At 40.5% G+C, this 101,013-nt stretch overlaps 1 protein-coding gene across 3 annotated transcripts; it reads right to left on the bottom strand.

Moving 5' to 3' along the window:
- Positions 1–9,633: 9,633 nt before the first annotated feature.
- LOC119247583 (YY1-associated factor 2) lies at positions 9,634–96,741 on the bottom strand. Of its 3 annotated transcripts, XR_008552215.1 has the most exons (6): positions 96,619–96,741; positions 96,160–96,285; positions 67,806–67,877; positions 14,506–14,658; positions 12,926–13,417; positions 9,634–10,026 (listed from the first exon to the last, which is right to left on the bottom strand). XR_008552215.1 is itself a non-coding variant. In XM_037514137.2 (5 exons), exons 1-5 carry the CDS (start codon positions 96,642–96,644, stop codon positions 13,183–13,185), a joined length of 612 nt encoding a protein of 203 aa, XP_037370034.1. In that variant the 5' UTR covers positions 96,645–96,741; the 3' UTR covers positions 11,614–13,182. The 3 variants fall into 3 exon arrangements, 2 of the variants coding, with proteins under 2 accessions (XP_037370034.1, XP_037370033.1); XM_037514137.2 differs by lacking the exon at positions 9,634–10,026 and having other exon boundaries at positions 11,614–13,417; XM_037514136.2 differs by lacking the exons at positions 9,634–10,026; positions 67,806–67,877 and having other exon boundaries at positions 11,614–13,417.
- Between the last annotated feature and the right edge of the window lie 4,272 nt (positions 96,742–101,013).

The raw sequence follows: 101,013 nt of genomic DNA, 5'->3' as shown, positions 1-101,013 counted from the left end.
TTCGATTCCCGGTCGGACAGGGAGCAACCCCCATGGCGCAGCAGACCGCTCCTGTCTCTCCTGCTGCTCCCCTCAGCAGTGTCTTCGGTCCGTCTGCCTGTTCTGCTCCCTGCTGTGTCTCTGGGGACTCGTCTCACTGTCCCGCGCCTCAGGCCTGTACTCCGGTTCGAGTATAAATAAATAAAATCTTTTAAAAAAAAAAAATTGTGGTTCTTCTGTTATAGGACAGCCCCGAAAGACGTGAAACAAAGATTTTCACTGCGAGTCCTGCAGACCTAGTGCGCTTTATGGTGACCAACGCAAGAAAAATTACTTTGGGCTGGCCAACCACGGGTGAAGCTTGGAAGCCACGTTGGGCACCAAGCTGTTATAGGGCAACCCCAATATTGAACGGGTTCCTAGCTGTGGGTCCTCACCTGCGCGCTTACAAGGGACTTATTAATACTCCACCACAGACACACACAAAAGGTTAATAAAACGTTTATTTACAAGGGAAAAAGGAAATAAGGAAAATGTACAACTCAGGGAGAAAATAGGGAAATAAAGTCTTTAATGCGTCCTACCCGATCCGACGACCTGGAAACCCAAAGTCACTCTCAGAGTTGGCCGGGCGCTGCGAGCTGGCGGAGAGCCAAAATGGGGGGTCCCCCAAAGCCCACGTGTCTGCCTTTATATCAACCTGGCTGCTTAACCCCACCCTCAGGTCCCAGCCACCTTCCCTTTGGTGGTGATGGGATTTGGAGTTCCCAGTGTCTTTGGCTTTGGCCTGGGGTGGGGGTGGAGTCCACAAAGCCTGTATGGAATTAGCTTTAGGACGTCCTTTTCCCCCTAACACTTCCACCCGTAGTTCGTCACGGGAGCAGCTTGGGATCTCAGAGGGTGTCTCGTCGTCTCTAAAATAAAGATTTTTTTCCCTTTTTTTCTTTAAAGATTGATTTATTTAGGCATACAAGAGCTGGGGTACAGGCCAGAAGCGTGGGGGGGTGAGAGGATTCACCAGAGACAGTGGGGAACAGAACAGGCAGATTGACTGAAATCCACTGCTGAGGGGAGCAGCAGGCAAGTCAGGAGAGTCTGTTGTGCCATGTGGGTAGCTCCCTGACCGGGGATCGAACTCATGCTGCAGTGGCTGCCCACAGCTTCATAGGTTGTGTCTTAACCCCTTGCGCCACCAGGGAGGCCCCTTCCTTTATTTTTTTATGCTCAAAGGAATTATTTTATTAACTTATTTTTTTATTTATATTTTTTACATAATTGTGTATTTCCCATGAAAGTCCCACCACCAAGTAACCCGTGAACCATCACCATGGTCCCCTGTGCTCTTCCCTCCTCTTTTGATCTCTTTTCCTCCTCCACCCTCACAGAATGTCTCTGATGTATGGTTGCCTGCTAATCTTGTTGTTTTATTATTGTTGTTGTTGTTTTCCTGATCCCTTATTTGTTTCCCCTATATTCCTCCTATAAGTGAAACCATCATTCCCGTGGCATAGGTTGTGAAGATGGAATTGTATAACCCACAAGAAATGCTTTGCTCTTAGAAGGCACTTGATGAAGTCACTTTTCAGCCTCATTCCCCTCAGCAGGAACTTCACTGGAGTCTGCAAAGGAGGCATGTCTCACCTAGATACCTAATTACCCCCTAATGCTGTCAAGTAAACACAGCCTGCCTTCCAAGGCAGAAGACCTAGATCCTCCTTTTCATCTTGCTGACCTTTCTCCTAACTCCTGATCAAGCACCTTTAAAAACTATTCTCCCTCAAAAAGCTTTCTCTTTCGCCTTCCCTTTCTTCTCCGCTTTCTTCAGCCATATTTTCTACCCCATTCACTTATGGAACAGAAAGCACCTTGTGAACCCTTGAGGAGTGAGCTTTGAGGGGTGGAACAGGAATACTTGAAACCAAGGGCAGTGCAGAGTCAAGTCAGAGATGTGCCCGCGAAGTTGTGGACACCCACCCCAAAGCGATTAGTTCTACCTGCCACAGCGATCATGAGACAGTTCATAGCAAAGGTGGCCTAAAGTACCGAGTGGGGTGAGGGAAGTGATTCCTGGCTGAGGGATCAAGGATACAGGCTCCTGGGTCTCCCTGGTTGTGCAGGGATTAAAGTCTCAGCGCTATCAAGCTATCACCAGCCCCTGCAGCAAGAGCTCATACCCCACTAGGGAGCTGACCCACAGGCGCAGCAGACCTCTCCTGCCTGGCCCAGTGCTCCCCTCAGCCGTGGATTACAGTAGATCTGCCTGTTCTGCTGCCCACTCTGTCTCTGGTGAATCCTTTCACCCCCACCACCCCACCTCCAGCCTACACCCCAGTTATTGTATGCCTAAATAAATAAATATTTTAAAAAAAAAAAAAAAAAGAGGATACAGGCTCTAGTGTTGGAACTGTCAGAACTTCAAGACCACCAGCTGAGTGAACTGGAGAGAGGATGCGATGACCAGTAAGACTGTCGAAGTTGAAGGGTCCAGGAATTGGAGTGCCTTGTTTATCACACCAAGGACTTAGAAACTTAACCTTGAAGACAATGCACTGAAGGGTTTTTAAGTCAGGAAGTAACATAATCACCTTTGCATTTTAGAGAGCTGGTTCTGGCAGCAGAGTAAAGGCTGGGACAGAGATTGAGGCTGGAGCCAGGAAGCAGCTACTGTGCCAAAAAGTGAGGGAAAGGAGGCTTTGAAAATGCACACATGCACTCTCATGGAAGAAAACTGTTCTGTTAAATTGTTCAGATTGCATGTGGAGATTTGACGATAAGGCTGAGAAATGTTATGTAACAGAAATTCTCCATTTGGAATTGCCAATAAAGTGCTGGCTCTGTGACTATGGGAAAGACACTAAACAAATATAAGCCTCGCCTACTTACCTTACCTGATAAAAAATGAAAACTAGCATGCTTCAAGATGTGTAAATAGAATGAAAATATACACATATCTATTTGATAAGCATTTATTGAATATACTCTACATGCCAGACAAGGGGCTAGAGTGAACTGCCCTCAAAAGGGAGACAAGCAAGGAAAAACAAGAAAACTAAATTAATCCTACTGTACCTTACAATTCTTAGAGAAATAGAGATCAACTTAAAGAAGCACGGAGAATGATAATAAATGCATTTATAAAAATGGAAAATAGATTTTGAGAAAGTTAAAAGTGATGTGCCAAGAAACAAGATTAAAGAGTTAGTACTTACATAAATGATGTTTAATTGTTCTCCATTTCAACAAAGAAACTAAATGTAGTAAGAAAAAATAAGTAATGATTTAATGACCCACAAATTGTTAAAATATTTGGCAGTTTTCATTTCTGCAATAATTTATGGGACAAGGATGTGCAGAATAATTGTCCATTTACTTGACATCAGGGTTCTGGAGCATAGCATCCTTTAGGTTTATTTTTAATCATATAATTAAAAAGGAAACTCTGCTGAAAAACTATATAAGGCATTCCAAAAATAGAAATGAGTTTTATTTATATTACCCATACAATATCTTAACTGATCCTCTTAAGAGTCTGAGAAGCTGTATGCATGCCCTTCTGATCATCTCCACAATTCACACATTGCATGTTAGCATTCCTAACATTATTTTAAAATTTTTGATAATTTAAAATATTTTGATGTCATAAATTCGACATTCCCTTCATTATTGTGTGTATGTATGTATTCCGACATCTATTTTTTCATCTCTAGTCTTCCCTCTGAATTATCTAATGACAGGCTGGCTATATCTAATTTTTTTTTTAAATTTTTTTGTGTAGAAGAACTGGGGTGTAAGCCAGCGGTGCGGAGGTGAGTATATCCAAATTTTGAATCAATGTATTTATCTCCCCTTCATCCTGTCAAAAAGGTAAATTTAGGTGAAGGGAAAGAAATTTAAAAGTAGCAATATTTGTTGTTACTTAGATTTTGGAGATAGAGACCTTCTCTGTCATCAAGACTCTTAGGTTCAGGATAATCCAAATCTCAAGGATCATATTTTTTAAAAAGCTAATCTTGGGCCTCCCTGGTGGCGCAGCGGTTGAGCGCTGGGTTGCGAAGCTGACCGCAGGCTCTGCAGCGCCGGTTCCATCCCTGGCTGCTCCCAGGCCACCGGAGGAGGGTCCCACATGGTGCGCAGACCTCTCCTGCCGCCCGCTGCTCCCCTCAGCAGTGTACTTCGGTCCTTCTGCCTGCTCTGTCCCCGCTCTGGCTCTGGTGAATTCTCTCACCCTCCCGCGCTTCTGACTGTACCCAGTGCTTGTATAAATAAATAAATTAATTTTTTAAAAAAAGAGTTGTCATTTAAAAAAAAAGCTTATCTTTATTTTTCTGATGGCTCTTAATATGCTAGGTATATAACATATTCAAGCAATGAGGATTTATTTTTTTTAAGACTTCTCTAAGTTACTTTAGAACAAATTTGGGGTCCTAGTCAACATTTCCCCTTCTGTCTACCTTTGAGTACTTGACTTAGAAAAACAAAATATTGTTTGGGAGGAAATGTAAATTGAATACCTTATCAGACGAATTTTCAAAAGATTTTTTAACTTCCATTCTAAAAAGATATATTTAATTCCTACAACATACTCTCATTTAGTTCTTACAACAGAAACATGAAGATGTGTTATTCCATTCTTTAAAAAATAAGGAACCTGGAATTCAGAGAAGTTTGTTAACCACATTGCTAATAATTAAGGTCTACAGTTTGAATGGAAACCTTTGAAGAGCCAAAACACATTTGTGCTTTCCATGATACCATACCATCTTGCTATGAACAAATAAATGCTGAACTGAGTGATGCAACTTAGTAGTAAAAGCAAAACAAAAAAAAATCAGTGTTACTTGGAAATATCTTACACTGGTCTTGAGGTTTAAAACATGACTTACAGAGTAATAGAAGTCAGCAAGTTAGGCAAGTTGCAAAATACAACCAGAAACAAACACTAAAAATGAAAATCATTTTCTCCTCCACTTGGCCTCTAGTAAAATTTCTTCATTTTTTCCAGTCCATTCCTTAGGGACCTTGTTGGATTGGAGGGGAAATTTGGAAAATAATGCTGTTGGAACAAAAAGTATTTCATTTGAAGTGTTTATTCAGACCAATCAATGTAGGCAAAGCGGGTGAGGAGTTAAGATAAAGGAGTAAAATGATTTTGTTCAAGTCCCCCTGAAACTCAGCTCTATAGCTGACAGGACAAGAAACAGTGCTAGTAATAAATGCCATGGGATGTCGCGAAACTTTAGCTGTTATGTGATGCCATCATTTAGAGGGCACTTTCAGCTACAAGAGAAGGAGCATGTTAGAGCAGTCAGCTTGGGAAGAGAATAAGGAATATCTTATAGTCATATTCCTCACCGGTGAAATCTTTTTTTTTTTTAATGCATACGATAATTAGGATGTAGACCAGTGGTGCAGTGGGGTGAGAGGATTCGCCAGAGACAGAGTGGGGAGCAGAACAGATGGATCTCTTAAAATAAGAGGAGCAGCAGGTAAAACAGACAGCCCTATGTGAGTCAGTTCCCTGTCTGGGGTTCAAACTCATGAGCAGTGGCTAGTGATAGCTTGATAGCAGTGAGACTTTAACCCCTCAGCGCAATCTTACGTAAACTTCCATTCCTGTAAATACATTAAATAACCTACTATTTGAAATGAGTACTGTCAATAAGGCAGCTCTTTCTCCCACTGTGTCTGTACAAGCATCCTTTTCTTTTCCTTTGATAATAAACCTCTTCTTTTGCAGGGAAATTTACTCATGGGAAAAACTAGATTTAAAACAGATGCCTGAGTCCTCCAAAACCTGCTATTGATCAAGACTATAACAATATTAACAGAGAAAGTTATTTTTTACCAAGGTTCCCAAAAATTGAGGCTGAAAGTAATTATGAATTCTGATACCTTTACACTTCAGAAGTCCAGGCCTTAGCTGAAAACTGAAATCAGAAGCCTTGTTACCGACATTCCATACTATACAGAAATTACATCAATAAACAATCCTATCTAATGTTTCCTTTTACATAAAATAAAATTTTATCATTAATTTTGCTTTGTTTAAATTGCCCCTTATCCTGTAACAGGAAAAACAGATTATTATTGAAGACCAAAATCTACCTCTTGGGCCTAAGACCAGCTCACTCTGGTCTTTTTTTCTGAGAACTCAGCCTACTTTCCTCTTTTAAAAAAGCTTTGGGCCTCCCCAGTGGCGCAGCAGGTTGAGTGCAGTGCTGTAAAGCTGTCTGCAGCCTCTGCAGTGCGGGTTCAATTCCTGACCGGCCAGGGGGATTCCCACATGGCGCTGCAGACCTCTCCTGTCTCACCCGTTGCTCCCCTCGGCAGTGTATTTCGGTAGTCTGCCTGTTCTGCTCCCCGCTCTGTCTCTGGTAAATCCTCTCACTCTCCCATGCCTCTGGCCTGTACCCCAGTTATTGTATAAAAATAAATGAATTTTAAAAATAAAAAATAAAAAAATAAAATCACATAAATACCTTTTTATTAAAAATAAATAAAATAAAAATGCTTTCGCCACCGTTTTGTTCTTTATGGGTCTTCTCCCTAACTAATTTTATAGTATCCCAACTCACCTCCTTCTTGTTGACTGCAAAAGTAAACATAGGCCCATTTTGTTGTTGTTATGGTTATTAATTAAAAGAGGATAATGCAAATAACGCACATGAAAAGGTCCAAATTAATAGTTTCTGAATTATCTTGCTAAAAGTGTTAATGGAAAAATGAAGATGAGAGAGTAGCTTTCACCTCAACTCCTCCCTCCCAGGTAGGCCAACAGATCTAAGCCTGAAGGTAATCTCAAGACCTTCCAGATTCACATTTTATTTCTGTTCCTCAGGAATTCCAGCTGGAGAGGCACCCATTCTACTGGATCCTTTACCCCCAAAAGTTCCCCCAAAGACCCTCTATGCCCTTAAAACAGCTATTTTTGAGGTTTTTAAGAAGTATTACTATTTAGCCTTATTGAGAGTTTTGAGGAACTTTGTATGAACACAGAAAAGAGACGAAAAATCAGAAACTAGAAATATACAAATAGAAATGCAAGAATAGAAAGTTAGAAAACAGACATGCAAGTATTGAGCCCTATATAATTAAAATAAAGCCTAATTTTAAGAGATTTTTCATAACTAAAGCAAAAACAGGGCCTCCGCGGTGGCGCAGCGGTTGAGCGCTGGGTTGCGAAGCTGCCCGCAGCCTCTGCAGTGCCAGTTCGATCCCCGGTTACTGGGTGAGGGTCCCACACGGCACGCAGACCTCTCCTGCCGCCCGCTGCTCCCCTCAGCAGTGTACTTCCTCATCTGCCTGTTCTCTCCGCTCTGGCTCTGGTGAATTCTCTCACCCTCCCACGCTTCTGACTGTACCCAGTGCTTGTATAAATAAATAAATAAATCTTTAAAAAAAAAAAATTTAAAGCAAAAACAGAAGGTAATGAATTGGTGATTCTTGTTGTTCATAAGAAAAAGGCAAATTGATTTTTCAGGTCCCGTTAATCTTTTCTTGACACAGGTCTGAGTAAAATTTCTCACTTCATGGACCTCCCTGGTGGTCTAAGGGTTAAGTCTCAGCGCTGTCACCACTAGGGCCTGAGTTCAGACCCCAGCCAAGTTGTTGACCCACATGGCACAGTAGACCTCTCCTGTCTTGCCCGCTGCTCCCCCTAGCAGCAGATTTTAATCTTCAACCTGCCTCTTCTACTCCCTATCCTGTCTCCGTGAATTCTCTCACCCCCTTTCCCACACCCCCAACACCCCACCCCACCCCCCAACCTCTGGTCTACGAAAAAAAATAAAATTTCTCATTTGATTACTGAGTCAAGTCTCCTCAACATCTCCCCCAAATGGTAACAGTAGGAGCTCATTTAGCTATTTATTAATGATAAAGAAAGACAAATTACCCCACATTACATTTTTTAATTCTTAAATATTTGAACATTCAAGCTGGAGTAATTAAATTGCTGGCTAAAATACTGGTGACACCCATATCATAATAACAACACAACAGCTGCAACTGTAAAATGAAGTCCTAAACACTTTCAACATGGGCTTGCAGTGGGTACTTCAGCACATTGAGTTTCTTGGAAACAAAGTATGTCAAATACTACCTCTTATTTGCACTTGTGTACCTTTTGAATATTTTTTATTGTTGCTGTGATGGCACTGGAATATTTACAGATCTCTTCCACATCTCTGTGCTTTTTGTAATCAACCCCTAGCACACAAAATGTGCTCAACAAATATATTCTACAAATCGATGAATCAAATCAAATAGTCATGTAAACCTAGATCAGAATATTGAAAGCATTATAACAGTAAAATAGCTACCAGAACCTACAACTTGTACTAAACAAAAGGAAAAATGATTCAGAGCAAAAAAACACTTCCCAGAGCACTAAAATCTTTCAGAGCTCTACTTGGGTGGTCCCCAGGAAAAGAGGAGGTTCCAGGTTCCCTGTCCCACCCAAGGGAGGGTGGAGCTGAGCAGGGAGGAGAAGCAGCAGGTTAGTCTTAATTTTACTCTTCTCCTTCTACACTTGTCTGGCTGTTTCTAACCCTTTTCATGTGTTCCCACTTAAAGGTACTTTAAACTTGTGACAGACTTTTGGGCCTTGCTTTGGGCCAACCCTGTTTGGCTAAATATTTACCCACAAGGAGATGGGTAACTTCAAATACTTAATTTAAAAACTATATTCTTTATCTTTTCTATATTACTAATTATATTAAAATTCCTTTCCAATAAAGTTCTTATATGTTTTGCCTTAGTATGACAGATAACAAAACCTATTTAAAACAGATTTGGGGGTTCTAAAGTACCCCTCTCCCTGTCCTGTAACAGAACTACCTGTTCTTAAGGCATTTCTTATGCTCCCAAATCCATCCATTCCATAAAGGCAGGAATATTTGCACTGGCTAAATACAAAGACTAATAAATCATCTTGGCTATTGGTGGTGTGCATTCAGTCGTGTTGGTATAATTCCAGGTAAATCTTCTGATAACTTTTTTTTTCCCCCACCCTCCCCTCTGATAACTATTTAAAATAAACTACTTTATAAGAAAATCATTCTGGGGCCTCCCTGGTGGCGCAAGGGGTTAAGCACAGCACTATGAGGCTATCCGCAGCCTCTGCAGCACAAGTTTGATCCCCCAGCCAGCCAGGGAGCTACCCACATGGCGCAGCAGACCTCTCCTGACTGGCCTGCTGCTCCCCTCAGCAGTGTATTTCAGTCTGCCTGCCTGTTCTGCTCCCTACTGTCTCTGGTGAATCCTCTCAGCCCCCATATCTCTGGCCTGTACCCCAGTTCTTGTGTGCATAAATAAGTAAATCTTTAAAAAAAAAAAAAAAGAAAATCATTCTGAAGTGATTACATTTCGCTATCCTAGGAAACAGTCTCTAAACCAAACTGAAATTTGGATGACCAAGTCATTCTAAAGACGATTTATCATGGATTTATTTTTTTTAAAGATTATTTATGCATACAGGAATTGGGGTGCAGGCCAGAGATGTGGGGAGTGAGAGGATTCACTAGAGACAGAGTGGGGAACCGAACAGGCAGAGCAACTGAAATACACTGCTGAGAGGAGCAGCGGGTGAGTCAGGAGAGGTCTGCTGCGCCATGGGGTAGCTCCCGGGCCGGGGAGCTTCATAGGCTGTGTCTTAACCCTTTGCGCCACCAAGGAGGCCCTTATCATGGTTTTAAAACATTCCTAGAGACAGGTATGTTGTAAGTTCTATTTCTTCTCTCTCCCTTTCTACTGATTCTCCTCTATCATTCACGTTGCACACCAATGCACAGCATTTTCTAATTCTGTTTTCACTGCCTGTTTTTCCCCCTGCATTCCTACATTCTGCTTTGACATGAGTAGGGCTTATTTGCCATGGTGCTACCTAGTCAGTGGGTGGACTCTTTGCCTTCTGCTTTGAGATCAGTCACGTCCTGTATCCTAGAACCTTCTTTGCCTCTTGATTGAGGCTCAGCTATTTCCGTCATGGATGGTTTCTCTGCACTTGTTCAGTTTTTTTACGTCGTTGTTCCAGACAAGTGAAGCTGCCTGTGGTTTAAAAAGGAAGGGGGCCAGTGCCAATAAGTCAAAGTGTTATTTTAAGGTCATCCTGTCCTTAGACACACAGTTTTGTTTTCATTTAATTTTCAAAATACAGTACAAACATTTCTATCAATGGCCCAGTTCAACATCAGGAAAAGATGCCGGAAAAGAGAGAAGTTGCAGACCAAGATAGTAAAATAAGGACCTCAGTGAAAGCTAAAACTTCCAGACCATTTAGCAACAATGCACATAGTATGTAAAACTATTTCTTTTAGGCAATAAGAAATTTTGTCCGAAACAAACGTGATAAATATGCTACCAACTCATGAAAGCTCTTCATGTTTTCACTTTATCTACGATCATCATATAATTTTAGAAAAGCACTTAGTAAAAATAAGACCTTTAAGCTATCAACTATTTCTACTGTCCAATACAAAAGAATTTAAGACTATGTATTCTTATAAGTCTCAAGTTACAGCTCCACTCATATCAAAATAAGGTAAGAAACTCTGAAAAACATCCAAATTCTTTTTGTATGGAATTTGGTTAAAAGAATCCACTGCTAAAAACCACAGGCTAAATTGATGAAAAAGAGCTAAAAATGCACCCAAAGCCCAGTCTCTGTATTTTTTTGCATGTTTTCACATTAGCTGTATTTATGGAATTTGGACCACTTCCTGATTTGGAAGTGTATTTGAAGTAGGATGAAATGAGGGCAGGTGAAGATAATTGTGATTAATGAAAGGAAAGCAACATTTCAAACTACCCAACAGTTCATTTCCTGCTTCATGGTATGTATTGCCAGGTCTTTAATTGTGGAAAGCTGGCTGGTCTGGGGTCAGAGCAAACATGGGATGCAGAAAAAAATCAGTGTTATGTAACCTACGGAACCCAGTTCCTTTCGGTCATCTAAAAGGGCATGGAAATGATTTTTGTTACAAAAAGTGGTTTTGTATTCTAATAATGGGATTTTACCTATGAAGATAGTAGAGGTTCACATTTACCAAGCATCCAATTATGTGCCTGACAATTATTAAGCATTTTATATAGATTGACATTTAATCCTTCTAACTACCCTATGAATTAGATATGATTATCATTATCCCTGTTTTATAGATAGAAAATGACCTTGAGTAATTTACTCAAGCTCCCTTAGGTTCTGTAGCAGATATTCAAATGCCAAACAACAGTTAGAATCCTAATCTCCATGTGAGGCTGTCTCCCCACCTCTACAGAAAGAGGAGTATGTCCAAATCAGGTCAACTCTCATCTTTTGTCAGACTTTTCTCTCTCTTGCAGTTCATTTAAAATTATCTAGAAAGCATTTGATCACCGGAAGACCCAATGCCTCCAACGCATAGTTTTGACTTAAAAATTAGACTACTTCCTTAATACAACTATGATTTGTAAGTTGTACTATTTCTAAAAAAGAATATAGATAAAGAGAGAACATTTAAGACATGTGAAAATCAGAATAAACTAAGACCAAAAACTCATGTTTTCAAAGAACGGAACGAATTAGAGTTGGAGTGCCACTGTAAGTATCTTGTAATAAAAACAAATTTTAAATTTTCATTTAACAACACTAAAGAATGAGGTATATAAATGTTTTAATCACAGACTTTTACTGTATGCAATTAACTGTATTTCACAACTAGCATCTTACAAAAAAAAAGACAGTACCACTTGCCTGTAAAAAAGTACTGCAATTAAACAGAAAATTACATCAGCACATGAAGCCACACATATCACAAGTCAGGGTCCACAGTTTTATTTTTTTCTTCAAATGCTATCATGATGACTTTGTATGATATTTTGTGTCCAAGTTATGCTTCAAGTTCATTTATATTTCAGAAATCCCCTAAGGGTGGATAGATATTAAACAAATGGCTAAGAGAAAGCAGGCGATAGACCCTAAGAGAATCTAAGATGTATTGTGTGGTTTCTGGGTTGGATTTTTAAATACAACATAAAACACTGTATTCGTTGTAAACAAAAATGCAACATCTGTAGTCATAAAAATATTTTATTGGTAATTTTACATAATAGTGATTGGGGCTGTAAATACTTCTTTTATTTCAGGATATTGATAAATGCTTAAACTGGTAGTTGTGTCTGAAAATAGGGCACTATGATTTTTCATAAGAATTGCTCTATTTAATAACATGCCAACAGAACTGATTTAAGATGAGTTATTTTCCAGTTCTGTACAACGGTTTCCATTTTCTGTACTGAATAGATTCATACTTCTATGACCCTGGATCAGTTTGGGGCAAGGGAACAGTGATAAAACTATTATTAAGTTAAAGCTTTTCCAAAATTGCAGCTTTTAAAATATGGCAGGTTTCTTTTTCCTTGCTTTTGCCAAATGCTTATAATTATTTGAATTTTAAAGTATCATATAATACAGAATATACCAGTGTTCAATGACAACAACACTAAACCTAAATTATAAAGCTAAATAATCAATGCTTTATTGTTTACTAGTTTGCTAGTAAACATTACAATAAATGAATGTTTTGAAAGATAAGCAATAACAAACAAACAGAAAAACCAGATAAGACCAGAAACATAATTCAGGAACAATAATTTAGTAAAATGTGTCAAAACATTGGCAACGGTTTATACAAATTCTTTATTTAATAACAATTTTCCTATTTAACCACACCAAGTACCAGCAGGTGTATTTAAGAAGATAACCATTAAGAAAATCCTGTTGCAGCCAGTTGATTAAGTTGATCTTTGACTTGTATACATATAACTATCTGTTTCACAATTCTCAAATAATACATATTTAGGCAGCTTGCACTATGTTATAAAAATTTAAATTCATTACATGCCAATAGTAGAGAATTCAAGAATTAGGTGCTAGAATTCACTAAACTAAAAGTGAAAATAGACTTACCAGTAACACTGCGTAATGAACAATCCAACCACATTTTCATGGCACCTTTAACTGTGGAGACCAGAATGTCTGAAAACGTTTGGGAGGCATAGATTGCGATGAAATCTAACAAAACCCGAACAAATTCTATTTTATGTGAGACTCAAATTATGGATTGTGCATGAGTACGCTTGTCATGAAAATGTGGTACTTCTTGGCATAATCTGTGTATTTGCATGGTCTGACAGAAGTGGCTAAGAAGTTGGAGAAAACAGACTTTAATGCGATTCTCCATTCAACGAGGCTTCTCCCCTGGGCGAGGACGACCTGGACACGCCCCGCTCCGTGTTGTCAGAGCTGGAGCCACTCTGGCTGTGCTGATCTGCGGACGCCGCACTGGACGCTGGCGGCGACTTCGTTTTCTCCTTAAAGTCTGTAATAATGACTGTCAGATCCCCAACGGTGACTTCCAGGTGCTGGGCGCTACTCCGATCCACATTTTTCAATCTGGGCCTATATACAACAGATGATGAAATTTTATTTTACTTTATTATTTATTTATTTATTTTTAAGGTTTATTTTTAGTTCATTTATGCATCCCAGAACTGGGATGTGGGCCAGAGGTGCAGGGTGGGGGGTGGTTTGGGGGTGAGGGGTGTGTGAAAGGATCCACCAGAGACAGAGTGGGGAGCAGAACAGGCAGATCTACTGAAATTCACTGCTGAGAGGAGCAGCAGACAAGACAGGAGAGGTCTGCTGTGTCCTATGTGGGTCGGCTCCCTGGCCGGGTATCAAACTCAGGCCCTACTGGTGACAGCGCTGAGACTCAACCCCTAGATCACCAGGGAGGCCCTGATGATGAAATTTTAAACTGGTTTTTCTCTTTCCAACGTTCTGAGCATAGTGCAAATTAGAATTTAGGTAAAAACAGAAAGAAAACCTCGATGTTTAGAGCTTTAGATCTGTATGTACCTGGCTACACAAAAACATAATTGTCTCAAATCATTAGCAAACAAATTGATCATTCATGAATCTTCATTATAACAACAAACTATGATAATCTGGAAGCAATGGTCTCTCTGTGTTTTTACAGGTTTATGATAGTTTTATATAAAGCTTATCAATTACATTAAAATAAGTGTTTCAGAATGAGTAGGAAGCATTGCATGCCAGATGAGGCAGAGGTCACAGCACAGTCACTCCACCAAGGTGTGCAGGTAACAGCATCATGGCCTGTTCTGCCTGGACTCGTGACCATTTTGATTAAACCGTATGTTAAATATTTACTAACAATAAACCCCTATGCAAATACCTGTTCAGTATTGTGTTCAGTATTGATAAGTACTGTCCTTATGAATAAAAACAAAATAGTTCAAACACGACATGTCTCTTAAGTAAAAAACAAAACAGAAAGCATCCTTACATTTAAGTTTGTATTTATATCTGTGGACTCTTCTTTAATTTCTAAACTAGCTTTCAAACTCCGAAAAGCACCTTAAAGACACTATAATACAGGAGATGCAGTCTTTTACTTCCACATTGCATACATCAGTGTTAAAAGAGAATATATTAAATGATCACAAAACACTCTTCAAATTTACCTGGTTTTCTTGTGACTGTTCTTTTTGCTAGTTGTTTCCTTTTCACTTTTTTCTTTGTCTACTTTATCTTTTTTCTCTTTCTTTGACTGTGTAGGGGGCACAAACTGCTGAGTAACTTGCTGCGCAACCAACTGGGACACAGGCCGAGGTTTCCTGTGTGCATGTTAAAAAGAGAGGCGTTTTTACGATTATGACTTAAGGATATCTATTCTTTATGAGAGAAAAGTTTAAATTATGATAATAGATACACACTATGATTTTCAAGAAAAAATTTCCCCCATGTCTGTGTGTGCGCGCAAGTGCAAATTCTCTTTTCTATCCAACAAAAAAAAATAGAATGAACTCTAATGACATCTAAAGTTACAGCCCTTTTCACTTCATTTGGCCATCACTTTAATGGCCAACCTGAATATAATCATTACTTGAATCATCTTGAAAATTATTAAAAATGTATACCAAACAGAATGCTCACAGGGAAATGCACATATAAATAAACATGTATTTAAAAACTAAACCTTAATGTTTATACTGAAATAGCATTTATATTTATTGCCCCCTCCCTCAGAGAAGGAAATATCTAACCATCTGTGACAATGGCTGTGTGTTCTCTCCTTTAAATCTTCTGTATATTTATTTAAGAAATATTTATGGAGTGTCAAAACATCTCACTCCTTATTGCTCAAATCCTTGAGGTTTATGTCTCTAGCCATAATCTCACCAGGCTTTTTTGGACCTTGGAGATCTGTCCAGACCTTTAAGACATGCTTGCTCACTTAAAAAGTATTTACTGGAGACCTACTGCATAATGAGATACGGGTAAAGGCACCTGGCTTCACCACTGGTCAAGGATCAAGGGTCCCTTCAATCTTATAGTAGAATTTGAGTCAACTGAGGCCCAAAGTTCTTAAAACGAGAAAGAAGACTACAAAAGGGGAAGGAATGGGAGAGGAAAAGTGAGGGAGAATAAAATAGAAATACATTTTAACAGACGGGCTAAAAACAATAGTAGTTTTATCACCTGGAAAATCCTGACCCTGTTTTGGTTTGTAGAGTGTAAAAAAAAAAATCTTATTTTCTGGGTCCTTCACAGCAAGACAAAATAGAAAACCATGAAAAAATATTGCTCAGTTTACAACTCAAAACTGCAAGGAGGAATCCTTTGAAGGAGGAAATAGGAAACAGCATGTAAAACAAATTTCAGGAGATGATGATTTTCCATCTGGATAATGAAGATATCCAATTAAGATGTCCAATACCTAATTTTAAAAGGAGGACTAACTTAGAAAGCAGAATTATGGCTGCAGATTGTGTTAAAGGTGTAAATTAAGAGTTACACACATGAAAATGATCGTGAATGCAAGGCAATTAATAAAGGAGCTTGGGAAGGGAAATCACTTTTTTTTTTTTATGGCAGAAAATTTTAATACAAGACGCAAGGCTTGTCATTGTGGTACTGAACTCTTCTTCTCTCCCATTCTTTTTATCACAGTCATGTTGTTTTACAATGCTGCATGTGATTCAGAGGCCTTGAACACCCCACACCCCCACCCAGGCACCCACTGTCCTCCACCATGGTCTACTGTGCCTGAAACAGGAATATAGGACGCAGCTCTCTGTCCCACCAAATAAGCTCTCCCATGTCCTTTATGGACCCTCTGGGCTTAACAAACTCTTTTCTTACATTCCCAGGGAAAAGAACATCACCAGGAAGTCACATCTGACCTGCTGAGCACCAGCTGATGGTAAAGCAGTGGCATCCACCCAGACCCCAGAGGCTACTGTCACAAGGGTGGACATTCGGGCCCCGCCCACTCCCCTTCTACTCCCTTGTAACTGGATACACACCCCTGGCCTCTGCCCAAGAGCAGGCCAGGGGACGTGGGTCTGTTGCCCTGCCCTGCTCTGCTCAATTCCCCAACATATTAAACTACTTTCCTTCTCCTCAAACTGTTTCCTTTTATTGGCCAAGGGAAACCTGAGACCAGCATTGGGTATCTTGCCCTCTCTACTTTGCTCTCCCCTCAACCCTCTGGGAGCCTCAATTCTACAATCAGATTTCTAGGATTTTTAATTGACTTCGTTTTAGCTGACCCTTTGTTTTGTGTCTCTATATTCCACATAGAAGAAAAGGGTTAAAGCAGTGGTTCTCAGATGTAAGATAGCTCAGACTTAAGGTATAAGGATCACCTGGAAAGCTTGCTTAGCTTGCTCAGCCCTACTCCCAAAAGTTTCTGATTCAGCAGGCCTTGGGGATAGAGCCCCAAAATTTGCATTTCTACTTAGTTTCCAAGTTATGCTAATGCTTCTGGTTAGGTGACCAGAGTTTGCAAAGAAGCTTGAAATACAGTATACATTACTGGTACTACTGCAGCATAAAATTTAAGGAGAGCAGGGAGTGGTAGAGAATGGAAAACTAAAAGTCTAGGCAGATAGGAAAAGGCCTGACAGTGGAATGCTGGGTAGATGGATTTACCCTTCAAACACTGAATGTCAATAAGGCTATTGAGACTTGAATTTTACAAAGATTACTGGCAGCAATCCTAGGGGCAGAGGGACTAGAGGCAGGGAAACTGTTAGGAATCTACTTTAATAGACCAAGCAAAACCAAAAAGGAATAGAGTTAAGAAAGTAGCAGTGAGACTGCTTAAGACAGGCTGAAGCTGCAGAATCAAGGGGACATTGTGACTAATTAGATGTGCCTGTCTCACTTCTCAACCAACAGAGACTCCTTCAGCACAAAAAACAGAAATCACTCAGGTAGTCAACATCCTATGGGTAGAATCAAAGAAAATACAGGGTCTTAGATGTTGGTAAGGGCTACGAGAAAAACGAGAAACTTAGGAAGTGTTGGGAAAGGACTTGTAATTTTATTTTGTTTCCTCTTCTAGACCCCAAGACTTCTGCACAAAGAAAGGAATGCTACAGCTTTAAGCACCAATGTGTACTTTAAAAAAAAAGACCTGGCTACACAAAATGAAAAAATATTTAGCATAGCAATGAAAAAATACTAGGTACTTAATGCAGCTTTACTGAAGAAGAAAAAAAAAAGAATAAAATCAAGTTTCATAATGATGGAAAATGTACTTTTTTAAAGAAAAGGACTACTGTCTCTAAGGTTAGTCATTGGCCATGATCAAGATCAACTAATACACAAGTAAGAAGCAGAGAAGGAGCAGCAAGAATTAGTATCTCTTAGTCATGTTGGAATATGAAAAGAGAAAGAAAGCTGAAAGGAGTAAAAGGGTAGAGAAGAAAATATTTGTTTAGACTAGCGTCTAGTTAGTGAGTCACCTAAAATTGAGAGTCACCCCAAGACATGAAATGCAATTGCGGGGTAGTCACCAGTTTGTCTCTCCAGTATGGGTCTACAGACCAACCTCTTCCATACAAAAGGAGGACTAACAACTTCCTTTGTTACATTCTGTAATGTCATTCCCTCCATTCCAAAATTTAATGCAAAATGAATTTCCAAAAATGTTAGTGACTTAAATTGAATTATAATAAGATTACAAACATTAAAATAAATTTACATTTCTTTGAACCTAGAGTTAGAAACCTGGTATTTCCAGCAATCAATCAATAAATGTTGTTTAGCAGCCATTATCTGCTAAATTCATATACTTTATAGTTGCTTTTATTTAGCACTGCTGTTAGGTAAAATTGGATATTTTTCTAAGTTTTTCTGGATTTATTAATGATCTCAGTACCCCAGTGCTGTTTTTCCCATCAAAGTGTAAATAATCTCAACCACGGACAATTCAACCATGGATTATTCAACCATGGAGATTACAGAATATAACATTATGCTCTGAGGTTAGGTGCAAGTGTTTTTATAACATGATCCACCTCCAGCATCTCCCTCCCAGTTGGAACCTGCCAATTACTTGACAGTGTTCCTCAACCCCTCATTCCTGCTCTGATTCAGCAAGAGATAGTCCTAATTCCCCAAATTTTGCGACTATGCAAACTGTTGCCAGGTCTCTTTCATATTTAACAAATTTTATGCCTCCATAATCTTCCTAGAATCACTTTCCCTTTTTATATAGCACAGCAATTCGAAAATGAAAGCATTAGAGCACAAACCCTGAGCTTGAGTTAAATAATTTATTTTCAAATGGATTATGAATCCTTCTAAGGATTCTACTCTTAGTGCTAAAATGCTCAGTAAATGTACCCTCTCATACAAAGCAAAATTACTGCAGAAGAAGCAATTAGGTAAACTGGTCAAATGAGAGAGAGTAGAATCAGGAGAAAGCAGGAAGACTACTACCACTTCACACTAAAAACATGGTCCTAACACTGATCATGATGGACCCCAGAGTGTGATCAGGGTTATAGAAATGAAACAGTTATGTCAACAACATTGCAGAAGAATAAAAAAAAAGCCTGATATTTTTGTGGATGAGTGGGATAAAGAATTTCCCCCTAAGGGAGTAAAGAGGACGTGGGGGGATGTGTTATGGACTGAATGCTTGTCTCTCCAAAATTCACACATTGAAGTCCCTGCCTCCCAATTATGGTATTTTTGTTATAGTAGTTCAACTAGACTAAGACAGGCAGGTCAAAAAAGCAAGAATGGGACTATTTTAAACAGGAGAGCTGAGGACCCAGGTGCTAGCGATGTTTGGTTTGGAGATTCTACAAAATATGAATAGTGGTCTGGTAAGTAGGTGTGCAATCTTTGTATCTAGTGTTGATTTTGTTACTTTGTATCTGTTGATTTTGTTACTTTTTAATCACCAAATTTTCTGTAGTGGTTATCTCCTATCTTTAAAATGTTAATTCTGGGGGCCTCCTTGGTGGCTCAGGGGTTAAGCTCTATCAGCTATCCCCAGCCACTCTGGCCTGAGTTCCGTCCCTGGCCAAGTTGCTGATCCACATGGCACAGAAGACCTCTCCTGTCTTGCCTGCTGCTCCCCTCAGCAGTGGATTTCAGTCAGTCTACCTATTCTGCTCCCCACTCTGCCTCTGGGGAATTCTCTCTCTCTCACACACACACACACACACACACACACAACACACACCCATACCCCTCGGACCTCTGGCTCAGACCCCAGTTCTTGTATGTATAAATAAAAATAAATTTTTAACAAAAAATGCTGATTTCAATTCTTGAGTAGTTATGTCTCTTTTATCCTAAACTTTCTGCTAATTATATTCTCTTTCACTCTTATTCTTATTTTAATGATGATGGCTGATTTTCAAAGATAACAACCTTGGTTTTTTGTTTTAGGATTATTTAATTGATTTAACTTTGGGGAAAAGCACAAAATATACATATATATCACATAGCCTAATTATTTTTTAAAGATTTGTTTATTTATACATAGTGGGGTGTAGGTCAGAGGTGTGGGGGTGAGAGGATTCACCAGAGACATAGTAGGGAGTAGAACAGGCAGATCCACTGAAATCCACTGTTGAGGGGAGCAGCAGACAAGACAAGAGAGGTTTGCTGCACCATGGGTTAGTTCCCTGGCCAGGGATCGAACTCACGCTACAGTGGCTGGCGATATCTTGATAGTGCTGAGACTTTAACCCCTGTGCCACCAGGGCAGCCCACACATAGCCTGATTATTAAAGTAAAATTCCTCACTGCTCTCTATGGGCTGAATGAGCTCTAAAGAGCCTCCACTGAAGGGAGGAGTAAAGTAACTTATGATGATCTTTCTGCCAATGTCCTAGAGTGGCTCACTCTCATTATGTCCGACTAGCACTTAAGTAAGCCCCCCATGTCTCCAGGGATCTTTAGCAGGTTTTTTTTTTTTTAAACTTTTTTTTTTTTTAATAGAGGCATGTTTTATTTATTTATTTATTTGTTTGTTTGTTTGTTTTTGTTTTATACATGCACTGGGTACAGTCAGAAGCACGGGAGGGTGAGAGAATTCACCAGAGCCAGAGCGGGGAGCAGAGCAGGCAGAGGGACCGAAGTACACTGCTGAGGGGAGCAGCGGGCGGCAGGAGAGGTCTGCGCGCCATGTGGGACCCTCCTCCGGTGGCCGGGGAGCAGCCGGGGATCGAACCAGAGCCGCAGAGGCCACGGGCAGCTTCGCAACCCAGCGCTCAACCGCTGCGCCACCGGGGAGGCCCTAGCAGGTTTAACTGTGATTTCACTCCTACTTAATACGAACAATCTGAAGGGCAGTAGGGATTTTTCAAGATGGTAGACTTAACTAAGAAAGTAAGTGACAGTGGATCATTTAGACTGTGTGGCTTTTTATATAAAAAGGCTTATCAGTTATGGTTTTGACATACAGCTATGATGCCAAACATTCTCTAATGAGGAGGATAAAAAGACCATCTAGCTTTTAAAATAAATATTGTTCCAACTGTTCTCTATTGTCTACATATTCACATAGGGCACGATTAGGCTATAAGCTGTGAAATACGGTATTCAAAAGTGTGGGAATCCCCATGTGTCTCTGTGTATCCTTCACAAATAGCCCAAATAAACTGTGTAAAGATTTGCAGGTCTGTTGACTTACTGTAACATAAGAAAAAGAGGAACGGGGCCTTCCTGGTGGCGCAGGCAGCTGAGTGCAGTGCTGTCAAGCTGTCCGGAGCCTCTGCAGCACAGGTTCAATCCCGTCTGGCTGGGGAGATACCCACAAGGCTCGGCAGACCTCTCCTGCCTCGCCCACTGCTCCCCTCAGCAGTGTACTTCAGCCAGTCGCCTGATCTGTTCCCCACTCTGTCTCAGGTGAATCCTCTCACCCTCCCTCACATCTAGCCTGTACCCCGGTTCTTGCATGCATGAATAAATAAATCTTAAAAATAAAGAAAACAAAAAGAGGTACAATAAAAACCAAAAATAAAGAAAAAAATTAAAACAGAAAAAGAGAGAGGGGAGAGAAAGAAACAGAGAAAAAGACAGGGAAAGAAAGAGGGAGGGAGGGAGGGGGGGAGGAAGGGAGGGGAACATTTCTATAACCAGGTAGTGGGTATCTAAAATTTATCAAAACAAACTCTTTTTAGGAGCCATGTGACTTTTACAGTACGAAGCCAGTATTGGCGGACTTAGTGTACGCAGCTTCTAAGGATGTGCCTGCCCTCCACCCCCACTCACCCGATAAAAATTCTGTGTGGTAAATATTTCAGGAAAAATGCTTTAAGCTTGATCTACCCCATCACAATTTAGTTTTGTGAAAATGGGTAGACAAAACAAACAAATGAGCAAATAAATAAGCTATCAACAATTACTGATTCTTTTCTAAAAAAGGCAGCATTACTCATAACTCAGAAAAATCTGCTTCACGACACTCAAGTATTTGGCAAATTGAAGCAGTAATAAATCAAAATGAGTAAAAAAGGTTGAAATAAACCTGTACCAGTTGTGAATTACTGATAAATTGCTAACAACAGTCTAAAAATCCAACCAAGAATATTTTATATCGAACCACCCTGTTTGACAAACTTATTGCATACATACGTCTGTCAGGCACTAGGTGAAGTGCTGGAGATTCACCAGGAAAACAGACACAGTTCATGTCCTTAGCTTACTTAGCTCATTATATAGAGACCACACAAAAGTAAATTAAGTAAAAAGAAAATTTTGTCAAAAACTAAAAGAAATGGAGTGCCTCCCCTGTGGTGTAGCAGGTTGAGCACAGCGCTGTGAAGCTGTCCACAGCCTCTGCAGTGTGTGTTCGATTCCCAGCCGGCCAGGGAGATTCCCACATGGCACAGCAGACTTCTCCTGTCGCACCTGCTGCTCCCCTCAGCAGTGCTTTCACTGTCTGCCTGTTTTGCTCCCCACTCTGTCTCTGGTGAATCCTCTTACCCTCCCAAGCCTCTAGCCTGTACCCCAGCTATTGTATAAATAAAAAATAAATCTTTAAAAAAAAACTAAAAAAAATGGAGAGAAAAAAGCCTTAATTGTAAACAGCATAGAAACAACTTCAGTTCTCTTTTAAATGGTCAATTCATGAGGAAAAAGTCATCTTATGAATCCATTTTAAAAGTATGTATCTTATACAAAATCAACACGCAAAAGTCAGTAGCCTTCCTATACACAAACAATAAATCTGAAGAAGAAGAAATCAAAAAAAACCATCCCTTTTATTATCAAAACAAAAAAAATCAAATACTTGGGAATAAATCAAACAAAAGAGGTAAAGGACCTATACAAAGAAAACTATAAAACACTGTTAAAAGAAATAGAAGAAGACACAAAAAAATGGAAAGACATTCCCTGCTCATGGATTGGAAGAATAAACATTATTAAAATGTCCATCCTACCAAAAGCAATATACAGATTCAGTGCCATTCCAATAAAAATTTCAATGTCATTCTTCAAAGAAATAGAACAATTATTGATGAAATTCATATGGAATCACCAAAAACACCGAATAGCCAATGCTCTCCTGAAAAAAAAAGAAGGGAATGGAGGCATCACACTCTCAGACTTCAAACTATACTACAAAGCCATAATCATCAAAACTGCATGGTATTGGAACAAGAACAGACACACAGACCAATGGAATCGAATAGAAAATCCAGAAATAAACCCACAGATTTATGGTCAACTAATCTTTGACAAAGGAGCAAAGAAAGTTTGTTCAACAAATGGTGCTGGAAAACTGGGTCGCTACATGCAAAAGAATGAAGCTTGACTACTACCTCACACCATGCACAAAAACCAACTCAAAATGGATTAAAGAACTAGACATAAGACCTGAAACCATAAAATACATAGAAGGAAATATAGGCGAAACACTCCATGATATGCACATCAAAGACATCTTTACAGACACATCACCCAAAGCAGTGATAGTGAAGGCAAAGATAAACAGCTGGGACTACATCAAATTAAAGAGCTTCTGCACAGCAAAAGAGACAATAACAAAAACAAAGAGAAATCCCACCAACTAAGAGAACATTTTTGCACACAACACTAATGATAAAGGATTGATCACAAAAATCCACAAAAAGCTGATGAGACTCAACAAAAACAAAGAAAATAATCCAGTCAAAAAATGGGCAGAAGAGCTAAAAAGACACTTCTCCAAAGAGGAAATGCAAATGGCCAACAGGCATATGAAAAAATGTTCAACATCACTTGTAATCAGGGAAATGCAAATCAAAACTACCATGAGATATCATCTTACACCAGTGAGAATGGCACATATTAAAAAAACTAGCAACAACAAATGTTGGCGAAGTTGTGGCGAAAAAGGAACTCTCCTGCACTGTTGGTGGGAGTGCAAACTGGTCCAACCACTATGGAGAGCTGTGTGGAGATTTCTGGACCTACTAAACATAGAGCTTCCATATGATCCAGCAATTCCACTCCTAGGTATTTACCCAAAGGACACAGAAACATCAATTCCAAAGAGCACCTGCACCCCTATGTTTATAGCAGCACAATTTACAATAGCTAAGCTTTGGAAACAACCCAAATGCCCAAAAATAGATGACTGGATCAAGAAGCTGTGGTACATATACACATGGAATATTACTCAGCATTCAAAAAAGATAAACACATGCAATTTGCAGCAACATGGATGGCGCTGGAAGGGATCATGCTCAGCGAAATAAGCCAGAAAGAAAAACAAAAATACCAGATGGTCTCACTCATAGCAGGAATCTAGAAAACTTAAATAAGGGACCAGGAAAAAGAATAACTATAAGAAAGTAAAAATCAAAATCAAATAACTATGAACCAGAGACACTTTATTGGGGGGGGGCGGGGAAGGGAGGGATTGGGGTCAAAATAAGGGGGTCAAAATTGTATGGGGAATATAAAAATAAAATTTATAATTAAACAAAGTATGTATCTTAGGTCATTTTATAAATTTATAGGAATAGAAATAAATGACAAAATAAATAACAAAATGAATAACAAACATTTTAGTAACTATTTAAAATGTAGAAAACCCATATTTTTATTCCATAATAGCTTGGCTTTGAAGGTATAAGACCTGAAATACACAAAGCTTTTTTAATGTTACCAACATATCACTGGTTATCAGTCTTAATCCTAGGAACATGTCTATCTTTTAATTTATTTATTTATGCATACAAGAACTAGGTTACAGGCCAGAGGTGTGGGAGGTGAGAGGACACACCAGAGACAGAGTGGGGAACAGGCAGACTGACTGAAATACACCAATAAGGGTTGCTGCGGGCAAGTCAGGAGAGGTCTACTGTGCCATGTGGGTATCTCCCTGGCAGGGGATTGAATTCATGCCATGGTGGCTGCAGATAGCTTCATAGGTTGCATCTTAACCCCCTGCAACACCAGAGAGGCCCCATATCTATCTTATAACTACTGGTATCCAGTTTTCTAATAATCTCCAGTAGATATGGCTTCTCTTTACTTTCTACTTCTTGCACTTGCATCGTTAAAAATCTCCACTTTGAAAACCTCGACAGCTCATAATCCTTTGAAGAGATTCACTGCCCCAAAATTACCATTGTCATTTTTAGACTAGGTATAGATGCCCACCCTTCAATATCTGTCAACTTATGAATCATATCAAGTAAATTTTGTTGCCAAGTATCATAGAAGATGAAAGAAATGATGACATGCCCTTATAACAAAACAAGATGGCTCAACTTCATTGTCAGAAAATACTGCATGATAAAATTCCTTTTGTTTAATGAAAACTCATGTGAGAAGCCATACTTTCTTCTATCCTTAAAAATATATTGTTCACTCAACCCAAATGCCCAAAAATAGATGACTGGATCAAGAAGATGTGGTACATATACACCATGGACTATTACTCAGCATTCAAAAAAGATAAACACATGCAATTTGCAGCAACATGGATGGAGCTGGAAGGGATCATGCTGAGCAAAATAAGCCAGAAAGAAAAAGAAAAATACCGGCTGGTCTCACTCATAACAGGAATCTAGAAAACCTAAATAAGGGACCAGGAAAAAGAATAACTATAAGAAAGAAAAAAATCAAAACAAACAGCTATGAACTAGAGACACACTTTGGGGGGGGGCGGAAAGGAGGGGTTGGGGTCATAATCAGGGGGTTGCAATTGTATGGGGAATATAAAAATTAAAAAAAAATTTTAAATATATATTGTTCACTTATGTCTAAGCAGCACTATTTACAACAGCCAAGATATGGAAACAACACAAATGCCCCAAAACAGATGAATGGATCAAAAAAGTTGACTTATAATTAATTACACAATGCAATACTACTAAGCAATCAAAAAAAAACATACTCATGTCATTTGCAGCAACATGGATGGAGCTGGAGGGGATTATGCTAAGCGTAGTAAGCAGAAGAAAAAAGATAAATATCAGATGGTTTTACTTATATGCGGAAGAGAAACCAAATAAAAGTTCAAGAAAAAGACAAAACTTGCAAGCTGACCAAAGATCTGAGGCATCCAGCAAGGAAGGAAGAGGGAAGGCTTAACTGGGGAATATGGTGAAGGATTACGGGTGCTGTGGTGGCAGGAGAACTATGGGGTCTACACCTGAGGGAAGAAACCAACTACTATGAAAAATGAACAATGATGGGGCCTCCCCGGTGCCGCAGTGGATTGAGCTTCGCACTGTGAAGCTGTCCGCAGCCTCTGCAATGAGGGTTCGATTGCTGGCTGTCCAGGGAGATTCCCACATGGCGAGGCAGACTTCTCCTGCCTCACCCGCTTCTTCCATCTGTCTGTTCCGCTCCCCCCTCTGTCTCTGGTGGGTTCTCTCACCCTCCCGCACCTCTGGCCTGTACCCCAGTTCTTGTATAAATAAATAAATCTTTAAATGATGTAAGCAAAATATGTGTGTGTGTGTGTGTGTGTGTGTGTGTGTGTGCTGCGACACCATGCCACCTACAAAGGGTTAACAGGGTGCAGGGGTGTAACTCGCCCTATGTGAGCTCCCGCTACTTCTTCTCATCAAGCCCTCTGAAGAGCATTCTCCCTGTCCAATGTCTTCCACTCCAGGGCTTTCTGAGGAAGGTCTTATTTGACAGATGTTTTTATGATGGAGAATCAAAAATAAAGGAAGCTAGAGAGTAACTGCTATCAGGGATTTTATTTTGTTGTGGTTTGGAAAGGTTTAAGGAGTATAGCTTGAGAGCAAAACCACTATGTGAAGGCACAGGTGGAAGAGGGAAAATGGTGATTTAAAAACGGATGCTGGGCTTCTCACCATGTTTGAGAAATATGAATAAAGGATGTGCTATCTTATTTTAAAGTTATAAAAAAAATAAATCTGCAAAAGTAATTCATTTTAGTGGTCTGGTGGGCATGTTAGTATTGGGCACATAGAATAAATTTATATACTATTATTTATATTACTTTATGCTTTTTATGTCCTACTTTTTTAAATGGCAAAATACTTTTAAAAATAAAGGTACATCCAATAAGTAACTGAGGAACCCCCACAGCACTTCTGCAGAGCTGTGGTCTTCCACAGTCCCCTGAAAGGCTGAGCTCTACTCCCCCCACCAGAACCAAATCCCCACATGGAAAAAGACCACAACTTGACCGCTTTTGTGCACCCAGCACAAAAGTTTACATGTTTTAGATGCCAATAAACATCTCTCAATACCAACAATCACCATAAACACAGCTTTTCATTAATCATGTGAGGGTTGATTTGAAGGTATCCACTTTCACTTTCAGGGATTCACTTTCTTGAAAAATTGCTGATGCCACCTTGCCTTTGATGTATTCACACTTAGTTTTCATGCAAATGGAATGAAGGGTTTAATGTGCATTTCTGCATTCTATGAAAAGTGACTTCTAAATCAAAGGACAAGTGTCCATTCCAGGAAGCATGCCCATCTCCAAATAATGAACTAAATTTGGTAAAACCAGCATCATTTGATTTAGCAGCAAATTTAAATATTCCCTATAGTAATGATATCCAAATGGATTTTGTTATAATTTTTGCAAGAGAATCATCCAGCTGGCACAGGAATGAAGAGCGCGGCTCTCTCTCTGTCCCACCAGATAAGCTCTCCCATGTCCTTTATGGACCCTCTGGGCTTAACAAACCCTTAACAAACCCTTTCTTACATTCCCAGGGAAAAGAGCATCACCAGGAAGTCACATCTGACCCACTGAGCACTGGGTGATGGCAGAGCCACAGCAGACGCTGCTGTCACAAGGGTGGACATGGGGGCCCCGCCCACTCCCCCTTCTACTCTCTGGTAACTGGATACACGCATCTGGCCTCTGCCCAAGAGTGGGACAGGGGTCTTTCAGTCTCAATTTGAGACAAATTAAATGACTTTCCTTCTTCTCAACCTGTGTTTCCTTTACTGGCCAAAGGAAACCGAGACATGCATTGGGTAACACTAACACCTTGCAAGGAATATCAATACATAAAACAGAAAAAACCTAACTTCCACATGAAGTTGCTATGGATGCCCCATAGCTCAGTGCTCACCCTAGTGTCTCCCATCACCCAAGCTGTGGCTATGAGGAACAGATTTGAAAAATGCTGATTCAAGATAAAAACACCTTATCAACTAAATTTACACCTCAGGCTCCATGCACTCTTTCTTCTTGTAACAAGCCAAAGTGTGCTTAGAGGATGCAAGGGATACCACTCACCATTTCAAGAATTGTGCAGAATATTCTGAATAGTTTTTACCCCAAGGTTGGTACATTTTAATTTTTAACCTCAAACACTTCTCTAGAAGCCCAGAACACAATTTTCCCTAAATTCTGGGGAAGTGGTGGCAGGGAAGATTTGATTTCTTGGCAAGTACTAAGGTCGTCCTTAGTAATAAACACAGACAAAACAGATGACTACATTAGCATTATAAAAACTAGGTTAGAGTGTTCAGTAATTAAACTCCCTCTGAAATGTAGAAAACTCCCTCAAATCATTAATAAACATCACAGCTCACTTAATTTGAAAGACAAAAGACACCCCAGCACTACAAACAGGTCATCTTCAACTGTTCCTTCCTCTTAGCTAAATAAAGTCCTTTCAATTTTTTTACATTATTATTATTTTTTTTTGCATAGAACTGGGCTGTAGGCCAAAGGTGGGGGAAGAGAGGGATGGGGTGAGAGGATTCCCCAGAGACAGAGTGGGGAGAACAGTCAGACTGATGGAAATTCAATGCTGCGGGGAGCAGCAGGTGAGACAGGAGAGGTTTGCTGTTCCCTATGTGGGTCAGCTCCCTGGCTGGGGTTTGAACTCAGGGCATAGCTGAGACTTAACCACTAAGCCACCTTAGGGAGGTCCCTTTTTTATTATTACTGGTAGTCTCCCCTCCCTTTCCCCAGCACTCTCCTAGCCTAACACAGAGCAGCCTTCTACATCACCTACTTGACTCCTTGCCTTCTCCCCTCCAAAGCAAGGTTACTTTTCCTTATGCTCATTTAACAAACCAATTATTCTGCAATTGTTTTCAAATATGTTTCCAGCAACAAGGATGGGGCCCTAAACAAAAATTATTTTTATAGCGAGCTGTTTTATAAAGGGGTAGGCAGGATTCTCACTGCAGAGAAAACGGAAGCTATTTGATTAAAGTGTCCCTAAGCTCCACCATGCCTGTACACTCTCCCTGGCCAAGCCACACTTCTTTTACAGCCCTGCTTCTCCCTGTACACTGGACCCCTTCTCCAGGCTAGCACTGCCCTGAGACTGACCTCCTTTCTTTCCTGCTCCAACATTCCTTCTCTACTAGGTTACTGCTGTCAGCAAACACACACATTATGATAGCTCATTAAAAAAAGAAGGGGCCTCCCTGATGGTGCAGGGGTTAAGTCTCAGCACTATCAAGCTATCACCAGGCACTGTGGCATGAGTTCCATCCCCGACCAGGGAGCTGACCCACATGGTGCAGTAGACCTCTCCTGTCTCGCCCACTGCCCCCTCAGCAGTGGATTTTAGTCAATTCGTCTCTTCTGCTCCCCACTCTATGTCACCTCTACCCCTGCACCTCTGGCCTACACCCCAGTTCTTGTATGCATAAATATTTTTTAAAAAGAAAAAAAAGAAAAAATGCTTCCCTAAATCCACATCCTTCCCAGCTTCCATCCAATCTCTGTCCACTACAAGCAGCAAATGATTTGTCTATACTTAATGCTCCACACTTTTCTATCCTCCATTCTCTCTTGGGGCCACCTCAATCTGTCCTTCCTACCACCACGTTATTTCTTTCAAGGTCATCATCAACCAGAGGTCAAACATGGCTCTCAGTGACTCATCTTTCAAGCATTTATCTAAGCGTATTACAATTTCTTTTATAGAAAAGGTTTCTTCACGAGCCTCTAGAACACTCTTGCAATTTTTCTCCTTTTTCATCAGCTGCTCTTTTATAGTCTCATTTATTGGTTCCTTCCCCTTTTCCAATTTCTAAAACTTGGAGTGTTCCAGGACTCAGCTGGAACATAAACTTTAACATGAATATAGTCCCTGGATGATCCTTCCTGGACATAATGGTTCCTCTGGAGGATACATGTATGTGTGTGTGTGTTTGAGCATACCACACACACACACACCCCACACCCCCTCCTGCCACAGACAGGACAGCCAATGAAGTTCTCTCCCATTCACAAAGACTTGGAGTCTAAGCGACTTTGCAGTGGAGGGAGGCAGGGGAGAGTGCCACTGAGTGCAACTCTGCCTTTCACTTTCCTAGCCCAAGGTTTTTTTGAAGATATGAACAAAGGAACAAGAAAATAGCACCAAATTGTGTTTTTGCTTATACATATGAATAAGTTACTACTGAAAACGAGTTTTCCTGGTTAGTAGGGAACATTCACAGAAGCCAGTACATCCTCAGAGAACAGGAGTCATTTCTGGGAAGCAGAAGTTCTGTTTGCAGAACTTCTAACATCCTGGAACTCTGTATGCAGAGTAAACAGGTATTCTCCAAAAATTCCAGCTTCCTTTAGGGCAGCAGGCTCCCAACACCCTCCCACAAACATCCCCACACCAAACACACACACACAAATATACCACATACACACCACATACATACACATCACACATACACCACGTACATACCATACACACCACCCCCCCACACACACACACAGGCTGAAACATGAAAAAATGTAATCTGCATGAAAATCTATGCAGAGAGAAGAAAAAAATACCCATATAAGGAATTGCACATGAAGGTCCATAGAAGCTTTATTTGTGATGACCAAAACTTGAAAACAACCCGAATGTCCATCAATAGCTGACTAAAGAAACTGTGGTACATCCTTGCAATGGAACACTACCCAGGAATGCACGACGGATACATGCAGTAACACCAATGGATTAGCAAAGCAATTATGCTTTTATTTTTAATTTATTTTGCACACAGAAGAACTGGAGTGTAGGCCAGAGGTGCAGGGGGTGACAGGATTCAGCAGAGACAGAGTGGGGAGCAGAACAGGCAGAATGACTGAAATCCACTGCTGAGGGGAGCAGCAGGCGAGATAGGAGAGGTCTGCTGTGCCATGTGGGTCGGCTCCCAGTAGGGGATCAAACTCAGGCAGTCATGGTGATAGCGCTAAGCCTTAACTCCTGTGCCACCAGGCAGGCACAAAGCAATTATGCTTAAAGAAGTCAGACAGGGAGTATATACAGTATGATTCTACCTATAAAATTCTAGAAAACACAAACTCAACTATCCAGAGAGCAGTCTGAAATACTTCATGATTTACTCTTCCTACCTCATCTCCCACATGCTCCCCTTTGGATCCCTCTGTTCCCACATCATGTCAGCCAGGGTTGCCATAATAAAGGACTGTAGACTGGGTGGCTTAAACAACAGGAATTTAAATTTCTCACAGTTTTGGAGGCTAGAAAATACGCAGGGCTCAGCTTCTGGGGAGTAACTCTCCCCTGGGCAGGCAGAGGGTTCCTCCTGTGTCCTCAGGTGGCAAAGGAAGAGAGGGAGAAAGATCTCGCTTTCCTCTTCTTATAAGGTCACTGATCCTGTCATCCCAGGACCTCAACATCCTCTGAAAACAGCCCTCCCCAATGACAGCCACACTGAGGGTTCGGGCTTCAAATTATAAATTTGGGAAGGACACAATTCAGCCCATAAAATCCGGCCTCACTGGTATTCTACGCCCGCTTGGGGTTTCCCCTACTGTCGTCTCTGCCAACCGAACCCCTCTTTTTTCCAGGTCTTTCAGCTCAATGTCAATTGTCAGGAAAATCTTTTCCTGACCTGGCATAAGATAGCTCTCTGCTCTCCAACTCCATTGCTCCCTCAGCCCCGCCTCTGTCCCCCTCACTCTGCTTCACTGTCTTCAAAGCACTTATTTCTGTTCACCACACTATGCATTAATGACCTGCTTTCCCTTACCAGCAAATATTATAAGTTTTCAGTACCTCCATCAGTTTAAACAGGGACTTTTTCCTGTTTGTTTTGTTCACTGCTATTTCTGTGCCTAGGACATTAAAAACACCTGATGAATTTTCAGTGGTGGGTGAATGCTAAACTCTCCTACTCAAAAATTTCAAGGTAACATAAAGACCACAGGCACTGCCTACCTAGAACAGTTGGCTCCAGCTGGGCATATACATTAGCATGGCAGGAGGCCTTCGAAGCTGAGGATACTTAGGTCCTGTCCCGACCCACTGAATAAAAATCTCTAGTAGTAAACCTTATGTTTGTCTGAGTTCCTTGTTGCTGAGTTCCTTGTTTCTAAGATCAGTGCTGTCATTGATCTTAGCACAAGGTCAATGCTAAGCTGTCAAAATTTTCAATATTCCAAATCAGACTCCAGGATCAGGATATGTCAAGTGAAGTAAATTACTGCATTTGATCTTGTGCTTTAATGCATCTGATCGTCCCCTCCCAAATACTCAGCTTTCTTTATTCTAGTCTATCTTCATCTCTCCCCTCTCTGAATACCATAGCACCTATGTGCACTGTGCTGGATAACTGTAGTAATATATACGTAATTTTTAAACTTCTTACATTTCTATTTTATCCCCCACAAGTGTTATGCTCATACTGGACACTGAAAACATACATGCTGAATGACAAATGTTTGTTCACAAAATTCTTTCCTTCTTCCATGTGTACTAAAGCAGAGAAAGGCTTGATACGAGAATTAAGAACCACTCAAATCAGCAGTTCCTAAGCCTGACTACACACTGGAGTTATCTGAGGAGCTTTTTCATTTACTCAACCCGGTATAGAGCCCAAGTATCCATTTTTGGTTTTTTCCCCCGTTTCCAAGGTGATTTTAACACAGAGGGAGAGATAAGTAGTAGTGACTGAAATACATCAACTCCAAATGCTCTACCCTTTCTAAATACAGATCAGCAGTATTAAAGGATGTTATCTGATGTAGAACCTGCAGACACATTTCACCCACATTAGCACATGAGCACCCACATTTCTAAGCTTTCCTTTTATAATATGGATTAAACTGATAGTGTACCTACTGGCCAAAATATGCCCATTTTTAGATAAAACATATCTTATCTGGAGATTTTTTTCTCTTTTATTGTTCAATTTCCATTCTTGTGCTATTTATGAAGGACTTACTGGTATAACCTATTTTTTTCTTGAGTTTCTCCCCTTAATTTTATTATTTATTCATTCATGAAAGTGTATGTTGTAGTAGACAATTTTCTACAATACTCCCCCCCACCCAAAAAATATCCCTGCCTCCTGCCGTTCATGTCCTTGTCTACAATCCCTTCCCTACCAGTGGGCTAGGCCTAGTGAAGTGCTTCTAACAAGCAGAAACAGCAAAACTGAATGGATGCCACTTCTAAAATCGGGTCACTAAAGACTCCAACTTCCAATTTGCTCACCTTGCAAGTTTCTCTACAAAGTGGTTGACTTGGCAAAGAGCTGAAGGAAGGTCCTGGCCAACCAGTCAACGAGGAGCTGAGGTCCTCAGCTCAACAGCCTGCAAACCATCACCTGAGAAATCTTGGGCATAATTCCTCCCCCCGGAAAGTCCCGAGATAACTGCAGCCCTCAGACCAGAGTCAGAGGAGTCAGCTGAGCTGCAGACCAGATTCCAGACCAACAGAAAGGGGTATGGGGGGAGGGGGGGAGGTGGTTGGTTAGTGATGAGTGTGTGTTGTTTCAGGTAGCTAAGTTTCGGGGGTAATTTGTACTGCAGCAACAGCTAATACATCTACTGCCATCTACTACTGTCCAAGCGCTGAGGGGCCGCTCCTCATCACAGAACACCAGCCGCAGGTGCCTGATGAGATGCACCCCCCCCAACCCCTCCCCTCCCTCGTCTTTATTCCAGTCATTACCAGGCAGTACTAGCCCTCCTTTCATTTCAACTCTCCTTGATTTATCTTTTACCATCCAGATCTATTACTTTGTGTGAAATGATCAGACATGTGGCTCTTTCAATAACTGTTCCTGGTAGAGTTTAAAGCAAAGTTCTCAAATCTTTGTCTGCGCACCGCAGGAGGGCCATGTAGGTCTATCAAAGACCCCCACAGGCAGCCTGATATAATCAATTTATTTATTTTATTTATTTCCACGTAGAAGAACTGGGGTGTAGGCCAGAGGTGTGGGGGGTGAGAAAATTCACTAGAGACAGAGTGAGGAACAGAACAGGTGGACTGACTGAAAACACACTGCTGAGGGGAGCAGCGCGTGAGACAGGAGAGGTCTGCTGCACCATGTGGGTCAGCTCCCTGGCCGGGGATTGAACTCAGGCCATAGTGGTGACAGCACTGAGACTCAACCCCTAGGCCACCAAGGAGGCCCATGATAACATCATCAATTTTAAAACAAAGATCAATCATGATTCACCACAGAAACCCTACAAATTTGTACAAATTGTTTTAATTCATAAAAGGAGAGATGAAAATATTCAACCATTTTAGTGGGATGCGATTTATTACAATACAAGAATTTAAGAAACAGCTTCCAGTGACAAAGTATCCATCATTCTGGGTCACGTTCAATCTGAATATCCAAAATGACCTGAACAAGCTACAATTTTGCTACCATTTCAGGAATGTACAAATTTAAGCAAAAATTAAAAACAGAAAGAGATGTCCAGTACTGGGACCTTAATCTACCGGGACCTTGAACAATAGTTCAAGCTCATGAATCCCATAGAAAGCACTGTAAACTGTTTCTTTTACAGTTGTGACTTGTTATAATATAGCAACTATTATTCCTTAAAACAATATCTTTTTATTACTTTAGGTGTCATCCTTTTCTTAAAATGTACAAAAAACCAGGGTACATTTATATCTTTTGTGTTCCAAACAGTGAAAAACTGAGATTCAATGGCATATTATTAAAAAGTATGACTCTGGAAGTAAGATTGCGTGGAGTCTAATTATACTCTGAATATTTACTTTATATCACCGTAATTGTGAGTTAACATTGTGCGCAGTAAAAGCTGTAAGCATGACAATGCTTTAATATACTGTCTTACACAATATTAATAGCTTAATAATAAACTATTATTTATTCTTATTCTGAAGTTCCACTGAAAGCATGAAATATCTGAAGGTGCTACAAAAATTTGATTTTGTAATTTCTATTTACAAGAATTTAGTAAATCTTTCACACTTTGTTACTTTCAAATAAAATGGCACTGTTACCCTGTTAAGTTCCAATTTGGAAAAAACTAAAAGCTATTTGGTTTCAATTCAACTTTGTGTTGGCCAATTCCAGAAAATGGCTGCCAGGCCCCAAGAGGGTGCCAGCGAGCTTCGCACACATACGTGGTCCTGCCCTGCAATCTCTCTGCTGACTGGTGCTGACCTGTGCAACGGAATTCTACAGAAGTGACCGAAAATTTCAAGATGAGGTCACCAAAGGTACTGTGACTTCCAGGCTGCTTACTCTGGGATCACTCACTCTGGGAGATGCCAGTTGCTGAGTCATCAAGATGTTGCAGCAGGCATGTGGAAAAGGGCACAGGGCACAGAGCTACAGCCTCTCGCTAGCAACAGCCAGGGAGCGCCAACTTGGGAACAGGTGCTATGGTTGAGTCAGGCCTTCAGGTGTCTGCATAATGCGCCTGATGATTTTATTTTTTTATTTTTGTGTAGAATAACTGGAGTGTAGGCCAGAGATGCAGAGGGTAAGAGGACTCACCAGAGACAGAGGGGGGGAGCAGAACAGACAGATCTACTGAAATTCACTGCTGAGGGGAGCAGTGGGCTTGACAGGAGAGGTCTGCTGTGCCATGTGAGTCAGCTCCCTGGCAGGGGATTGAACTCAGGCTGCAGTGGCTGGTGATAGCTTGACAGTGCTCAGACTTAACCACTGCGCCACCAGGGAGGTCCCACACTTGACATCTTAACTGCAGCCTGAAGACAGACCCAGAGGTGGAACTACCCACCTAAGCTGTTCCCAGAATGACTGTTACAACTGTGAGAAAATGTTTTGGGATAATTTGTTACATTGAAATAGATAATAAATCTGTTTGCCAAAAATCCATGTGAAAACAGTGGTTTCTGCTGTGAGAAAGAACACAGAAGAAAATGAGGAGGAAAGGAACGGGAATAGAGCTAAAACAAAGTAAATGAGAGAAATCAATGCAAAATACTCAAAAAATATATCAGGCAGTCACTGTCTCTAAATCTAAGATCATTTTAACTTTATGATTTCTACACTTTCAACAATATATCTTACTTTTGAAATAAAAACATTTTTAATTTAAAATCTTTCTAAGTATTCACATGTGTCATTTTAACATAGAGTGAACACTCTACTGGCAATAACTGGAAGCCCGTCCTGGAGAATCTGTACTTCAAGGCTGCATTGACAGCAGGCCCTATGCTAAATGCAAGAGGGAAGTAAAGGGGAAGACAGTCCGGCTGTTCAACAGCGCCAAGTCCAATTCAATAAGAGAAACAGACATGAAGAATGTCGTGGTGGTCTAGAACATAGCATATACTCCATAAAAAAATGGTGAGTAAATAACAGAGGCAAGAAATACTAGAAAGGCCCATCCACAACTGGGAGAGTTGGGTGGGGAGGAAACATGCAGGGAAGTTGTCACGAGTGCCTGTGCTTAAGCCAAGCCTTAGGTTAAGTGCAGAATTTTCAACAGATGCACTTGAAAAGAAGGACAATGAAGGCAGAGGGAGCAATGTCCCAAGTCATGAGGCCAAGAAAACACATGGAATTTCCAAAGCAGTTTCAGAAAACCCACCATTATTTAATCATCCAGTACAACTGGATTATAAGTGATTATAAGATCAAATGGAAAGATTATGATGAGATAAAACTAGAAAAGCAAGTTGGAAACAGGGTATAGAGAATTCTGAGAGATAACTTGGCGGTCTGGAGTCTGGCTTTTGTTCTGCAGGAACAGGGAGGGGCAGTTCAATCAATGTAGTTTTTTGTTTTGTTTTTAATGCCATTTACTCTACTTTGCATGTCTGAAAAGTTATATAATAAAAGGCTTAAAAAACTGAATCATTTTTGAATCCTCTGCTGACAATGCAAGGGCATGAGGTACATACCAGAGGCAAGGAAAACCATTAAGAAATTACTACAATAGTCGAGAGAGGTGATAAGGGTTAAATCAAGCTTTAGGGATCACATAGCCTTTGAGAGAGAATACACTCAGAAGTCTAATTAGATTTGAGGTTGCTGAGACGGAGGGAATGCTAAAAATGACTTCAAAGTTTATGCCTGGGTGTCTGAGAGCATGATGATGCCACACAGCACAAGTGCTCTTAAATTGTGCCGTCTGCCCCTGGGAGTGTGTGTATCTGAATGTGCATATATGTAAACATATATACACATAATCTGATGTTTAAACATGTTGTACACATTATGTCTTATAAAAACTATAAATTATACACATTATGTCTTATAAAAACTACAATTATGAAATGCTCAGATAATTTACATTGCTGATTATGTTTCTTAGATTAATATTAACATTAAATGGAATTTCCTAAGTACCAATTGAATTGTATATGCTACAGATAGACTGAGGGGTAAACAAACCCAAACTAAGTATCAGAGGAAAATTATCCCAGCATGTGCACAATTTATAATTCATATACAAATAATCGATCCAATACAAACAACATATCCAAAAATGTATATATCATTGTAGCACATGTTTTCAAAATAAAGCAGTTACATTTAATTTTGAAAGTGTTAGACACAAATCTTGATCAAAATATTCAGCTTCATATATACAATTCCACACAATTTACTTTTATCATTTTCTTCAAATTGTTTAAGATGTCCATAATTGTTTAAGATGTCCATTATATCTAAAAGAATATTCTTTTAAAGATAGCTATCCTATGGCGCTGGAAGGGATCATGCTCAGCGAAATAAGCCAGAAAGAAAAAGAAAAATACCGGATGGTCTCACTCATAGCAGGAATCTAGAAAACTTAAATAAGGGACCAGGAAAAAGAATAACTATAAGAAAGAAAATATCAAAATCAACAAATAACTATGAACAAGAGACACTCTATGGGGGGTAGGGGGCGGGGAGGGGAGGGTTTGGGTTCAAAATAAGGGGGTCAAAATTGTATGGGGAATATAAAAATAAAATTTAAATTAAAAAAAAAGATAGCTATCCTATAAGTAGAAAGATTAAAAAAAAAATGAGTCTTCAAGGATACATCTCCAGCAGCAGGGGAAACAAAAGAGAATATAAACAATTTTGACCACATCAAACTAAAAAGATTCTGCACAGTGAAAGAAACCACAACTAAAACGAAAAGATACCCCACTGAATAGGAGAAAATATCTGCACAAATCAATACACAGCACAACTCAACAAAAGGAAATAACTCAATAAAAAAAATGGGCAGATGAGCTAAACTAGACACTTGTGCAAAAAAGTCACACAGATGGCCAACAGGCACGTGAAAAAATGTTCATCACCTATCATCAGGGAAATGCGAATCAAAACCACAACAAGAGCCCACCTTGTTGTCTTTGTCAAAAATACCAAAGACAGTAAGTGCTGACAAGGATATGAAGAAAAAGGGACCTGCTTATCCTACTGGTGTATGGTGGGAATGTAGACTGGTCCAGCCCTATGGAAAACAGCATGAAGGTTTCTCAAAAGATCAAAAATTGATCTGCCCTACAACCCAGTAACTCCACTCCTATGTATCTACTACAAAACTACAAAACCACTATCTGGAAGGGAAACTTGCATTTCCATGTCTACTGCAGCACTATTTAAATAGCCAAACTATGGAAACAACCTAAATGCCCCCAAACATATGAGTGGATAAAGAATGGAATATTAGTGGCCTCCCTGGTAGCCTATGGGTTAAGTCTCAGGGCTATCACCTCTGTGGTCTGAGTTCAATTCCCAGCCAGGGAACTGACCCATATGGCACATCAGACCTCTCCTGTCTCCCCAGCTGCTCCCCGTAGCAACATATTTCAGTAGATCCACCAGTCCTGCTCCCCACTCTGTCTCTGGTGAAACTTCTCACCCCCTGCACCTCTGGCCTATACCCCAGTTCTTGGATGCATAAATAAATAAAAAATCTTTAAAGAAAAAAAAAAGAATGGAATACTATTCAGTTAAAAAAATAAATTCACACATTTGAGGCAACATGGATAGAGCTGGAATGGATGCTGCTCAGTGGAGTAAGTCAGAAGGAGAAAGACAAGTATCGGATAGTGTCTCCTATAGGTGGAACATAGAGCAATTAAAGGATCAAACTCAAAAATAAACCTTTCAGACCTGGCTAGAGAATTGCAGCATTGGGGGGGAAAGGGAAAGAGAAGGGATGAGAACAAAGTGGGGAGGGCGCGTAATGGGATCTGGTGGAGGGCTGTGGGTGTTTTGGTGGTGGGAGAGCTGGGGTGACAACTCCTGAAGGAAGGAATCCTAAATGTCTAAAATACTAACAATGACGTAAACCAATGGCAGTGGTCTTTTTTTTTTTTAATTGAGCCTAATAATACCAATCATAGCCCGTCAACTTCCTTTTGATTATACCACACATTCATTAATTTTTCACAATAGTCAAAAGAAATTAACAAATGGTTACAATCTTCTATGTGCTAACAGAAGACTTAATTCAATCTTCATAAAGTTTTCCAAAATTTGAATCAATGGCTACATAAGAAGTTTATGGCAGAAAACCTTATTTCTTGCAGTAAGAATAGTATTCCAAAGTAAAAAATTATGTTTGCTAAGATAAATTTAGTTCTAATCACCTAAATGCTATCACAAGATAGTAAGGGGCCAACTAGGATTGTACAAAAATTTTAAATAAATGGATCATGAAATATTCCAAAATAACTTCAAGGGGGAAGTTAAAGTTTCACAAATAACATCAAACATAAACAAACAAAGAGGTTTACCTAAAGTAACAGAGACAGGGAAAGATCGGGGAAGAGTTTTTTGTTGATGAACAAGAGTTCTAATTTAAGGAGGACTTATGTCCCCCTATTCTCATCATTTCTTGTCTAACCAAGGTAAACACACAGCCCTCTTCCCAAAGATAGTCAGGGACCAGCTCAGGATCCTCCATCCCCTAATGCTCCTAAGAGATTTAAGTTTACCTTCCAGGTCAGTTGAGGAAATAATTGTGATTTTCCCTTTCGTCAAATAGCTTCCCATTTGCTTCACGCTAATACAAACTTACTTTTTAAGCACATACAGAAGAAAGATAAATATATGAACTACAAACACATCCAAGTAATGAGTCAACTAACCAGCAGGTGTAAATGGCTAATCAGATCTTTGCTGTTTGAAAAAAGGAAGAATAGAAGTGTATTAGGCTCCCCAAATGAGACAAATAAAGAAACTTGTCTAATAAATAATAAACAGAAACTTGAGAGGACAAATTTCATCATCTTAAACAGGTTTAACCAGTTAAAATTTATTATGTGCTGATACATGAAAGCTCTGTCTTGAACATGTTGTTAGATGAGGCCACAAATAAATATAATTTACTAAAGAAGCACTACCATCAAGTCAACACAGAGCAATCATGACTACAAATCAACTCAGCCTTTTGATATAATGTGAACTTCCTATAAAAAAGCTTCCTTTTTAAAAAAAGACTTATTTATTTATGAATAGAAAAACAGGGGCACTGGCCAGAGGTGCAGGGGGTGAGAGGACTCACCAGAGACAGAGTGAGGAGCATAACAGGCAGATGTACTGAAATCTACTGCTAAGAGGAGCAGCGGGTGAGACAGGAGAGGTCTGCTGCACACTATGTGGGTCAGCTCCCTGGCCAGGGATGGAACCTCAAGGCCACTGTGGTGACAGAGTTGAGATTTAACTCTTAGGCCAGCAGGGAGGCCCCCAAAATGCTTCCTTAACATAGAATTTACTAAGTTATTATCTGAGAGGTGCAGTGAGGAGCCAGCTCTGAGCCAGCGGGTGGTGCTCACAGCCAACTTGATAGTAGAAGGTGCAGCTTCTCAAACTCCACCCCAGTGGGTAGGACTGATGGGAAATTAGGTGCAGAGACTTTTCTGGCAGTCAACACTGCTGGCCTTTTGGGTAAAATACTGGGGTTTTTGACAGTTTAACTGCTGAGACTTTTGGCAATGAAGCCACTGGGTTTTGGGACAGTCTAGCTGCTGGCTTCTGGCAGTTCAATGTTGAGGTCTCTGGAGAAGCCACGAGCCTGTCACATGCGGCTTGGGCTTGCACCTCTGGCACTGCTCAGGGGACACTACCTGGAGGACAGATGGCATCTGGCTATGTGCTATCTGTAAAATCCTACTGCTCTACACTGCACCTGCTTGTGGGCCATGTCCTGCAGTCCTAAGAACACAGGTGAGCACCCACCATCCAGGTCATCACCCTCCCTGGGTATGCTAGGTCTCGATCAGTTGTCAGCTGTATTTTGCCAATTCACTAGTAGTTCAGTGCAAATAAAAGATATGATCACATTAATATGTTAATTATACTGCAAAAATTAAATGTCAGATTTCAGTTATGAGTAACTTAGGACAATAAAACTGATTTTCTAGCTGACTGAGGTATACATTTTTAAAACCCAATCTTTTCATTTTGTTCTTAAAATGTGTGACATACTGGGGGCTCTCTGGTGGCACAGGGGTTACAGCCTCAGCACTATCAAGCTATCACCAGCCACTGTGGCCTAAGTTCAATCTCCGGCCAGGGAAAGGCCACATAGGGTACAGCAGACCTCTCCTGTCTCACCCACTGCTCCCCTCAGCAGTGGATTTCAGTAGATCTGCCTGTTCTGCTCCTCACTCTGTCTCTGGTGAATCCTCTCAACCCCTGTACCTCTGACCTATACCCCAGTTCTTGTATGCATAAATAAAAAGAAATCTTTTTTAAAAAATGTGTTACATGCTCTACTGCCTTAGTAAATAGTATATTTTAAAAATTAATGGCTTTTTAAGGGTATCGTAGGTGCACCAAGGATCATATTAAGCTCTTTACATTTACCAACTCAATTTCAAATTCCTTTTTCAAGGCTTAAAATATTTAAGAAATCTGCCATGATCACTTTCCAAGGCATACTCATCTCTAAGTATGCTCAATTCTAAATTCCATACTAACTTTTATTGCCCCCCCCCATTTTATTAAGGTTCAACTGACAAAAACTGTATACAATAAAGGTGTACAGTGTGATGTTTGATACATGTATATACTGTAAAATAGTTACCACGATCAACCTAATTAACATATCCATCACCTCACATCACTATTTTTTGTGGTGTGGTAAGAAAATTAAAAATCTATAATCTTTTAAGCAAGTTTCAAGTATACATTATTATCTAGAGTCACCAGGCTGCACATTAGGCCCCCAGAATTCAGTGGTCCTACACAACAGAAACTGTATGCTTTGACCAACATTTTCCCTTTTTTGCCACTCCCTGTGCCCCTGACAACCACCATTCTACTGGGCTTCTAGGAGTGCAGTCTTTTCAGATCCCACAAACATAGGAGATGTGCCATATCTGTCCTTCTAAAGCCAAATGTGTGATGTCTTGGGGATTCAGAACCATCATTTGGAGTCATTAAGATGTTCTGACCATCTGCCCTTCCAGAATGCTGTGTCATTTCAGGTGGTGAGTCTGCTTCCACTCCAGCTGTCAGTTACCCCTTCTCACTCTGTCTTTACTTGGCTAAAGTAGTCATCCCATTCACAACTCTATCCCCCAACACTGCATATCACGTATCTACCGAACCAAAGAAGAACTAAAAGTTGCCAAGAATAAGACCTTATCAAATCGGTGATGACATTTTGTAAAACAATTCTTTTACAATGTTGTTAAAAGACTACGGTATTCAAAATTGCATGAAGTGGAACAGATAAAAGCAACTGAAAATAATGCAAGATTGCAATGGGTAGAAGTTACTTGGAAAAGGTTAGAAATTCAACAATAGTTCTGAACGGGAACTCTAGGCAGATAGTTCCTGAAAATACAGTAACTAAATACCCAGAATAAATTGCTGGTTATTATCCAAAAGGTTTGGATAATACTTCTATATCATACTTGTAATTTTTATGACTTGTAGAATATCTAAAGTTAAATAACAGTAATAATATCCTTGCCTTGTTTCTAATATTAATTTTACTTAGTTTCTAATATTATCCTTCTGAAGCACTCTCCTGACAATGGTATTAAGATGTACAATTAATGTGAAGGTTTTACTAAAGACTTCTCAGGAATGTCTGATTATATTAAGTGCATTTCAGTATCTAATGAGATGATCATATAGCTTTCCTACCTCTACTAATATGCTGAATTATATTAAGAGCATTCCAATATATCTTTGCAGCCCTAGAGTAAATTCTACTTAGTCAACACATTATACTTTGCATGTACTACTGAGTTCCTACATCAGCATTCTTAAAGTGTAGTTTCATTTTATTACAGTGCCTTCATTGGTTGTTTCTGTTAGTATTATACTTTATTGCTCTTGATTTATTGCCTGAAGATTTTCAGTTTTTACATTTTTCATTTTAAGAAAAGCTGTTGGCTACTCTGATATTTCTGATGGATTATCTCTTGGTTTTATTTATCTTCATTACCTTTTCTATTTTCTAATATATTACTTGCTAACTTTTTACTAATTGTATTTTTCAGCTTTCCTAAAGATTTTATTGTTCTTATTTTATAAATTGTATAAATTTAAATTTTACAGAATGTTGAACTCATTTATTTCATTTCCTAGCAATAAAATTCTTAGAAATAATTTTACCTGTGTCCCATATGCTAGACAGTCTACAAATGCCAGTCCTAAGATTTAGTCCTAAAAATCTAATGTTTTTTTTTTTAGCATAGTGCTTTTACATTTTTTAATTAAGAGACATTTTTGTTTTGAGGTTTGGAAAGGTTTTCTGATTTGGTTTCTGGTTGTTGCTTTTGTTATTATGAGAGAATGTATTTGATATTATTTTTACTTTTTTTCAGTTTTATTTCTGGTACTTACCTTTGATTTTGTTTCATAGGGAACTGAATAGGTTTTCTTTCTTTTTATAGAACTGAGTATAATAATTTAATTATATCAACTTTATTTTCATTTTTATTATGATTTTACTTACAACTGGCCTCTCAAAATATGAGGCATTGGGAGAACTGAACTGCAAGCAGTATAAACTATTTAGAAGTCACCTAAATAACTGTCTATACTTCACATGTAAAGAAATATGCATACAACTTCTGACTACCCCAAAACCTAACTACCAGTGGCCTGCTATTAAGCGGAAGCTTTACTGATAACATAGTCAATTAACACACATTTTGTATGGATCTTTTTTATATAACTGCATACTCCAAACATGAAAATAAGCTAGAGAAAACATTGTTACGGAAATCACAAGGAAAAGAAAATTCATTTACTCTACTGTGTTTATTAACATCACAAATTAATGTCATTTGTTAAAAAGACGAATGTCTGTCAGTACCTACATCGGTCTCTGGTACATGGTAAGCTATTCAACTTTTCCTCATAATGTTACAACTTTTTGCTATTCCTTGGAACCAGTTCCAGCATGGCTGGTAGTTCGTATGGATGCCTTGGAGTTACTCAATATTTGCAACAGCACATCAAATGCAATAAAAAATACTCAAGAAAGCACAGAAATCACTTTTTACTACAGTAAGAAATTTACTAGTGAAAAAACTGCTTATACAAAGATGAATAGCATCATAAATTTTAAGTGGGTACTCGCAAAACTGGAGTCTAACATTTGAGCTCACCCCAATAACAACAGGCGGGGGCTACAAAATTATTACAATACTACAGTATGCACTGCAGTTAATTTTATGCAGTTATAATTTAATACAGCATCTCTACCTTTCTCCCACTGCAAATGGCACCATGCATGCACTGTGTTGTGTTTATATTAAGTTTTAATAAATTTTAATTTTTTATAATAGATATGTCTACATTTTATACTAGTAAATGACAAAATACTTACTACATATATTTCATGCATTGATTATATACCTTTTCCGTGATTTTTTTGGTATTTCTAGGCCTCTTGGATTTGTTAGCAAGTTTTTTCAAAATACCACAAATCTCTAAAAAAATTTCCAGTATTTGGGCCTCCCTGGTGGCACAGGGGTTAAAGTGTCAGCACCATCAGGCTATCACCAGCCACTGTGGCATGAGTTCGATCCTGAGCCAGGGAGCTGACCCACATGGTGCAGCAGAGCTCTCATCTCCTCAGCTGCTCCCCTCAACAGTATATTTCAGTAGAATCGGCTGCTCTGCTCCCTACCTATCTCTGGTGAATCCTCCCCGCCCTTTCCACACACACCTCTGACCTACACCCCAGTTCTTGTATGCATAATAAATAAAAAAAAGCAGCAGTCCCTCTGCTCACCTGTGCCGATGCAGGTGCCTCTTTTCACCAATTCTCTCCTCTGCAGGGCAGCAGCCTCCCGCCTGCCCGTGACCTGCACATGCTGGGACTTCTCTCTGACCTCCCTCCGCAAGGCAGCTCTCCTTAGGGCCTCTGCCTGGGACCACGCAGGCCTCTTTCAGCAAACTTGTCCCTCTTGGGGCAGCTCTTCCTGCCTGCTTGTGTCCATGCAAATGTCTTTCACTATTTTGTCCCTAATAAACCAGCCCTTTAAATATAAATAAATAGACAGACAAATAAAATCTTAAAACAAAATTTCTAGTATGTACTGAAAACTAAGTGAATCACACCGTTCAAACCCATGCTGTTCAAGGCTCAATTAATTGTATATGATTCAGATTTTCTAATAACAATACAGAACACATACACACACAAAAAAAAACAAACAGAAAATTATAAATCAGAGACATCCTGCAGGGGAGGAGGAGGGAGAGGGATCAGAGGGAGGAGGGGGGGAGGAGCACAGGGGACTGAGATGATGGTACACAGTGAAGGAAACTGGTGGTTGCATTGGTGAAGGAAACTCTATGGGGACTACACCTGAGGTGGGGGGAAGCAAATATTGTTTAAAAATGAACAATGATGGAAAAAAAGAAAAAAAAAAGATTCAGATTTTCCAAGTCTTATTTTAAAATCTCTGATGAGGCAAGGACTGTAAAATGTTTCAAAGTCTCCCATGACAGCTGTATTTCTTTCTCTCCCTCCTTATAGTTTTTGATTCATACACTTCAATGTTTGAGTTTTAAAAAAATAAAGATTTGTACACACACTCGTGATAACTATATCCTGGTTAGTACAAAGTACCCTTCTATTTTCTCACTTGATGTTTTCTGACTTTAACTCATCTTTGTCTAGTAAGAACAGCAGTTCACTGTTTCTATATGTGAGTTTATATTTGCCTAATATCTTTTTTATTCATTTACACCCAACACCTTTAGTAATTTTATTTTCTCTTTTATTTTTTAAAAATAGATTTATTTATACAAGAACTGGGGTTCAGGCCAGAGCATGGAAGGGTGAGAGGATTCATCAGAGACAGAGCAGGGAGCAGAATAGGCAGATGGACTGAAAACACTGCTGAGAGGGGCAGCGGGCAAGACAGGAGAGGTCTGCCGCACCATGTGGGTATCTCCCTGGCCGGCCGGGACTCAAACCTGCACTGCAGAGGCTGCGGACAGCCTCATAGCACTGAGCTCAACCCACTGCACCACCAGGAGGCCCTAGTAATTTTGTTTTAGATGTGTTTCTCAAAATGAAGGGTATAGTTGAGTTTTCTATTTCATCTAATCTGAGTCTTGCTTAAAAACACTGTGGTTATTATACCTCAACATCATAAAGGCCATCTATGACAAGCAACAGCCAGTATCATTCTCAATGGTGAAAAGCTGAAAGCAATTCCATTAAGATCTGGAACAAGACAAGGATGTCCACTCTCACCATTGCTTTTCAATATAATACTGGAAGTCCTAGCCAGGGCAATAAGACAAGAGAAAGACATCCAAGGAATCCAAATAGGAAAAGAAGAAGTCAAACTATCACTATTTGCAGACGATATGATATTATACATAGAGAACCCCAAAAACTCCACAGAAAAGCTAATTCAACTCATCAATCAGTTCAGTAAAGTGGCAGGATACAAAATCAACACGCAAAAGTCAGTAGCCTTCCTATACACAAACAATAAATCTGAAGAAGAAGAAATCAAAAAGACCATCCCTTTTGTTATTGAAACAAAAAAAATCAAATATTTGGGAATAAATCTAACAAAGAGGTAAAGGACCTATACAAAGAAAACTATAAAACACTGTTAAAAGAAATAGAAGAAGACACAAAGAAATGGAGAGACGTCCCCTGCTCATGGATTGGAAGAATAAACATTATAAAATGGCCATCCTACCAAAAGCAATATACAGATTCAATGCTATTCCAATCAAAATTTCAATGTCATTCTTCAAAGAAATAGAACAATTATTGATGAAATTCATATGGAATCACCAAAAACCCCGAATAGCCAAAGCTCTCCTGAAAAAAAAAGAAGGGAATGGAGGCATCAGACTCCCAGACTTCAAACTATACTACAAAGCCATAATCATCAAAACTGCATGGTATTGGAACAAGAACAGACATACAGACCAATGGAATCGAATAGAAAATCCAGAAATAAACCCACAGATTTATGGTCAACTAATCTTTGACAAAGGAGCAAAGAATATGCATTGGAGCAAAGAAAGTTTGTTCAATAAATGGTGCTGGGAAAACTGGGTCGCTACATGCAAAAGAATGAAGCTTGACCACCACCTCACACCATACACAAAAATCAACTCAAAATGGATTAAAGAACTAGACATAAGACCTGAAACCATAAATATATAGAAGGAAATATAGGCGAAACACTACGTGATTTGCACATCAAAGACATCTTTACAGACACATCACCCAAAGCAGTGATAGTGAAGGCAAAGATAAACAGCTGGGACTACATCAAATTAAAGAGCTTTTGCACAGCAAAAAAGACAATAACAAAAACAAAGAGAAACCCCACCAACTGGGAGAACATTTTGCACCCAACACTAATGATAAAGGACTGATCACAAAAATCTGCAAAGAGCTGATGAGACTCAACAACAACAAAGAAAATAATCCAGTCAAAATGGGCAGAAGAGCTTAAAAGAAACTTCTCTGAAGAGGAAATGCAAATGGCCAACAGGCATATGAAAAAATGTTCAACATCACTTGTCATCAGGGAATGCAAATCAAAACTACCATGAGATACCATCTTACACCAGTGAGAATGGCACATATTAAAAAAACTAGCAACAACATATGTTGGCGAGGGTGTGGAGAAAAAGGAACTCTTCTGCACTGTTGGTGGGAGTGCAAACTGGTCCAACCACTGTGGAAAGCTGTATGGAGATTTCTGGACCTACTAAACATAGAGCTTCCATATGATCCAGCAATTCCACCTAGGTATTTACCCAAAGGACACAGAAACATCAATTCCAAAGAACACCTGCACCCCTATGTTTATAGCAGCACTGTTTACAATAGCTAAGCTTTGGAAACAACCCAAATGCCCAAAAATAGATGACTGGATCAAGAAGATGTGGTACATATATACCATGGAATATTACTCAGCATTCAAAAAAGATAAACACATGCAATTTGCAGCAACATGGATGGCGCTGGAAGGGATCATGCTCAGCGAAATAAGCCAAAAAGAAAAAGAAAAATACCGGATGGTCTCACTCATAGCAGAATCTAGAAAACTTAAATAAGGGACCAGGAAAATGAATAACTATAAGAAAGTGAAAATCAAAATCAACAAAAAACTATGAACCAGAGACACTTTTAGGGGGGCGGGGGTGGGAGGGGAGGGATTGGGGTCAGAATGGGGGGGCTGCAATTGTATGGGGAATATAACAATACAATTTATTAAAAAAAAAAAAAAGAAAACATAAAAAAAAAAACAAAAAAAAAAAAAAACACACTGTGGTTATTTATTGTGGTGTCAAGCATATTTAAACTTTTTTCCTAATTTCTGAAGATGTTTTCCTTCCCATGAGCATTCTTTTTGTTTTCTGTCTTTGCTACACAGTTATTTCGCACATTAAGCCCATGTTTATTGGGTGCTGCTATAGTCCACTACAACTGGCCAAGCACCTTGCTACGAACACAGAGGTCAACGAACGCTCAGATGTAAATTAACACAAAGTAGATACCAAAGTGAAAGAGTGGGAAGAACATTATTTAAGGCAGGAAGCAAGTCACTGTGTCCAGAGAACACTGAGCCAGGAGAAAGGCCTCGTTAGACCGAGAGGTCAGGGGTTCTGGGCTTTGGAAGCCAATAGAAAGAACGGTTTGTAACAGGCACAACAGACGCACGTTTCAGGAGAGAAGCAATTTCCATTAGGTTTCCATTTTAAATCTATTGTGTAAAAAAATGAAATGGGCCTCCCTGGTGGTGCAAGGTGTTGGGATGCAGCCTATTAGGCTGTCCACAGCCACTGCAGCAAGCGTTCAATCCCTGGCCAGGGAGCTACCCACATGGTGCAGCAGACCTCTTCTGTCTCACCTGCTGTTTCTCTCAGCAGTGTATTTCAGTCAGTCTGCCTGTTCTGTTCCCCACTTTGTCTCTGGTGAATCCTCTCACCACCCCCCATCTCCGGCCTGTACCCCAGTTCTTGTATGTATAAATATTTAAAAAATGCAAAATAAAAAATGAAATGATGTATACTATGCGTAGAACTGGAGACCAAGTGGTACATCACACAGGAAGGTGATGGTGTCGTGCAGCAGTGGGCAAATGGGGGAGACGGATGGAAGTGAATCGACCCAAAGACAATAACTCAGGGAGCACCATCAATATTTCACATCCTTTGTTTACAATGAACAATGATGGAGTTGTATAGTCTATGTTTAGTTCTGCTCCAGGTTACATACAGTACTGAAAAGGGCCTGGGAGTCCAAGAACCCCATGGGGCTCTCCGTTCTTGTCTCAGCGAAGAAAGAATTCAACACTGAGACCAGAGTTATGCAGAAGAGCAAGAGATTAACAGGTAAGGACAGGAAAGCTCTGAGCAGTCAGGGGTCCTGAGTAAGGAGTCACTAAGGGGGCAAGATGCAGGTGTTCTATAGGTACAGTGGGCAAGGAGTGGGGATTCAGCTGTTGGGTATCTCAGTGCTATGTCTCTTGCTGATTGGCTGGGTCTGTGGGGTCTCCTAGGCTACGGAGGCCCACTGAGTCTCCCAGGTTACTTGGCCTGCTTCCCTGGAAAGAGCTTTGGCCCGCTGCTTTAGCATTGTGCTATTGTGTCACTGCTCTGAACATTCAAATTTTACTGGGCTGGGGGCATCCTGACTCCAACCAATTGTTTCTTATTTAGGTTGATAAATGGGTTTGGGGCACCAGGGCTTGGGGGGCACCCTCCTGGTTCCAACCAATTGTTCTTTATTCAGTTTGATAAATGGCTTGGGGCACCCTGTCCCTAACTGACTGCCTGTACCCAGTTCCTAACCTCTCATTCAGTACAATTTGGTTGTTTTTATAATAAAAACATTCCTGTTGCTTTATATAAACTCATTACTTCAATAAATATTTATTAAGTATATATTTGTGCTTGGTAACATTCTAGGTATGGGACCACAGCAAAGAAGAAAAAAAAAAATCCCCAACTTCTCAATGTTTACAAGTTGTGAAATAAACCTAAGCAATCCTTATGTAGCTGACTACATCCTACAACAGTTTTCTAAGTCAGTGACATCAAGACATTTCATGGTGTAATACAGTAATTCACTCACTGAACAGACATCTATTAAACACCAACTATGTGCCAGGCCCTATTCTACGGGTGTACAGAAGTTACCCTTCTCGGAACATGCATTCATTCTAGTAAAGACAGGCAAGCACATACATGTATCTCAAGTATCACTGAGCATGGCACAAGTAGAGTATCCCATGGAAGTGCTCTTTTTCTACAAGGAAATCAGGGAAGCCCCCATGACAAGCAACCTCCTGAGGGAGGTGAAGACGTAAGTCATGCAGGCATCTAGATGTCACACCTTCCAGGAAGGGGAGACCAATTGAAAAGGCCCTCTGGTAGAAGGCCAGCATGTTTGAGAATACAATGTTGACAAAAATGTCGGAACTGCAATGAGTAAAAAAGAAAAAGGTGAAATTAATTTAAAGAAGTAGTTTGAAAAGGACCAGGTCTTCTTTCAAATAAGGCAAACACTTAGAATTTTTGTTTTTTTAAGAATTATTTTTATTTATTTATGCATAGAAGAACTGGGGTGTAGGCCAGAAGTGCAGGGGATGAAAGGATTCACCAGAGACAGAATGTGGAGCAGAACAGGCGGATCTACTGAAATACACTGCTGAGGGGAGCAGTGGGAGAGACAGGAGAGGTCTGCTGTGCCATGTGAGTCAGCTCCCTGGCCAGGGATGGAACTCAGGCAGCAGTGGCTGGAGACAGCATGACAGTGCTGAGACTTTAAACCCTGTACCACCAGGGAGGATCCTGAAAGACTTAGAATTTTAGAAGGTTCTGAGCAGGAGAATAACACGATCTGACTAAAGTTAAGATAAAAATTACTTGTCTGGGGCCCCGCTGGTGGTGCAAGGGGTTAAGCACAGCACTATGAAGCTATCTGCAGCCTCTGCAGCACGAGTTCGATCCCCAGCCAGCCAGGGAGGTGACCCACATGACGCAGCAGACCTCTCCTGTCTCGCCCACTACTCCCCTCAGCAGTGTATTTCAGTCAATCTTTATTATTAAAAAATAAATCTTAAAAAAAAAATTACTTGGCTGTCCTATTAGGATGGTCAAAATGAGAAGATTGACCCACTGACCAGGAGCTCTCATTCAACACTGCAGGCCTGTACTCTGCAAGGTACACTGAGACAATCTGTTACATGCAATCCTCACTCTTTACTGAAGGGAGCTGAAAATTGTTTTTGTATAAAAACATGCATATACATATTTATGGCAGCAGTTCATAGCTGCCAAAACTTTAACACCACCAAGATGTCAAAAGTTGATAAATCCAATGAATATCACTCAGTGCTACAAAGAAATGAACTATCAAGCCATGAAAACTCATGGAGGAAATTTACATGCCTATTATTAAGCTGAACAAGTTGTCTGAAGAGGCTAAATACTGCAAGAGTCCAACTATATAACACTCTGGAAAATGCAAAACTGTGGAGCCAGTAAAAATACCTGTGGGTGGCAGGGTAAGAGGCAGATACATAGATAGAAAAGCGAAAGGTTTTCAGGGCAGTGAAACTATTCTTTATAATGATGGCTACAAGTCATTATATCCAAAGCTATAGAAGGTACAGCACCAAGGGTGAACCCTAATGTAAACTATAAACTTTGAACGTTAACTGTATGTCAGTATAGGTTCATCGGATGTAATGAAGGGGGCTCCAGCAGGGGGCGCTGTTAAGAGGGGAGGCTGTGCAAGCTGGAGATAGGGTGAATACTGAAAATCTCTACACCTTCATCCTCTCAGTTATGCTGTGAACTTAAAAGTGCTCTATTAGAAAACAAAACACTGATTGTTATAAAGGAGTATCCATATATGGTAAAAATGACATTTCTTTTCCCTGTCCCCACTCCCCCATAGTGTATCTCTGGTTTACAGTTGCTTGTTGATTTTGATTTTTTCTTTGTTATAATTAGTCTTTTTCCTGGTCCCTTATTTAGGTGCAAAAATGAAAAGTGATGTAAGAATTATATAAAATAAAATATTAAAAAAAAGAATCTAGTACCATTAAATATATCCTTCCTATTTTCCTATTTGTCAAAAAAAAAAAAATGACATTTCTTTTTTGCAAAACATTCTGGAGGATAATTTAAGGTGATGCCCTTTTGATAGGTTCCTAAGTCAATAACATTTAAAATTTGTGGTCCACAAACAGAGCTTTGAGACATGAAAATCTGGAATTAATTCTGGCTCTGCTACTGAATGGTTTATATTCTTATATAAGTCACTTAACCTTTCTAGACTCTGCTTTCTTGATAAATTAATTACAATATAGTGGTCAGTCTAGAAAAGCATTTGTAAGGATCAAATAAAAGCAAGCTTTGGAAAATTAAAATTCTAAACGCATTTGAAGACACAGCATTTAGGGTTTCCAGATGAAAATGAATCAGAGTGTGAGTGTGTGTGTCATCAGGGAGAGAAGGAATCTGGGGAACAAAATATAAGTTCAATTTTGCATAATTAATTTTGAGATACCTGGAAGACATACAAACAGAACTGCCTGAATAATTGCCTGATAATTCACTTGTAAAGAAAAGAGAAATGCTCAGATCTAGCTTTTTGAAAACACTTATTGCTTTATAATTACACTTTAAACATGCATATGATTAAATCAAGATCTAAACTCCAATTTAGTTAAAATATTATACCAGCAAATGATAACGTGACAAACAGGGTTTCATCCCTTATAGCTTAGTGTGAGAAACAGAAATGCACAAAAACAAGCATTGCAGAAGTCCAAAATGGGGAAAGAAACTTCAGCAGAGATAAAAACTTATGGCTAGATAGCAGAGTTCTCAATAATTTAGTGAGACCATCCAGGAACATAGTAGAGACTGTACTATAAAGTACAGCCTACTAGGAAATAACACCTTATGAATGAAACCGTGTCATTAAATGTAACTTCACTTTAAAGTAACATACATGAAACCATGTCATGTCAAGTGCTAAATAACAGGTTTCTAAAAAGTATTACCACAACTTAAAGAAGTAAAAAGTAAGCAGGTACTAAAATAAGCCAAGGGCAGGGGGGTGGCATACCTCTTCAGATAGTCCCCAAGTTGTACTCTAGAAGATGAGTTAGAATTGGAAGAGTGAAAATATTATTCCTTACACTAGACCCACATGAGCAAAGACTCGTAATTAAGAATTATTGGAAGAATTTAAAGAAAGAAGTTAACATTTAAGAAGTATTTACTGGGCCTCCCTGGTGGTACAGGGGTCAAATCTCAGTGCTATCAAGTTTCTGCCAGCCACGGTGGTCTGAGTTTGATCCCTGGCCAGGGAGCTACCCACATGGTGCAGCAGACCTCTCCTGTCTTGCCTGCTGCTCCCTTCAACAGTGTATTTCAGTAGATCCATTTATTCTGCTCCTCACTCTGTCTCTGGTGAATCCTCTCACCCCTGCACCTCTGGCCAGTTCTTGTATGCATAAATAATTTTTTTAAAAAAGAAATATTTACTGTCCATCTACTTTATGATAGGTGCTGGGAACCAAAGATGAAAAAGACACTCTTAAAAGGGCCACAGAATGGTAAGGAGAGTACACTACCATAAACGGTAGTAGTTAAGAGCTGTGACTCGGTCAGAGTCAGGCAGACGCCGGATTACAGGTGATGGGCAGGCGGGTGGTGGGGAGGACTCTGAAGGATGTGACATGTAAACAAAGACATGAAATTAACAAGAATGGACCAAACCTGGGACAGGATACATGGGCTGGCTGGGAGGACAGAGAAGGAGAAGAAAAGGCAAAAGTGTACCCAGAGATTAATATGCAAAGGTCAGGAGCTACGGGGCATGACACTGACACTGGACACCGACGGTGGACAGGGCTGGGCATGACAACATCGCTGCGGGAGGGAGAGGTGCTAAGGCTGAATAAATAAACAGGAACCAGACCACGAAAGGATTTGTAAGGAGCAGTCTTGACCTAAGAAGGTTCCCTTGGCAGTACTGAAAGGTCCATATTAAAGAAAAGAGGCTTATAGTAGTAAGAGACCATATTATCTAGAACGCAGCTTGTGAGCTCAATTATCTACAAATTCAGTAGGTAATAAAAATGAAGGGAAAAAAGGATGACATGTGAGGCAGTAAGAACTGTGGAGACCAAACATCCCAGTGAAAGAGGCCTGCAATGAACAAATGTGGTTCAGTCCTGCTAGATCTGTCAATTTTTTAAAAATGAGAGATATAACATAGCAAGAGAAATCTTAATTTCTTATAATGGCAATTCAATTCACTCAAAGCATGGCACAGATCAATGGTGAGGAGACCAAACAAACAAGGCAGGGTCAAACTGGCATCTCCAGCAGTCAGTTTCCATCTGCAGAGCAGCATCTCGAAGATTCAGCTAAGGATGCTCATGTGGACCCCAGGACAGTGAAGAGCTGCTGGGTTGGTGAAAAGGGATGAGAATCATTCCTACTGAGCAGGCAGTGCCTGCCTTTTTCACTGCTGGTAAAGAGCCTGGCATTTAACTGGTTTCAGTGAATATCCAGAGATGAAATTAAAAATGGAAATTTCGGGTACCTCCCTGGTGGGCTAGGGGTTAAGTCAGCGCTATCACCACCATGGCCTGAGTTTGATCCCAGCTACGGAGCTGACACACATGGTGCAGCAGACCTCTCCTGACTCACCCACTGCTCCCCTCAGCAGTGGATTTCAGTAGATCTGCCTGTTCTGCTCCCCACTCTGTCTCTGGGGAACCCTCTCATACCCCATACCTCTGACCTGCACTCCAGTTCTTCTATGCAAAAATAAAATCTTTTTTTAAAAATGTAATTTTTGGGAAATTACTACCATGGCAGTAGACTGAACTACAGGATAGAAAATGAAATAAAAAACAAATCCAGGACCCCACTGCTGGAAACACAGCCCACTCTCTGTCCAGCTCTACTTTTGGTCCCAGTGGGCAGCCACCACTTATTGCTACCCAGGGCTCGTTCTCTGGGTCTATAACTGCATCTCAGCAATTTGGCCAACACACCACTGACCACAATTAGCAAATATCAGCTTTTGCCTGACTAGAGTCAATGAAATTAAATGATGACAATGAATAAAAGAATGAAAAGAATATTCTGTGATTCACTTCAACACCAGGCCAAGACCTCCAATGTTACATTCCCTTGACTTACCCTAAGGCTATCTACTGTTGCTGAAATTCATCCCTGAATATTAGGGATCAGGGAGACTCAGGTGCTGTGCTGGCTGCTGGGCAGCCCAACAGTAACACTGTGCTGGAGAGTAGTTCAGAAAGGAAACAGAATAAGACTACAATTCTGCGAAAAGGGACATGGAGTAACAAAGAGGGTGGTTGAGAAATACTGAATGCTCAGAATAGATGTGGAAATTAAATAATAAAGAAGAAAACAGGCTGTCACAGAACCTGAGCATTGACTTATTTTTGAGCTTTTACATATTTAGAGCCCCAGTAACCTCACATTACATGAGCAAAAACCTGGTACCGTTTGAAATAAATTATAGAAGATTCTTTTGCTGGTATTGGAATGCACAGTTAACTAGTACTAGAGGTCACAAATTCATGTACTGAGAATCATCTTCTTAAATGTCCCTCCATCTAGGAAAGATGAAGCCAAGAGGCAATCAAAATGTCAAGTTATGTGTACTATGCATGGGTTTGCTTTGCTGTATGTCCATTCTCAGCAAGTATCTACAAGGAAATAAATAGAGAAGAATTGGTCAATGTGAAAATCTCTAAGCAATTAGCTTCATAAGAGAATGGACATCCAATCCCTATAAAGTAAGTTTCTAAACTTCAACTTATAACAGAAGTCATCTCTGGTTCAAAGAAATGACTCTTTTTAAAATTTTATTTATTTTCTTACATCGTTTATTTTTGTCCAGTATTTAATTTCTACAGAGCAATGACTTGAAACGGAAACGAAGAGGTTTGCTTTCCCTACTGGGTGAAGGAGACGACAAAACAGCACATAACCCTACCTACAACAGCCTAGGTACAAGGTCAAAGTCTGACAGTCTGACAAAAAGCGGGGACCAGGGCCTCCCTGGTGGCGCAGGGGTTAAGTCTCTGCGCCAGTAAGCTATTGCCAGCCACTATGGCCTGAGTTTGATCCTGGCCAGGGAGCTGACCCACATGGCGCAGCAGACCTCTCCTGTCTTGCCTGCTACTCCCCACTGCCAAATTTAGGAATGAAGACGAGAGTTTCAGGTTGCTCTGATGAATAGCAGAGTACCCACAAACTTGTGAAGCATAAAAGGGGGAAAAAGAAGATATTCAAAGCACCTTTAATGAGAAATAACGAAAGGAGAACTATGTCAAGCTTTCTGATGCACTAAGCACATATTATAAAATACAGAAGCCGGGCCTCCCCTGGTGGCGCAGCTTTTGAGCGCTGGGCTGCAAAGCTGCCTGCAGCCTCTGCAAGCGCCGGTTTGACCCCCTGCCGCCAGCAAGGGTCCCACACTGAGCCACAGACCTCTCCTGCTGAGTCCGCTGCTCCCCTCAGCAGTGTATTTCATCAGTCTGCCTGTTCTATTCCCCGCTCTGGCTCTGGTGAATTCTCTCACCCTCCCACGCTTCTGACTGTACCCAGTGCTTTTATAAATAAATAAATCTTAAAAAGTAAAATAAAATAAAATATAGAAGCCACATGTGGATGCCAAGTGCCTGAAGAGTAGCTAAATCAAACTGAGGAGTGCTACAAAATATAAAACACACCCCAGATTTTAAAATTTTGTATGAAAAGGATTGCAAAAATCTCACTGATAATACTTAGATTAAATAAAATATAGTATTAAAAGTAACTGACATTTCACTGTTAAATTTACTTTTTTAAAGGGGCAACAAGAGTTTTTAAATTCTATGTATGTCTCCCTTTTGTGGCCTGTATTATATTTCTATTGCACAGTGCTATTATAAATCAGTGATGCTGAATATTTAACAATATTTAAACATCTTTACCCAGGTGAATACTGCTTTTGTTCCTTTAGCATTATGTTCCTCGAGTGTATCCTCTATAAGATGATTTAATGTGAAGAGCAGTAGCAGCCACCAGACTGTCGAGAAAGGAGAATGACTCAAGTTTCCAGGAGAGGCTTGAGCCTGCAGGCTGTGTGCCACGGAGTGGTAACTGGGCCCTTTGCCTGTTAGCACTGGCAAAAGGTTGGATAGTAATAAGAAAGCATTATGTACACAGAACAGGGTTTGAAAGGAAGTTGAGCTAAATGCACCAGTCGTGGCAATGTGCTTTTCTTAAGGATTTTCTCAGTTACAATCTAAGTATTAAACTCACAAAGTGAGATAACATCTTTCAGTATGATTTATTCAAGTTTACTCATTCTCAGCGATTTTTAAATATCCCATCTTGACCCTCTGGGAAAGAGCTCACCTATCATTGATTCCAGGTCACTGCTAAAGAAAGCAGCCTCTCTCGCTAGGGTGAAAGCAAGTGAGAACATATTCTTTTTTTTTTATACAAGCACTGGGTACAGTCAGAAGCGCGGGAGGGTGAGATAATTCACCAGAGCCACAGTGGGAACAGAACAGGCAGACTAATGAAATACACTGCTGAGGGGAGCAGCGGGTGGCAGGAGAGGTCTGTGCGCCATGTGGGACCCTCACCTGTGTCCGGGGATCAAACCAGTGCTGCAGAGGCTGCGGGCAGCCTCGCAACCCAGAGCTCAACTGCTGCGCCACCGGGAAGGCCCACAAATGGTATTTTCTATGCTGAGGAATTGTCCTGCACATTTTATAAATACTAACTATTCTAATTCTCATAAGAAGTCACAATAGCTACTTTATTTCCATATTGCATATTATCTCCATATTGCTTATCTTTACATATGTGAACACTGAAGCGGAGAGGGTGAATGACCTCCCCACTCCCACAGGTAGGATAGAGCAGGATTCAAAACCAGGAGTTGAGCATCAATTTCCTGGGTCCAGATTCCCCTATGCCCTGCAGCCTTTTGCTGTTTATAACTATGAAGAGACCTCATGAATGTAAGGAGAAGTTAGTTACAGTAGGATGAGTGCAGTGTGATCTTATTCATGCCAAATTCATTGTAGTGGTTGCCCTTTTTTTTTTTTTTAAGAAGTATTCCTTTATTGTAAGATTTTTATTTTATTTATTTTGCATAGAAGAACTGGGGTACAGGCCATTGGTGGGGGATGAGAGGATTCACCAGAGACAGAATGGGGAACAGAGTGGGCTGATTGACATACAGTGTTGAGGGGAGCAGCTGGTGAGACAGAAGAGGTCTGCTGCACCATGTGGGTAGCTCCCTGGTTGGGATCGAACTTAGGCCTTAATGGTGATAGCGCTGAGAATCAACACCTAGGCCAACAGGGAGGCCACTGTAGTGGTTGCCTTTGGGTAGATTAAGGAAACTAGCTTTGTGATAAACTAGATTTTTCTTTAAAGGATACATATATGTATACTTTATAGCTTTTAAACCTCTCCATCTAAGTATGTATATATTCTTCTTTTTGAAAAGAAAAACACTGGAAATGTTGATTTTTATTTGATTCTTCATTTATTCTTGATTTTGGCTAATAAAAACAAATAAAGCTGTGGCCCTAGCACAGTGGTTAAAATTTAATCTAGGTTTGAGATAGTGAGTGCGGATGTGAGCCAGGCCCTGAGTTAGATAACTGGGACTAGGGGATAAGTCCGTTTCTCTTTAAAGAATTAAGAGTTTTATAAGTAAAGAGATTTTTAAAAAATAGGTGTTTTTTTTTAAAGATTTATTTTGTTTATACAAAAACAGGTACAGGCCAGATGCAAGGGAGGGTGAGAGGATTCACCAGAGACAGAGCAGGGAACAGAACAGGCAGACTGACGAAATACACTGCTGAGGGGAGCAGTGGGCGAGGCAGGAGAGGTCTGCCTCGCCATGTGGGACCCTCCCTGGCCAGCCGGGATGGAACCGGCACTGCAGAGGCTGCGGACAGCTTCACAGCGCGGCGCTCAACTGCATGCACCACTAGGGGAGGCCCTAAAAATAGTTTCAAGTCAGCACATTTTAAGCAGATCTCTTCTCCTTGCATTTCTTTTTTTTTTTTTTTTTTAAAGATTTATTTATTTATTTATTTATTTATTTATTTAAGCACTGGGTACAGTCAGAAGCGCAGGAGGGTGAGAGAATTCACCAGAGCCAGAGCGGGGAGCACAGCAGGCAGAAGGATGGAAGTACACTGCTGAGGGGAGCAGCGGGCGGCAGGAGAGGTCTGCGCGCCATGCGGGACGCTCCTGCGGTGGCCGGGGATGGAACCGGCACTGCAGAGGCTGCGGGCAGCTTCGCAACCCAGCGCTCAACCGCTGCGCCACCAGGGAGGCCCCTCCTTGTATTTCTATCCCACCTCTTTCCCTCCCAATCCAAATAGAAGGGGAAACATCTTGATTTGGAACATGAGAAATGGGCAGTAGTAATAATGCTCATGGCTGTCCTAGTCCCTGTGCTCGTACAGAGCTGCCAACAAGTAAATTCTTTTATGGTCAGAGATTGTTGCTGTGAGTCCTTGTATCTCCCAAACTTAGTACAATGACTTGTTTAGTAGACACTTAGATGTTTGAAAGAATAGCTTGCACACTTTACTCTCAATCAGTATCCCCTCAACCAAGTGTTCTCCTGAAGCCATCTGGGAAGTCTCCTGGTTGCATTACTTCAGTCTTTACCAAAATACAAGGTAATTTGACTGAGAGCACTCTATACATCACACCTTGAATTATTTGTGCTATAGAACTCAGACTTAAATATTTTAATCTGTGGGGAATTTTGTATCTCAAAAATTCAATTTCATTTTCTTTGTGCTCAGCATAACATATTTGTTTTAAACGGGTCGTCTTCAAATATTGAGAGAGTACAGTTGGTCCTCCTCAGAGTTACTGTATTCTTTGAGTCAGTGCTGTCTTTTAAAATAATGTTCTTTGTCTTATTTATGAAATTTCTTAATTCCCTAAAGCCATATTCTCTCCAAATTTCCAGGTGATATTTGTGTTTCTGACAATTCTGTTGTTTTTGAACATCTCTCATGCTGTCTTATATACTCTCTTGGGCCTCCTCGGTGGCGCTGGGCTCCGAAGCTGCCCACAGACTCTGCAGCGCAGTTTGATCCCCGACCGCCGGTGAGGGTCACACATGGTGTGCAGACCTCTCCTGCCATGCCCACTGCTCCCCTCAGCAGTGTATTTCATCAGTCTGTCTGTTCTGTTCCCAGATTTAAATAAATCTTTAAAAAAAAATACCATTTGTTTCTTTTTTTTTAATTTATGCATACAAGAACTGGGGTACAGGCCAGAGGTGTGGAGAGTGAGAGGAGTAACCAGAGACAGAGTGGGCAACAAAACAGGTGGATCAATGAAATACTCTACTGAGGGGAGCAGCGGGCGAGTCAGGAAAGGTCTGCTATGCCATGTGGGTAGCTCCCTGGCCTGGGATCAAACTTGTGCTACAGTGGTTATGGATAGCTTCATAGGTTGTGTCTTAACCCCTCGCACCACCAGGGAGGCCCCATTTGTTTCTTAAATTTAAAAACTCACCAATGATAATAATCCAAACAGATTCAAGATAATTCTGCGTTATACAAATATTATATATCTGCTCTATCTATGCCTCCTACTGTTTGACATTTAGATTTTTTCCAAATGAATACCCTTATACAGATGTCCTTGGCCAATTATTTAGGTTTTCTTGCACACTTCTCCAGATTCCTACCTTGACTGGGAATTGCTGGATACTGAAGTATATACATCTCCAATAGTGTAGCGCTTACCAGATCCCTAACTCTGCAACCCAGTGGATGAAAACTGATGACTCATGAATGTTTAACTGCATCTCCCTGTATGTGAGATCAAAAATCTTCTTGGTTCATTAGCCAGTCCAATTTCCAGTTTCCTCTGCTATGAACTGTCTTAATAGCCATTGCTTATTTTATTTGGATGTATATCATCTGTCTTTTTCTTCAATCCTTATATACTCTGAATACGAATCTACAGGATATTCCAGACATTCCCCATATCTCCCAGTAAGGCCACTTATCTTTTAGTTTGGTTTATGATGTCTTTTCTAAAATGTAAGTTTTTTCTTTTTGAGGTACTCAAGTTGTTTATATTTGAGAGGGTATATTCTTTTCTTGACTTATTAAAGAGCGTCTAACATGTTCTAAAGGCACATATTCCTTCTTTTTTCATTTTTAAAACTTTTTGTTGATGCTTGGTGTTTAGTTCAACTGGAATTTATTCCTCAACCTGGCTCCTGCACTAATTCTCACCTCACCCCAACCCCACCAACCATACAGAAAACCCATTCAGTCACCTACTTTCTGTGTTGACAGGAAATATCATCTCTAGCAATTAACAATTTCCCAAAAATGTATTACAAATCCCCATTGTTCTACTAACCTGTCTTTTCCTGTATTAAGATTATGTTACTACTTTAAATACCGTAAGTTCTTACTTCTTTCATTGGGATCTTTTACATATAGCAAAGGACACAAATAATGTGCATAGCTTGGTCTTTAAGTATGTATATTCCTGTGTTATCCACAACCCTGTCCAGCACATGAACATTTCTCATGCTCTAGAACACTCTTTCCGAACCTCCCAGTACTTTCAAGACAACAGCTATTCCTGAGCCTATCACCATAGATAGATAGACCCATAAACTGAAAAACAGGCAGAATTATTTTCCTATAAATGAAACCACACAGTTGGTAATCTTTCATGTCTTACTGCTTGTGCCCAACATCACCCCTTGGGAATTCACCCCATGCTGTGGGTAGCAGCCATTTATTCTCTGTTCATTGTTATGTAGCAATCCTTTCTAAACATCATTTTAAAATTAGTCTGATATCCACCAGGGAAAGTCCCTCCTCATTCTTTTTCTTCTTTCATAATTGTCTCACTTAGTCTTGTATCTTTACTTTTGTACATGAATGTCATTTTCCAGAAAATTATCCTATTGGGATTTTTAACTGAAACTACCTACCATTCATAGGAGTAATTTTTTACTACTACTTCCCCAGCCCTTAAGTATAATATAGCCTGTTTTTTATGCCTCTCTAATTATGAGTCCTTCAATAAAACTTTGGTTTTAGTTTGCTATAAAATAGGTATTTTTTTACTTTTAACTGTTGCCTATTTAAATCCTGATATTATACCTAGTACAATGAATTCTCTTATTACGGTCTAGAGATTTACTGATCTCATTTACTTCCCTTTCCTATCCTTTTGGATTTTACTTTTTTCTTATCTTATTAATACAGATATACTTGTCTTAGTCTTGACTTTAGTGGGATTGCTTCTCAGGCTTTTCCATTAAGTAAATGCTTGCTGTTTGAACGGCAACCTTTACTAGAAGAAAAAAGTTTATTTCTTTTCATAATTTGAAGGCTATTTTAAAAAAAAAATCAGGGCCTCCCTGGTGGTGCAAGGGGTTAAGACACAACCTATGGAGCAATCCACAGCCACTGCAGCACGAGTTCGATCCCCGGCCAAAGAGCTACCCACATGGCATAGCAGACCTCTCCTGACTCGCCCGCTGCTCCCCTCAGTGGTATATTTCAGTCGATCTACCTGTTCTACTCCCCACTCTATCTCTAGTGACTCCTCTCACCATCTGCACTTCTGGCCTGTACCCCAGTTCTTATAGGCATAAATAAATCTTTTTTAAAAAAATGAAAATAAAAAAATCAATGGATAGTTTTATCATGTACTTTTACTAACTCAAGGTTTTTTTTTCTGTAAATCTTAACTTACAAATTACATCGATACACCAAATATTAACTATCCTTATATTCTTACCCTAATTAAAATGTTAATGTCTGTATTCACAAATGAATCTATTTTCCCTTGTATATCCTTTCTTGTTTAGGTTTCATGGCTAAATATACTTATCTGATAAGTAGGCAGGGTTAATTTCCTTTTTTTCTATTATCTGGGTCAATTTGTACAAAATTGGGATTATCGTTCCTGAAAGTATATCTGAAATGATGATTACAAATATCACCATTAAAACTATTCCTTCTGGGCCTCCCTGGTGGCGCAAGGGGTTAAGCACCGCACTATGTAGCAGTCCGCAGCCTCTGCAGCATGAGTTCGATCCCCAGCTTTCCAGGGAGCAATCCACATGGCGCAGCAGACCTCTCCTGGCTCACCCACTGCTCCCTTCAGCAGTGTACTTTGGTCAATCTGCCTGTTCTGTTCCCCACTCTGTCTCCAGTGAATCCTCTCACCCCCCATATCTCTGGCCTGTACCCCAGCTGTTATATGCATAAATAAATTAAAAAATTTTAATAAAGAAAAAAAAACTATTCCTCTCACAACCATTTCACGCCAATGAGGATGGCTATAATAAAAAAGACAGACAATGAAAGTGATGAGGGCATGGAAAATTTGGAACCCTTCACCATTGCTGATGGGAGAGTAAAGGGTGCAACCACTTAGAAAATCAGCTGGCAGCAGCTCAAGGCAATAAACATAGAATTGACATAAGACCTAGAAATCCAACTCCTGGATATGTAACAGTGATGAAGACACATGTCCACTGGAACACCTGTAAACAAACAGCAGACACACTCATAATGAGCTAATCTGAGAAATAATCTGGATCTCCACCAACTGACAAATGGATAAACAAAACATGGTGTACCACCACACACTGAAATGTCATTTGTCCACCAAAAAAATGAAGTTTACTGACATATGCTACAACACAGGAGAGTCTTTAAAATACTGCACAAAGTAAAAGGAGTCACAGAATGAGTCACCTATGTTGTTTCCATTTATATGAGTTGTTTAGAACAGGAGAATCTTTAGAAACAGAGAACACTCTAGTGGCTGACTGAGGATGGAGGATTGGGGTTGACTGCTAACAGGTACAGAGTTTTTTTTTTCAGGGTTGCTAAGAATTACTCCAAAACTGAATGTGATCATGGTTGCACGACTCAGCAAAAATACAAACCACTGCACTGCACATTTGCAGTGAGTAAAAATGGTCTGGTTTATGACCTACAGTTCAACAAAGCTATTTTAAAAAAGAAAACAACTATGCCTTTTGGGGAAATTTTACCACAGCCTTAATTTCCTTAATGGTTTTCAGCTTCCAGGCCTCCCTGGTGGCACAGGGTTAAATTCACAGCACTATCAAGTTAGTGCCAGTCACTGTGGTGTAATGTTCCAGCCCCTGCCAGGGAGCTGATCCACATGGTGCAGCAGACCTCTCCTGTCTCACCCACTGCTCCCTTTCGCAGTGGATTTCAGTCAATCTGCCTGTTCTGCTCCCCACTTTGCTCTGTTGAATCCTCTCACCCCTTCCCCACCTCTGGCCTACACCCCAGTTCTTGGATGCATAAATAAATTTTAAAAAATAGCTTTTGGCTTCCTTGTATATCCTTTTTCTTACACAGTGGCAATTTTAGAATAATTTTTTCCCTAGAAAACAGAACATTCCATCTGGTTTTTAATTTTTATATATATAAAAATGTTCATTTCTTGTGATTTAAAAAATTTTAATTGTATTTATAACTATATCCCATTTTTAAATTTTATTGTTTCTGTCATGTTTCTTGATGAGTATTTCCAGAAGTTTATCAATTGAAAAGAACCAGCTTTGATCAGAATGAATACTGCTACTGCTTTTATTGTTGATCCTCTATTTCACTTAATTCCATTTTCATTTCTATTTCTTCTTTTTTCCTTCTTTGGTTTTATAGTTTCATTTTTTTTTTAAGTTGTTTGAGTTGAATGGCTGCCGCACTTGTTTTCTTTCAACCTAATATATACATTTAAGATTGTAAAAATGTATCCCTCAGTAACACTTTTCTCATCTCTCAAGTTTTGATACAATGCTTTTGTTGTGATTCAATTCTAATTATTTCATAATTTCCACTTTTTTAATTCTTAGAAATTCTTAGTCATGTTTTCTTCAACACTGCGTCTCCATATTCTCTAGTCTAGAAATCCAGCTAGACAAACACTGGAGCTTTTCAATTTACCATACACCCCCCTCCCCCAAGATGTCTTGCTTTTCTTTCACTTTTATCTGTCTCCCTGTGCCTGTTCTGGTAAAGTGATCAATTTTATCTTGAATTTAACATTTCTCTCTTCAGCTATGTCTAATTTTCTATTTTAGTCCATTTATTGAGCTCTTTTATAACTAGCTATATTTTTTTATTTTCAGGATTTCAATTAGTTCTTACATGTGTGTATATTTATTGTTTCTTGATTGTTCTATTTAATCATAATCATTATGCTCTTAGTAAAAAAAAAAAGGAGGGGGGAAGACACATTTTAAGCTAAGACACTGTTAGGTGAAATGTTCTTTGAAAAGTTCTCCATTATAAAGTTCTTCTTTAATGTCAAAAAAGTACCATTCCTTTTAAGGTCTCGTGACTGCTTTTCTACCAAATGCGCCCCACTGTGCCTAAGGGCATCAAGGAATAGAAAGGACAAATCCTATTATTTCTACTTTAGAATTAAAGACACTGAAGCACAATGAAGTCTTTTTAAAATACTTTCTCTTCAACATTTTTGAAAAGCATCAAAGCCACAGAAAAAGCTGAAAATATAGTATAAAACTATATACCCTTCACAAAGATTCAAAATCATTAACATTGGCCACATTTACCTTCTCTCTCTCTTTTCCTCTCCCTCTCTATGTATACGTACACACACCACAGCCAAGTATCCACATGCTTTTTTTTCTGAGCCCATTCTGAACCCATAAAACTTCACTTGTAAATATTTCAGCATGTATACTGAAGGGTAAGTGAGATCTCAAAATCACCACCACCCCATTATCACACTAAAGAAACCATGAGATGTAGTGGACCCTTACTTGGAAGCCACATCATCTGACGAAATGTTTTTATCTCAGCTTGTCTAACTGGGTCTGAATTAGTTCTCCAGTGATTACTTAATTAGAAGAGACAATCTGCCAATGAACATTTCCTTCCTTCAATGACCTTGAAATCAGATTTCACTTACTGCTTCATCGAACAAGTATTCTCAAATCAGAGCATTTCTGAAAATGAAGCAATAAACATCGAAGATAATCAAATACACCATATTTCCAATTTGTTTAACACTGAAGTCTCAAAGCTAACTATTCTATGAACTTTCACAATCATAACCTCTTGTTTATGTGCCACTTTAAAGTACAGAAAGGCAGAATTGAAAGGTCATTTCAACAAACTGGAGAAACACAAGCTAAAGCATAAATGTGTCAAGTATCCTGGTGAGACCAAACATTTCCAAACCAAGAAGTTAATGCTGGAAAAACAGGATGGGACAGGATTATGGGAGCTCTTAAGTACCCAGCGAATGGATGCAAGTTTGATAAAATAACTACAGCAGAGAACCACCACATGCTCTTCATGAACTAAAAATACCCTTCTTGAAATGGTTATCTGGTAACAGAGAATGAATGAGAAAAAATTCAGAAGCAATGAACTCTGACCAATTCTATTTCACCAGCCAGCTCAAAAAGTACCTTGTACCTGAAGAAGCAGAGCACTCAGACTGCACCTACCATATCACTCACCACATCAGTGTAGAGTTCCCTGAAATTGCTCGAGAACCTTGGGCTGTCGGAAAAGTCACGATCCTTTTTTTTTTAAAAGATTTATTGTATTTATTTATGCATACAAGAACTGGGGTCCAGGCCAGAGGTGCAGGGGATGACAGGATTCACCAGAGAAAGACGGTTCACAGAACAGGCAGATCCAGTGAAATCCACTGCTGACCAGAGCAGTGGGCAAGACAGGGCTAGAACTTGTACTGCTGCAGTGGTGGGCTACAGCTTGATAGTGCTGAGACTTAACCCCTGTGCCACCAGGGAGGCCCTATATGTATTTTTTCTTTGAAAAACAGAAAAAATGCTCCATGACTTTTTTACCAACCCAATATTATGCCATTGACCAAAAGACTATGAACATAAAATTTTCTAGGAAAAGCTGTTATGCAAATGACCCACTTTAACATTGACAACATGCTTTGAATCATCCACCTGTTAAGAACAAGGCATTTATCATCCATATAATAATGACACCAAATTCACAAAAAGCAATTCAACTGAATTCCTTTCTTTGTAATTAAATAACTCCTAAAGAGAAGAAATTTGAGAGAACAAAATCTCAATCTGTGAAAACCAGATGACTTACCAGTAACTTGAGTTATCCTATTGGGTCTTTTCCCTCACAGATCCACCTCTCTCGCCCTTCTGTCCAGCATAACAGTCTTCCCGATGGGCATCCACTGGAACTGAGGGGCATGCAGTACAGACGCATATGTAAGAAAGTCGGGGGAGGGGATTTGGGAGATGCTAGAGACATGCTTCAGTGCACTTGCTTACCTTCCTGAAATTGGACATTTCAACGGTTCCTTGGTCCTCGAGGCATTCACAATAACTTCAAAGAATGTGGATCTGTGGAGATTACCCAATAGGAGAACTCCAGTTACTGGTAAGTGATCCAGCTTTTTCTTCTCTATCAGAGTAAGAAGATTATTTAATTTTATTTGAGATTATTAGTACATGTAGAACTACAGGGGAAAGGGTTGCAATTTCACCAAGTTTATATGTATGTGTGTGTATATATAAATACACATATATGCATGCAGTGAAGTAAATATAGAAACAATCAGCAAACTACAAGGTCAACAGAAACTTCTCACATTATTCAGAAAAGAAAATTATTTTAATGATTAAGGAAAAGAAAATTATTTTAATGATTAAGTTTTTTAAATTTCCACTACAGGGGCCTCCCCGGTGGCGCTGGGTTGCGAGGCTGCCCGTGGCCTCTGCGGCGCCGGTTCGATTCCCGGATGCTCCCCGGCCACGGGAGGAGGGTCCCACATGGCACGCAGACCTCTCCTGCCGCCCACTGCTCCCCTCAGCAGTGTACTTCGGTCCTTCTGCCTGTTCTGCTCCCCGCTCTGGCTCTGGTGAATTCTCTCACCCTCCCGCGCTTCTGACTGTACCCAGTGCATGTATAAACAAACAAACAAACAAACAAATAAATAAATAAATAAAACATGCCTCTATTAAAAAAAAAAAAAAGAATTAAATTTCCACTACAAAGGCAGCTATATTTTAAAATACAAAAAAAAGGAAAAACAGCTCTCAGACTATTCAGATTCACTGAAATAACCCCATCACCTTTTAATATTAGTAATAGGATAATTAGTTGATAAAATCTGCCCATTTTTGTTTTAAAGATTTATTTTATTTATGCATACAAGAGCTGCAGTGTACAGACTAGAAGTGCAGGGGTGGGAGGGGGTGAGAGAATTCACCAGAGGCAGAATGGGGAGCAGAACAGGTGGATCTACTGAAATACACTGCTGAGGGGAGCAGCGGACCAGTCAGGAGAGGTCTGCTGTGCCCTATGTGGGTCAGCTCCCTGGCCAGAGGTCAAACTCATGCTGCAGTGGCTGCCAATAGCTTCACAGTGCTGAGACTTAGCCCCATGTGCCACCAGGGAGGCCCAAAACCTGTCATTTCTTAACTAGTCATTGTTACTGACATTCACTGAATTTTAGTGTAAAAGCCACTGCAGTGGACTAACACTCAAAAAGACTTAGAAGAAAAACTCATCAACGCAATTCCCATTTATGACTCAATAAGTCTCTATAACAAACCAGCCACACACATACATAACAAGTACGCCAAGTTGTTGATAAAAAATAATGCTGGTTTTAACTTAAATAGTTGTACAAGCAGCACAATAATATTCTAATGGTTATAATTTTAAAATAATTCTCTAAAATTAAAAGTCATTAAAAAAGATTTCTAGGGCCTCCCTGGTGGTGCAAGGGCACTATGAAGTTGCGGCACTATGAATCTATCCACAGCCACTGCAGCATGGCACAAATTCAATCTCCGGCCAGGGAGCTGTCACACATGGCGCAGCAGACCTTTCCTGGCTCACCAGTTGCTCCCCTTAGCAGTATATTTCAGTCAATATGCCTGTTGTGTTCTCCACTCTGTCTCTGGGGAATCCTTTCACACCCCATACCTCTGGCCTATAACCCAGTTCTTATATGCATAAATAAATAAATCTTTTAAAATAATAAAAAATACTTTTAACAGAAGAAAAAAGGTCTTTATCTTCAAGCTCCTTTGAAAACAACCTATTACCTTTAACTCAGTACATACTCATCAGGAAGCGTTCATGTTAATGTGCTATAGCAGCAATGACATCAAATGCTAGTTTCTGATGAAGATAGTGATGTGTCACAACCTTTTACCATCATGTTGCTAAATAATCACACCCTGCCTTCAAAAAACATGTTTTCATGGTTCTTCATTCTACAGAAACAAATTAAAGAAAATGTATAGCTTTTCTTTGTTTCAAGATTCAATAGACTAAAACAGTAAAAACTACAAACTATAATTTATAATTATACACAAATTGGGTAAGTCATATCCATTTTTCTACAAAGTTAAGTTTGAAAATACAGTGGTTGGGCCTCCCTGGTGGCGCAGCGGTTGAGCACTGTGTTGTGAAGCTGCCCGCAGCCTCTGCAGCGACAGTTTGATCCCCAGATGCTCCCCGGCCACCGGAGGAGGGTCCCACATGGCGCATAGACCTCTCCTGCCGCCAGCTGCTCCCCTCAGCAGTGTACTTCGGTCCTTCTGCCTGCTCTGCTCCCCACTCTGGCTCTGGTGAATTCGCTCACCCTCCCGCACTTCTGACTATACCCAGCGCTTGTATAAATAAAATAAATAAATCTTTAAAAAAAAAAAAAGGGGGTCAGGCAAAAACAAACCTTTAAAAAATAAATAAATAAAATAAAATACAGTGGTTAATGCATAGGTTTTTAAATGACCTCACATACAAACAGGGGCACAGACCTCCCTGCCTACTGCATAGATAAATACCAAAAAGTCATCTAGTTAACTTTCCTGTTACCTAGAAATCTAGTCAACTAGGGTCCGGTCCTAGTTAACGTCTTTCTATTCACCATTCAGCTAGCAAGTATATGGCACCAAAGGCCTTACACTATTTTATTGATAAAACAGAGGAGTATTTAGCCAAGTATTTTATCCATGTGGAATAAAAAAGATATCATTAAGAACTTAGTAATAATTTCCTATTTTTATTTATCTCACATGCAGTCTCCACTCAGACTGGAGTCTTATGATCTTAAAATATAATCAAATGCATTTTTAAAATAGTTTAAGAAAATTTAAATATTTTTGGAAATATTTTAAGGCAACCAAAGGGTGACTTAGAGGCCAACCCTAAAAGCATATTTGCTGCTGTTATCATGCCACTCCAACTACTAAGACGGATTTTATAACAAACTCCTCAGGGAAAAAAATCCCCCAAATTAGGCTGCTCTATATAGGAGTATCCTGGTTATGCTCTAATGATTACAATGCTCATCCACAAAAAGGTGCTCCGTAGTAGTCAAGAACCAAATCAAATTCGGGCCTCACTTGTGGCGCAAGGGGTTAAGACACAACCTATCAAGCTACCCCCAGCTACTGCAGCACAAGTTCGATCCCAGACTAGGGAGCCACCCACATGTTGCAGCAGATCTCTCCTACTCACCCGCTGCTCCCCTCAGCAGTGTATTTCAGTCAGTCTGCCTGTTCTGTTCCCCACTCTGTCTCTGGTGAATTCTCTCTCACACACACCCCCCCTACCTCTGGCCTGCACCTCCGTTCTTGTATGCATAAATAAATTTTTTAAAAAATTAAATACTTCACTATAGAAAATCTTCTCCATAAAAATCAATCTGACCTTACAGGAAAATTGCTCAAAAAAAAAAAAAAATGTGATAGCTACTCTTTGACTTCCACTACCACTCACTGGTTTGGAGATTATATTTTGGCTAGAAATAGCTTAAATTACAACTGGTTTTGATAATTCCAGGTGCACTGTTTCCTATTTTTCATTCAAGATTTAAAATTCTGAAGTCTGCTATTATGGCTGTGGAAAGTTCAGGGTAAATCCTCAACATGAAGTACAGTGCTATAATAAAATTTAATATTATATTCAGGCTCAAACAAACTTAGTTTCGGGCCTCCCCGGTGACGCAGCAGTTGAGCGCTGGGTTGTGAAGCTGCCCGCAGCCTCTGCAGGGACAGTTCAATCCCCAGCTGCTCCCTGGCTACTGGAGGAAGGTCCCACACGGCGCACAGACCTCTCCTGCTGCCCGCTGCTCCCCTCAGCAGTGTGCTTCGGTCCTTCTGCCTGCTCTGCTCCCCGCTCTAGTGAATTCTCTCACCCTCCCACACTTCTGACTGTACCCAGTGCTTGTATATATAAATAAATAAATCTTAAAAAAAAACAAACCAAAAACCCTTAGTTTCATTATTCCAAAATAAAGCAAAGTAAATTACATACTTAGTATTAAGTAATGTTATTTATAGAGGGCCTCCCCGGTGGCGCAGTGGTTGAGCGCTGGGTTGCGAAGGTGCCCGCAGCCTCTGCAGCGCAGGTTCCATCCCCGGCTGTTCCCCGGCCACCAGAGGAGGGTCCCACATGGCGCGCAGACCTCTCCTGCCACCCGCTGCTCCCCTCAGCAGTGTACTTCGGTCCTTCTGCCTGCTCTGCTCCCCGCTCTGGCTCTGGTGAGTTCTCTCACCCTCCCGTGCTTCTGACTGTACCCAGTGCTTGTATAAATAAATCTTTAAAAAAAAAAATGTTATTTATAGAAACTGTACTCCTTTCTGCTCCTTGAACAGTTTACCAGGTAGGCCATGTAGAGTATAGAATCTTGCTTTATCTGATCATTCCTAGCCTGACTCTCCTCTCCTTATCATGAAAAGAGGAAAATTCTAGGTCACAGCAGTCAGAAACAGAAAGAAGATTGGAACCTCGTCTTTTATACATTTGGCAAAAACTTATGAGTCTATTATGCTTTCTATCTCCCTTTTCAGTCTTAAAATACGATCTGCTACCTGCAGGTTCCCCATCTGTATATATCATCGCATTTCCTCATCAAAATTTCCCTTGCCCAAATAAAGTATACACTCATTCCCCCACACCAACCCATAGAGAAACAAAAATAGTTATATTTTATGGGTCTCCCTGGTGGCAGAAATGTTAAAATATCAGTGTTATCAAGCTATCACCACTCACTGTATCATGAGTTCAATCTCTGGCCAGGGAGCTGACCCCCATGGTGCAGCAGCAAACCTCCCCTGTCTCGCCCGCTGCTCCCCTCAGCAGTGGATTTCAGTAGATCGGCCTATTCTACTCCCCACTCTGTCTCTGGTGACTCCTCTGGCCCCATGCACCCCAGTTCTTGTATGCATAAATAAATGAATCTTTTTTCTAAAAAAGTTCTATTTTCCTATAAATGCAAATTAGCCTAAAATCAAGATAGCAGAAACCATATTCTCCTCTAAAAGAGGGATACAACAGAATCCACTTCAGAGAGCAGCTGTAAGTAGAGCATTTAAGAAAGAACTTCCAGAATCCAAGCATCCATCAAACTATGAACCACCCAGAAATGGAATTATTCTCAAATGACTTTATACATCTTTAGAGGTACACAATGTAAGAATTAAAACAAGTAGAAAGATATTCTAAATTTCACTCAGATTTACTACTTATACTAATATTTGTACTATTATTTTTAAACTACACTGTATATGAGATGAAGAAGGTAATTTATGTTAGTGATTAGGAATATCTCTGCAGCGTAAGAAAGAGCTTTCAAGAACATGTTATACTAAAGTTGAATTGCAAAAACACCTTATATGTTCATGATCTTCTGTAACATATATAAATTTGGAAATAGTTAATAAACATTCCAGACAACATTTACTAAGACCATCACTATCATCACACAAATACAGATGCTATCTGCTAATACTTTAAGTCAGCTATTACTTTAGATTTACTTTAGTAAAGGAAGCTACTCAGACTTAAAAGTTATCAGAAGAAATTATTCATATTGTTTTCCATAGTCCAGTACCTAATTTGTATTGAGATAAAATATATATAATATAAAACTAGTTTAAGTCAATGCCATAGATTTTCAATGCCATAAAATTTTAACATCCCATGTCCTAACAAATTCTAAGATGAAGATGTGACAAAAACAGTGCATCTCCAGGCTCTCTGCTGATATTTGATAGTAAATATACGAATATTCAAACTGTTTGGAAAAGCTTAAGGGGAAGGATACCAGCACATAAGCTCTAGCTCCCTACAGGCCCAACTCTGGACAGAACAGCTCCCACATGCTTCCCTTGACCCTGCCTCTGGGAACACACACCCTTCTAGAGCTTCCTCCCCCAAACGTGGGCTGGATTTAGTGACTCATTGCCGAGGAATAAGATTTGGCATAAATAAGGAGTTGTCATTCTCCAAATAAAAAGACCAAGCTTTCTGTTTGGGGGGTTCTTCCTCAGATATCCTGCTTTCGAGCAAGCAGGCTGCCACATTCAAAGCAACTCACCAGGAAGGTGGGGCTCCCATGGCAAGAAACTGATATCTAGAGCATCCCGAGGCCTGCTGACAACCTGGTGGATGAGCCTGGCCGTGAACCTCCCTCAGTTAAGTCGAGACTCTAAACTGGAACCACCTGCTGCATTACTTCTCAATTACTAACTCAAAAAAATGAATTCATAAAATAATAAGTTTTTATTGTTTTCAGCCATTATATTTGGGGGGACATCAGTACATCAGTGCACATTGATAAACTAATACAGAGTATTAAAAAGTAATTAGTGTTAAACTAAAAGCAGCAAAGTGAATGTCAATTAATTGTAAAAAAAAAAAAAATTCAAAGGGCCTCCTGGTGGTGCAGGGGTTAAAGTCTCAGTGCTATCAAGCTATCACCAGCCATTGCAGCAAGAGTTCCATGCCAGCCAGGGAGCTGACCCATATGGTACAGCAGACATGTCCTACCTGGACTGATGCTCCCCTCAGCAGTGGATTTCAGTAGCTCCACCTGTTCTGCTCCCCACTCTGCTCTGGGAGTCCTCTCACCCCCAGCACCTCTGGTCTACACCCCAGTTCTTGTATGCATAAATAACATTTTTTTTAAAAAAATAAAAACAAACTGAAAGGAAAATCATATGTATGAATTGATGGGGGGGGGGGCACGGGGAGCATCCAGTTCTGAATTTGATTCCTGGTGTTAGGTTCAAAAATCCTGGAACCGGGATGCTGTGCCCACAACCTAAGTTTAAAAAATGAACTACTGTTAAAAGGTTTTTGAAGTGTATCTCAAGATGCCAACATTGCTACCCTAAAGCATCACTCCTGCAACAATCAATAGCACCCCCACTTCCCAGCACCTGGTCCCCTCTACTGCCACACTCGCCACTGTTCAGTGGTCAATGCTGGGTGGTTTTTCTTTTATGTCATTTTCTATTCTATTCATTCTCCCGAAAGTTACTTAACCACATTAAATTATCTTCAACAACAGTTTCATCTTGCTAACTTGATTTGACAGTTCACCTAATCCCTTACATAAGCGCCTTATTTTTGATAAACTATCTTAAAATGGATACCTTTGTTGTCAATATCATCTACTCCTAATAGTTTCCAGTTCAACAGTTTCCTAACCAGAGTCAAACTGACAACAGCATTACACGCAGTCCTTTATACACCAACCACAGTGATTCTCCAAGTAATACACAAAAATAGCAGCAAATGATACTTTCAAAGCCCACAATTATGTCAACACAATAAGAAAGTCTAACCTTTACTCTGAAATTTCATTTTCCTCATCTTTTCTAATTATCATATTCAAATTAACCTGACCAGATTCTAAGTCCTACAGTAGTTTTCAAATCAATTCTTAAAACCTCTAAAATATGAGATTGTATTGTATGTACAAACGTGATTGTATAAAACAGCAAATTTTTCTAATATAAATTTCAATATAGTGACCATTTTCAAACTACAGCCTACGCTCTAAAGAATAACCTTGTTACTCAACATTCACAAAATTTTACAGTACCCAGAATCACATCAAATCCAGTGAATTCCACAGACAACCATCAATTCACAAGCCTATAAATATAGTTTTAAACAAAGTGCTTGGATTTGGGGCCTCCCTGGTGACGTAGAGGTTAAAGTCTCAGCATTATCAAGCTATCACCAGCCACTAAGGCCTGAGTTTGATCCCCAGCCAGGGAGAGCAGACCCACATAGGGTGCAGCAGACCTCTCCTGTCTCACCCGCTGCTCCCCTCAGCAGTGGATTTCAGTAGATCCACCTGCTCTGCTTGCCACTCTGTATCTGGTGAGTCCTCTTACCGGCCCCCAGCACCTCTGGCCTACACCCCAGTTCTTGGATGCATAAATAAAAATAACCTTTAAACAAAAAACAAAACAAAGTGCTGGGATTTACTTGTTAGCTGATCAACAAGTGCTCATTCATTCCTCCTAAAAGCAAAAGGGCCTCTAAAAACCACACATGCCCCTGCACACAACAAACTATGCAATTTTCCAAGAGTCTTCAAATTTACCACAGTTATTACTGAAAAATTATTGACACCAAAATTATTGATCTAATTTTGACAGCAGCTATTGAAAATTTGATACCAACATCAATCCAATTTTTAAATTAATCCTATTAAATTCTGCAGCTACAATCAAGACCTACCTACAGAAGAGCAAACTTAATGATAGCTACTACTAGATAATTACAGTGCTTTTCCTTGAAAATCAAACTTAGTTACTAACATTGTTATATGGCACAAAGGAAACTTAGACACCAGGGCTAACAAGAAGTAGGTTTATTGTACCAGTGCTGACTCAGCAGATATGCATCCAAAGGCTGAGACCTGGTTTGTAGTAAGTCAGGGGCTTATATGCACTTTCAGTTTCTGCAAAGTTCCGGGTGGGTTTGCATTGGCAGCTGTACATGGTCAGATATCACGTGGCTACATACCAAGAGGTGAGTTGTGTGGTTTCGTACCAAGAAGTGAGTAAAGCATCAGTAGTCACGGGATCCCCATCCCCACCCCAGGTCCATTCTGCCTCATAGTTAATAGCGAACAAGATTCCTACCAGGAACTGTGTTGCATAAAGGACATTACTCAAGACCCCCAGGCTGCTTATCTCAGGTCACCATGCTTCAACATTATCTTACTCATCTTCCAACCTACCAATATTAGCCTCCTTTAGCCTTTAGATAGAGCACAGAACTGTTACAACTATCATGAAAAACTTAAGGCAGGCATTAAGCAAGATTATGGTCTTGTTACAACTTAAAATATAAATTTAAATGTCAGGCTTGTTAAAACAGATATTACATAAAACACAAGGGAAACCTAAGATTTTGCCTGATGAAAGTATAAGCCATTTGATAACTGACCCTACACCCCTTCCTTCTAAAGACATTTTGCTTGTGAAACATAGTACACTCCTGAGTTTCTTATTTATATTCACTTTTCTTCTTCCTCCCTTTCTTTCCTCTTCTTTGTGAGATGTTCTTTCACGACCACAAAAAGAGTAGTGATGTTTCTCAAGTATTGGTCCTAAGCTTTCTTTTCTCATGCTATTCAGCCTATTCTCTCCCAGATCTGTCTTACCCACCACTCCTGGTCTTATTTCACACAGTCATGTATACTAGTAACTACCATATACATATTTATAGCCTTCTTCTCCTTTCTACGCTTAGATTCAACAAACCCAATTGCCTTATAGATCTCTTAGATTTCCCCCAGTATCTGAAATAGCCAACTGAATCTAAAAGTCAGCAAAGTATTAGTTTCCCCCAAACCTGTCCTTCCTCCTGTGTACATTATGTCAGTGAGAGAAAAGACTATTTACCTGGGCCTCCCCTGGTGGCGCAGCGGTTGAGCGCTGGGCTGCGAAGCTGCCTGCAGCCTCTGTAGTGCCGTTTGATCTCTGGCCGCTGGTGAGGGTCCCACATGGCACTCAGACCTGTCCTGCCGCCTGCTGCTCCCCTCAGCAGTATATTTCATCGTTCTGCCTGCTCTGCTCCCCGCTCTAGCTCTGGTGAATTCTCTCACCCTCCCGTGCTTCTGACTGTGCCCAGTGCTTGTATAAATAAATAAATAAATATTAAAAAAAAAAAAGACCATTAAACTAACTGCTTAAATAAAGCAGAATGCTGGAATTAATCCTTGATTCTTCCTTCTCGCCAATACAATTTTCTATCTCCCCAACCATATTCAGCCTTCCGTCCAGTTGTATAAATTTTCTCCTGAACATATCTAGAATCTATTTCTCTCTCCCACTGCCAATTTCTTAGTTCAGGCCACTACTGTCTCAAGTCTGGATTAGTGGAATGGCTTCCACCATATGGTTTCTCTGCTTCTAGCAAAGACTGAACAAGCAAGCAAGCATGACATAAGATCAAATGAAATGATACTGACTGTGGTTTCCACTATGCTCTGTACTGATGGCAAAAGAAAACATCTTAAACTGCTAACACAGTTGAATGTGCAGGTTAACTTAGTGTAAATTCTTTTATTGAGTAAAATGGGAATAATTCACAGGTTCATGAAATTTTTAAAATGTTCTTTAAAAAAGTGTCTTGGAGCCTCCCTGGTAGCCTAGGAGCTAAGTCTCAGCACTATCACCACTAAGGCCTGAGTTGGATCCCGGGCCAGGGAGCTGACCCACATGGCACAGCAGATCTCTCCTCTCTCCCCTCAGCAGTGGATTTCAGTAGATCCACCTGCTCTGCTCCTCACTCTGTCTCTGGGGAATCCTCTCACCTCCCCCCATACCTCTGGCCTACACCCTAGTTCTTCTACTCAAAAATAAATAAAATGAAAATCTTTTAAAGGAAAAAAAAGAGCCCTGGCCTTGGGTGTGATGTGGTAACATACATCTGAAGACGTGATCCTGTGTCTCTGAATCATATACATTATTGTAAACCAATGCTACTTTAATTAAAAAAAAACATAAATAAAAACAGGATGTGGAAAAGTTTAAATCAGCGGAAGAACCAGAATATGATAAACAGCCTATGTAGTTCATTTAAGCATTATCAGTAGTCAAGATATTGGGAATTTTTATTAATATTATTTAAAATTATTATTAACTAAGAACTATACTAAGTTCTCAAAACATTTATCACATATAACCATCGCCAAAAAGCCTATGAATTTATGACTATAAATGGCAAATAGGTGGACATTTAAACTAAAATGGGATTTCAGCAGCAATGGTACTTTCTCAAGGACACTGCAGTCCAGGGAAGGAGAGAGAAACAAGAATGAATTATTTCTAATACACCCTATAAATTACAAACATCATGTTTTGCATAGAATGCTGTGAGAATAAATCAAAGGGCATACCTCCTGGCCTAGGGATAAAGGAATGTTTCCTTTATTTTTTTTACATTAAAAGACCATATTTATTAGGAATAGAAGAAAGGAAAATAGAGACACCTGCGTAGACACAGGTGGGCAGAAGGCTCCAAACGAATACTTCTTGAGAGAGATGCTTGTGCAATCCAAAAGAATAAGAAAAAAATTACCAAGGACAGAAGGACAGAAGAACAGGAGAAACAGCAAATTTTTTTTTAATTTAAATTTTATTTTTATATTCCCCATACAATTGCAACCCCCTTATTTTGTCCCAAATCTCTCCTTTCCCCAACCCACACCCCCCATAAAGTGTCTCTGGTTCATAGTTGTTGATTTTGATTTTTACTTTCTAATCGTTATTCTTTTTCCTGGTCTCTTATTTAAGTTTTCTAGATTCCTGCTATGAGTGAGACCATCCGGTATTTTTCTTTTTCTTTCTGGCTTATTTCGCTGAGCATGATCCCTTCTAGCACCATCCATGTTGCTGCAAATTGCATGTGTTTATCTTTTTTGAATGCTGAGTAATAGTCCATGGTGTATATGTACCACATCTTCTTGATCCAGTCATCTATTTTTGGGCATTTGGGTTGTTTCCAAAGCTTAGCTATTGTAAACAGTGCTGCTATAAACATAGGGGTGCAGGTGCTCTTTGGAATTGATGTTTCTGTGTCCTTTGGGTAAATACCTAGGAGTGGAACTGCTGGATCATATGGAAGCTCTATGTTTAGTAGGTCAAGAAATCTCCACACAGCTCTCCATAGTGGTTGGACTGGTTTGCTCTCCCACCAACCTCGCAATTCTTTTTCTCCACAACCTCGCCAATATTTGTTGTTGCTAGTTTTTTCAATATGTGCCATTCTCACTGGTGTAAGATGGTATCTCATGGTAGTTTTGATTTGCATTCCCCTGATTACAAGTGATGTTGAACATTTTTTCATATGCCTGTTGGCCATTTGCATTTCCTCTTCTTTTTAGCTCTTCTGCCCATTTTTTGACTGGATTATTTTCTTTGTTTTTGTTGAGTTTCATCAGCTCTTTGTAGATTTTTGTGATCAGTCCTTTATCGTTAGTGTTGTGTGCAAACATGTTCTCCCAGTCGGTGGGGTTTCTCTTTGTTTTTGTTATTGTCTCTTTTGCTGTGCAGAAGCTCTTTAATTTGATGTAGTCCCAGCTGAGAAACAGCAAAATTTATAAAATGATTCAGTAGCCTGAAAATGAGCATGACCATGTGCTCTGACAACAGCTCCTTGGAGACAGACTTCTGTCCTAACTGTGGCACACAGTGAAAAATGGTGCTTTTAACTATTTAATTCTTTAGTCTCTATACACTGCTTGCCACTATTACACCACCGGAGTACTGTCTACATGTTAAAATTTTATTACTTCAAGATACAAATGTTTCTGTGACACTACACTTCAGGTTACTAGGAAACACATACACACATATACACAGGTTTGGAGAGGGAGAGTAGACAAAAGTATCTTTGAAATGTTTTGTGGAAACATTCTTTTTTTTAATAAAAATACTTGGTATGCTTTTGCAGTTACCCTGTTAAAACCCACATATTGGCCAAAAGGGACATTATGCCCTCATCGGGATGTCCATATTATAACAACACTCATGTATCTGATTTGTGTCAGCTAACATTTTTTGAGGTCTTATTATATGCCAGGCCTATGTTAGATAATTTATAAGATTTTCTCTCATTAACGGGAATTTTCTCATTGAATTCTCACATTATCCCTATGGAGTAAGTACTGTTATCTTCATTTTACAAATGAAAAAACCAAGGCTCGAAAGTTGAGTAAACTTTCACAAAGTCACACAGTTAATGTGGCTAAATACAAAGAGTGAAGTTCCAGAGCCCAAACTCTTAACCACTATCCCATGTTAGGTGCAGAAAACTCTTAAACCTTGAATTATTTCTTTTTTAGTTTTCCATTATTATACCATATACACAGAAAAATTAAACACAAATATGCAGCTGGAAAAAATAAATGTATTTTCTTACACTAAAAATATGAATAATTAAATCCTATACAAATGGATGATGACAAAAGTACAATTAAAATACAAATTACCAAGAAATATCAAAGGAAAATGCCCTGTGATTAGACATTAAGTTCATGGAAAATTGGCAACAAGGGAATACTGACCAAATATAATAACCACATTCATATAGATGATGGAATAGTTTTATTAAATTTTACCAAAAGCAGAATTTGATGACATTATGAATTCAACATATTTTCCTCTGTAAATACAACTGTTCATTACTCATCTATGCTAGGATTCCATAGCTCTGGGCTTTACCAGTCTTGATCTTAAAAAAAGAGAGAATTATGGAGAAGATGGATGAGAAGAATGGAAAGATAGAAGAAAAGGGTTTTTTGAGAAAGTTTCAAATCTTCCTGCCACTATAGAAAACTAATTATCAGCTCGTCCCTCTGAAATTGAAGAAGTACAGCCACAAATACCTCAGCTTGTGCTAAATGTAAGAATTTGGGTGGTTGGGGCCTCCCTGGTGGTGCAAAGGGTTAAGTCTCAGCACAAGGAAGCTATAGGCAGCCATTGCAGCACTAGTTACATCCCTGGCCAGGGGGCTGACCCACACAGGGCAAAGCAGACCTCTCCTGGCTCACCCACTGCTCCCGTCAGCAGTGGATTTCAGTCAATCCACCTGTTCTGCTCCCCACTCTGTCTCTGGGGAATCCTCTCATCCCCCCCCCACCCCTAGCCTACACCCCAGCTCTTATATGCAAAATTCTTTTAAAAAAAAAAAGAAGAAGAAAGGAAAAGAATTTGGATGGTAGACAAAAGAGGCCAGTGATTTTTTTTTTTCCCCCCAGAAAATTTATGATAGGGCCTCCCTGGTGGCCGGGGGCGGGGCGGGGGAGGGGGTTTGAGTCTCAGAGGTGTCACCACTAAGGCCTGAGTTCCACCCCCACCAGGGAGCTGACCTACATGGCACCAGACCACTCCTCTTTCGCCCTCTGCTCCCCTCAGCAGTGGATTTCAGTAGATCCCCTGTTCTGCTCCCCACTCTGTCTCTGGTAAATCCTCTCACCCCCTGCACCTCTGGCCTACAGTCTAGTTCTTGGATGCAAAATAAATTTTTTTTTCAATTCTAAAAATATGAACTTTGTGATAGGAAATAACAAGAGAAATCATATTAAGTAAAATGCTTAAGAACACAGGCAATGCAGCGGAAGAGGAGTGGGAAGCTCTGGGCCCTACCACCTGCTCCTACTGGCAGCACTAAGGCAATTCCATGAGACCTCAGAGTTGCAGTTAACACAACTCATGGCCTGCAAAACACCAGGTCTCTTCAAAACTAAAAGCAACTTGTTATTTGAGGCTAACTAAGTGAACCCATCTAAGAAAACCCATTTCCTCCTAACCTCTCCCTTCCCATGACTTGTCATCACCCAGCAGCCCTGAACTGAATGGCTGCAGGAACGGATGCTCACGCCTGGACATTAGGAGGTGGCTAAGAGGGAGGTGGATGTATTAACAGAGGTGGCATTTCTGGACATAGGAGTTACAGTCAGAGGGAAGAGTTGGTCAAATGGAGAAGGGGCACCATAAACTGAGACACACCCCCAAGATTCACATGCCTGTATGGGCATGTCTGCCACATGCCCACAGGGGCCTGGCCCTGCCTGCACCCTAAAAAGGGAGGGAAACACCCCTTGGAAAAGGCAGCTCAGATGGAAAAAATAATTCAGAGCCTTGCCTGCTTCATTATCTTCATTATCTCAAAATTTAGTGTGCTCGTAAATAATGCAAGGACCCTGTTAAAAAGCAGCATGGGACTCAGTACCCCTTGGCAGGGCCTGCATTTTAACAGGGTCCACTCAGTCTCTGGACCACATTTCAACAGGAAGGGCCCACAGAACAGCATGTCCACTGTGTTCTAATTTAGGGAGAAAAACCCAGATTAAATAAAATTGAGAACTGCTCAAACAGTAAGTTAAAACAAGCTCAATGGGGTGACAGCCCATTTAATTTATTAAATTCCACGATCTGATTCTCAGTGTTTCCCAAGCTTTATTGGCTTCTTATTTTCAAATATTCTTTAGGACCAGGGTTTATGAAACACACTGAGGCAACAGAGAGGATCACGACAAGACACAAGGGGGCATGGGAAGCCGGGGAGACTCTGGCTTAGAGTATCCATCTTCTTGCTATATCAGGCCTGCCAGGACACAGTCCCACAGACAGCACAGAAGGTGTCCACGGCGGCCTGGTCAACAAGAACCATGTGAAATGGCCTCGCCCCCATGACACGCCTAGAACTGACCTCAATTGTACTTCCCCCCACTGCATCTGCACCTCTCTATCACCCATACACAAACATATGCCATCTTTACTTGGGGGCTATTACCCCACACTCCTTATTGCCAGCAAAGGCACATGGGTTGGGGGCTGGGGCCATGAGGACAGATGCCTCCCCCTTCGCAACTCCTTCTTGTGTGGCTGGAAACAGTTTTCTGTTTGGGTTTTTTTCCTGAATGAAAAAAGACTGTACCACCAACAACAAAAACAAAGTCTCCTTTCTCTCATTCTTCCAAGGAGAGCTACCTCAGGTTCTACTTTTTTTTTTAAAGATTTCTTTATTTATGCATCCAAGAATTGCAGTGTAGACCAAAGATGGGGGGAGGGCGGGTGGTGAGAGGGGACCAGAACAGGCAATCAATTGAAATCCACTGCTGAGGGGAGCAGCGGGCAAGACAGGAGAGGTCTGCTTTGCCCTATGTGGGTCAGCTCCCTGGCGGGGGATCGAACTCCTTGCTGCCAATAGCTTGATAGTGCTCTGTCTTTAACCCCCGCACCACCAGGGAGGCCCAGGTTCTACTTTTAAATGCTCATATTCACACATAAAAAAGAAAGGAAACACAACATTTTAGAAGTAGGGGCCCTCTGGCTGGACAGCCATCATGAGGGTGGGGAGATTTTCTGCTTTCTCCTTCACATAGTATTTCTTTGACGTCTTCAAGGAACATGCAATACTTTATCTTCAGAAAGAGTCATTTTTTTTTTTTTTTTAGGCCATTCCCACAGGTGTGAGATGACATCCCCACTGCGGTTTTTTTTTTTTTTTTTTTAATAGCTTCTTGGCATTTTTTTTTCACATTTTATTTAAATTTTATTTTTTATATTCCCCGTACAATTACAACCCCCTTATTTTGACCCCAAGCCCTCCTTTCCCTGCCCCCCTCCCCCCATAGAGTGTCTCTGGTGGCACAGCAGTTGAGCGCTGGGCTGCAAGGCTGCCCGCAGCCTCTGCAGTGCCGGTTCATTCCCTGGCCACCGGCAAGGGTCCCACAAAAAAAAAAAAAAAACTATCTTAATGGGAATGGTAACACTACCTGCTATGTCCCGGTAATTCATATTCACACTTGAAATAATTACCTTATTCAGATTTATGTAAAAAAGAAAAGATTTTCTAGTAAAAGAAGATGTGGAGAAAATGGTGAAGGAAGTCGTGAAATGAAGAAAATGAAAGAATCAGAACATTTTTAAAGATAGGCTAGAGGCCTCCCCGGTGGCACAGCAGGTTGAGCGCAGCACTGTGAAACTGTCTACAGCCTCTGCAGAGCGGGTTTGATTCCTGGCTGGCCAGGGAGATTCCCACATGGAGTGGGAGACCTCTCCTGTCGTGCCTGCTCTTCCCCTCAGCAGTGCTTTCATTCTGTCTGCCTGATCTGCTTCCCAATCTGTCTCTGGTGAATCCTCTCACCCTCCCATGCCTCTGGCCTGTATCCCAGCTATTGTATAAATAAAAAATACAAAGTATTTTTAAAAAGTAAAAAGAAAAAAAAAGCATTTAAAGATAGTAGAAATGAATACTAGGAAGCAGACTTTGGGTCTCCTCCCTAAATAGCAAAAAGGGGGGAAAAGATGAAAGAAGGGCAAAACAACTCTGCCCACTCTACAAATTCACCTCCATCTCTATTTATGAGCAACTACTTCTCTGGCATCAAATAGTATCTGTCTGCTGATATTATAGGTTGACTGTATCTTGTACATCCTATTACATATGAGAGATGCATCTACATGTACCATCTATACACCCACATATATGACTGTGCCAAAAGCACCTTAGCCAGACTACAAAACATGAAAAGTTGAAGTGGTTCAACTCACATGTCCAAAATATATATATAAAACATAAAATGAGCTATTATACTAATAATTATTAGCATCTATTTCACAAATTAAAGGAGGAAAATAATATTTACTGGAATTTTTCTCCTAAACAAACTGATGTCAAACAAGTCAGGATATGGGGCCTCCCTGGTGGTGCAGGCGGTTGAGCACCACACTGTGAAGCTGTCCACAGCCTCTACAGTGTGGGTTCGATCCCGGCCGGCTGGCAAGCATCCCACATGGCAAAGCAGACGTCTCCTGGCTTGCCCACTGCTCCCCTCAGCACTGTATTTTGTCAGTCTGCCTGTTCTGTTCCCCGCTCTGTCTCTGGTGAATCCTCTCACCCTCCCGCATATCTGGCCTGTACCCTGGTTCTTGTATAAATAAATAAATCTTAAAAAAAAAAAAAAAAGAAGTCAGGATATATGGCACAACAAATGTTACTATAAAACTTCAAAGTGAAAGATACAACCCAAATGCCTAAAAATTAATGACTGGATCAAGAAGGTGTGGTCTATATACATAATGGAATACTACTCAGCGATCAAAAAGATAAACTTGTGCCATTCACAGCAATGTGGATGGAGCTGGAAGGGATGATGCCAGTGAAATAAGCCAGAAGGAAAAAGAAAAATATTCGATAGTTTCACTTATAGGAGGAATATAAGGGAACCAAAAAAGGGATAGGGGGGAAAAATAACAGTAATCATAAAAAATCAAAATTAGTGGGCAACTATAAATCAGAGACATTCTGCAAGGGAGGGAGAGGCAGAGGGATCAAACCAGGGGAAGTAAGAGCACAAGGGACTATGGTGATGGTGCACAGGTGACTTAGTGGTGGGACTCTTACAAGAATGACACCTGAGAGGAAAAAGCAAACACTGCACAGAAATGAACAATGATGTAAAATATATTTAAATTAAAAAAAGAAATATAAACAAATGTTATATTAATGAGAAAAAACATCAAATTGAAATTTAACATTTGTACTTCAAACAAGTTAATTAACAAAGGGAAATAATTGATAGACATTTTATTCTTCCTCCACTATGCTGCTAACCCAGCATGTAATAAAAGTTCTTCTATTACTTATAAGTACTAAATTTAATGTCAGAAGTTATTAAAATATACAGAACTAGATCTAGGCATAATGAAAACTGCAAGAAGACATTCTTAAAAGAAAAACAAACAAGAAAACTGAAGAGGCTGCTAGCTAGCAAACTGAAATGCGACCACAGCAAGGTAATTAACTAGAAATCCAGAAATCTGAACCTGACACTAACCAGCTACTGACCTTGAACAAAACACAACCTTTTCAGGACTGTTTTCTTATACATCAAGAGAATATTTGGTTAGAGCCATGAGTTCCCAAAAATAAAAAATAAAAAAGGAGAAAACTCATCCAGCAGACCACTACATATTAGTTAGTAATTCTCTATGATAATATCACAACCTGAAACCACCACACTTGGCAAGAAAATCCCAAATAAGGATTTGCAAACAATAGTGGCCTCTACCCATTTTAGACATTTAAAAAACAACATCACACTGCTCTGATTACTCCATACGATCTTCCCTCTGAGATTATCTTTATCTTTCTGTCATTAATGTTTCAAGTAATTTTAAAAACTAGTCTCAGAAAATGACTAAAAACTCTGGAAGCTCTTAAGAGATTCCTTCCAGCTCTAAAATTCTTAGTAAGTCTGTGTTTTTCATAATAAGCAATATTATGAAATGGAGTAACACAGAATGGAGTGAATACTGAATATTTTTAAATAATGATTATCAATCACAGATCACATATATTTAGAGTTTTTAGCAACCCTGAAAGCCAATAAACAAAACCAGTAGGTATTCAATAAACACTGGTTAAGAATTTACTATCGAAGTCACAATGACAAAAATTTGAATACTTTTTTTTAAAAAAAAAAAAATTATGTTTATGTATCCAAGAACTGGAGTGTAGGCCGGAGGTGCAAGGGGTGAGGGGCTTCACCAGAGAGAGAGAGGGGAGCAGAACAGGCAGATCTACTGAAATACACTGCTAAGGGGAGCAAAGAGTGAGAAAGGAGAGGTCTGCTGTGCCATGTGGGTCAGCTCCCTGGTTGGGGATCGAACTCAGGCTGTAGTGGTGATAGTGCTGAGCCTTAACCCCCTAGACCACCAGAGAAGCCCTCAATGATTTTTTTCTTAAGATTTATTTATTTATTTATACAAGCACTGGGAACAGTCAGAAGCGCAGGAGGGTGAGAGAATTCACCAGAGACAGAGCAGGGAACAGAACAGGCAGACTGAAGAAATACACTGCTGAGGGGAGTAGCGGGAGCAGCAGGAGAGGTCTGCACGCCATGTAGGACCCTCGCCGGTGGCCAGGGATTGAACCAAACCAGCGCAGCAGAGGCTGTGGGCAGCTTCACAGCTCAGCGCTCAACCGCTGTGCTACCAGGGGAGGCCCTGTTTTTTAAAGAAAAGGAAAGAAAACTGAGTAGTATACAAAAGATCACTCCCAATATCACCAACAAGATAACTGAAGAAACATTAAATTCAATAATGTAGTTCTATTATAAAATTATTTTATTCTCAAGAGAGATGGTGTCTGGAATGATGAAGTACCAAGCATGCTCTGGAGAAAACAGTCACAAAAATAATTGATATCATACTTAATTTGAGCATAGGACTTCTCCAAAAACTAGGACTTCATTGAAAAATTAATTTTGAATTGCTTCCTCTGTTGACTCATTAGCAAACAAGCTGGAATTCAAACTCTTAGTGGGCCAGGACTAGGTTTCCTCCACAATTCTGTAGTCCTAACATAATTCTGAGCACCTATGTACCAGTAAGAATATGCAGAACTCCAGAATTTTGTTTCACCATTTACTCATGATTGACATGACCTGTATCAGAATTCTAACTTTTTCAAAGTTTACAAAAAACTTCTATCCCTTCTTCAACAAACCTTTCTCAAGCATCTATTATTTCACAAGCACTTTGAAAAGCAGCTTCAGAAAAAGATAATAAAAACTCATTTTCCTCCAGAAATGCTTAGCTTAACAAGAGCGTTAACACATCCATGTAACAGAAATAGAAATGCTAAATCAGGGGCCCCCCTGGTGGCGCAAAGGGTTAAGTCTCAGCACTATGAGGCTGTTAGCAGCCACTGCAGCATGGATTCAACCCCCAGCCAGGGAGCTACTCAAATGGTGGGACAGATCTCTCCTGACTAGCCCGCTGCTCCCCTCAGCAGTGTATTTCGGTACATCTGCCTATTCTGCTCCCTGCTCTGTCCCTGGTGAATCCTCTCACCTCTCCATACTTCTGGTCTACACCCCAGCTCTTGTATGCATAAATAAATCTTAAAAAAAAAAAAAAAAAAGAAATGCTAAATCATATAACAAAGGTAAGCACCATAAGTTGATTGTGGGACACTATTCAGAAAGAGAACAGAACTACTCCCATAGCTTCAATCAAAACATCTCTCCTCTCTGGATAACTGGTCATTTGAGAGAAGATTAAGCTTCTTGACAAAGACAGAAAGGGCACCTGGGTTTATGAGGAAATGCTGGCGAGACATGGGCTCACAATCAGAGGTATGAACAAAAGATACACACAGTTTGCAATAACACAGATGGAACTGAAGTGGGTGATGCTGGATGAAATAAGTCAGAAAGAGAAAGACCAATACCAGATGATTTCACTCATGTGGAATACAGAGAAGCAAAACAAAGGAACTGACAAAACTAAACCAAAACAAATCCTAGACATATGACTGCAGAATGAGGCAAGGGGGGTGAGGGAAAGTGGGGACAGGAACCCAGGCAGAAGGGGACCAATGGTAAAGGGCTGTGGGTGCTTTGATGGGTGGATGGTGGCATATACCTGTGGATGTGTGAACCTACTCCCCTAAATCACATACAGCGTTGTAAAACCAGTGGTCCCTCAATAAAGAAAACGAGGACCAAGGAAGACTATTTTGGGATAGCCTGAGAAAATGTCACAGGGAAGAGACGTGTGAGCTTGGTTTTAAAAACTGTAACAGGCAAAACATCAGAATTCTAGAAAAATATTAGCAACTGCTCCTGTTGATTTGACTCTAGACAAGAGTAAAGAAGCACAAAATATCCCATTATTATTATTTTTTGTGTGTGGGATCCTCGCTGGCAGCCGGGGAACGAACCGGGGCTGCAGAAACTGCCCAGCGCTCAACAGTTGTGCCACCAGGGGAGGCCCTCCCATTATTTTCTTAATGTCTGCCTAACTGCTATATATAAGCATATGGTAATTTATGTAACTGATTTATCTTTAAAAGTAACAAGTTCACAGATAAAATACTATCTTTATCATAAGGTAAAAATTACTTTAATTTTAATTGTAATTAGGCTTAATTAGTTCTGATTTAACTTTAAACTCAATACAGTTAAATGCAAAATCTGAATTCTAAACAATTTCTTAATCATCAAACAATCTCGAATACCATAAATCTATGTTTAACATATTTTAGTTTTTGATAGGTCTTCAATGTCAACTATCTTAACTATAAAAATTATTCAACAGAAAACTTACAAATTAAGAGGAATAAAATGTATTTCATAATGTGCTATATTCCTTCATGACTTCAATAGTTTACTCAAAAAAAGATCTCCCATATTTAGATGTACTACATAGACCACATGAAATAACAAGACCTAATGGCTATAAATGAGATAATTAAAAAAAATAGACATATAGCTTCCCAAAGTCATGCCATAAAATGCAAAGGTATATAATATCATTGTTGAAATAACAGTAACACAAATTATGGACAAAATTGTCTGGAAAATTATTGGAAAAGCAATACTTGGTGTCAAACAGTAATCATTAAATTTAAAGGGCCAGTAATTGAAAAAGTTTATTAAATTCCTACAATCTTCCAGGACCTTTGCTCACAGGGACCGTCTCAACTTGCTCAAAGTAAGCTGAGACGGCCTCTGTGCAGTAGGGGAGTTAAACATCCAGACAATTACAGGACAATATGGCAATTCTCTAGGAGGAATAATGACATAGACATGGATAGATTGAATCAGTAAGTTTGCTGGCTGCGGGTGAGGGTAGGAATCCCACAGAACTCTTTCAGAGGACTCCTTTTAGGAAGTTCCATGAGAAGACGCAACGCTCCTGCCTGCCTGTGACTATGCAGGTGTTTCTTTTTCCAAACCTTTCAAAGGGTGCAACAGGAACAGCAGCTCTCCTGCCCACCTGTGACTGTACAGGTGCCTCTCTTTTCTCCTTTTCCTAATAAACCTGTAGTTTTAAAATGTGAAAAAAAAAAAAAGAACTATCTGATAAAAAATACTTTAGCGCTGATAAAAATACTTTAGTGCTGATACAGCATAGGACAGATTGGGACTCAAGGCAGGAAATAAAGCTAGAAAAGTAATGAATTATAATAACCTTGAATACCATGCTCAGGAGTTCAATCTTGATTCAGTAGTCATGAGAGGTCTAGATTTTTTTTTTTTTTAATACAGGAACCAACATAATCAGGCAGATTTCAACAGAGAAGACATTAGCAGCATTCTGGTGAACAGATCAATTTGTCCAATATTCCAAGAGAGAAATAATGCTGGCTTCTATACTAAGGGACATAAATTGGAAAAGGGGCCAATTTGAGAGACAATCTTGAGGACAACTGCACATGAGAGGCAATAAAGGGACTCACAGTTGAAACAATAGGTGGTTCCTAGCTTAGGTTCCAGAAAGGCCTATGTCACATACAGTAAGAAACACAGACAAGAAGCCAGGTTCAGATAGGCAGAAACTGATTTCAGAGGCAAGATCCTCGTTTCATAAGGAAAACTGGGTAAAGCAGTGCTACCAGATCAAGGAAGGAGAATGTCTATTAAGAAAGTTTAAAGGTCAACATCAAATACACTGGCGGTGACATGGAAAGACGACGAGAAGTCACCACTGCATGCCATAACTAGATCACTAGATTATCAGAAAGACAACACTCAAAGGACAAAGGAAGGAAAACGAATGCCTGATGAAGTCAGTCTGTTGTATATTGAAGGCAAAGCTAAGAGGGAAACTCTCAAAAGTCAAGAGCATTTGTTTCAGTGGGTCTTACTTATCGGACTACTATATTAGAAATAAATATAAATTAAAAACTGAGGGAAAAAATTAAATATATATATTAGTTGTGTATTTTTATAAAACTACTATCTGGCTTAACAGTAGGCAGGACTGTCATATCTGCTTTCTCAATTTGTTGCAATATGGTGTTTTGGTTTGAGAATATAAAGAAAATCTGCATTCCTCCAGATTTGTACATGAAAAAGGGAGGAGTATTTCAATAGCCTCTTCAAATAACTGCAGATACTCCTCTGATACTACATAAAAACACACAAGTAACTGTTGTTCAAAGTTCAGCTGCATGTGCAATGTGAAAACACAACTAAGTTTTCACACACTTATTTTTACTTAGAATGTATCATCCACATGTGGTTTTGTAACATCATCCAGGTATTAGTTCAATGAGTTATTCAGGTCTTGCAAATATTGACCAATTTCATGATACAGTATCAGATACTACATTGGTTGACATCACCGCCTCCTTTATGACTGTCAAAGCACTGGGAACCTCTTAAGCACACTATAGTGGTTACATGTTTTCAAAAATTCTAATTTTCCCATGAAAGCCAAAGTTTATGATTGGCAACAAACACACTCCATTGTTTTCCTTGATGTGACAGACTCAGTGAGTTAAGTATCTGCGAACTATCCAAGTCTAAGTAACCACGGTTTGCCAGACATTCTTTCAAGTAAAAAATGATGTTCTATGAAAAAAGGAGCTAGTTTTGTTTGCAGTTCAAACTACGGAAGGGCTTCCCTCAAATCAACCACAGGGCCTTGCCACACAGCAGAGTGCTTTACTTGTCCTTCCCAATCAGTCCATCAGACAAAATACTGGAAAAGATTTCATAAAATTGGCAACTTTCACTGCTTCACCATGGATAGCCTTAAGTGAAACTGGAGTTATTTTTACTGCATGCCCACAGTGATGAAGATGGCCAATATTTCGGCGCCACTTTGATTCATACTAAGGAGTCACAGCCTTTTTACCCACCATGGCCTCTGTACCACTATTGCAAACGCGAATACAGTGAAAAAGGTGAATAGCATCTTAGTATGATTTATGAAAATAGTCTGGACCTCACAGACTCCCCAAAAGGGTCTCCTGGCCTCCCAGGGTTGACAGGACACTTTGAAAATTACTACCCTGGACTATCCAGACACTAATCACTTTCCAAATTTTTCTGTAAGCAATAAAACCTACATGCTCCTCTAACCCAAAATAACAGAGAGGAAAACCAATCAACCAAGCAACCTCTTAGAATCAGGAGTCTCTGAGCAACAACTGTGCAGTAGCTGGAAAGGCTCCAGTGACAGGGGAGAGAGGCTCAGGAGCATTGCATTTCTGAAAAACGGACTGACTGAGACGGTCCTCCATTTTTTCTCCCATTCCCACACCAACAGTCAAGGAGAACCCACCAAATCCCAAATTAGAAGCTAGAAAGCAGGTATGACAAGACAACAATGATATTGGGAGGTTTTCACCAGATAAGGTTGCTTCAAAATGTGAACTTAATACCACTGACTCCCATTTTATAGAAACTGAAATAATTCATTCTTTTTACATTTAACCACAATACTGTGTTCAGTTATAAACACTTTTAAAAAAAAATGGGAAAGTTCCACCTCTTTGGCTTCCCCTCAAAGGTTTACTAACACTACCTCATGTGTAAAATTTGGTGCAATTCAAAGTTGCAACAGAATCGTAAAATTTTATAAGAGAAACAAACGTCTATTTTGCTTACCATTTTACATTCAGTATTCAGCTCAGCCCTTGTATAAGATAAGACAGTCGATAATCACGTGCTGAACAGAGAATGAATGGTTGCAATGAGACAGGAACCCAGCTTGCTCCTAGCCTAACGCCCAGTGCTCTTTCTACTATGTGCAGCCTTTTCCATTGTTCTGGAAAGTAACATCCCTAAGAAACCTAAGGCACTACTGGAATTTACTCCAAGGAAATCTACCACTACCTGTTACACTTGAGATTATACTTGAAAGTGTGATATAGACTAGGTGGTTTATAAGTTCTCATTTAGATCATGGGTCAAAACCAAAACAAATAACTCATTTGCATTTCTAAATATCTGCCCTGTGAATTAAGTAGCAATTGCTATTACTATATGAATAAGTGTCAATAAGATGCTTGTCTAACCCAGTGATCATCCATGTCTCAGATCACCAGACTATACCAAGTCTTTCATTTTCTCTGATGATTCAGAACAGATTTCTTAAAGTTTCTCAGTTTTATATTTAAGACACTCACTGCCTTTTAAGACAGTGAGATGAAAAGATGAAGACATGATAACTCTGATGATAATTTGTTCCTATGGTTTTATCTTTGTACTTTTTTTCTGTCAGACATTTATCATTATTTCTCCAACAAAAGCACAACATTGTTTCTCCTAGAAAAGCACAATGCAGAAAGCCTCAGGTACCTGTATGATCTGGTGACTTAGAGTCCAGATGAAAAAAGAGATTGACCAAATTTAAAGTAATGAAGGCCAACCAACACAAAATTGAAATTCATAGAAGTGGCAGAAATGTGAAAACTAAGTCAAGTTATGAACTGTTGCTCCTTCGGATCACATTTTAATTTGAAAACGGCTATGGACGTAACCTCATTTCATTCTAGACAGTTATTCTGCAGAAAAAACATGACCTACCCAGCGTGTAGTCAGAGGAAGGGCTCTTCTGTTGTAATACAAAGATTTGAAGTAGCTATTCTTTCAGGGGGAAAAAATTGCCAGTAAAGACTTGAAAGACAGGCTGTGGACTTCATCTTCTCTGGAGGTTTAAAAAAGATTTTTCAAATGTCTAGGATGGCTTAGAACTGGTCTCACATTTGGCGAGTGAGACAGAAGCAGATGGAAGGTGAGTCTGACCTAGGGACTTCTGCCCTATAGAGCAGACCAGTCCTAGCAGAGGGCATCATCTGTGCCTCAGCTACCCTGGTCCCTGCTTTGGTGAAAGCCAACCTCACCCCTGCAATTACAATAACTGCTAATCAATGTGTCAGTTGCAGAGAATTATTTCTTTCAACTCCTGAAACTTCAGCTTAACAGTGTTCTGCAGACTTTTAATCCTGTTTTTCTAACGTTATCAGAGACTCCATTCTAATGTTCTATGCAAACATGAGTCTCACTCTATATTTCAGAAATAGGGGTAGGAAAATAACAGATAACAGAGAAATGAGAGCTTTTATTTCACATAGGGCCAAAATCAAAACAGAAGAGACAGTTCAGAGAGAGGAAGGAAGAGGCTGCGAGGGTCGTGGTGTAGACTTTAAGGAACACAGTGTCCCTTAGACTTCTGGTGAGTTGCCCAGAGCCTCTTCAGTTTCAATCCAAATGACAATGCTTCTCTGAGTCCACCTCAAGTAATGTGTCCACCACTAAAAACTGGATCTATAAGAACTAGATGTACCAATAAAAAAATGCGAGGAGCCCCTATGTGGGCCTCAAGCCTCTGTTAAAGTAGGCTCACTTTTCTGTCCTGGGCCAACTCTCCTGTGCATCAGATTCCTTCTTTTTCCAGGTGCCAGGGGTTCGGCCTGTTCTTCTCTTCTGAGCTGCCATTCTATTTCTCAGGGTTCCTCTAACCTCAAGACTGGCTGTGGAGTAGGACACTAGTATCCCCCCTTCCTTGCTGTCTTGCAAATAAACATACAGGCTCTTCCAGTTCAAGTATTTTTCTAGTGGCTACAAGAAAATAGAAAGGGAAGGACAAAAAAAGCAACAACATCGTACTAGAGATTACGATTATAATAATTGTCTGCACTTTAAAGTTCCTGCCTCCAGAAACTGAATTTTCTGAAAATTGCTATTTGAGCATTCAAAACAGTACAGAGCACTAACACATATATAACCTAAACAAAATCCACGTCTACAATACAGACATAAAGACATAAAGATACACTACTTTTCAAAATACTTAAACCACTGGTCCAAAAATAGTTACCACATTCATTTTAACAAACAGGTACTTTTTTTTAGAATGTGCTGTGACATTCCCTCAAATTTTAGGGGATGTTTGAAAATCTGCTTTTTAAAGGATGTCCTGGAAAATGTTTAATGTATTTTACCCAATATATATGGGAATTACTATATTAAAAGCATATTACGACTTACAAAAAGACAAGTATGTAAACTAGCTTCACTGAGCAATTTTAAATTTTTAAGTTACTGCCAACTATTTCTGGCTCCACATTTCAAATTTTAAGAAAATACTATAAATGGTGTTTAAAAAATCCAGTTGTTTCATTTTTAGAAAGCGAACTTCTACTGAATATTTAAATCTTATGCCTACGTTGGGTGGGCTTTCTGTAAAAAAAAAATTATAATCATGAAAATTTAATTTCTAACAGACGCTGTATTGGCAAAATAAATTATCCAGGTATGAGGCTATCGATAACCAAATTGCAATGAGTTAATCCTAAGGTTACCTTCCCAGAAAGGCAAAAGATTTCTAAGAGCTGGCAGAGCAAGAACGTCCCTGACTGAATTTTCTGGATGATTTTCTTCATCCCCTTTAAGTCATCTACGCAAGTGCCTTTTTGAAAGACTGAGTTAGTCTACTGCAAGTTTCCAAGAAAATAAAGCCCGCAGAGAGGCCGAGATCACGTCCACTCATGTGAAGTCCAAGAGACTGCCATTTAATCACACGAAACATCTCCAGATCCTTCAGGATCAAATGTGTCCCGGAGGCTGGGCTCACCTCCAACTACTTATTTACCAAACATCACAGAACGGGAATAAAAAAAAACCCTCCACAGAACCTAGACGTGACCCTTCCCAACGCCGGGACGTCAAAAAGAAGTTTAACCTATTGTGCAGGCGAGCACCACACACTTTCTGAAAGCGAGCGCTGACATGAAAGCTCGCCGGCGGCGCCTCAGAGGACTCCGCATTCCCCCGACTCCTCCACACTCTCACAACAATGCAGCCAGCGCGCTCCCCCGAGGGTGCGCTTGGGGGTGGCGATGCCCCCCGCGACGCCAACTGCGCCGCGGGGGCGAGCGCCGCGGGGACGGACGGACGGACGGACGGACGGACTGACTGACGGACTCCCCTCAGCGCCCTCGCCCGCGGCGCAGCCCGTTCCGCGCGCGCCGGCGCCCGTCTCGCCCGCTCCCGCCGCGGCGCGGGGTCCCCGGGGCGGGCGCCGCGGGCCGGCGACTCACCGGGTGGAGGTGCCCTTCCGCACGTCGCACATCATGCACTTGAAGGCCTCGGCGCTGTTCCGGAAGGTGCAGACGCTACAGTCCCAGTAGCCCTCATCCGAGGACGGCTTCGGCTGCCGCTTCGGCCTGCGGGACACAACCCGGACACGACGCCGCGCGGGGTCACCGGCAGGCCGCGCCCGGCCCCGCGCCCCGCCGCCCGCCCCGCCCCGCGCCCCCGCCCCCCGCCCCGCGGGCCCGGCCGCCGCGCCAGGCCGGGGGGGAGGGGCGCCGGTCTCGGGGCGGCCGCCGCGCGGACCCCGCGCCGCGCGCCGGCCGCCGCCATCGCGGCTCCATTGTGGGCGGCCGCGCCGGCCCCTCGCGCGGCCGCGGCGCCGCCCCCGTCCGCGCCCGGCCGCCCGCAGCCCGGGCGAGGGCCGAGCGGCCGGCCAGGCCGGGCCGGGGCCCGGGCGCCGTTACCTGGTGGGGCTCTTCTTGTCTCCCATGGCTCGGCTGCCGACGCACGCGAGGTCGCCGCCGCGGCCGCTGTTTGTCAATAGCCGGATAATAACCGGGCGGAAGCGGGCGGGGGAGCCGCGGGCGAGGGGGCGGGGAAGGCCGCGCCGCGGAGCTCGGAGCCGCCGGAGCCCACGCAGCCGCCAGCTGTCGGGGAAACTCCTGCCCACGTGACCGGCGGCCGCCAACCAGCGGCCGCGCCGGAGACTTCAAACGCGGCCGGCGCGGCCCAGCACCCGCGGCCAGTCCCGGGCGGGCGCGCGGGCGCGCGGGGGTGGCCGCCGCGCCCCGCCGCTTCCCGGGCCGGGGTTGGCCGCCACCCCCGCCGCGGCGCTCCGAGCCCCTCGGCGCGGGCAGCCCTGTCTCCCCGCGCGGGGCCGGGCCCCAGGTGGGCCGGGCGCCTCAGGTCAGCCCGGCCCGTGGACGCCCGGCCCTCGCCCAGGACACCTGGAGGGAGGCGCGCGCCGGCCCCGAGCGCCATTGCTCGGGGCCTCAGACGCTTGTTTTCTGCACCAAATGCTGTGCAAGGCGAGTTGTCGCCCTTCACGGAGAGGAAATGAAGCCGAGGCTGGAGGGAGGCTAGGTGACTTCCTCTCTGTTACATAATTAGAAAATGACAAACCCAGGAGTCCACCCCTGGCGGATAGCAAGGGCGTTCGTGGCTTCCCGGTTCGCCACAGTAGCTGATTTTTGAAAAGTACTCCTAGATCCATTGTTAAAATAACGGGTTTGTTTGTTCCCTGAATGCTGTCTGATGACTAAGAAAAAACACTTTGCTCCCAGGTCTCTGGCTCAGCTACTGGAGGGCCCTCATCCTGCACTCCCCTCGCAATAGCCATCGACTGTCTCCAGCTCCACTTCCCCGATCTATTCCCCAACAAGATTAGTCATAAAATACAGTTAATATGTTGCCACCACTCTGATCGAGAAGCTGCTGAGGCTCTCAGACTCAGCTTGGCATTCAAGACTTTTCGCACTTTCCCCCTGCCTCTCCAGCTGAAAAGCTCCCGCAAAGAAGGGAGACCAAACTCATTCATTCCTTTCAGAACGTGGCTCCTGCATGAAATAATTTCCATCCTCCCTACTGTTTCTGCCCATTTTTCTGGGTTTACAGCACATCCTAATTCTTCTTATAACCTTACAGTTAATAGGGTACTAATATACCACAAAGGAAATAGTAATTAATCCAAGTCCCCAATTCTCAACCTGCTTTCCCTGACCACCTTGGAAATTGTGCTTAATTTCTGCAATTTTTCATTTGCAAAATGACATGTATACTTACGAGGTCGTGTGATTATTTTTTTTAAAAACGGGCGTTTCTTAACACTGTACCTAGGCACTTAGTGAATTTCTTACACCAACACCTATTTTCAAAGGCTTCAAGTCCTGTGCAAATGACTCCTCAACTAGTCTATCCCTTCATTTGAAAGACAAAGAATTTAGGGCCCAGGTTAAGCGGTTTTTCTTTAATGAGCAGGATTAGCAGTCAAATACCCTATCAGTCTTTCACCAAGACTTGTTTTTTGATTAAACAAATCACCCCAATTTGCAGCAGTTTTAAATTCATTGCTCCACCTGTACTTTTTACAAGCACCACTTTTTGAAATTCAGATTTCCATTCAGAAACCATGAGGGCTATGACTGAGAAAAACAAATGAAAGAGGGAGATCTAAGGCCTTATCTTCAATCCCTCTGTAATGCAATGAGTAAGCTTAGGTAGGTGTAGATAGTTAAAATTATTGTTTCAACTCATGTCCTTTCCAAAGTCTAAGACATCGTGATGTTTTTAAATTCCTCAACTGGATGGATCATAAAAGGTCCACTTGTAAAAGTCAGGGCAATAACTTCGAAATCAAAAGAAACCCAAACTGAGCACTCAATCTCCAGTGCTGTAAATCACCACTAAAAAATAAATTCCACCTGTGAAGTGTAAAGAACAGAAACTTATTTGTTGACTTCATCACTGCCCCTAGAGTAGTCTGACACAGAGTAGGCACTCAAATATTCTGAGATAAATATGTTCACCTGTGACACAATTCTTGCATGACATATGTTTTCATCCTGGTATTATCAGTCTGTCAGGCATAATACATGCACCAGATAGTCACTGCTGAAGTTCACAACCCTTCAAACAGAATTTTATAATTCTGTGTAGTCTGAGGAAGAAACAGAAAGCCAGTTTCTTGCAGTACAAAGATACATGCCTTTGCCCTATACCCACTGCTTTCCACTTATTGGTGTTTCTCCTAGAAAAACCCCTTGCTTTACTAAGAATCCACAGACACAGTAATCCGGGAACTACTCTTATTTCACCACAAAGTCATGCATTTTTTTCTAAACTATTTCCTTCTGGATACACTGGAAGAGTAGTGGCTGAAGAAGAGACCCTTGTTCTGGAGGGACCCAGTCCTTACCCATTCAGCTGTCTGTCAATACACAAGTAAGTTTCAATATGGTTGCAATTCACTAGTCAGTTGTAAAATCACACAGGCACTTTAACGTAGTTGTAACAATTTAACAATCAGTTGTTGAATCCTTCTAATGATTTGCCTTTTTAAAAAGATTTATTTTATTTATTTATGCATAGAAGAACTGGGGTGTAGGGCAGAGGTGCTGGGGGTGAGAGGAATCACCAGAGACAGAGTGTGGGGAGCAGAACAGGCAGATCTACTCAAATACACTGCTGAGGAGAGCAGCGGGCGAGACAGAAGAGGTCTGCTGTGCCATGTGGGTCAGCTCCCTCTCTGGGGATCGAACTCATGCCACAGTGGCTGGCACTATCTTTTTTTTTTTTTTTTTTAAGATTTATTTATTTATATATACAAGCACTGGGTACAGTCAGAAGCACAGGAGGGTAAGAGAATTCACCAGAGCCAGAGCAGGGAACAGAGCAAGCAGACTGATGACATACACTGCTGAGGGGAGCAGCGGGAGCAGCAGGAGAGGTCTGTGCGCCATATGGGACCCTCGCTGGTGGCCAGGGATGGAACTGGTGCTGCAGATGCTGTGGGCAGCTTCGCAGCCCAGCGCTCAACTGCTGTGCCACCAGGGGAGGCGCATGCTGGCAATATCTTGATGGTACTGAGACCTTAACCCCTGCGCCACCAGGAAGACCCTGATTTAAATACCTTTTTTAAATGAAAATAATTTCCCCATCATTGATAGAATAATATTCGTTTCCATTCTAATATGTTTCCTAAATGACAAGAAAGTGTGCATGAAATCCTGTACAGTGAACAGTGATCTGCTGTCAATTAAGGTGGATGAAAAGATTGAAAACACCTGTCTTAGCTGAAGCCCCTGACCATGGGATACAGAGACCCCAGGCTGTTCTGAGTTTATAGTCCTGAGTTAATAGCCACAAGGCAAATGCAGCAAGAACTATGAAAACTATCTTTTAAAGTTTCACGTAGAATTATTAGACAACAGGAGCTAATGCCTGAAATGAGGAGTGCTATCTTGCCAATCAACTGGAATTTGAGAGAAATTGGTGTGAGGGAGAACTGGGTTATAATCTTTCCCCCAGACAAATGAAGTATAACAGCAATAAGCTACAACTGTAAAAATCAATCACATTGCAAAAGGTTGCTTTGTTTCTGTTCAGTCTGTTCCCTTTGTTTTTGCCTAAATGGAGACATTGTTACTTACTTTGATAGTTATAAAAGTCATGTGTTACCAGCTGTATTCATTTCTAGGATGCCAAAGCAAAGTAGCACAACTGGGTGCCATAAGCAACAGGAATTTATTATCTCAAAATTCTGGAGGCTGGGATTCAAGATCAAGGTGTCCACAGAGTTAGATTCTTCTGAGGCTTCTCTCCTTCCCTCGTAGATGGTCACCTCTCTATGTCTTCACATGTCTGTATTCTAGTAATCCAGACTGTTCAGGATAACACCACTGGTACACAGATTCAGTATCTTCTGAAACCCTAAGGTTGAATATGTTTCATGAGTAAAACACTTTGAAAATTTCTAAAGGCATAAACACTGCATAATTACCTAACACTCTTGAGCGGGTTCTGACATAGAGCCCCCTAATCAAACACATCAATATTTTTTCAAAGATTTATCTTTATTTATTGATGTATACAAGAGCTGGGGTGTAGGCCTGAGGTGCAGGGGTGTCAGGGATGGGTGGGTGAGAAAATTCCCCAGAGACAGAGTGGGAAGCAGAACAGGGGGATCCACTGAAATGCACTGCTGAGGGGAGCAGCAAGTGAGACAGGAGAGCTCTGCTGCACCATGTGGGTTAGCTCCCTGGCCATGTATTGAACTCATGTTGCAGTGGCTGGTGATAGCTTGAAAGCGCTGTGACCTAACACCTTGCACCACCAGGGAGGCCCATGCTTTCAATTTTGAA

The sequence above is a fragment of the Talpa occidentalis genome, unplaced genomic scaffold (assembly GCF_014898055.3).
Source record: "Talpa occidentalis isolate TD23 unplaced genomic scaffold, MPIMG_talOcc4v2.1 talOcc4.16, whole genome shotgun sequence".
NCBI classification, from domain to species: Eukaryota; Metazoa; Chordata; class Mammalia; order Eulipotyphla; family Talpidae; genus Talpa; species Talpa occidentalis.
The sequence above is the reverse complement of the archived record's forward strand: the minus strand, read 5'-3'. Positions and strand labels throughout refer to the sequence as shown.

Coding starts and splice junctions, on each gene's coding strand:
- LOC119247583 (XM_037514137.2), bottom strand. CDS start 96,644: ATGGGAGACAAGAAGAGCCCCACCAG. Junction 67,878..96,159: donor CGGAAGGGCACCTCCACCCG/GTGAGTCGCCGG, acceptor TAATCTCCACAG/ATCCACATTCTTTGAAGTTA. Junction 13,418..14,505: donor AACAGTCACAAGAAAACCAG/GTAAATTTGAAG, acceptor TGTTGTATATAG/GCCCAGATTGAAAAATGTGG.